This window comes from Leptonotus elevatus, chromosome 14 (genome assembly GCF_054856555.1).
Source record: "Leptonotus elevatus isolate MCC_2025b chromosome 14, RoL_Lele_1.0, whole genome shotgun sequence".
Taxonomy (NCBI): domain Eukaryota; kingdom Metazoa; phylum Chordata; class Actinopteri; order Syngnathiformes; family Syngnathidae; genus Leptonotus; species Leptonotus elevatus.
The window spans coordinates 21,463,815-21,607,993 of NC_141252.1; the positions used below are offsets into that span (position 1 = coordinate 21,463,815).

The 144,179-nt window shown below is 42.0% G+C and overlaps 2 protein-coding genes and 1 long non-coding RNA gene across 8 annotated transcripts in view; 2 read left to right on the plus strand and 1 right to left on the minus strand.

Moving 5' to 3' along the window:
• The first annotated feature begins 38,109 nt into the window (after positions 1–38,109).
• clmna (calmin a) lies at positions 38,110–98,141 on the plus strand. 2 transcript variants are annotated; one of them, XR_015097157.1, is made up of 13 exons: positions 38,110–38,560; positions 46,366–46,427; positions 52,222–52,317; positions 52,423–52,506; positions 52,614–52,706; positions 59,365–59,555; positions 59,656–59,849; positions 60,288–60,370; positions 60,477–62,450; positions 77,010–77,188; positions 93,427–93,518; positions 93,627–93,694; positions 97,588–97,667. XR_015097157.1 is itself a non-coding variant. In XM_086095542.1 (13 exons), the coding sequence occupies exons 1-13, from the start codon at positions 38,476–38,478 to the stop codon at positions 97,709–97,711; spliced, it is 3,306 nt and encodes a 1,101-aa protein (XP_085951668.1). In that variant the 5' UTR covers positions 38,111–38,475; the 3' UTR covers positions 97,712–98,141. The 2 variants fall into 2 exon arrangements, 1 of the variants encoding a protein (XP_085951668.1); XM_086095542.1 differs by having other exon boundaries at positions 38,111–38,560; positions 93,446–93,518; positions 97,588–98,141.
• A 7,912-nt stretch (positions 98,142–106,053) lies between these two features.
• Positions 106,054–113,879, minus strand: LOC147163305 (uncharacterized). Its single transcript, XR_015097106.1, has 3 exons — positions 113,110–113,879; positions 112,033–113,033; positions 106,054–107,151 (listed from the first exon to the last, which is right to left on the minus strand). It is a non-coding gene; the product is annotated as an uncharacterized LOC147163305 (long non-coding RNA).
• Positions 113,880–121,254: 7,375 nt separating this feature from the next.
• Positions 121,255–144,179, plus strand: part of dicer1 (dicer 1, ribonuclease type III) — a 213,908-nt gene continuing 190,983 nt past the window's right edge. For 4 of the 5 annotated variants that reach the window (XR_015097029.1, XM_086094344.1, XM_086094347.1 and 1 more), the window contains exons 1-4: positions 121,255–121,489; positions 128,711–128,802; positions 128,901–129,102; positions 139,533–139,691. Coding sequence is in view for 4 of the 5 variants with exons in the window: in XM_086094344.1 (XP_085950470.1) it covers positions 128,985–129,102; positions 139,533–139,691 (277 nt within the window). In the remaining variant the exon portion in view is untranslated. The remainder of the gene's footprint in view (positions 121,490–128,710; positions 128,803–128,900; positions 129,103–139,532; positions 139,692–144,179) is intronic. The other variant, XM_086094345.1, reaches the window with a different exon arrangement.

Genomic DNA, 144,179 nt, shown 5'->3' on the forward strand with positions numbered 1-144,179 from the left:
CAGAACTAATTTATGCATACAAACAATATAAACTCAGTCCTGTGTATATATCTGTATAGGCCATTTGTCACCACTGGCATGTTATAGGATAGAATCAAAGTGGTTAGGTGATTTATGTAATTTGTGTAAAATATGAGGTAACGTGTAAGTAAATATAACAGTGAAAAAACGAGTAGGGAGGTGAAAGTGAAGGAAATTAACAGGGGATTAAACCTAACAGTACACCAGTAACCTAAGCGAGATTTTTTTTTGTTTAAATATACTTTAGATATAGTTGTGTATTAATATTATATTTATAATATAGCCTAAACATAATGAGTATTCATATTTTTGGTTTTATAACCACATATACAGTATATGTATACATCTAATAATCAAACTAAGTTTAGTTCCACCAATGCCAATTAGAACAGCCAGGGAGTGGAATTGGGGTTGCATACCATTGCTATCTACTACAGCAATAAGAATGAGAACATTTGTTTTTGTTGATTTTTGGTGAATATTTTTGATTATTTATGGTCCTTCTAGTCTCTTAAATGTCCCAAACTTGTCCATAATGAAATATATGATAAATATTGGAGCTGTAGTAGTTAGTTGCATACCATTGCTATCTACTACAGCAACCAGCATGACAAAATGTGTTTTTGTTGAATATTTTTGATAATTTATGGTCTTTTTAGCCCCTTCAATGTCCCCAACTTGTCCATAATGAGAGATATGATAAATATTGGAGCTGGCATGCATTAAAACCTCCACCAAAGAGGGGAGCCGTCGACCCCGGCCAGGACAGAGCAAGCACAACCCCCCAGGCCACGGCAGCGCCACTGGACAACCCCCGGGCCCCGCAGGTGCCATTGGCCAGAGAGGAGAGCCAGGAGCGCCCCCCAACACGGTCCGCGCCCCCAACCCAACGCAGCAGGACGTGGCACAGCAGGCCCGCCAGGCACCCCACCGGCCCACAGCCCCAAGACCCGGGCCACGGATGGAGCCCCCTGCCCAGGGGAGGGGGAGGAAGGCGGACAGGGGACCGCAGCACTGCTCTATACCGCGGTCCCCAACCGATGGCACCCCCACAAGCCCCCCCCCCAGTTGTGTGGTGCATTAAAATTGGAGGGGAGTTGTAGGGTGAAGATGGTGTTTCCACCCTACCCCACCCCCCAAAGTGTGTTATGTGCCCTATATGTCTATAAAAGTGTATTGTGCAAACCTAGTGTAGTGAGTTAAGAGGAGCGACCAGCGGGGCCCTCCCCAACTGGGCGGGGGCAGGAGGCGCACCCGCCCACCAAGCACCCACCCACCCCACCGGGACCCCGGCGGGCATATGGGACCAGCCCGGCGGGGCGATAGGGCTCGCCCCCCGGATACTGGGTCCCGCCCGAGGTGCTAGGACGCCCACCAGAGCGGGGCGGGCACGACATCAAACCCCAGCCACCCCCGCCGGCCCCTGGAGCACCGAGACCGGGGCCATGGATGGAGCCCCCGGCCCAGGGGAGGGGAAGGAAGGCGTACCGGGGAGGGGGAAGGGAGGGGGGAAGGAGACGACAAGAAGGGCAGGGGGCAGCGGCAGGGCCGCAGAGAGAGGGGGAGAGGGGGAGAGGAGGAGGAAGGGTGACGAGGGAGAAAGGACAGGGAGGCGGAGGACGGGCGGGGAGAGGCGAGGAGGGAGAGGCAGCAAGGGGGAGGAAGGGGGAGGGGAGAGGGAACCACCGGGCACCCCGGCGGCCCACAGGCCCCGAACTGCGTCGCCGGGCCCAGAGCGACGGACCGCGCCGGAACGGCGCCGCCCCAGACACCAGGGAAAGCCCCGCAACGCAGCACCCCCCAAGAGACCCAGGGAACGGCCAAGACGCAGCCGCCACCCAGCAGCCAACAGAGGGGCAGACCCGCCCACGCCCAGCCAGGGGGGACAGCACCCATAGAATTAACCCACTGGCATGCCGTGAATCCGAATATCAACCCCTGGTGCCCATCGGAGGCGAATCCGCTCGATCCCGCTGGCAGCAGCCGGGTTCCTGACTATAAAAACACAACCATTAGTTACAAATTGCCAAATACAGAAACATCAATGCAAGTTATCACGCTGCTGTGGCTCTCGCTAACAGGCAGAATTAAGTAACCAGGTTTAGGTTAAAAAATTCTATATACGTAGAATATGTTTCTTTAAATTTTGACATTTGGTTTTTATTTGAGGCAGATATTTTTTCCATTAAAATGTGATTTATGAGGAGGTTAGACCATTGGTCGATATTCAGAGTTTGTTTATTTTTCCAGTTAACAAGAATGTTTTTTTTTGCGATAGTAAGGGCTACAAGTATAGATTGAAATTGTTTATGTGGTAAGTCAGTTGTTGTTAAGTCACCTAGCAAACACAAGTTTGGAGAGAACGGTATCCTACAGTCCAAGACAGCGGAAAGTTTTTCTAAGACTTTAGTCCAGAAACACATAACTGGAGTACATAACCATAAAGCATGAAAATAAGTGTCTGTAGTGTTTTGTAAACACTGGAGACAAATGTCGGAGTCTGAGAGTCCCATTTTCTTCATCATATATTGAGTAATGTATGTTCTGTGAATAATTTTATATTGGATAAGTTGTAAATTTGTGTGTTTTGTCATTTTAAAAACGTTTTCACAAACTTGAATCCAAAAGTCAGATTCCGGAGCTATAGACAAGTCTGTTTCCCATTTCGAGATGGGTAAAGACGTTTTATCAGTATATGAAAGTAACTTATATATTTTTGAGAGTTTTTTTGTTGTTGTCGGAGAAAGCTTGGTAATATCTTTAGCTAAAACAGGCGGTTGGAGCGTACCCTGAAGTGTTGGAATTTGTTTCTTTATCATACTTTTAACTTGCAAATAATGTAAAAAGTTTCCGTTTTTTATTTTGTATTTTTGGAGCAAGGATGTATATGATATAAACATATTATCTAAGAAGGGATGGTGGAGATGTGTAATTCCTTTCTGCTCCCACACATTCAAATAAAACGATTGGTTGTTAATTTGAAAGTCGGGGTTATGCCATAGGGGAGAAAGCCCACAGGGCTCCACTTGGGCTTTTGTCATTTCTAGTGCCTTCCACCAGGCAGTCAGGGTGGCGGAAATCATTGGATTTTTAAAGCAGTTATGTCGCTTAATCGATGTTGTAATAAAGAGTAAATCTAGGAGTCTGAGGTTATTACATTCCTTCTGTTCTAGTTCCAGCCAACAGTTAGTATCTCTATTGGGTTGTGCCCATAAAATAATATATTGTAGCTGGTTGGCTATATAATAGTGCATAAAATTTGGTGCCTCTAGACCTCCTTTGGATTTATTTTTCTGAAGAGTAGATAGACTAATCTTTGCTTTTTTTTTATTCCAGTAAAATTTTGTAACGGCTGAGTCCAACAACTGGAACCAGTTAGCCGTAGGTTTAAATGGAATCATTGAGAAAAAATAGTTTATTTTGGGTAAAACTTTCATTTTAATAGTGGCTATTCGTCCTATTAGAGAAATAGGAAGATTATTCCAGTGCTCCAAGTCACTATAAATGCTATCCAGAAGTGGAGTAAAATTTTAATTAATTAAATCAGTTAATTTAGGTGAGATTTTTATGCCTAAGTATTTTAAATTACCTATAGGAAATGAGTAGTGTGGGTCCTGGCTTGCAGGGTTCCATGAATTTTCTGTAATAGGTAGAAGTGTTGATTTTGTCCAGTTAATAGAATAGTCTGATAACTGTGAGAGTTTAGTTATTAAGTTAAATACTTCCCCTAACGAAATAGCAGGCTTTTCTAAATAAAGTAAAATATCATCGGCATATAGATTAATTTTATGTTCTGTTACCCCAGAGTGAATTCCTTGAATCCTTCTTTCCTGGCGTATGGCTAATGCAAGCGGTTCAATAAATATTGCAAATAATAAAGGCGACAGTGGGCATCCCTGTCTTGTGCCTCTCTGTAGAGTAAAACTCTTAGATATAATCCCATTAGTAGTAACAGTAGCTTTAGGAGAATCATATAATACTGACACCCAGTGAATAAATGACTTCCCAAAGCCAAATTTATTTAAAACAGCAAAGAGGAAGGACCAGTTAACTTTATCAAAAGCTTTTTCTGCATCCAATGATATAATAACTGCCTTTTTATCCTGCCGCTGTGACATACTAATAAGGTTAAAGAGCCTTCTAATATTATTAGTAGAGTGACGCTCTTTAATAAAGCCTGTTTGGTCGCTATGAATGATTGTCGGGATTACTGTTTCTAATCTAGATGTAAAAGCCTTAGTGATAATTTTAATATCAGTGTTAATTAGTGAAATCGGACGGTAACTTGATGGAAGGGCGGGGTCTTTTTCTGGCTTTAATAAAAGTTTAATTGCTGCTGTATTCATGTGTGGGCGTATGTGACCATTAGTTTTAATTTCTGTTACTACTCTTAAAAATAGTGGAGCAAGCATTGACCAGAAGTGCTTTAAAAATATAGCCGGATAACCATCCGGGCCGGGTGCTTTGCCATTTGGCATACTATCTAGAGCACTGTACAACTCGTTTATAGTAAGTGGTGCATCTAACATATCTTTATATTCAGTAGTTACCTGAGGTATATTTAAGCTACTGAGGAATGCCTCAATATGCTCTGGGTTAGGTTTATTAGTTTCTGAGTATAAGTTGTGATAATAATTATAAAAAATTTGATTAATTTCTTCTGGTGATTGTGTACATTCACCAGTTGTACCTTTAATAGCCGTTATAAGCGATTTTTCCCGATTACGTTGAAGTTGGTTTGCAAGAAATTTAGCTGATTTGTTATTATATTCAAAGTTGTTGTATCTCAATTGTTGTATTATAAACTCTGTCTTTTTAGTTAACATATCGTCTAACTGTATTTTTGTATTTTGTAAGTCAGTCCATATTTGGTTATTTGGGTTTATTGCGTACTCATCCGTCAGTTGTTTAATTTTATCTTCCAAGTCTTTTTCTAATTTTTGATCCTGTTTCTTTTTATAAGATGAATATGATATAATTTTACCTCTAATTACTGCTTTCCCAGCTTCCCAGAGAAGAGCTGGAGATAGGTCTGGAGAGTCATTTATTTCCAAAAAGTCTGCCCATTCTTTTCTTATAATTTTGTCAAATTCTGCGTCGTTTAGTAGTGAGATGTTAAAACGCCATGTAGGTGGTGGTTTAAAGGTATAATCAACTTGTAGGGAAAGGGAGACTGGTGCATGGTCGCTAATAATAATAGGATGTATTTTTGTAACGGTTTTATCAGCAATAGAATTATTTGTAAGAAAAAAATCAATTCTTGAAAAGGACCGGTGCACAGCGGAAAAGAAGGTAAATTCCTTCTTATTTGGGTTTTTAAGTCTCCAGCTGTCGACGAGGCCAAAGTCATCCATATATTCCCCTATTACTTTTGTGGATTGTGATCGCCTTATACATGTTGTTTTATTAGAACGATCTATTAATGGATTTAAGGTTGTGTTAAAGTCTCCTCCAATAATAATAGCAGAGTTCGCTGCTAATTCAAACAGCTTAGAGAAAAATTCATGGAAAAAAGCCGGATCATCATTATTAGGGGCATATAAATTACCGAATGTATATATTTTATTAAATATAGTCACCTGAATAATAATGTATCGGCCCTCTGGGTCTGTTATTGTATTATTTAGAGTAAAGAGTAAATTCTTATGTATGAGTATACAGACTCCCCTTTGTCTACTGTTATAAGGGGCAGAGTACGCTTGGCTAAAATTTTTATCAATAAGTAATTTTTCTTCAGATTTTTGTAGGTGGGTTTCTTGTAGGAGGCAAATATCTGCTTTTAATTTTAAGAGATGGTCTAAAGTTTTTATTCTTTTTGCCTGTGAGCGAGCGCCACAGACATTCCAGGAAACCAGAACTAATTTATGCATACAAATAATATAAACTCAGTCCTATGTATATATCTGTATAGGCCATTTGCCACCACTGGCATGTTATAGGATAGAATCAAAGTGGTTAGGTGATTTATATAGTTTGTATAAAATATGAGGTAACGTATAAGGTAACATGTAAGGTAATGTGTAAGGTAATAAATAGATAGAGCTTCTTGTGGAGTTCGCTCACTTTCCCCTGATTTTTTGCCAGTGGCTCTTGTTATAGGAGTTAGAGGACATGCTTATTCAGTCTGTTCCACTGTCACCATTAGGATGTGTTAATAAATGAATAAATAAATTAAATAAATGCATACTCTGACTGCTCTCAATCGACCATGCATGGCTTTACTTTACTTTTTATAGATGGCTTCATCTGGTGCAGTATGCGTGCCTTGTATTGGTGCTACTAACTGTCTTTTTTTGTCCTCCCTTTCTATGTCGTGATCGCTGGAGATGATATGAATCCACCTGCTGAGGACACCCTGTAGAGCTGCCATGTTGCTTATTTCACTGGACCTGTGTTCGTTTGTGTCCTGTCCTCCCTCCGGGACCTACATAATAGCTTTCCTTTAGTCTGCTGTCTGCTTGCATTAGCTATATGCCAGGAAAGAAGGATTCAAGGAATTCAGTCCGGGGTAACAGAACACAAAATTAATCTATATGCCGATGATATTTTACTTTATTTAGAAAAACCTGCTATCTCGTTAGGGGAAGTATTTAACTTAATAACTAAATTATCACATTTATCAGATTATTCTATTAACTGGACAAAATCAACACTACTATGTATTACAGAAAATTCATGGAACCCTGCAAGCCAGGAGCCCTACTACTCATTTCCTATAGGTAATTTAAAATACTTAGGAATAAAAATCTCACCTTAATTAACTGATTTAATGCATTTAAACTTTACTCCACTTCTGGATAGCATTTACAGTGACTTGGAGCGCTGGAATAATCTTCCCATTTCTCTTATAGGACGAATAGCCACCATTAAAATGAAAGTTTTACCAAAAATAAATTATTTTTCTCAATGATTCCATTCAAACCTACGTCTAACTGGTTTCAGTCGTTGGACTCGGCCGTTACAAAATTTTACTGGAAAAAAGCAAAGATTAGAAGGAGGTCTAGAGGCACCATTTTTATGCACTACTATATAGCTAACCAGCTACAATATATCATTCTATGGGCACAACCCAACAGAGATACTAACTGTTGGCTGGAACTAGAACAGAATGATTGTAATAACCTCAGACTTTTAGATTTACTCTTTATTACAACATCGATTAAGCGACACAATTGTTTTAAAAACCCAATGATTTCCGCCACCCTGACATTCTGGTGGAAGGCAATAGAAATTACAAAAGCCCAATTGGAGCCCTGCGGGCTTTCTCCCATATGGCATAACCCCGACTTTACACTTAACAACCAATCTTTTTATCTAGGTGTGTGGGAGCAGAAAGGAATTACACATCTCCACCATCTTTTCTCAGATAATATGTTTATATCATATACATCCTTGCTCCAAAAATACAAAATAAAATACGGAAATTATCTGCAAGTTAAAAATATGATAAAGAAACATATTCCAACACTTCGGGGTACGCTCCAACCTCCTGGTTTAGCTAAAGATAATACAAAGCTTTCTCCGACAACAACAAAAAAACCTCTAAAAAATATACAAGTTACTTTCGTATACAGATAAAATGCATTTACCCATCTCAAAATGGAAGACAGACTTGTTTATAGCTCAGAAATTTGACTTTTGAATTCAAGTTTGTGAAAACTTATTTAAAATGACAAAACACACAAATTTACAACTTATCCAATATAAAATTATTCTTAGAACATATATTACTCAATATATGATGAAGAAAATGGGACTCTCGGCTCCGACATTTGTTTCCAGTGTTTACAAAACACTCCAGACACTTATTTTCATGCTTTATGGTTATGCATTCCGGTTATGTATTTCTGGATTAAAGTCTTAGAAAAACTTTCCGCTATCTTGGACTGTAGGTTTATCTCCTTTATCTCCAAACTTGTGTTTGCTAGGTGACCTAACAACAACTGACTTAACACGTAAACAATTTCAATTTACACTTGTAGCCTTTACTATTGCTAAAAAAACAATTCTTGTTAACTGGAAAAATAAACAAACTCTGAATATGGACCAATGGTCTAACCTCTTCATGAATCACATTTGAATGGAAAAAATATCTGCCTTGAATAAAAACCAAATTTATACAAACATGGTCTACGTATATAGAATCTTTTAATCTCAATCTTACTTACTTACTTAATTCTGCCTGTTAGTGAGAGCCACCACATTGCGATAACTTATATTGCTGTTTCTGTATTTGGCAATTTGTAACTAATGTTTGTGTTTTTATAGTCAGGAACCCAGTTGCTGCCAGCAGGATCGAGCAGACCACATCAAATTACACTTTACAGTCACCAACTCCTCAAGATTGACTTTCAATGGGCACTAAGGGTTAATATTCGGAATCACTGCATGCCAGTGGATTTACTTTATAGGTGCTGTCCTCCCTGGCTGAGCGTGGGTGGCTCTGCCCCTCTGTTGGCTGCTGGGTGGCGGCTGCGTCTTGGCCGTTCCCTGGGTCTCTTGGGGGGTGCTGCGTTGCAGTGCTCTCCCTGGTGTCCGGCATGGCGCCGTCGCTCCGTGCGTTGCAACGCGGTTCGGGGCGGGTGGGCCTCCGGGGTAACCCGTGGTTCCCTCTCCCCTCCCCCTTCCTCCCACTTGCCGCCTCTCCCACCTCGCCTCTCCCCGCTCGTCCTCTGCCTCCCTGTCCCTTCTTCCTCGTCACCCTTCCTCCTCCTCCCTCCTCTCTTTGCTGCCCTGCCACCGCCCCTTGCCCTTCTAGTCGTCTCCTACCCCCGTCCTATCCCCCTCCCCTGGGCCAGGGGCTCCATCCATGGCTGGGTGGTGTGTGTGTGTGTGGGGGGGGGGGTTAAGTGTTGTGCCAGTATCCGGGGGGTGAGTCCTATCGCCCCGCCGTGCTGTCTCCATATGCCTGCCGAGGTCCCATTGGGGCATTGGGTGGGGTGGCTGGGGTTGCGGGTGCGACTCCTGCCCCCGCTGGGTTGGGACAGGTCCCGTTGGTCGCTCCTCTTAACTCTAGTTTTGCACAATACACTTTGTTAATAGACACATAGGGCACATAACACACACTTTGGGGGGGGGGGGGGTGGAGACACCGTCTTCGCCCTACAACTCCCCTCCAATTTTAATGCACCCCTCAACTAGGGGGGGCGGGTGTGTCGGGGTGGGAAGCCATCGGTTGGGGCAGACCGCAGTATTAAGCAGTGCTGCGGTCCCCCATCTGTATCCCCGCCGCGTCACCACGCCCCCCCCCTATTTTTTTTTTTAATGCACCACATACACTCACTGACAAGTCTGGGAAGCAGGTGGATTGGAGCGGGGGCATATCATTTCCCTGTGCTCCATCTCACCTGCTCCCAATTTTAATGCACCACACACACACACACACACACTTGTATATACATTGGATGGGGTCACATCCACGGTGTAGGGGTAGAGTTCGCCAGTCGGCAAGCTGGCGAACTCAGTACAGGGTTAGCTTTCACTAGGTACGCTGGCGTGACGACCGGGGCCTATCCCCGCTGGGCTTGGGGTTCGGGGGTTCGGGGGTGCCGCCCGTCTCCCAGTGCTCCCATCCCCCCTTCCGCCCCCAGTGTTCCGCCCCACCACGCGGCTGGTTATGCGGGGCCCGGGGGGTTGTGCCTTGGTGCTACCGTGGCCTGGGGGGCCCTGGGGGTTGTGCTTGCTCTGTCCTGGCCGGGGTCGACGGCTCCCCTCTTTGGTGGAGGTTTTCATGCATGCCAGATCCACCACACCAGCATCTATCGAAATTCAAACACAATCTGCTTTTTCCTCTGGTCGTTGAATTGGTGGAGGCTGATGTCTGTGGATCTTACTCTGCTTCATCTATCCTTCCTTCCTTTCCTCAGTCTCTCCTTTGGTCTCTTGAGGTCTCCCTAATTTGTTGGAATTTAGATGTTTCTGGGGTTGGTGAAAGACTCTGGTTGGTAACCCGGTGGGTAGTAGGTGATGTCTGGTCGGTGCTGGATTTCACTTTTCTTTCTTTTCTTTGATCCTTCCTCGGGTCTCCTGACAACCTCACGACTCTAGCTGGATTCTGAAGTATTCGGTTTAGGTGAACGGTATGGGATTTTTAATAGGTTTTAGGTGAATTAATGAGTACACACTCACACGCACGCACACATGCACACACACGTACACACACGAATTGCTGCTCTACAAGAAGCAAGGTAATTATAATTCAACACTTCTGTGCAGACATCTTTGCTGTTATTTTCTTTATTATCTATTGCATTGTGTTTGCTAATTATTAAATATTTTTTAAAAAGCCCTCCAACAATTTGGCTGACAATAACGAAGATGTCTTCAACAGTCTTCAAAATTCATTGTAAGTGTTTCCTGCATAAGGGTTTTATTTTATTTATTTTTTGTTCGCACTGATATTGGCATTCAAATTACTTTCTTCTAAAGTATTGACTGGGACGACGACACATACAATCCAGATATGGACACAGTCACTGTCATCCTCAGAGGAAAAAGAGACCTCGGAGTTTTCATCTGACTTTGATGAATCAGAAGACCTGGATCCTCTAATTTGCATAAGGTAAGTTTTGCTGACATTTTCTAACCTGTGCTTACTCTGCAAAATGAAGTATCAAATACCGGGGGTTCTTCCACTTTAGTGTGAAGTGCACAGAACAAAGACATTTTGTCAATTGTGCTATAAAACTTAGAAAGTCTATTTATTTATTTTATGTACAAACGAGTCAAATTGATGGTATTTGTTAAAATTAATTACTTAAAAAACTGTCTTGTACAAAGCTTACATTTGTACATTTGCACGTCTGGTGTTGCTCTACCAAAAGGAACCTCTTTAGAGGATTTTTCTGTGATCGGCATGGATCAGAGCACGATGATCTGGAAGATGATGATGAAGAAAGCCTGCATAGCACAACTCTACCAGACGCAACTATAGGCTGATGTCTTGAAGGAGCTGCTGGACTTTCTTATTTTGCCAATAGAAAATTGCTCCGGGAAAGACCCAAAACAAAGAAACCTTGCAATGCAGCTAAGGCCTTTGAGGTTTCTATAAAATCAAGGTGCTCAACTGTCATTGCTGAATGGGTGAGTATTTGCAGCCTTTATTAAAACAAAAATACTTTTTTAATCTTTACTTCTCAAACCATGTCCTTTTACAGATATTTCCAAATGGTTTCCGCTTCCGGTCACGTTGGCGCAGCACGTCTGCGACACGGGCTCCGTGGAAAGCTGCAGTTCTTCTAACCTTTTCCTTATTTAACTTTTAATTTTTTACTTTTTTAAATTATGAGCCACTTGCTCAATCTGTCCGCGACTCCTACCGCGAGTTACAGCACACGTCGGGGCTCCGAATGGAGCCTAATCTACCACCGGCTCGTGGCGTGTGTGGACAGGGGAACAAAGGAACGACATGGCTTTGTTGTCCTACATCAAAGACGCGCTCTGGGCCCTCCGCTCAACAGGCGACACACCACCCCCCGACCTGCCGGAGGAGATTCAGCGAGCAGACCCGGGGAAACGCCGCCGGAGGAGAGGACAACGAGGTGGAGCACGCCAAAGACTCCAGAGGAGAGGATGCAGACCAGCGCTGCCGTCCTTGCTGCTTGGCAACGTGAGGTCCTTGGAGAGCAAACTGGATGAGCTGAGGAGCCTCACCTCGGCCTGCCGCGAGCACCGGGACGCCTGCGCCATGGTGTTCACGGAGACATGGCTCCACAACTTTAATTTTATCTCTTTCTATTCTGTTGTTTTTTCTTTACTGTAACTGCAGCTGGACGGAGTCCAGGAAAAAGTTCCCCACGGGGAAAATAAAAGTATATCGTATCGTATCGAAGTGGAATTCACAGCGCCATTTCAGAAATGGAATGAATGCTGGAGATTTTATGTTGGGCGTGAAGATCCTTTTGTCTGGCAATAACTTCCGCAAAGTAGCTCTTGTCTTCAAATTAATAAATTTGGGGATGTTGTTATTAACAACAAAGGACTCCGTTGTTCTCCTTGGTCAGTGTGTTACATCACTATTACAAGTTACAACATTGTTTTCCGTCATTGTTTTTTAAAATGTCCTCCCTGTTTAACCAGTATTTATTTGTCATTAACAGGTGATACCAGGATGGATAGTCCAGGGTTTTGTGCTGAATTCTGTACATATACCACCATGGAGAACAACACAAAAAGAATTGTGTCAATAGTCAGCGAGGACAAACGAGAGGTTGGGAGGAACTCTGTGGCAATTGAGACCATGGACAGTCTCTGTCCAAAATTGGGGCATGTGAAAGAATTCTGCACAGATGGCAGTACACAAATATCAACACGTTTTAGTAAGTGACTTCTGGCAATATGTGTTTGGATATAAACAACATCATTCAATATGATGCCTTTTATTTTTACAGACAGAGGTCAGTTCAAAAACGGTGGTGTCAAAGACACACTGGACATTTGGCATTGTGCAAAGAATCTAAGCAAAAAGATTATGGCGGTATGTACTGGCGTTATGTATGTACAAGTATTGGCCCTCTCAAAATATACCGTTTAATTTTTTTATTTACAATATTCTTTTTAGGCTGGGCATGATAAGGAATGTGTTTTGCTTCTGAGTTGGAGACATTAGCAACCACTTCTGGTACTGCTGCAAGGAAATGGATACATATGAAGCTGTCATGGAAAGTTTATTTCTTTATGGCAAAAAAAATTCCGCAATTACTCTTAATGTCAAATCAAATCACTGTTCATATTATGTTTGTCAGTTTGCTGCGTTCAAAAATGCTTGTGTATTTTATATGTAATTGTGTTGCTTGTGTATGTAAGTATGTTGTGTGTGTGTGTGTATGTGTGCACAAATTCATCAAATCCCAAATAATATTCTGATAATAAAATGTAGTCACTAAATCAAACAAAGCAGTCTGTAGGCACAGTTGACAAAGTTTCCAAACACTTGACTCCTAATCAGCGCACCTGGTTCAATCAACTGGTCTCAGTCACGAGTCTGCGCGCACACTATCCCTGTGTCCAAATTCACAAAGCTGGGTCCCTCCGAAGGCTGAATTAGTCGGCTGCATGACGTCACTCCCGGCACGACTCGGCAACACACACAGACTTACACATGAATGGAGTGTCGGTCAATGCGCAACCGACAAGCAGCATTGACAATCCATTGATATGTAAGCCTGTGCGTGCTGGCCAGTTGCACAGAGAGTGACGTCATGCAGCCGAAAAAAATCGGCCTTCGGAGGATTCAGCCTTGTGAATTTGGCCACAACCTGTAAAGGGTGCTGGCTTAAAAACACCTGTCCACTAGGGGACATAATTCCCATTTCAAAAAAGGCAAGATTATATTCAACAAATATTGGCTCCAACAGACAATATTATTATAATCTTCTTTTTCCCCTCCAAGGTATGGAAGACTTTTTAACAAAAGATCTCAGATGTAGATGTGGCGACTACACCATCAAGAACAAGAAAGATCACAAGAGCATCCTAGATCTACAGAGCATCATTCTGCAATGAAGGCTGTTGGCTCCTAGAGGGATGGAAGGGAAGCCGTCTTCAGCAAATGACGATCCACGGAGGCTTGGCCTCTTGTCGGGTGACAAGTACAGCAGTACTTGTCACAGTACAGGAGCTGAAAGAGCAGAAAGTCCGCCGAGGGCTAGGTGGGTTATCTTCAAGTCAAGTGATTATTGGCATGACCACCAGACTGGCCCATAGCCTCTACCCTCAGGCAGTGAGGCTGTTGAATGAACAACCCCCTCCCTCTCTCCTACCCATACATCTTCATATTCCACCACTGTAAAATGGTTTAGGTCTTGCATTGTTGCAGCTCCAATACAAGTTTCCACTCTTTTCTGTTTATTTCCCCATCTCCCATTCCACACACTGGCCTATAGCACTCTATTTCTCTTACACAAACAATGATGAATGACTGTCAATATTTGCATGTTTTTGTGTTTGCCATGCTAATTATTTTGATATCTGAATTAATGTATTTTACTTCTGCTGGGTTTCTTTACACATTCCATATGCTCTTCTGTACTTTAAAGACACACTAAGCCAGTATTTGGTGCTCATAACGATATCTCGTTGTTTATTACCATGTTATTTGCACAATGACAAATAAATATTGAATTGAATTGATATTGTACTGTTTTTGTATTTATATATATTTATCATGTACTGTGTACTAAGCAGTGCATGTGCTACTATTGTTCTAAAGTCTTGTATAGGTGATGTGGAAATATTTTGGTAACTTTAAAAAAAAAAAAAATCCAGGCCATAATCCTGACCTAGAATGTCAATTGAATGAAGACATCTCTTATGCTGTAGGAGAATGTACTCTTACAAACTCTGTCTCACAACTTGTAAAGGATGCCATGTGGATGCTGTCTTTATGTCCATCATCATGTCCACCATCAATAGTGTGCCTTATACATTTTCTGTACTGTCTGCCATGTGTATATATGTATATAATAGCAAATAAAATTCCAAGTGTTCAAAACATTATTTTGTAATAACTTTGCTAAAATATTATTACAAAAAGTAATTATAGTTGAATGTGGTTTACCTAATAAATTCCATAACATATTTTTACTCATAAGAACATATCATTCTTAGAACTAATGCCCATTGCGAACTTTCAAAATACTGATAAGAATATTTGAAGTACATGAAAGTTGAAGAAAATCACATCAGATATGTTTTGTAAGAAATATTTATTTACAACAACAACAAAAAAGTCAACATTGTCAGTGAAGAGGTAGTCTGAAATAAAAAATATCCAGCTTGATTTGACAGTGAAGCTTCTGAGGAGGTAGGCTATTGTTACGTTAAGGTAGTAATTGCGGACCCAAATGCAGGGAAGCAGGGCAAGGAGGCAGAGGTGACGTAAAAAAAAGGGAATTTAATTAAACAAAACAAAAGCAAATTATGTTTTTCTCAGATTTTCATAAATAGTCTATAAAAATGGCACTCAGCATAATTTTCAAGTTATCAGCTGGTAGAGAATAATGCTTTAAAACAATCCTCCCAATGACAACAGTATTTTTCTCCACTAATATAGTCTTTATTCAAATGCACTGTTCCAAATTATTATGCACAGCAGTATTTTAAGACCTTTCATAAGTTATAAAGAATTGAAAATAGTAATTTGTTGTTTAGGAGGTTGTATTTGCTGAAATCAAAAGCAATCAAAGCTCAAGTTGCATTTTAACATAGAACCTGTTATTTGAAAGTAGCTTTAAAAATCATGCATCCATTAAACCTGTGGATTTCTGCAGATTCTCTGCTTCAATTTATTGACAGGGTATATGAATATCCTCCCGAGGCTGCTGTTTGGAAGTCAAGTGCCTTCCACTATTGTACTATAGGTCTCAGAGGCAGAATTAAGACATTTTCGAGAAGACATACATACATACATACATATTTATATTTTAATTAGGGTTGTTCGATACCACTTTTTTCAGACCAATACTCAACTCTTGAGTAGTCACCGATACCAAATACCAGAGCCGTATATAGAGAGAGTTTGGCCAACTGAAAACATGGACGCCATGTCGCTATTGATAGAAAACGTTCTCTGTTTTCTTGCGTGTTGAAATAAAACTCAAAGTTGAGATCAAATGGAGAGGCTTTCTTGCAAGAGATTTTATTTAGAAATTTCTAAAGTCATTTAGGACCCTTACTGAATCAGAAGTGGTCTCCAAATGTGCCCTCCTTCTGGGCTCATCCCAACTTATACAAAAACAGTGTTTACAGAAAATAGTCTCCCCCTCCTGTCTCCTGTCCTTGTGGGAAGAGTGAAATACAAAAACAGATAATAAATCTTCAGCTCGTATCTTAGTCCACTCCAGATGTAGGAAAATAATTGGTCCCGGCACCTCCTGGACCGGATAATTTATGGACAGAAACTTTGCTTGCACTTCCAAACATATACTCCTTTAGATAAGAACAGAAACCTTATTAGACATTTCTTTCCCAGAGAAGAGAACAAAGGCACTATACATTGAATAACATTTGAATGAACTGTTGTCTTATTATTACACAACTAAAATCAAAACGGTTAAGATATAAATTGAAACAGTAAAAAATGTTCACAATGTTAACACTATCCTCGGCCATGGGACATGGCGTGCGCTCAAGCATGTAGCCCATGAACATGTCTATCGTTTTGCACGCAGGACACTAGATAACTTTCTTTCACAAACTAGTTGTACAGTTTCTTTGATATTTTCCCCTTGTTTTATTTTTTGAGGTCTTTGACAAGCCGATAATATAAGGAATAAACTGCATGTATGAAACAGGCTATTACTGGTATATGGTATATTTTTACTGTACATAGATTTTGATTTTCAACATTGTGAATGCTGGAAATGTATCAGTGTGTTCATACATATGTTCAAATAAGAGATCTGAATCTGATTACATGTATCTCCTGTCTTTGGCTCTTGATATAACATGCAAGATACCTGATAATAAAGCCATTTTCATGGTACCAATGAATGTGTTTACCACGTCCTTGTATTTGTTTGTCATAATGAATATATGGTCCTAAACTTACCGGTAAGCGTGATTTCAGTGTAACTGACAACCAAATGTCATACTTTATCCTTAATTTTTATCAATGGTTTTCAATTGTGCATGTACAATATTGATACTTTTTATTTTCACATCATGGGCCCTGTTTTTATCAAGAGTTAAAATGTATCTTTATTTTAGTCCTTTCACTTTGCACAGGCTTATAATTCAAACCAATTATATTTTTATTTTCTATTATAACTCTTGATAAAACAGAACCCACATATAGACATGCCATACACACATACATATCTACAATGAATAGAAGGCATAGAACCTCCGATCATGTTAACCCTTAGTGAACATTTTAATGAACGTATTTGAGAATTGGTACACATAGTTGGTACACATTCAGGTGTGATGTGTAATAGAAGAGTTTCAGCTAAAATGAAAGGAAAGGTTTATAAAACTGTGGTGAGACCAGCGATGTTGTTTGGTCTGGAGACACTGAGGAAAAGACAGGAGGCAGAGCTGGAGGTGGCAGAGATGAAGATGCTGAGGTTCTCTTTGGGAGTGACCAAGATGGATAGAATCAGGAATGAGTACATCAGAGGGACAGCACATGTTTATAGGCTTTGGAGATAAAGTCAGAGAGGCCAGACTGAGATGGTTTGGACATGTCCAGAGAAGAGATAGTGACTATATTGGCAGAAGAATGCTGCGTTTCCAAATGCCAGGCAGGAGGTCTAGAGGAAGACCAAAGAGGAGGTTTATGGATGTAGTTAAAGAGGACATGATGGTAGTTGGTGTGAGAGCAGAGGATAGGGTTAGATGGAGGCAACTGATTCGCTGTGGCAACCCCTGAAAGGAAAAGCCGAAAGGAAAAGATTTGAGCATTGTTACAATATCAAGTTTATGGCTTCATAAGGAGAATGATGAAAACTCTTTTTGAGATGAACATACATGTATGAAAACAAATGCGCTGTGTCTGAAACTTGATTTCATGATACCGGATAAACTCATGGAAATTAGTATTTCAAGGTAAACAATAGTGGAAGTGAACATTCATCTCAATGCAATGAGTTGTGTCTTGCTTGATGTATTCATCATCATATAAAAAACAGATTGCCGTTTCACTTTTGATCATCATCAGTAGCAGAGTTTGAGCATTACTATTTTTTTCAAACAATTAATTCTGATCCTCGTTTTCAAAAGATTGGTGAGATGGCAGTTGGTTCCAGAATTTTTTTTTCAATTACATTTCTAATTGCATTCTGATTTAATTCACTATACAACTGTGTTGTAATTTAAATTTTCGGAAAACAGATACAAGTGTAGCGATAATTGATGTCTTTTGGACGAATTAGTAATTTGATCAGTGCTTGAGGAAGTCATAATTCCCTCAATCACCTATAGGGGCACCACGTTCTGTTTACTTTCAGTTTTGGAGAAACACAATGGATAAAATCCAAATCCTCATTTATTTATTCATAATCTGAAGTCGCCACATTCAATGTTCGTGGCTCTTTGTATTACAAAGAGAATTACTAATCCACTCGGACACAAGCACGATTGAAACTGAACTAGATTTTTTTTTTTAAACATGCATTTAATCACTACGGTTACACATACAGAATCAAACACTGCCTACCTAACTATTATACGGTGGAAAGAAAAGGGATAAAAATAAAGCTAATAGTAATAAGAAAGGAACAATTTAACGAGGTAGAAAGGAAAGGTTTGACTTGCCAAATTTGTGAGATATTTTAAATGGAAGTTGCACCAGCAATATGTCAAATTGACTATGAGACGTGCAACTTACTGCAGTGAGTTGAATCGAGCTAGCAGAGGGAAGGTCGATTGAAGAAAAAAAAAAGCTCCCAAGGCAAAAATAAAAAAATACAAATGTTCCACAGTTGGATGAGGTGCAATGCAGCTCGGGCTCAAGGTGGATGCTGCTTTCAGGCGAGGGCGGGGGGGTTTCAGCCGGAGTTGTATTCTGGGCACGCGAGAAGATCCACGTATCAACTGCCCAAATCCTGCTGCTGAGGGCGAGATTTGCTGCGTGCCTGCGTCCCGAGGGAGACCAGCCGTTGAACCAGCTCGCGCCGCGACGGGACGCTCAGAGGATGGAGCAGGTACGGATTGACGCACGGGGGTTGTGTGCTGCCAAAGTCCAAACTGTGGTTGCTGGGTGACACACGGGGTCACGGAAATATTTGTCGGCGACTTTGTGCCACCGAGGTGGGACGAAACACAAACAAAGAGAAAGGAAAAACAGAGAAAAGTGAAAAGTGAAAAGCAAAAAAGTCTGTCTGGCAAGAGGGCACGCGCCGTGGTTTGGAACACGGCGGCGGTTCGGTGCGATCACCTAGTCCGAGACATTTGGTGGTTCGAAACAGAGATGCCACGTGGTTAAGAAACGTGGCACGGCACCGGGGAGTCCTATTGTCAGTTCTGGGCCGGACGGGGTGAAAAAGGTGAAATGAAGCAGGAACAGCGGGCCGGAAACGAGAGCACTGAACAAAGTTCGCGCCGGTTGTTTTAAAGTTGTGGGGCATGTCTTTCACAAGGGGGTGCGAGACGTCCCTCTTTTAGCTCAACCCAAATCCGAGAGTTTTAAATTCCAATTTATTTAAAGAATTAATGATTAAGAATTAAATTTGGTCAGGGTGGCAAGTCAAGTTATTCTAAGCAAAGCATGTAATCATTACACATTTCACCTAATAACACATCAGGAGATCAATTCGTTCTTTCCGGAGTAACTAAATAATCTCCTGATTTACCATCATCAATCCTGTTGAAATACATATGACAAAACAATAACATACATAATGTGAAACATTCAGTTGTGCGTAAGTTCACTTGTATGTGACGAATTTCTTGTGAAATGAAACGTGTAAGATTGCTTTGTGGGTTATAGGTGTTTTATGTGAGGGCAGTTCCGATCGTAACCACTTGAAGGCGCTCTGGTCACGTGTAACCTCCAAGAAGGCAGGAATGTACTGACGGCCGGAGAGCAAACCCAGGAGCCAGGTGCGCCCGCCACCCCACCGGCCCACAGCCCCCACTCCCCCCACGACCACCCGCCCCCCATCCAGCCCCGCCATCCACCACAACCCAGCCCCAGCCGCCCCCAGACCCCCAAACACCCCCCCACCCTCAGCACCCCCCCAGCCAACTGTAACCCCCCCCCCCCCCAACCAAGCCGCAGCCCCCCCGACTCCACCAACCGCCAGCCCCCGACCCCCAAACCCCGTACCCAGGCATCGGTGCCGGAGAGGGGCCGGACAGCGGAGCGGAGAGGGCACCCGCGCCCACCCCACCTCCAGCCGCGTGGAGGGACGGAGCACCGGGGGCAGAAGGGGAGATGGGGGAACCGGGCGACGGGCGGAACCCCGAACCCCAGGCCCAGCGGGGAAAGGCCCCAGTCGTCACGCCAGCGTTCTTAGTGAAAGCTAACCCTGTTACTGAGTTCGCCAGCTTGCCAACCTCTACACCGTGAATGTGACCCCACCCAGTGCATATACAAGTGTGTGTGTGTGGTGCATTAAAATTGGGAGCAGGTGAGATGGAGCACAGGGAAATGATATCCCCACCCTCTAATCCACCTGCTTCCCAGACTTGTCAGTGAGTGTATGTGGTGCATTAAAAAAAAAATAGGGGGGGGGAGGGGCGTGGTGACGCGGCAGGGATACAGATGGGGTGCCGCAGCACTGCTTAATACTGCGGTCTGCCCCAACCGATGGCTTCCCACCCCGAAACACCCGCCCCCCCTAGTTGAGGGGTGCATTAAAATTGGAGGGGAGGAAGATGGTGTCTCCACCCTACCCCCCCCCCCCCCCCAAAGTGTGTTATGTGCCCTATATGTCTATAAAAGTGTATTGTGCAAACCTAGTGTAGTGAGTTAAGAGGAGCGACCAGCGGGCCCCCCCCCAACCGGGCGGGGGCAGGAGGCGCACCCGCCCACCAAGCCCCCACCCACTCCACCGGGACCCCGGCGGGCATATGGGACCAGCCCGGCGGGGCAATAGGGCTCGCCCCCCGGATACTGGGGCCCGCCCGAGGCGCCAGGACGCCCACCGGAGCGGGGCGGGCACACCAAACCCCAGCCACCCCCGCCGGCCCCCGGAGTACCGAGACCCGGGCCATGGATGGAGCCCCCGGCCCAGGGGAGGGGAAGGAAGGCGTACCTGGGAGGGGGAAGGGAGGGGGGAAGGAGACGACAAGAAGGGCAGGGGGCAGCGGCAGGGCCGCAGAGAGAGGGGGAGAGGAGGAGGAAGGGTGATGAGGGAGAAGGGACAGGGAGGCGGAGGACGGGCGGGGAGAGGCGAGGAGGGAGAGGCAGCAAGGTGGAGGAAGGGGGAGGGGAGAGGGAACCAAGGGGCACCCCGGCGGCCCACAGGCCCCGAACCGCGTCACCGGGCCCAGAGCGACGAACCGCGCCGAGCGGCGCCGCCCCAGACACCAGGGAGAGCACTGCAACGCAGCACCCCCCAAGAGACCCAGGGAACGGCCAAGATGCAGCCGCCACCCAGCAGCCAACAGAGGGGCAGACCCGCCCACGCCCAGCCAGGGGGGGACAGCACCCACAGAATTAACCCACTGGCATGCCGTGAATCTGAATATCAACCCCTGGTGCCCATCGGAGGTGAATCCGCTCGATCCCGCTGGCAGCAGCCGGGTTCCTGACTATAAAAACACAACCATTAGTTACAAATTGCCAAATACAGAAACATCAATGCAAGTTATCACGCTGCTGTGGCTCTCGCTAACAGGCAGAATTAAGTAACCAGGTTTAGGTTAAAAAATTCTATACACGTAGACTAGGTTTCTTTAAATTTTGACATTTGGTTTTTATTTGAGGCAGATATTTTTTCCATTAAAATGTGATTTATGAGGAGGTTAGACCATTGGTCGATATTCAGAGTTTGTTTATTTTTCCAGTTAACAAGAATTGTTTTTTTTGCGATAGTAAGGGCTACAAGTATAGATTGAAATTGTTTATGTAGTAAGTCAGTTGTTGTTAAGTCACCTAGCAAACACAAGTTTGGAGAGAACGGTATCCTACCGTCCAAGACAGACAGACTTTTAGTTCCAGAAACACATAACCGGAGTACATAACCATAAAGCATGAAAATAAGTGTCTGTAGTGTTTTGTAAACACTGGAGACAAATGTCGGAGTCTGAGAGTCCCATTTTCTTCATCATATATTGAGTAATGTATGTTCTATGAATAATTTTATATTGGATAAGTTGTAAATTTGTGTGTTTTGTCATTTTAAAAACGTTTTCACAAACTTGAATCCAAAAGTCATATCATGTTATAGGATAGAATCAAAGTGGTTAGGTGGTTTATGTAATTTGTGTAAAATATGAGGTAACGTGTAAGTAAATATAACAGTGAAAAAACGGGTAGGGAGGTGAAAGTGAAGGAAATTAGCGGGGGATTAAACATATAACAATACACCAGTAACTGGTAACCTAAGCGAGATTTTTTGTTTAAATATATTTTAGATATAGTTATGTATTAATATTATATTTGTTATATAGCCTAAACATATAATATATATACAACAACAGTATATATATTTTAGGTTTTATAACCACATATACAGTATATGTATACATCTAATAATCGAACAAAGTTTAGTTCCACCAATGCCAATTAGAACATACAGGGAATGGAGTTGGGGTTCCGGAATAGTTGGCCATCGATGTATAGCTTATCAACGACTATCGTAGTCCGTTTACCCTCCTGCCTATTTTGTCTCATTATAGGAAACAGTACCTTTCGCCGCTGTTAGGAAGATCACCTTTGTCTTCCGCGTGTTCGTTGTCTTTCGGGTAGAGAGAATGTTGATTTTCTGAATACAGACTGGAGATTGGTGAACAGTTCCTTCGAAGGTGTTATTTTACAGAATATTCCGGGGACTTATGAATGACAGAAAATGGCTGCTTCTCATCACAAATGCAAATATTTCAGAGGACTTACAACATTCTTATACTATCTTGTAGGGCGGTACCACAAAACCCCCAGACCTGAGATAAGATACACATTGCCAAATGGCCTTTTGATGTGGAAATATAGTAGGTCTCAGTCATGACGGCACCCGGCATAAGATAAGACTTACAAAGAAATCATACTAACACATTGACTTCAACCACAGACAAATGGTCCATTGTTGTGGAAATAGAGGAGGCCCCCCAGACATCATTCAAACACTCACCAAGCTCTACTGAGGAAATTAAAACAGTTATGACTAAATCTAAACAGTTATGATAGGGGAGCCCACCTCAGAGTCCCCAGACCCTGCTTCCTCAAAGGAAGGCGTGTCGGTGGAATTGAGGAGGTCTACGAAGTATTCTCCCCACCGATTCACGACGTCCCGAGTCGAGGTCAACAGCACCCCATCTCCACTATACACAGTGTTAATGGCGCACTGCTTTCCTCTCCTGAGACGCCGGATGGTGGACTAGAATTTCCTCTAAGCCGTCCGGAAGTCGTTTTCCATGGCCTCACTGAACTCCTCCCATGTCCGAGTTTTTGCCTCAGCGACTGCCAAAGCCGCATTCCGCTTGGCCAGCCAGTACCTGTCAGCAGCCTCCGGAGTCCCACAGGCCAAAAAGGCCCAATAGGACTCCTTCTTCAGCTTGACGGCATCCCTTACCGCTGGTGTCAACCAGCGGGGTTGAGGATTGCCGCCACGACAGGCACCAACCACCTTACGGCCACAGCTCCGATCGGCCGCCTCAACAATGGAAGCTCACAATACGTTTGGGTCTGTCTGGTCGGACCAGCATCTTACCCCGCCATCGGAGCCAACACACTACCAGGTGGTGATCAGTTGACAGCTCCGCCCCTCTCTTAATGTGTCCAACACATACGGCCGCAAATCCGATGACACGACTACAAAGTCGATCATCGAACTGCGGCCTAGGGTGTCCTGGTGCCAAATGCTCATATGGACACCGTTGTGCTTGAACATGGTGTTCGTTATGGTCAGTCCGTGGCGAGCACAGAAATCCAATAACAAAACACCGCTCGGGTTTTGATCGGGGGGGCCGTTCCTCCCAATCACGCCTCTCCAGGTCTCACTGTCATTACCCACGTGAGCGTTGAAGTCCCCCAGCAGAACGAGGGAGTCCCCAGGGGGAGCGCTCTCCAGCACACCCTCCAAGGACTCCAGAAAGGGTGGGTACTGAGAGCTGCTGTTCGGTGCATAAGCATAAACAACAGCCAGGACCCGTCCCCCCACCCGAAGGCGGAGGGAGGCTACCCTCTCATTCATTCCGGGTGTCGGACCGCCAAGGCCCCCGCCTTTGGCTGCCACCCAACTCAATGCGCACCCGACCCCTTTGGCCCCTTCCACCGGTGGTGAGCCCATGGGAAGGGGGACCCACGTTGCCTTTTCGGGCGTGCCCGGCCGGGCCCCATGGGTATAGGCCCGGCCACCAGACGCTCGCCTTCGAGCCCCACCTCCAGGCCTAGCTCCAGAGGGGGGCCCCGGTGACCCGCTTCCGGGCAAGGGAAACGAAGATCCAAAGTTTATGTTCATCATTGGGGTCATTTGAGCCATGCTTTGTCTGGTCCCTCACCTAGGACCTGTTTGCCATGGGTGGCCCTACCAGGGGCATGAAGCCCCGGACAACATAGCTCCAAGGCTCATTGGGACACGCAAACCCCTCCACCACGATAAGGTGATGACACACGGAGGGAGATTGGTTGTGTATTTTTTTAATAAATATATATATATAAACAGGATTGGTAGGGTTACTTTTAAAATGTAATCCATTACAGTTACAAGTTACCTGCTAATTTTTTTTTAGCTAGTAACGTTATCCAAGTACCATAATATTAAAGTAATGTAACTTGATTACTTTTGGATTACTCCAATATTGAGTATGCTCAGGAAGACAAAATAAATATAAATATCACCACAATATATATTCTATACAATGTGCCCCTGCTATTTGCGGGTGATAGGGACCCGGGCAGCCTACAAATAGCAAAAATCCTAGTGTAATTAAAAAGCATGTAGGCGATTGATTGATTGATTGATTGATTGATTGATTGAAGGCCATGTGCTGTTTTCGAACTGTCACTGAAAGCAACCTCAGTTAGCTAGAGATAGATGGATGGATGGATGGCTGGATGGATGGCTGGATGGATGGATGGATGGATGGATGGATGGATGGATGGATGGATGGATGGATGGATGGATGGATAGATAGATAGATAGATAGATAGATAGATAGATAGATAGATAGATAGATAGATAGATAGATAGATAGATAGATAGATAGATAGATAGATAGATAGATAGATATCCAATGAGGATGACGATGTGTGACATCAACTGCAAAATTAACTTTTATCACAGTCACAAGTTTAGCCGTCTATATGTTGTGTATGATGTTTAAATAGTGAATTGGTGGGAGGAAGATTTGCTTGGAAGGTGTAACTCACATTATGGTTGCAGGCTAGCAGGCTAGCTAGCAAGAAGCTACAGAGTGTAGCATGCCGCTGGACTCTCAGCTCAAACTTTCGCTCAGAGTAAGTTCCAGTGAATACAGGTCGCTATTTCCTCCTCCCGTCCGTGAAGCTTTTTCAAACTGCCCGCGTGTGGAGGACACAACTAGTCAGTTGTTTGTTCCCACCTCCCCGACATGTAGCAATGGTCCCACTCGCGCAGGCGTGCAAGCGCTCTCTCTCTTGCTCTGTCCTTCTCTCTCTCTCTCTCTCTCTCTCTCTCTCTCTCTCTCTCTCTCTCTCTCTCTCTCTCTCTCTCTCTCTCTCTCTCTCTCTCTCTCTCTCTCTCTCTCTCCCTCTCTCTCTCTCTCTCTCTCATCGTAGAAATTGTAATCCCTCGAAGTAATCCCCATTTTTAATAAATGTACCTGTATTCTGATTACATGTTTTTTCCTGTAACTGTAAAGGAATACAGTTTAAAAAAAATGGCTGCCAGCCTCTCTGCCTTTGAGTGGATAATCAAAAACTCTCCTCATTTCAGAGAGAAAAAGAGGAAGAGACATTCGAATCGCGGGAGTAGCATTGCTCACAGTCATCGCCCATGTCGCTGCTTTGTCAGTAAGAAGACTCATGATAAATGCAATCTTAGATTGGTCAAGCATGTAGGTAAGTGGTTGCTGATCAAATACTAATGTGCACTGATTATTGAACTGAGCCGAGCTCTCCTGAATAGCGTGGTGAGTGCGGAATGTTTGGTTCACGTGTTTCCTGAGGAAACAACGCAGGCGGTAGAGTGCCATCACAGGCAGCTGCCGGGACTGATTAACCCCCCGATGGAACATCTAGATTACGCAATTGATCCACTTGTGTTGCTAATGCTTCAACTTTGGAGGTTAGCACTGACATAACTTCCATGAGTGTGCACAAAGACTGGTCGTGCTGACCCACTAACTGGCCTTGGCTAGACAACGCAAAGCATATTTTGTCAGTGTCTGCGGGGTCCATATACATCCGATGTGGCAAAAATAGTAGTACAAACAAAAGAGCACGTAACACGCGAGAATTGGATATAAACAAAAATACCAAAAACAAAGCCTCCAACTGAGGGGCAGCATAAGATCTAAAGTAACCAAAACCAGAACAGCAAAAAGGTAAACTAGAGTTGCGGGGTCCATAATGATCGGGTAATAAACCGACGCCTGTCCATGTCCCCGCTGCGCCACCGTGCCCCCCCTATTTATTTTTTTAATGCACCACAGACACTCACTGACATGACTGGGAGGCAGGTGGATCGGAGCGTGGGGATATCATTTCCCTCTGCTCTGGCTCACCTGCTCCCAATTTTAATGCACCACACACTTGTATATACACTGGGTGGGGTCACATTCAAGGTGTAGGGGTAGAGTTCGCCAGTCGGCGAGCTGGCGAACTCAGTAACAGGGTTAGCTTTCACTAAGAACGCTGGAGTGCCGCCCGTGCCCCGGTGCCCCCATCTCCCCTTCTGCCCCCGGTGTTCCGTCCCTCCACGCGGCGGGAGGTGGGGTGGGCGCGGGTGCCCTCTCCGCTCCGCTGTCCGGCCCCTCTTCGACACCAATGCCTGGGTACGGGGGGTCACTGGCGTTTGAGGGTCGGGGACTGGCAGTTGGTGGGGGTGGGGTCGGGTGGGCGGCGGCTTGTTTTGGGGGGATGGGTGGCTGCTTATTTCAGCTATGTTTTGTTTTTTTTGCCCAGTGGTGTCGTGTTTGCGATGATGAAGTGACGAGTTCTGGTGATGTGCTGTGTTGCCGTCATCCTCAAAAACGGAATGTTTGTTCAATCATTGACATTGCATCATCATAGAAAGCATAAGAATATGCACATGTGAGGACGATTAATAGCATTGATTTGAAAAATGTTTAATTGACCAAATTGTGATGTGAGGTATCGGCACAACGCTAGCGATATACAGGGCCAATTCTGGTTCTGGCAGGGCCACCACCTGAAAAGGGTTAACGTAGAACCCTGCATTAGCTAAAGCATTATGGCACACTGTCGGCCACTTGATTGCAATGTTGAAACTTATTTTTATCTGAGAGGAATTTTGCCGTAGTGGAAGTGGCTGCGATAAGTGAAGCAACAACAACAACAAACTCAAAAGAACCAAAGACACCTAAAAAGTATGGAAACAAATGTTTAAATTTGAGAGATTACTAAAATAAGTAAAAACAATTTACAGTGTAAGATAAATAATTTGTGGTTAAAAACTCGGACAGATTTCAATCATAGACATGGTGAATAGCATAGTTTTTAACCTGAAATAAAAAATATTCACACTTTTATATTACTTTCATATTTAATTTAGAAGTCATTGAGTAATATTTTCCTTTTAGTCACATATGCACTGAAATGTAACATGTGACTTCAGTGGTATTTGGGAACAAACACTTACTGTGCTTTGAGCCAAATTCATGTTATTGGCCTCTCTGTTGATCAGTTAATAATTAATTCAATGTATCTTAATTGAAAATGATAGACTCACTTTATGACAACACAGCTATCTTTTTTTGCATACAGTTTTTTGTACACTGTAGACAATGTGCACATATACATATATATATATATATATATATATATATATATATATATATATATATATATATATATATATATATAGTTGGATAATTTGATAAAAATGCTCCATGTGTTTGTGTACCTTATTAGAATACTGACGGAAATAACACTTCAAGTCTAATGATGACTTTAACTTTTACACAGTATTGTATTCTTTTTATATCTGTCCATCTGTGCATCTCAAGGGCCGAAGTCCTGCAGGTTTTGAGGTTTCTCTCTTCCAACACAAGCTGATTCCAATCTACAGGATCGTTATCAGGCTTATGCAGAGCTTGCTGATGAGCTGATCACATATCAGCTCTGGGGCTCTGGGGCTCTGGGGCTCTGGGGCTCTGGGGCTCTGGGGCTCTGGGTGGCGGAGTGGCGGAGTGGCGGAGTGGCACTGTCACTTGACTTCGAAGCAGTCAATTCGCTTTTCCACCTGGGAGACCATGTTTGTATGTGTGTGAGTGAGTGTACTTAAAAAATATATGTGTGTATATATATATATATATATATATATGTGTATATATATATATATACATCCATACATTTTCTTATACCGCATAAGGGTCGCGGATATATATATATATATTTATTTATTTATTAAGGGTGTCAAAATTATTGCTTTATATATATATATATACATCTATACATTTACATTTTTTTTTTCCTAAAGAGCTCAGTATTGTTCATTCGGAAATGTCATCATCATTGCTCTTTTTTCTTTTTTTTAAATATATATATATATATATTTTTTTTTTTTGTGTGTGTGGGTGAGTATGTGTATGTGCGTGCGTGCGTGCGTGCGTGCGTGCGTGTATTTATTAGCTCACCAAAAACCTATTAGAAATCCATACATTTTCTTATACCGCATAAGGGTCGCGGATATATGTATATATATATATATATATATATATATTTATTAAGGGTGTCAAAATTATTGCGTTAATAACTCGTTAACTTAAAGTGCCTGTTGTGATATGTTATGTTGCCATGTTTATAGTAGTCGCAGTTGTGATGTCATCAGTACGCGTTGAGAGATTTGGAGCATGTGCAATATACACCACGCGAGACACGAGTTAAGCTAACTGTAGAAGACGTGAATAAAAAGAGATTCATTGAGAAAGCCACCGGACTCCTCATTATTATTGCAGCATTGACACATGACGTGGTGTCAGAAGTGGCCAACTTCACGCTAGTAAATTAAAGGCATGGCGAAGCTCGGACCTGCAGAATCTTTTGACTTGTCAGCTGCGTTGGAGAAGCCCAGCCCTGTCCTTGTGGCTAAGCCCCCCCCCCCTTCCCTTTCCATGAAACCTGCCATTAGTACAAAAAAATGACACATCATTTTAAAGACAGACCTATAAATCTATAATAAAGTATTTTCCCTAAAGTTTTTACTTAAAATTGAAATAATTTTGGAATCACACAGCCCATCCCTGTCTCATTCTGAAAACAAACACGCACAACACAGTATAAGGCTTCTTATTCAGTGGTGATGCTTAAAGTGAAAGAGGATTCCTTTTGTCAGGTTTGGTCAACATAGAACATTTAATTTAAAAAAAATAGACAAAGAAGGAAGACAAGAGACTTATTATTTTTTGCTTGCAAGGAGAACGGACAGAGATGTGCACACATTACAATCTCCTATTCGCTTTGAAGCACACTCCCTCGAGCCCTCTCTTCTTCTTTTTTTTGTAGTCCCTAGTTACATAGCCTATTGCTGCTTTAAAAGGTTTGGGGAAGCAGCAGCAACGTGACAATCATCCCGGATATAAGTCATTACACAGACAATAATACAGACGTGTTTCTTCAGCGCTGAAAGTTTCAGTCAAAGTTCAACAGTTTAACCGCAAAACGTTCCAGCCGCTGTCTTGTGATAAGGGCACAGTTCCTGTTTTGCAACTGCAGCTTCTCGCGCTTTGCTCTCTTCACAGACAACCCCAACCCACACGGTTCAAACATAGATCACACTGCTGAATAAATGCTTTGCAATACTATAATGGGATAACTCATGAACATTTATTCTAACACCTTTGCGCGGTGACTTCTTAAGGCAAAACTTTAAAAAACTTTTTTTTATCTTGGGCCAGTTACGAAAATGCATCATGAAACGCCTGAAAACAGGCTGGCTGCAACTCACATGAAAGACTATATAGTGATACTACAAATATATGAACATTTATTAAACTTTCCAACAGCACATTAATTCATTGAAAATGAGCTTAAAAATGTCACATAGCCAGGGTGGTGATGTACATGTCCTAGCTTGTTCTAAAAATAGCAACCGTCCTGAGGGCAATACAATGGAACGATAACGGGCCCTTCCAAATTCAATGAGATAAAGAAATACTTATCAATACAGGTTGCTCCAGGTAGTAGCGGAGTGGTACCGTCACTTGCCTGCGATGCAGGTTGGCGTGGGTTCGCTTCCCCGCCTTGGAGATCATGTTTGTTTGAGTGAGTACAAAAAAACTTATCAATACAGGGGAAATGTAACCAGCTAGACAGTTTCTCACTAGTTTTGTGTCCCCAACAGGCATTGACGTTGTCGTTGCTGCTGCAGGCTGTGAGTTGCTGGTAAAAGCTGCTGATGCAGACACAGTGAAAAATGTGTCATTTTTGGTAACTTGGCAATAAACTTTTTGCTTTTCACTTTCTTCTTTTCGGCCCCGCTGGGATAGCTTATTTTCATTTTTTACTTTCTACTTTCTTCTCAGTCTCGCTCGCTGGCCTCGTCCCAATACACGCACTTCCACCCATGGGCCCCTCAATCGCTTGTTCCCATTGATGGACCGGTCGCTTGCAGCGTAGTTTGAGTAGCTCACGGACAGATTTTGAATCTGAAAGTTTCCATTGCTGAACGACATCGTTACCCACAGATATGTCAAGGAAGCTGGAAACATATTAAACAAAACACACCGCCTACGCTAAGGCTAACTTCATGTTAAGTGTTCCAAATAATATATTGACAGCAATGCAAATTGCCCTAGAAGACTTTTACCTTGAAATTGTTCATGGTGCACGTGCGAGTACGTGCACGATCTTAAAAGCGACAGCCACAGATGACAAAGGAAGACATGACTTCAAATGAGGTAAGAACAACTCCACCCCTCCCCTCCCCTCCCCTCCCCAAAGAAACTGTGGAGTGTGCAGGGACGCACACTCTATTATAAAGGTGACTAAAACAGTCAGAGTAAAACAGTCAGTCATCACCTTTTTAAACGGCACAATGCACCGTTAACTTATTTTATTATATTCTGGACCAGGTTTACGGAACTAATGTGTGTTGTGGGTGTTCACTTGGGGGGAGCTAAAGTGACAGACTTCTTGTTTTGGTTCTGGAGTGATGTGATGTCAGTGTGTGATGTTCAGTAAAGTTTTTTGTGACACTCCTCCTGCGTCTCCCTGGCTTCGACACCACACTGGTGACCCCAACGTCAGTTCTGAAGTCTCAGCAACTGGACCAAACATGGCGACAAATAACGTTGCTCTCAAACTGTCGCAGTTTTGGGAGACGTCCACGGCCGCCTGGTTCGCGCACGCAGAAGCTCAATTCACACTGCGCGGCATTACTGATGACGACACGTGCTACTACTACGTTGTTTCAGCGCTAGGAAGTGTTACTGCTGCAAGAGTGGTGGGATTCCTCACGTTACCTCCCGCTCAGTTCAAGTATGCGGCGTTCAAGGCTCATCTCCTTAAGATATTCGAGCTGTCACGGTCGGAGCGTGCTCGGCGGCTCAGACTGCGCTCGCCAACACCACGATCACCGAGCCACGTGCTCTGGCGGAGGAGGAGGACCGTTTCTTCCTCGCCACCCAACATTTTGCTACCGATGTGCTGGCCCCAACACGCAGTTACACTCCCCTGGACAACAGGGTGCAGACAAGCAGGAGCCCCGCTAACGCTGAAGGTCATAGCACCCAAGGAATGTGCTATTTCCAATGCCAAGCCATGCGCCCAGTAGCAGCCATGGGCGCAGGTGTGAAGGACCGGCTGTTGTTCGTCGAAGATTCCCTCTCCGGCCTCAAACACCTTTGCGACACCGGCGCTATGAGGGGTGTATTGCCAGCCTCAGCAAGCGACGCTGCCGGCAGGACACATGGCCCACCCTTGTCTTCTGCCAACGACTCCCCTATTCACTCTTATGGCACAAAGACAGTGGACTTGTGTTTCGGCGGCCGACGCTATTCGTGGGGCTTTGTCACGGCTGAGATCTCCTTTCCCATCATTGGTGCTGATTTTCTGTGCGCACACGGTCTGCTGGTGGACGTCGAGGTGGACCGGTTGGTGGAAGCACGAACTTTATTTTCGATACCTTGTATCCGTTGCGAGACGACATATGGCGGTCTCTCCAACTCACCCTCCGGGGGTAACAAGTTCCATCGCCTCCTCAGTGAGTTTCTCAGTTTGACTCAGCCTACTTTACTTTCTCCGTCTGAGTTTGCGGACTTGGGACACTTTAGGATCATCCGGCCGTCTGACAGCCCGTGGGCCTCTCCTCTCCACATGGTGCCTAATCCGAATGGAGGCCGTGTGGTGACTACCGCCGCCTTAACGACGCCACCACGCCCAACCGCTACCCTGTTCCCCACATCCAGGATTTCTCTGCGCACCTGACGGGCAAGCAGGTGTTCTCCAAAATGGACCTTGTTCGTGGATACCATCAAGTTCCGGTGCATCCCTCAGATATTCCCAAAACGGCTGTGGTGACTCCGTTCGATCACAACAACCAACCAAACAAACAAAAAAACATTCAACTCAAAATGTCACACAATTTTAGGCCATAAATACCTTATTCTAAACATGGGCCATGTATAAAATAACAATATATCTGCTTCATATTGCACTTAAAGTTGTGTTCTTAAATCCTAAAGGGCCATATTAGACATTTTGGGTTGATTTTTTTTAATGGGCAAAAGCGTTTTACAAAATAAATTAAGACAAAGTACTATTTATCTTTTTTTTGGGGGGGGTGATCCGAATAACGATCTGATCCATGACTCAAATTCATGATCCGATTCGAACCGTGACTTTTCGCACCACTAGTAGCTTGCTCCCATGGGTCGAGGAAGCAGCCAACCAGGAACAAGCGTATATTTAATAGGCAATGGTTTTGAGATGTTGCACATGTATATTCAGCATAATTTTGGCTACATGAATTGACCAAAAACTCTTTTTAATTAAGTTTTGACTACACAATTGATTTTTAAAAAAAAAGAATAATGCATTGAATTGATAAACCTACACCTGTTATTTCATATAAAATGTAATGGTTTAGATTGAACAACAAAATCAGGTTGAAACAATTGGAAAGTATACATTTTATGACCACTTTTGATTTGTTACAATAACTGGCTGGAGGGCGCCAGGGAACCCTTCACCATCTACACACACCCACACTGGCCTACATCCGCACGGCAAAGAGCCTCAATTCACAAAATGCTCGCTGCGCACTGATACTCGCACGCTACAATTTCACCCTGACCTTCAAAAGCAGGTCTGCAAACACCATGCCTGACTGCACCTCATGATCTGGCAGACGAGGAGGCCACAGACAAGACCATCATCAAATTTATGTGGTAATATCAAAGGCTTCTGGGAAATAAGTGTACTTTTTGAAAACAGAAGGTTGATACCTGTAGAACAATGGCTTAATAAAAGTAAACTGAATGAAATCAGTATGTAATTTGTTTTTGAGAGAATTGTTAGAAATGTCAAAGTTTTACATGTTGGACTGATATTTGCCAAATACAGTACATTGTATACTTTTCAGTTCAGCATTTCACAAAAAAAGTTGTCGCTGTTGAGGCTATTTGTTTTCGTGCATGATTGAAACAAAACCATTTTATATCAAATATACTCGCTACCTCCAATTGTTGATTAAACAAAAATGGGAGGAGGATCTCAACATTACAATTAGGGAGGATATAAATTTCGGGGAGCACTGAGTGATATCCAAAAATCTTCTGTTAACTTTAGGCTACGGTTTGCTCGCTATGATGATGAGTGAATGTTCATGGTTGAACAAACATGCCGTTTTTTGAGGGTATCTTGTGGAAAGTATCTTGTGAAATATGCTTCCGTTTTGCAGCAATTAGCATTAGAATATAGCTAAGTTTCATTATTATTCACAAATCTGTTTAAAACACTGGGAAAAGGAGCTTTTTTGCAACATGGCCCTGGTTGATCTCTTATACTCTGCTGCCACTTGTTGGCTGTTTTTTGTAATAACTACCATTACTTTAAACGTCCTCTTCAGATCAGAGTCTGCTTCTGTATGCATGAATGTGTAAGCATAAAAAAAGCCCATAAAAACGTTTTTGGGACCATGGCAATATTTAAATAAGAACATTTGTATACGTTTTTGGGAGCAAATAAGTTCAAAGCTAATTTATGAAGTCTCTCTTTCCAGACAAACAGAAACAAACAAACAAAAAAGAAAGACAGGGCCCCTTCTTTATGTTTTTATCCCTTGTAGTATCATCAGCAGGCTCAGAGTTTGGGCAGGCAAGGATCTCATGATACAGAGTGCAGCACCACTGTATAATTACATTGTGGAATTCATTGTTGATCTCAGGGACTTGTCTCATTTGTTTTTTGTAGTGTCAAGTGAGCACATACAGACAAAATATTGTTAAGGCCAAGTTAAACACTAGTTTTGCACAGAACAAAGGACAGGAAATAAAAATGAAAAAAAAACCCATAATGGTTGTGATTAGTGATGGGAAATTGAAGCGTTATGAAGCACTTACTCTAGATGTAAAAGTTAAAGGCTAGTCTAGTGCAATGGAAATTGATTAAATTTCTATTGCATCTTTAAACCAAGAATGCCATCTACAGAACTAAAAAATATATCTCAAGTACTTCAATGAAGCTTCATTTGTCAATCACTAGTTGTGATTTACCTACAAACAGAAATGTTTAAAAGTCACCAGAGGGCATTGATCGACAAAATGTATCCTTGATTCCTTGCAATAATGCTCAGAATTTTGGTGCAATAGTATTTACAAGTCTTTAAGTATATATGCTCTCAGGAAGAGATAAAGCTCTATGACCTCATCTGTTGTGGTGGGTGCAAATAAGAAATACTCTGTCATTATAAGGCAACATAAGTGGAAACAGAAGGTCTTCTCTGTTGGCATTATTGTTTACAGGCCTGCACTGTCTCATGGGAGACCTGTTTAGTTGATCTTGTTCTCCAAACAGATGAGGGATGGTATACAGTAGAACAGGGCGTCCACTTGGCGCTACTGCATTCCTGGGGATAATGTGGATACTCCACAAATGAACAATTTTCATCCTGTAAAACAAAAATACGGTATGGGTGACAACGATGATTAACTCATTCACTCCCAACCATTTTCACTGAAGTAACCCTCTTCGCTCCAAGCTGTTTTACTAGATTTTGACTGATTTTGCAAGGCACACAGAATATTGTGATCTATTGCTATAAAAACATGGAACCTACCAAAAGAAAGATTAGAGTCTCTTCTTTCACCAGGAAAAAAAGCATATTTGTATCTGTTTCCGTTTTGCAGCAATTAGCATTAGAATATAGCTAAGTTTCATCATTATTCACAAACCTGTTGAAAACACTGGCAAAAACAGCTTGTTTCAACATGGCCCTGGCTGATCTCTTATGCTCTGTAACAACTACCATTGCTTTAAGCGTCCTCTTCAGGTCAGAAGCTGCCTTCTGTACGCTCTAGCATAAAAACAAATCATAAAAACATATAGAGAGGTTTTTGGGAGTGAAGGACAAAGTATTAAAAAACGAGTCTTTGGGTGTGAATGAGTTCATATGTCCCAGTGTGTGTGTTTCTCTTTCTCTCTCTCTCACCCCAACCCTTTTCCTTCACCTCATTTCTCCTATTAATCCATCCCCCCTCTTTCCCCTTTGAACGGATGTAAATATTCACAGGCATCTTGCCTCACTTTTTGTTCTTCCTCTAACTTCTCTTACTCCCTATTGTTTTTATTTACTTATTTTAATTTCACTGCCCTTTTTCTAAAAGAGGACATTTTTCTGAACTATTTTTACATTTTTCTGAACCACTTCTCCAGGGACCACTACACCACTGCACTCTAAAAACTTCAACAGATGTCTTACAGTACTCTGGGTCACAACCAGCTTGGATACAGTGTAGCTTGTAGCTGTGGAGCCGTCCATGCCCCTCCAGCTGATCCATGAGAAATCTTCAGCGGGTCCAACTGATTCTTCCTCCTGTATAGTCCCATGCACTTTAAATTCAGTCTGAGACATGGCTAGACTGGCACAAAAAAATCAACCCTGGCATTTCGACTTCCCTGGCCCAGCCCGACTCTTACCTAACATGTAGTTCTACCAAATGTTTAATGATGATGTTTCAGTTTGCTATCTATATTCGAAATGTATTACAACCTTCTAACGTGTGGGTCAGTCTCTTGTGGTAAAATGTGGGAAAATAATAATTAAAAAGCACTGCATCGGCCCCAAAAGAGGGCATCTGCCTTGTACGCCAGATGGCCAGTCCAGCCCTCTGAGCAGTGGCGTAACACCATGCTGAGAGGCCCCAGTGTAAAAAAAATTCCCTCCCCCCAATTAACCCCCCACCCACCGCCCACACACGCATGAGCGCTCCCGCGCACACACACGTGCGTGCACACAGTCTTTGGAGAGAAGTGCGACTTGTCACCAAGGACTTTTGCACGGCCTCCAATTTTAATATTGTGACATCTATAATGAACATTAAAAATACCACAAAAATCTTCCAATACATTATATTCTGTTTTACAACTTCAAAATATCTTTGAACATGCTGTGCAAAAAGCTCACTATGGCACCAAAAAACAAAAAAGTAATTTGCCATAGATTTGAATCCCACTAACTGCACTTCATAACAAAAATAATTTGTAGCTACACTCACTCATTAGAAGCTCATCTGCGCGCCGCGCTCAGCGAAGTCATTTACGATGCTCCTATAGGTCTAAAGTAGCATTTGTCAGACAAACACCTGTTTCCTTATTTATTGTATCTGGAAAATGGTCCAGAGCACCTGAGCCAAATGCAATATTAGCTTTTTGCATTTGGCGTCAAATTCATCCCCTGAGGCTGCGTAGGCGGCGAGGACACGGAGAACCGCCTTTTGACCGCCGGGAGAAGCGACACGTGGCTGGAGGGTCGCTTCTGCGATGGAGCTAGCTGCCGGCAAGCTACAGCTCGACTCCGGTGGGAGCGGAACACTAGATTTTGCTAATGGCCTGGACTCAAACCACGTCTATCACATCTCGTCCAATTGCTTTAACATCATGTTTTTTTTTGTCTTTTCTTTTTTGAGCGCCGCTTTTTTTGGTTTTGTTTGCAAAGCATGCGACGATGGCACGCACACTAGCTACCACTTTTTTTTCAACTCACATCACGTTCAGACTCATCTTGACTGACAGATGCCGAAGTCAGGTGATTAAGTGATCATTTCCGACATCATATTTATATATATATATATTTATTTAATAAGTCTGGCCGTTTATTTCCCCGTTTTTGTTCTCTCTATTTCTCTCTCTCTCTCTCTTTTTCTCTCTCTCTTCCTTCTTTTCCCTTTCCCCCCTTCTGTCAAGGGCCCCTGCGCTGTCTCTGGGCCCCGGTTGCACCGTCGATATTTACGCTGCTGCCTCTGAGAGTATGCATAGGCTACTTATTACAGCACCATCAACAGTGCTTAATAACTGTAAAATCTCGCCATTTCTTAACCCAAGCATTACATAAAATGTTATCAAATCGTTTAAATGAACTGCATTATCCATTCTGCAGTCGCCGTTCCTCTTTCAAACGCATAATGCTTCAACACGATAAGTTTCATGTTATTACATGATAGTTTTCACATTTTTACATGAAAAGTTTAAATGACGATTTTTCACGTTTTTACATAAGTCATGTTTTAACACTATAATTATCATGTTAAAACGTGAAAATATAATGTTAAAACATAATAAGTATCATGTTAAAATGTTAAAATTATGTTAAAACGAGATATGGCTTGCTTGTTTGTTTTTTTGTTACTGGTGTGGCAGCAATACACTTCTGTACTGTTGCAACAGTAGTGCAGACACACAGTAGGTATATATATATATATATATATATATATATATATATATATATATATATATATATATATATATATATATATATTTTTTTTTTTTTTTTTTTGCCAGAAATCCCACCTCTTCTGTTGGGTGAATTTTGATTTTTTACTAGCTGTAAACTATAATTATCAAAATGGGAAGAATAAGATATATAATATTCTTGCAATTAATTACTGTAATTATAATAAATTGTTTTCCACAATGTTATAGAGTATCTGTTGAGATGCACCACTATACACCACAGTATTAGGTTGAAGGGAGTTAATGAACCATCTTTAAGAATAAGTCTCAGCTTTCTCTATGCATCAACACAGTGGAGTGACGGTGGAGATGTACTGTACCTCTCCCTAATAGGTTCCGGTTTTGAGGGGCGGGGTGGGTCTCGGGATGGTAGGCGGGACGAGCTCTGATCCTGATCCATCCCTCCTTGGACATACCGATCTGGTGTCTGCCTGGGCTTCGACTTCTCAAACTACGCTATCGTTTCCATTGGCCTTTTTTTCCACAAAGCTGGCAACAGCTCACTGCAAAGAAGAAGAAAGAAAGCAACACACATGATTACTTTCAGCCACCATGTCTGTCGACTGAGTGAAAATCGTTCCGCGACCTCAGCCTTGCATTGAAGAATTGAATGGCTCTCTGTCGGATGACTGGACAATAGACCGCCTGTTTACCCGCTGCAGATAACAACTTAACCTTCATTTTGTCAACCTCCCGGTGTGGTCCTTCCTCTGTGTCACAACTTTCCACTGATCCTGATGGCTGGACACGAGTGGGCTGACTGGTTCGAGCGGGAGGAATTTATCGGACAGATCAGCGACATGAGAGTGCAGAACCTCCAAGGTAGGAACATCCTGCAGTTACGTTCTGTGCAGCCTTAGATTAATATTCAATTCAAGACGATAGCAGAGAAGATAAACCTGCAAGCTATGCTTTTACCTTCTCAGTATCTACATTGGCCAAGTAAAACATCGTGCACAGGCGCAAATGTACTTGCGAGCGTAACTTTGCTTTCAAGTAGAACCTGCTAAGTTACATGCTGTATAGATATCATGCGTGAATGGTTTGGAAAAACAACAACCATATGTCACGCATCAGTTTCTAATGTGCACTTGTTCACTTATTAGGCATTTTTGTATGTATGTGTGTGTGTGTATATATATATATATATATATATATATATATATATTAGGGGTGTTAGAAAAAAATCGTTTCGCCAATATAGTGCAATATTACAGCACACAATTCTCGAATCGATTCAATATGCGGCTGAATAGATTTTTAAACATCACATTTTTATGGAAATATTCAACAAAACGTCTTACTAAGGGTTAGGATTCACACATTAAGTATGGAAAAAATTTATATTAATGGAACATTAAGCCTTAATATTTTATTTCAGTGCTGTTCAAAAATGAAACAGAATGCAACTGTTTGTTAAATGCAGTGGCTCGGGGTTATAGGCCTGAAGTACATTTTCATACAAATCTTACAGTGTACATGTACAATTTTACTGATTAATATTTTCTAAATTTTAGTTTTTTAAAAATCGCAGTAATCAATTTATAGATTTGTATCGGGATTAATCGGCATCGAATCAAATTGTGACCTATGAATCGTGATAAAAATTCGAATTGCCAGGTACTAGGCAATTCACACCCCTAATATATATATATATATTATCAACCAATTTGACGTCAAACCGATAAACCAGATAATAAAGATATAAACCAATTTGACGTTATACAGATAAACCAGATAATAAAGAAATCTGCCGATAATAATAGACTTGCCGCGTTGGTCCATCTGTTGTGGTTGTGGATCAAGAGTGTGTCCCCCCAAAATGTTACCCTCACAGTTTTTTGTTGAATTTTTAAAACATGACTTTTGTTTTGGCAATTTTTTTTTACTGGTTGTCTTTTAAGCAGTGATATCAATAAAATTCAGCTTCATGGTGCGTTACAAATGTTTCGATGTATTTTTACTTACAGTAGGACTCAAAAGTATATTTGTATTGCGTTGATTGGTCAAAACAAACGTGCAAGATGCCGCATCGTACAATCAACTCGAAGTATTGTACAGCAAGTCCCTCCTTTCCCAAACATATCTGCCTAGTGAATTCAGTGAATTCCCAGATTGATAATGTGAAGAACTCCCTCGAGTGAATCATAATTATCAATCTGGCTTGCGAGGTTAGCACAGAAGATCGGCCATCTACGGCAACCACATAGGTCAAAACACGTTCACACACGCAAAATGAAATGGACATTGCAAAAGGTACAGGACAGAAGTATGTAGATTTTAATTTTAATTTAATTTTTTAATTTTAATCAAAGCAGTTCTGTACCCAAACATGTCTTGTACGAATAGAACATATTTTGACACATACTGTAATTATAGTTTGCTGTGAGAGTGGGTACGGTTTATTTTTATTTTCTTTAGAACAATGTATGGCCAATATCACAGCATAAGGGTTGAGGCTGGGTGAGGGGTGGGGGTGGGGGGTCATTTAAAACACACACCGCAGACTTACTGTAAAGTGTATCAATGAAGACTCATTGGAAATGTAACGGGGTCAAAAGTAAAATGTTCATCTTTAAAACGTATAGGATTAAAAGTTACTTAGTTAAAATGCATCAAGAATCTAAGATTTTTTTCATGTTGTATCATGTTTTTACAAACGCACACTATCGCGCAGGCATATACAGGTATTTTGTTCTAGTGTGGTTGCCGTAGTTAGCAATCTTTTGGGCATGCGCGTCCCAGATCGAGCAGGGGTCACAGATAGCGCCTTGAAACAGGCGTTGTCAGGCACATATGACATAGACGATAGACATGTTGAGCCACTGTTAATTTTGAAACATTGCACAAAACAAACTTACCTTTTGCTCCGTCAGTCCACACCAGTAAAACAAACCTCAGGGTTTTCAGTGTTCTGTTGACTGAGGATTGAATGAAGTCACAGCTCCACTTAGTGGACAAACAGTGCAAGGACACCATTCAGCATGTACTGTACTGTAAATTTGGGCCGATTGTTGATTATTTTGTGCATTAGGACCGGGGATCGATTCTAATTTCTTGAATCGATTCAATTTCGATTCAAAAGAGTTCAGTTCAATTCTATTTAGCTTTTTTTCCGATTCGCTTCGCTTCACTGCGGAGGCAATAACTGGTTAAATGGTTTAGTTTATTATTGAAAGTAACACGCATTATAATCACTTACGTGTTACACAAATATTGACATCAGCAAGGACGAGATGAAAATATTTTCATAATTCTTATTAAATAGTTGTAAATGTAAATTAAAAAGATTCTGAATTGTCTTAAACTGTCAAAAAAGTCATTTCTTTCATAACTCATTTGCTCCCAAAACCGTATAAATATGTTCTATTTTAAATGTTTTAAGTGTCCCAAAGACGTATTTATACATTTTTTGTGTTTTTTTTTTTTTAAATGCTAGAACATACAGAAGAAGGCTTTGATGCAGCCTCTCAACTGCAAATAACGGTTGAAGAAATGGTAGTAACAAACGGCCAGCAGGTAGCAGCAGAGCATAGGAAATGAACCAGGACCATGTTGAAAAAACACTCAATTACTCAGAACTCTAAATAGATTTGTGAATAATGATGAAACTTAGCTATATTCTAATGCTAACTGCTGCAAAACGGAAACAGATAGAAATATACTTTTTTTTCCTTATGAAAGAAGATCTTTCTTTTGGTAGGTTTGTTTTTATAAAACATTTTGTTATAGCAATAGAACACAATATTCTGTGGGCCTTGCAAAATCAGTCAAAATTCAGTAAAACAGCCGGGAGTGAAGGGGATTGTTTTAGTGAAAATGGCCTGGAGTGCATGAGATAAATGTAAGAAAATACTTTTAAATTCATGTGAACAGTAAATTTCAAGAAAACAGTAATTACAAAAAAAAAACATGTGTTTAAAATTCGGTTTTCTTATGAATTTATGGGAAAAACAAATATATATATATTTTTTTCTTCCTTTTTTTTTTTTTATAGAGGGCTCAGTATTGTTCATTCGGTAATTTTACCGATTTGACATGTCATCATCATTGCTCTCTTATTATTTTTTATTTTGTATGTGGGTGAGTATGCATGTGCGTGTGTATGTGTGTGTGTGCATGTGTGCGTGCGTGTGAGTGTGTACTCATTAGTTCACCTAAAACCTATTAAAAATCCCATATTGTTCACCTAAACCGAATACTTCAGAATCCAGCTAGAGTCGTGAGGTTGTCAGGAGACCCGAGGAAGGATCAAAGAAAAGAAAGGAAAGTGAAATCCAGCACCGACCAGACATTACCTACTACCCACCGGATTACCAACCAGAGTCTTTCACCAACCCCAGAAACATCTAAATTCCAACAAATTAGGGAGACCTCAAGAGACCAAAGGAGAGACTGAGGAAAGGAAGGAAGGATAGATGAGATTCACAGACATCAGCCTTCACCGATTCAGAGGAAGAAGCAGATTGTGTTTGAATTTCGATAGATGCTGGTGTGGTGGATCTGGCATGCATGAAAACCTCCACCAAAGAGGGGAGCCGTCGACCCCGGCCAGGACAGGGCCCCCCCAGGAAAAACAAATATTAAAATAATTGATTCATGGTTTTATGAATTGGTGGGTACAATGCCTTACTCAAAGGCACCTCAAAAGTAGCCAGCAAGCAGACTAGCATTTCTTCAACAACTAGTTGCCATTTTTTTTATTTTTGTTCATATTGGGACTCAAATCCATGTCTACCAACTCCGTCTACTGACTGAGCTACTGCTTCCAATATTTGTTGATAAGCAACTGTTTCCATAGAAACACACAATCGTGAGAGACTTGGTGTAAGCTATTAATAACAAATCCGCCATTTTGTTCTTGTAGCTTGTACAAAGAATTAAGATAACGTTTTAACAGCGGTAATGAATGTGGTAGCTAATTTTTGTGAATCAGTTAGTGTTTGGCAAACATGTAATGTCACAAATATACATAAAATGCCCACAACCTGTGCTGATGTAATTGAACTATGTTCACTAATGCTGCTGATTCATTGTGTACATTGCTGTTAGGTGCTCGCACCAATTTCTTGAAACTGAGCACAAACCTTTCTAGCTCCTTAAAAAGTTGTCAGCAGTCCTTGCAGCGTTCGTGGATAGTGTTTGAGTATCTGATAAGTGGCTGGGAGGCTTGAATTGTGGGAGAGCAGCTCGTGCTTTAAAACAATGCTTCAGAGGCTCTTGCATAACATGATGAGCCAGAAAGAGTGGGAGTGCATTTCCCTCCCTCTGCTTTACTGTGCTCAAGTCTCTGAGCTGAATGTTCCCATATCCCACACAACATACTTTTTCTGTCCCACTCATGGCTCATGCCCACACACAGACACACAGACGCACACACACGCAAACAACAACAAACAATTCATAAAACATAAAACAGGGCTGGACGATTCATCAAAATTGTATTGTGATTTCGATTTTGGCTTCTCTCAATCTTTAAATTTAGATGAGATCTTTAGATTAATGTGCAGAACAATGCGGTATGTTTCCAACTTCCCTACATTGCAAATGCACCAAAACAAGCTGCCAATTGGGCCAAATGGCCGATTATTTTCCCCTTAAAACATTGTTATCGAAGAAAAACGAAGTTTCCGGCGCGTGAAAGTACCCTGAATGCACCATTTTGCTTGTGTAGCATTAGCAACTAGCAAGTTGTGTAGTGTATGTGATCTGGTTGTCCCTAAGCGTTCTTTAAGCTGCTTAATGACACCCCAGTTGGAGGTAACTGTAATACTAAACACTCGGGGTGTGCTCAAAAAATCGATACGGCAATACATCGTTGCGGGCCTCATTTCAATACACGTATCAATATGCAGGCGTCAGAATCAATATTGCTCGTTAACTTTAAATAGGCAGTTAAAGCAAGGTTGCTTGCACAGGAACAGCAGGCAGTTTCTGAAGTTTCACTCATGCACTAGCAGCAGTTGCGGGGGGGGGGAGCAGCTTGCATTGTACTTAACAAGCAGTCTTTGATGTCAATTGCATTCAATTAGTCCACGTGTAGCGACAGCGGAGTAGGGGAGCAGACGAAAGGGACATGAGTGCCTTAGGTGTTTTGTTTGCATTGTAGCCTACTTGCTTAAAAAAAAAGTGTACATGTTTTAAGAATAGCCCATCAGTGATTGGATACTGTGTCTTGCTAAGGAAAATTAAAACAGAGGAAGAATAAACATTAATTTACTTATAAACTAAATGTACCAATTTTTCTATATTTTGTTTAAAAACAAACTAGAATGTATTACATAGAAAAAATGCTATTATTTCCCCAAATATTTCTAATAAGCACATTTTAGAGCTGTAATATTTTTTTAATTTGATATTTTTACTCATGCCTGTTTATACATTTTCCCGGTGTGTCTGTGAAAACTGCTCAATGCTCTGCAGTGCATGCACATTTAGACCAGGCTTGAGGGTGGCGGGGTGGGGGTTGCTGGGGGTGGTGGGTGTCTGTGGGCGGCTGGGGCTGGGTTGGGGTGGATGGGGGGCGGTGGGGGGGAGCGGGGGCTGTGGACCTGTGGGGTGCCTGGCGGGCCTGCAGTGCCCCGTCCTGCTGCATCGGGTTGGGGGCGCGGGCCGTGTTGGGGTGGGGGGCGCTCCTGCTCCTGGGTTTGCTCTCCGGCCGGTGGCCCTGGCGGGGCCCGGGGGTCGTCCTTTGGCGCTGCCGCGGCCTGGGGGGCCCTGAGGTGTTGCGCTTGCTCTGTCCTGGCAGGGGTCGACGGCTCCCCTCTTTGGTGGAGATTTTCATGCATGCCAGATCCACCACACCAGCGTCTATTAAAACTCAGACACAATCTGCTTCTTCCTCAGGTCATTGAATCGGTGGAGGCTGGTGTCTGTGGATCTCACTCTGCTTCGTTTGTCCTTCCTTCCTTTCCTCAGTCTCTTCTCTGGTCTCTTGAGGTCTCCCTGATTTGTTGGAATTTAGATATTTCTGGGGTTGGTGAAGAACTCTGGTTGGTGGCCCGGTGGGTGGTGTCTGGTCGGTGCTGGATTTCACTTTCCTTTGTTTTCTTTGGTCCTTCCTCGGGTCTCCTGACGGCGGTGTTCGGTTTAGGTGAACGGTATGGGATTTTTTTAATAGGTTTTTGGTGAATTAACGAATACACACACACTCGCACGCACGCACGCACATACACATACAAAAAAAAAGAAGAAAAAAAAGAGCAATGATGATGACATTACCGAATGAACAATACTGAGCTCTTTAAAAAAGAAAAAAAAATGCTATTATTTCCCCAAATATTTCAAATAAGCACATTTTAGAGCTGTCATTTTTTTTTACTTTGATATTTTTACTCATACCGGCTCATGCCTGTTTATAAATTTTCCCGGTGTGTCTGTGAAAACTGCTCAATGCTCTGCAGTGCATGCACATTTAGACCAGGCTTGGTGGTAAACCAGAAGAGCTGCTAACTAAGACATTTTTGCCATCCAGCATAATGGACATATCACTTAGGTATACATATGACTGTTACACAAAAAATGCAAGTAAATTAATGTAAAATATTAGGATATGTATCGCCTTGAAGATCATGTTTTGGGATACATATGTATCGCGATACGTATTGTATCGTGACCCCTGTATCGTGATACGTATCGTATCGCGAGGTTGTTGGCAATACCCAGCCTTACTAAACACACGACGATAAGAATTACATCCACTGTTACACAGTGATAATTTTGTCTGCGAAACATTTTTGTCATATTTTTCGTCACATTTTTTTTCCAGACGAAATCAAACGAAAACTAAAATAGAAGCCATTCATTGAGACGATAACGATAACTAAAATTGACTGACAATTTCGTCAATGACTAAAACAAAAATAAAAACAACACAGTGACTAAAATTCACACAATCCAATCAGAAGGAATGAAACGCGGTTTCATCAACTAAAATTTCTCTTTATTTTCGTTTAGAACTAAAATACAATCAGATGACTAAATTATGACTACAACTTTAATAAATTTTAGTCAAAGGACTATAACTAAAAATATATATTTTTTGTTGTCAAAATTAACACTGACTGTATATTTAAAAACATGTTTTGTTTTTGAAACATCGCTAGCTTAACGCTAATGCTAAAGTCAATGCAGGAGCCCATTTGAATGAATAGTGTTCAAGAATAAAGTGTTCAATGTGAAGGGATGAGTGGGCAAGAGGCTATGATCATAGTTTTGAGTCGTTGAGTTTTAAACGCTAGCAAAAGAAGCGTTCCATAATGCGTCCCCCGCTTTTGGTGTGAATGTAGCATAACGCTGTGTCCTGCACTTACCTCGCCTCCCCTCCAGCCTCCAACTGCTTTAGTTCGAAATTCAGCGGCGGCTATGATATAAATACTTTTTCACAGCACTGTATGCATACATATATATATATATATATATATATATATAGTGTGTGTGTGTGTGTGTGTGTGTGGCTTTGTCTTTGCTACATTGTGGGACCCATACACGCGTGTTTTTCCAGGTTTAACTAGGGGTGTGGGGGTGGGGGTGTGTGTAAAATTATTGCCTCTTTCTCTTTGAGTTCTCAATCTTTATGAATCAGTTTGAATTTCATAAAATATTTTTTCTTCATGTCCTTTTTACAGTTGAGAGAGAAGTGGTTCAGAAGAGGACCTTTACTCGATGGATGAATCTCCATTTAGAAAAGGTTTGTTCATGTAATGACAACAAAATAACTCTTTTACTGCCACACATCCAAAAAAACAACCCCGACAGTGTCAGCCGATTTCGATTATATTAACTAATCTTTCAAGGCAATCAGAATATGGTATACTTTGACTACATAAACTCGGTGGGTACCAAATGAAAGATCGCGTTCCATTCTTTCATTAGAAAAAAAGTATGTTTCTTATCTACCTTATTCCGTTCTTTAGTAATTACCATTTCGCATTGAGCGAAAATTGAAAACATAAGGAGAAAACAAGCTTTTTGTAAAAAGATACATTTTCTGCACAACAGTGACTTTGACACAAATATTTTTTGTTTAGTGACGTTCTGTGAATTAGATTTAATGTGACAAAGGCTTTGATCATTAGCCAGGTTTAAATGGAGACTTTTTAGTCATTCCGATTGAAATTGTTCCGAATGAAAATCTCTGGTCACCTGTTTACATGTGATGTGATCCATTCCGATCTGCCTTTTATATGCTCCCCCGTTTAATCAGATGAGCCCCGTGGCAGCCGTTGGACGCATGGACATCGATCACGTGATTTATAAAGATGGAGTTCATTCATCCTTTAGCACAGTAGTTGTGATAGTGTTTTGAAGCAACATCGTGATAAAAACAAGTTTCAAGTGCTTAAAAACAAGTTCTCTCCGTGCAGACAAGCTCTGGGGAGACGCCGCCATATTAGTGGGTGGAAATGATGACGTCAAGACGCATTTACGTCAAGACGCATTTACGTCAAGACAGAGTATGGGCATGCCGGACGCAGCCTCGCCATTCCGAATGAAATGTATACATGACGCTCGTTCGGATTGACAAAAGGAATATACCACCCCTGTGATTCCGAATGAAATTCAATTATCATTCCGATTGAGGTGTTTATATGGACCATTTTCATTCCGTTTGGCCGTTCGGATTCATGCTAATCGGAATACATGGCTCCATGTAAACCAGGCTACTCACGTCATCCTTGAAAACGTTCTATTTCATCAGATTGGTCATGTTTCAGTGTAATTCCATACTATTCGGAGCCCATTGAAAAGAGATACAATGCTGCTATCTGCTGGCCATAATTAGTTGGTGTTTGTAGTCCATTGAGTAGGCAGCGCTGCGCAACAACTTCCACTGCCCATTGAGAATTTTTTTTTTAGTTAACGTCAATTAATCTTTTGGCGGCATTCATTTGGATTTTAGTATACGTCATTAAACGTTTTTGGCGTTAAAAAAGGAAAACATAAAAATTCCTGGTTTTTATTCTTCACAATTTTTTATGACTGCCTGAAAAAACATATTCGTCTATCACGGGTGGTGACAAAGCACAGCTCTTGAGCCGCATGCGGCTTTTTAGCGCCACCCTAGTGCTTTTATTCAGTTTTTCCACGCTCTTACAAGAAGAGGAAGGAAGAAAACTGGAGTCAGGGCCAAACTCGAGTACAACAATATTAAACTGCACCATCTCCCTTCTATCATACTATCAAGTGTGTATTAATTTAGAAACAAAGCTAATGAACTGCAGGCTAATATCAGCCATATGTATGAGTATCGCACGGCATCTGTCTTGTCCTTTACCGAAACCTGGCTAAGTGGAACTTACTCCAAGGACAATCTGCATTTAGATGAATTTGGTTCACCATGGAGGCTGGACAGAGACAGTGATTTGATTAGGAAATGGTAGGGGTGGTGTTTGCTTTTAGATTAACCCTCGTTGGTGCACCACGCTGGTTGTGAGAGAAGAGTTGTGTAATTCAGATATTGAATTATTGGCAATTTTCCTGCATCCATTCTATCTTCATAGGAAGTTCCCACAACTTTTCCTCCTTTTCTCTATTTTAGGCAAAACCAGCTGCTGCCACTGAACATAAAAACAAGAAAACACTTGATCAGTTTGAGTTGAATTCCCCTGACGCCCCCAAATTTGTTTTGGGGGATTTCAATCATTGTTCCCTTGATAAATGTCTGAAAGGTTTAAAACAATATGTAACTTGCACCACCAGAAAAGACAGAATACTGGACAAATGTTATGGATCTGTTATAGGTGCATTTAAATCTGTCTCCCTTCCTCAGATTGGCACCATCACGCTATTCTACTGGCACCTTCCTTTACTAAATAGCATTGATGAGCTTTAGGGATGTTTTGATTCCACTGTTTAGGATTGTCTCACATCCTCAGTTGACCTTAATGAGCAGGTAGAGACTGTCATCGTACATCACATTCTGTGTTGATAGCATTACTCCCTCAAAGTCAGTGACAACAACAAACCATGGATTTAAAAAAAACTTAAGCAGACATATAACTAGAAGAAAATATTTATTTTTATTCTTTTCACTGGTACAGATCAAGAGAAGCGAGAGGTCAATAAGGAATTTAAACGTGCCATCAAAAAGGCTTAGATAAATTATAAGAACAAGGTAGAGCTTTCATTTACACAGGGCAATCTCCAAGATGCTTGGTGGGGACTATGAATTCAGTCTCTTCCTGTTACAAGCCCATTCATGTTGACGGTCACAATATTACATCACTTCCAAACGACCTAAACATCAGGTTTGAAAAGGACAACATGTCTCATTACTCTTTTCCTAACCAGCCAGTGAAGCCACTGGACCTGCACTCTAGGATCCTTCGTGTGACCTAATGCTCCTATTAATCAAATTTAAAGCCCTACTGTGACTTTTACTAACCAGAACCAAATTTGGAACCCTAGCAGTCATTAACCTTAGCAATTTAAAGCCCTACTGTGACTTTTACTAACCAAAACCTAATTTGGAACCCTAGCGGTTATTAACCCTAGCAACTGCAGTTACAGTCGTAATGATAAGATCTCCTCCTCCATGCCGATGGGAACATCTCTCACCATTAGCGAAGAAGAGGTGGTGTGCTTCCTGAAAAGGACCAGAATCGGCACTTCCCCTGGACTTGACAACATATGTAGACAAACCCTGAGACACTGTGCCGAGCAGCTGGAAGGCCTTTTCAAGCAGCTCTTCCAGAACTCCATTAATAGCAGCACAGTGCCAGCTGTGTAGAAGCAGTTGACTGTGATCCCGGTCCCTAAGAAGGGATTTATAAAGGTCTTAAACGACTTGAGACCAGTGGCTTTAACGCCCCTAGTGATGAAGACCCTGAAGAAAATCGTTAAGAGCAATACTGGAATTGTTGGCCCGATGATGGACCCTCTGCAATTTGCTGATAGGTCTAAAAGGGGTGTGGACGATGCCAATATTGTTTTTTTATCATAGAGACTATCCACAGACATCTAGAGTCTCCAGGCACAATTTGCCAGGCTTCTGTTTGCAGCTTCACATCCTCGCAAAGAAGTTGACAACACACTTTCATCTGCACCAGCAGCTTGTTTTGTGGATTGTCAGCTTCCTCACAAGGAGGTTGCAAAAAGTGCTGGTGAATGATAGATTCTCAGATGTTGCCCACACGTCTACCGGCTCACCCCAGGGGTGTGTTTCCTCCTCTATATTATGTACAGTACACGGACGATTGTAGGTCAATTCAGCCAAACAATTATTTGGTGAAGTTTGCCGACAACACTCTTACTATCCCTGGTCTCTACTCCATCATTAGATCATGGTCCTACTCTGCAGGAGTTCACATCATGGTGTGAGAGCTTTTGCCTCTAAATCAATATAAATAAAACCAAGGACATCCCAGCAGTAAGCCAGATTCATTTCTAGTGAGGGTTGGACTCTACAAAGGTTGCCCTTTGTCACCGATTCTGTTCATAACTTTTATGGAAAGAATTTCTCGGTGCAGCCAAGGCATTGAGGGGGTCTGGTTTGCATCTCTGCATCTCTGCTTTAAGCCGTGATCTCCAACTCTCGCTGGAGTGATTCGCAGCCGAGTAAGAAGTGGCTGGGATGAAAATCAGCACCTCCAAATCCAAGACCATGGTCCTCAGTCGGAAAAGTGTGGCATGCCCTCTCCGGGTCAGGGATGAGATATTGCCCCAAGTGGAGGAGTTCAAGTATCTTGGGGTCTTGTTCAGCGAGGGCGAGATGGAGCGGGAGATCAACAGGCAGATCGGTGCAGCGTCTGCAGTGATGCGGACTCCGTATCGGTCTATTGTGGTGAAGAAGGAGCTGAGTCAAAAGGTGAAGCTCTCGATTTGCCAATTAAACTACATTCATACCCTCACCTATGGTCACGAGCTGTGGGTTGTGACCGAAAGAACAAGATCCCGGATACAAGCGGCCAAAATGAGCTTCGTCCGCAGGGTGTCCTGGCTCTCCCTTAGAGATAGGGTGAGAAGCTCGCTCATCCGGGAGGGACTCAAAGTCGAGCCGCTGCTCTTCCGCATTGAAATGAACCAGTTGAGGTGGCTCGGGCATCTAGTTCGGATGCCTCCTGGACGTCCCCCTGGAAAGCTGTTCCGGGCATGTCCCACCGGCGGGTGGCCCGGGGATCAACCAGGACACGCTAGAGAGAGTATCTCTCGAGGCTGGCCTGGGAACGCCTTGGGATCCCGCGGGAGGAGAAGGTTGAAGTGGCTGGGGAGAGAGAAGTCTGGGCTTCCCTGCTAAAGCTGCTGCCCCCGGACCCAATGGTAGTAAATGGATGGATGGATGGATGGATGGATGAATGGGATTTCAAATGGAACCTTCTCCATCTAAACATTATGTTGGTGATCATTTGCTGTAATTAGACTGGTACGTTCCAAAAGTAATGGTGATCAGTTTCTGTGGGAAGAGAATGACTTTCCGAAAGTCACATGAGTTTACGGAACATTTAGCCCAAGATCTCTCTGGATGATATGAGGCGATGAAGACAATGACATGAGCCGGATTGATTTGGATACAGATGTCTGTTGATTGTGTGAGTCGAGTGGAAGGAGCTTGGAGGCAGAGACCGAGGTAAGCTAACTAGTTTGCAAGTTGCCGTTTGTTGATAACGGAGTAAGCGTGTGTAGTTCTGTGTGTGTGTGTGTGGGAGGGGGGGGGGGGGTCGCCTGTTTGTCAGAGAGGGACTTCTATATGCAGTTTAGATTAGTTAAATAGTTTGGTGTTATGGGCAAATAATTAGCTATTTTGCTATCAAAAGCCCTTTTTGTAGCATTGTTTTTGTTATGGTTATGTAGTGTTAAAGTAATGTTAAAGTCAAAGTTATGTTTGAAATGCATGCTTTTACTAAAAGCTCTTTTTCTCATCCTCAGTTTTTGCCATAAATGCGAATTCTGACGAAACTATAGCTAACCATATTCTAATGCTAATTGCTGCAAAATGGAAACAGATACAAATATACTTTTTTTCCGGATGAAAGAAGAGACTCTAATCTTCCTTTTGGTTGGTTCCATGTTTTTATGGCAACAGAACACAATATTCTGCGGGCCTTGCAAAATCAATCAAAATACAGTAAAACAACTGGGAGTGAAGGGGGTTGCTCCAGTGAAAATGGCTGGGAGTTAATTAGTTAATTAAAACTACAGAATATATTACAAAATACAAATAATACAACATAACGTTAGTTAGAGTTAAGGTTTTGCTATGGTGAGTGTTATAGTTAGGTTTAGGCTAAGAAACTATACGGTAAAAAGTGGAGGCGGAAGTGGAGGTCAAGTGTTTCCAGTGGAGCTCCACTCGCCCATTGTCTGCAGCAAAACTCGTCTCTTTCCATGATGAGCAAGCCACTTATGATGGGGTGGGGGGTGGTCGGATTGGGTGGTGGTGGGGTGGGGGATAAGAGTGCAAAAGAAAGCTAAAAGTGGGAATTGTCCAAAGCATCAAAGTACCCATGTATATTATGTAATTTTATGTTTTCATTCATTTTCAGTGTAATCCGCCTATTGAAGTCCAAGACCTATTCCAAGATATCCAGGATGGACGTATCCTCATGGCTCTTTTGGAGGAGCTTTCTGGCTGCAAGCTAGTCAGATTCTCACTGTTTATTTGTACATGACCTTATTTAATCAATGAATATTATCTTACAATAATATTTTTTTTGTTGCTGTCTGTATTTTACATGATTGTCAAGCTTCACGGGTTCAAGAAGTCACCACATCGAATCTTCAGACTTAACAATATTGCCAAAGTCTTGTCTTTTCTTGAAGAGAGAAATGTGAGTGCCACAAGTATATTATACCCAAAAATGTGAGAATCCTACTTTTGTTTTTATTGCCGAAGTGTTTATACATGCAAAATACGTGTGTACGCTCTGCACAACAGGTAAAGCTGGTCAGTATTGATGCTGCTGATGTCGTAGATGGAAACTCATCCATCATCCTGGGACTTATCTGGAACATCATTCTCTTCTTCCAGGTTATAATACTAATACTTTTCTTTAGTCTTCCGATGTAAAACCTCCCTCATTTGCGCTGTTTGCTTTTTCTGTACAAACATTCAATTCAATTAAATTTTATTCCAGACTCAGGGTCCACTCTTAAAAACAAACAAACAAAATACATACAAAGATTAAACAACTTCAGTTACACATTAAGAAGACAAGCATACCAGTGTTTCCATATGTTTGACTTTAAGCAAATTGCACTACATCCAATATTTGTGAGGGACACCAAAATTTCATTTGGAGACCTTTCCAGTCTACCAATAAAACTATACATTAAAGTTCTCAGTATAGCTTGCAAAGTGTTCACTCGCGCAGAGACAAACATCTGTTTCACTAATCCATCGTGATCTTCTTAAAATACCATAATATGATGATACCAAAGGGGAGCCATATACAGACATGTACAATATGATTTAAACAGGATCAACTTTACATCATCAGTCCATGAACCAAACTTCCTACATTGCCTGTAGATATATGATGATATGGCAGATGATGTGTCCAAGATATGTCACCTCATATGTTACATTTAACTTCACATTGTGTCATGGGCGGTGCACTTCCATTCAAAAAAAAAAAGAGTCCCACCTCTCTGGTGGTACCAGAACCCAACCTATGTGTCGAGGCGAGTCCAACTGTTTCTAGTCTGAACTTCTCTGCCTCGCATGCCAGCTCAGGACCCTCCCCCACCAGAGAGGTGACATTCCATGTCCCAAGAGCTAGCTTCTGTAGCCGGATATATATTATTTTATATATTTGTAAACTTGACTACTTCTTTCTTTTCGGTTTTGATTCATGTTGAGAACAATCTTGTCCTTGGATGCACTCAACTCATGCCTCATGTTCTGCTTCCTTTTATCGCAAATAGAAACACAGATTTGCTATGTGTACATATTATAATTATAAAATATAGCATAAAATATATTTAAAAACAAGTCATAGCCACAGAACAAACTCCTCAATGAGCAGCGACATTAATTTCAGGACGCAGCGTTTGCATCCAGGTAGGGGTAGGTGATATGGCCTAAAAATTATATCACGATATTTCAAAGAAATTTGCGGTGACGATATTGGTAATAATTACTGAACAATAGATTTGTGATTGGTGCTTCGGAATAATAGCACTTTTATTACAGCACAATATTAACGGCACCTTTTTTCCACAATTCAAATGTAAACAAAGTGCAAATATAGCATCCATAATGAAATTTAATGGAAATAAGAACAGGCCAGGTAGTGTTAACCCTGCGAGGGTTCATTGTAACATAACTGCTTAAAAGCACATAAAGCCTATTTAAAGAAAACACTGTCACGGTCACGGAGTGGAGGACCCAAATGCAGGAAGGTAGGAGAGCCACGGCAGGGATGCTGGTAACTTAGTTTTAATCAAAAACAGGAAAACACAAGATCACGCCCGAGGGCGGATAAAACAGCGAGTAGCGTGGGGTACAGAGTAGATCCACGGAGAAATGCTACTAGTCAAAACACGCGTGGTGTCCACAGGACCTGGAAAGATTGCACCTAGAACGGTAGCAGAATCACAACGTCAGGTCTGGTGAGTAGCGTCACGGAGTAATAACCCGACGCTCCTTGCTGTTTCTGCCAGGCTTTTATTTTGGCCTGATGAACTAATGGGCAGCAGGTGCGTTTGGCAGGATCCACCCTCCAGCTGTTTCCCCAGCAACTGCAAGGGAAAACAGAACCAGCTGACCCCAATCATGACAAACACAAGCCTTCAGATGTCAGTGGCAAATTTAATGAGTTAAGAAACTCCGTTATTTTCTCCTGTGTAATTGATCCTCGTGAGGCAAAAAAAACTTGATAAATGATACAGTAGCAGCCAGTTTGTGGCATCATGCTTTGTTCATCGCATGCATCGTATCGTATTGTTGAAAAATGTTTTTACCCTGCGATTGCTTAGGCAATGATTATTTTGCTGTAACCGGCAACGCTCCTGCGAGCGTCATTTTGCCGTGAATGTCTCTGATTGGTCAGAGGAGCGAGAAAATGCCATGATTGCTTGTAGACATAGCTAGCGAGTATGAATAACACAAATGTGCACGTTTAGGCTGCTGCGCGATAGCAATGTGCACGCTGTTTCGTCGAGAGCACGTTAGCTTAGCGTCCGGTTAGCACCACAAAGTCACATCAACTTGGTGGCGAGTTACTGGTCATATCCAACCACCGTCTGCATTTTTTTTTCATAAGGAGTGCATCTAATCAAAAGTACTCAAACAAAGGCAATACATTTTTGTTCACTTTTACGCTTAACAACACAAGCTTTTTCCATGTCCTGCTCGTGTGTCTTTAGCCTGCGCATCCACTTAACTTTAATGGTAACAGTTTTCCTGCACAATTTGCAAAAGGTTTTATGTTTTTTTGCATCATATCTGACCTCTTGTATCCAAACCGCCTCCACACAAAGGTCGCTCACTCCCACTTTGCCGAAGACGCGACAGAACTGGCTGCTGACAGCCTCACACGCAACTCTATTTTTGTCCCCCTTCATGAGCGCTGATCTAATATGTCAGCGTCCATTATTAAGTTGGCGTCCATGGTTACGGAGCGCGTCATGGCATTGCATCATATCCTTCCAGCGACGCTGGAGCCAATCATATTGCAGGGATCTTGGAGTGCTGTTCTCATATATATATATATATATATATATATATATATATATATATAGTACAAGCCAAAAGTTTGGACACACCTTATCATTCAATACATGCTTAATTTTAATGACTATGTACATTGTAGATTCTCACTGAAGGCATCAAAACTATGACGACAACTATGACAGCTAACGAACACATTTGGAGTTATGTAAAAAGTGAAAATAATAAAATAAATACATAAATAAATAGCCACCCTTTTCGCTGATTACTTTTTTGTACATTCTTGGCATTCTCTTGATGAGCTTCAAAAGGTAGTCACCTGAAAGGGTCTTTAAGGAGTTCCCAGAGGTAAGAATGTCAAGATTATGCAAAAAGTAACCAGAGCAAAGATGACTATTTTGAAAAATCTATAATATAAAACATGTTTTCAGTTTTTTCACCTTTTTGTTTGCTAAATACATAACTCAACATCAGTTCACACATAGTTTTAAAGCCTTCAGTGAGAATCTCCAAATGAACCAGTCATGAAAATTTGCTCACCATTATTGGCACCTATGAAGGTAAACTCCATAATGTGGAATATCTTCTCAAAAAATTAATCAAGAAAAACATTTTATTTTTTATGGAGAACATGTATTTTATCCGAAACACCAAATTATTAAAAAACAATTTAAAACACTAAACAATAGACGAAAATAACAGAAAACTTTGTATTATTACTAGTATTGGCACCCTTTCCTGTAAATCAGTATGGAAACACCATTGTGACTCACCTTTGGTAAATCACAAATGAGAGTTCCCTGTTTTAAATTGTCTGTGCCCAATTGACATGAATTATCCAATGAATGATGACTTTGATGTTTTAAAAAGCCACCTTTTATCCCCTTTTCCTTTGTCACAATCGTGTAAACAAAGGAGCTGTCTGAGGATATTAGAAGTGTAAGTCCTCCAAAAAAAAAAAAAATTATATATATATATATATATATATTTTTATAAAAAAAAATAAAAAATAAAGAGCAATGATGATGACATTTCCGAATGAACAATACTGCGCTCTTTAGAAAAGAAAAAAGAAAAAAAAGGGAAAAAAAGAAGAAAAAAAAGAAGTGGAAGTCCTCCAAAGGGTATAGAGCCATCTCCAAAGATTTTGGTAGCCCTGTTTCAGCGGTGCGTAATTTTATTAAGAAGTTTGACGGGCACGAAACTGTCAAGAATCTCCATGGACGTGGGGGGAAGAGAGAAATTGATGAGAGAAGTCTTTAACGATTGGTGTAAATGGTGGAAAAAACACCACGATAAACATCCAAAGAACTGAAAGCCAACCTGGCACAGTCTGGGATCATGGTTTCAAGAAGTACCATACGCCACACACTGAACCAAAAACAGGGCTTTATGGGTGAAGATCATTCCTGAAACAGACATAAAAAAGAATGGCTAACCTTTGCCAAGGAGTATCTGGACAAAACACAATTTTATATATATATATATATATATATATATATATATATATATATACACACACAGTGCTGCTCAACTTTGTGAACCTCCTGAGCAATTTGGACTTTCCAATTGTTTCAACCTGATTTTGTTGTTCAATCTGAACCATTACATTTTATACGAAATAACAGGTGTAGGTTTGTCAATTTAATGCATTATTCTTTTTTTTGTTTTAAATCCTAGTCTTGTGTTTTAAATGTAGTCAAAACTTAATTAAAAATAGTTTTTGGTCAATTCATGTAGGTGCAAAAGTAAGTGAACCCTGAGCTGCTTTGCTTAAAACAAACAGTCAAGTAGAATCAGGTAGGACAAATTGGTAGCTAAACTAACCACTGAAATGGTCCAGTACAATGAGAGGTTTAGCAAAGAAATTGTGCATCACTGACTGAAACAGAGTTAAAACCACGTAACTTAAGTCTTACCCAGGTGAACCCATACAGGTCAGTCATGCTGAGAGGAAGAGAAATCTCAGGGGACCTCAGGAAGTGGGTAGTGACAGCACGTCTGGGGAAAGCTATAAAGTCATCTAAAAAAAATTGAGTTTCATCATTCCACTGTGAATCAGATCATTTGCAACTAGAGAACACTGAAAATTACTACAATCCTGTCTAGAAATTGACGACCTTCTAAAATATCAGCAAGACCCACAACACAAATGATAATTCAGGTAAAAAGCCAACTCGAATATCAAGGGATATCAGACCTCTTTTGTTGCATCTGGGACACATGTGCATGCTTCACCAATCAGAAGAAAAGTCAATCGACAAGTCTTCATGGAAGGCTTGCTAGGTAGAAGCCTCTGCTCACAAAAAAGATAAATGCTGCCCATCTCAACTTTGCCAGCGAGTAGACACTGAAGCTTTTTGGAAGTCCCTTCTGTGGACAGATGAGTCCAAAATTGAACAGTTTGGTCACAACTAAAACAGTCATGTTTGGTGAAAAGTCAACACTGCATACCAGCAAAAGAACCTTTATTATTTATTATTATTTATTTATTATTTATTATTTAGAAAAATGGGGGTGAGAATGTTAAATTCTGGGCTGGCTTTTCATCCTCAGGACCTGGACAACTCCACCTAATTTAGGGAATCATGAATTCAGAGAAATATTGTGAAATCCTGGAACATAACCTGAAGTCATTCTTTGTGAAGCTTGGTAGACAATGCATCATGCAACATGACAATAATCCAAAGCATTCTAGCAATACAACCAAGGAATGGCTGAAGAACAACAAGATTCATGTTCTGGATGTGCCCAGTCAAAATCCCGATTTAAATTCTTTCAAAATACTGAGGCGGGACCTGAAGTGGGCAGTTTATGCTAGACACCCATCCAACCTCTCTCAACTGGCTGCATTTTGCAAGGAAGAGTGGCAAAAATTCCCCCAAAGTAGATGTGAAAGACTGATAAGTCACTAAAGAAATTGTTTGGATTAAGTTCTCATTGCAAAAGGAGGTGCAATGTCCGATTAAGTGAGAGGTTCACATACTTTTGCAATCATGAAATCAGAGTTTTTCTTAAATCAACAACTTTTGTTTAACGAATGAATGACAATATTATCATTATTTTTGTTCAAGTCCATTATTTTCAATGTCAGCATATATATAAACAGTGCTGCTCAAAAGTAGTCATACCCAAATCTGGTGGCTGACTGGTTAGCACGTCCGCCTCCCAGTGCAGAGGACGTGAGATCGAGTCTGGACTTCGGCCTTCCTTGGTGGAGTTTGCATGTTTTCCCCGTGCTTGTGTGGGTTTTCTCCGGGCACTCTGGTTTCCTCCCATATTCCAAAGACATGCATGTCAGGTTAATTGAACTCTCCAAGTTGTCCATAGGTGTGATTGTGAGTGTGTATGGTTGTTTGTCTCTGTGTGCCCTACGATTGGCTGGCAAACAGTTCAGGGTGTACCCCGCCTACTGCCCGAAGCCAGCTGGGATGGGCTCCAGCGCCCCCCACGACCCTTGTGAGAACAAGCGGTTAAGAAAATGGATATATATATATATAATTAATAACTTTTATTTCTTAAAAAGGATATTTAAGTGTAAATGTTGTATGTAGGCTACTACGTAGTTTTTTAAATTGTATTTTTAGTACACCATGCATTTCTTTAACACGGATAGACTATTACATTTTTGGGGTATGACTTTCTATGTGACCATGTAGTGCAAATAGTACAGGTATTTCACTTGCCCTTTTGATTCATGTCGCCAGATATATGTCTTCGAGTCGCATGCTGCCATTTCATGCCGTAGCGCGCCGTCTACATTAACTCCATATGGGATCACATAGCACAAATGGTTAAAAACGCGATTGATGTAAACATATTTTAACACTGAATATTCAGAATATGGGGCATATTCCATGCCTTTCTTCATCCACTTCTCCTATTACAATTCAAGTTGGATCTGTTTGGATTTCTATCCTTATGTTTGATTGTTTTTCCACCAGTCATATCAAGTAATCAGTGGGGCAATCAAGCCCATCATTGTAATATCATATTACTCTCCGTATCCTGCCAGATTAAGGAGTTGACTGGTACCATACGGAGCCAGTTCCCCTCAACCTCCAGCTTGTCATCCATACCTACCAGCTCTAACCTATCCAACTGCAACACATCATTGACCAGAGGGCATATGGCGACCACAACCACAAAAGAACACAGCAAAGCCTTTAAAAAACTACTCCAGTGGGCACAGAAGAAAACGCGCAAGTAAGTGTGAACCTCCGCTTAAAACTAAATTTCCTTTGTTTTCTTATTTTCTAATTTGAGCAACATTCAATTTGTTTCTGTGGCTACTTTTGTTCCCAAGGTATGGTGTGGCAATTCAGGACTTTGGGAAGAGTTGGACAAGTGGCCTTGCTTTCCTTGCAGTCATCAAGTCCATTGACCCCAGCCTGGTAGACATGAGGAAGGCCTTGCTGAGGAGTGCACGAGAAAATCTTGAGGATGCGTTCAGGATTGCCCACTACAGCTTGGGTATTCCTCATCTTCTGGAACCTGAAGGTGTTGTACAGTTTTCTGTAAATCTACTAAGGAATAAAATGATGAATGTTTTAATGTAAATCTGAGCAAAATTGACGGAGTTATGATGATTATAGGTAGGGTACTTTATGATGATTTACAGTACCCCGCCTAGATAAGTTTAAAATGTAAATTTGTGAGAAAATCTATTTTCAGAATCTGCAACACTTAAAATTAAAACCCATAAGTGTTGTGCATAATTAATGTAGATTGATTACATTTTTGTGAATAGGCACATTTTTATTGTGACTGATTGTTGGTGTTAATGAGAGAATTGTTAAATTTTCTGTGAAAATAATGCAGCAGAGTGGAACATTTGAAATAATTTTGACGGTTTTTGTGCTGGTTAATGTGTCTAACTGACATACATACATTTTATTTCAGTAACTCTAGTAAACACCTTTTTTTTCTGTACCCCAGATGTGACTATCAGCACACCAGACGAGCAGTCCATCATAACATACATATCACAGTTCCTTCAGCACTTCCCTGGCATAGAGGAGGTACTTATCCCTAAATATGTGCACGGATGTCTCTCTCTTCAGATTGTGTTGAAAACTAATCTGATGATGAGTACTGTATTGACTTTTTAAATTATGTCTTCCTTAGCAAAGAGAGCCTCAACCACTCATCGAAAGGAGTATCTCTATGGAGCGCCTCAACTTCAGTAACCATGACACCCACCATTTAGGAAATAGTGTTCATAGCAGCAGCGTGAGAGAGAGATGCATCATGTTCCAGATGGACTGTGCACAACCCCCACCCAAAATCTTATTTTCTTTTGTGTCAGAGGACAGAGGGGGCAGTTCACCATCCATTCAACCAGCAATATCTCGCACATGGTTTAGTGAAGACTCCTTAGCTGATTCCACTTGCATGGAAGACAACTTGTATAGCACGGATGATAATGCTAAAGAACCTTCAGAAGAAGTCTTAACCAATAACTCACTACAATTAACACATAGTCAGTCTCTGTTTGACCCTACGTTGCCTGACTTGGTGAAAATGGACTCTGTCATGGACGATTCCGCTATCAGCTCTCCAGATTCCTGGGTGGAGAGCGATGATGCAGTAGTTCCGATGAAATGTGAGAGTCGAAGTGACAGTTCATTGTGTGATTGTACAACACTTTGGGATATGTACTGTGCAACCCATGTGCCCATTACTTCAGTTGATGAAGGATCTGTCCCCATTACGTGTGAAGTGCCAGATGACCAGTCCTTTACTGAGTCATGTATAGATGAGGGTATCTTTCCACTGAACTCCGTGGATGATACACAGGGGAATATCCTGGCAAAACAAATAGAAAAAAGGGAGTCTGATTACAAGGAAGTTGCAGAAAAGAAAACACAAGACTTTTTTCCAAAACCGTTGAAAAAATTCATAGTGGTAAATGCACACAAGAAGAAAGATGGCCAGGTTTGCCCGGTGGGTGAACCTCCAGTAAAAAGACTGTTATCATTTGGATCTGACTATCAAGAAAGTGATAATGCTACCCTATCTCATGCATATCCCCAAACTGAATCACAACACTGTTCTAACCAAGAATATTCAGAGTCATTCAGTGCAACAACATGCACTTATGAAGAACAGACATGTTTGACACAAGCTATTGACCCTGTGAGAGATTCACAGATAAATGAAAAAGACATTGATTATCAAACCGTCAAAGGAGTTGAAATGGAAAATGAATATAAAAGAGGTTGTCAGTACATGGGTGTAAATAATTTTATGAAAGATGAAGTATCCCTTATTGTTCACTGTGATACAGATAATTTTGTGACCTGTAGAAAAGACTATCTAAAAGTGGAAAGTGATAAAACTACACAAGTCCAGTGCTTTACCAAAATTGAACCGGAACCATATTGTCACCAACTTGAGCAGCAGTTTAGTGTTATACCAAACTCTTATGAGCAGGTTTTTGTAAAGCAAACTGCGGATCATGCAACAGATTCACAAGTTTATAAAGGACAATCTGAATGTCAGATAAGTCTCATTGGGGTGAATGTTGATACAGGGTTTCAATTGGAAGAAGAATGTTCATTGCAGGAAAGAAGAAAGGAGGGGGTCACAGAAAAACAAAATGAAGCAATTGATGGGGGCAAAAGATGTTGGCCAGATCATCAAGCAAAGTTGAAGTCAGAAAACCAATATGGAGACCCAAAACTAACAGACCAGATTGTTAGTTATCCGGTGAATACAGAGGACATGTCTTCAGCTACTCAAGCAGCTGGACACCAAGATGACCATCCACAGAAAACATTTGATTCAGATAACCTGCCGTCCCTAGGTCAAAATATTGACTTATTTTATGAGCCACTTGGTACATCCAGGGAAATTAATGATTTTTCCACAGACCTCAGCCAAGCTACTGACTTTATCGAGCCAATGGATTTATTTTACCCATGCAAAGAGGAAGCCCTGTTTACAGAGCCACTTGATAAGAAAATGCAGAGCCGGCCATCTGTCTTGTGTGTATCCGCCCTTGAGCCAGCTCCAGCTTACCAGGCCGTACCTGAGGATCAACCTCTTTATCTAATGGATGAAGACTTCGTTGTGAAGTTGTTAAATGAAAACAGCAAGGTATGTAAAAATCCCTACTATTTTAATATTAACATTGTCACATGATTAATCGAGCAATAAGAATAGAAAGATATGAATTCTCAGTTAATTGATAATGAAACCTCAAAATTGCAAATTTCCCTATTGTGGGACAAACAAAGGTTATGTTAATACATGTTATCTATGTTGAACGCTATCTGTTGTAGGATATTAGTCAACGTATGATTTATTGATATGTCAAAACATCCTCAAGGATTTATTGAAATTGAACTGTCAGTTGACAATAGTGGCAATGGACCCTCTATGGATAGTGAGATAAAATGAAGAATTCAGGATTGTAAACTGTTGGAACGGAAACCTTTTTGTTACACAGAACATAAGACACAAGACGAAGAAGGAGAACTTGACTTGGACAATAAGCAAAGTACACATTACGTGTGCGCATGCGTGAAAATCAAGTTTAAAAAAAGCGTGGCTACCAAAATAGCCGTCATTTCAATGGCAACGATTAGTGTGCTGAAAGTGTTTGCGTAACTGTACACCTTAAAGCTCGCAAGCATTGTTTAAACGGCTTTCAGCCTTAAGTGACAAAACGACAGGTGCACTTTGAGCAAAAAAACACCATTGCAAAGCTTGAGAAGACGGAAGTGTACGCTTGTAAACCTCCGTTTACTTTTACCAATTGCCAGACAGAAAAGAAAGATCAAAACGGACGTAAAAGAGGCTAAAATTGAAAAACACATTTATTTTGTCAATATCCTGAAACCAAGGGAACAGACGGAAGCATCTCGAAGCTCGCTAGCGTACGTACGTGTAACAAAACTAATGGAGTGACAGTGGTTTAAGAACCTGCTTCTAGCCCCAATTGACTATCTCAGTGAAGAAAGATCCTACCTGTCTCTTCCTTCGCGTCCCGGTGTCCCTCATCGGTCCGACTCTTGGTAAAGTGTACAAATTCAGCCAAATATTGTGCAATTAAATAAGCTTAACTGTGGTCAGTCAGTAACATGCTCTGCATGCTTAAAATAGATTAAATAAAACAACTTAAACTTTCCTCTGTGAGTCATCACCTTATTGTGGTGGAGAGGTTTGTGTGACCCAGTGATCATAGGAGCTATGTTGTCTGGGCTTTTATGCCCCTAGCATGGCTCAAAAGACCCCTACGATGACAAACAAATAAACAAATTTGGATCGCGGATTCCCTTGCCCAGACGCGGGTCACCGGGGCCTCCCTCTGGAGCCAGGCTGGAGGTGGGGCTCGAAGGCGAGCGTCTGGTGGCCGGGCCTGTACCTATGGGGCCCGGCTGGGCTTAGCTCAAAAAGGCAACCTTCGCTTGGGCTCACCATCTGGGAGAGGGTTCAAAGGGGTCGGGCGCGCAGTGAGCTGGGCGGCAGCCAACGGGCGGGGACCTTGGCGGTCCGACCTCAGCTACTGAAACTGGCTCTGGGGACATGGAATATCATCTCTCTGGCAGGGAATGAGCCAGAGCTTGTGTGCAAGGCCGAGAAGTTCCAACTAGATATAGTCGGACTCGCCTCCACACACAGCTTGGGTTCTGGTACCAATCCTCTCAAGAGGGGTTGGACTCTCTTCCACTCTGGAGTTGCCCACGGTGAGAGGCGCACAGCAGGTGTGGGCATACTTATTGCCCCCCGGCTTGGTGCCTGTACCTTGGGGTTTACCCCGGTGAATGAGAGGGTTGCATCCCTCTGCCTTCAGGTGGGGGGATGGGTCCTGAATATTTTTTGTGCTTATTCACCGAACAGCAGCTTAGAGTACCAACCCCCTAGCTAGCTAGCTCACTCCCGAGCTAGCTCCCATGGTTCTTGTTTATCTTTTAGGGAGGCATCTAGCTAGCATCAGCGCCTACTTTCTGGACCTGGAATTGACACGTATGTCCCCGTCAAGCTGAAGAAGGAGTCCTATCGGGCCCTTTTGGCCTGCGGGAATCCGGAGGCAGCTGGCGGGTACTGGAGGTGTTCGGTGGGGCCATGGAAAATGACTTCCAGACGGTTTAGAGGAAATTTTGGTCCACCATCTGGCGTCTCAGGAGAGGAAAGCAGTGAACCATTAAAACTGGATGGAGTGCTGCTGACCTCGACTCGGGACGTCAAGAGTTGATAGAATACGTCAAAGACCTCTTCAATTCCACCGACACGTCTTCCTTTGAGGAAGCAGAGGCGGAGGCCACTGAGGTGGGCTCTCCTATCTCGGGGTTCGAGGTGACTGAGGTGGTTGGAAAGCTCTGTGGTGGCAGGGCCCCGGGGGTGGATGAGATCCGTCCGGAGTCCCTAAAGGCTCTGGTAAGGTCTATTCAGGGGTGCTGGAGAGGAGGGTCCGTCGGGAAGTTGAATCTCGGATTCAGGAGGAGCAGTGTGGTTTTTGTCCCGATCGTGGAACAGTGGACCAGCTCTACACCCTCTGCAAGATCCTCGAGGGCGCATGGTTGTTCGCTCAACCAGTCCACATGTGCTTTGTTAACATGGAGAAGGTGTTCGACCGTGTCTCTCGGGGATTCCTGTGGGGGGTACTTCAAGAGTACGGGGTACCGAGCCCTCCGGTGTCGAGTTTGGTCCGCATTGCCGGCAGTAAGTCTAATTCGTTTCCAGTGAGGGTTGGATTCCGTCAAGGTTGCCCTTTGTCATCGATTCTGTTCATAACTTTTATGGACAGAAATTCTAGGCCCAGCCGAGGTGTTGAGGGGATCCGGTTTAGTGGCCTCAACATTGCTTTTTGTGGATGATGTGATGCTGTGGGTTTCTTCAAGCCGTGATCTCCAACTCTTGGTTCGCAGCCGAGTGTGAATCGGTTGGGATCAAAATCACGAACTCCAAATATGAGACCATGGTCCTCAGTCGGAAAAGGGTGCCGTGCTCTCTCCGGGTTGAGGATGAGATTCTGCCCCAAGTGGAGGAATTCAAGTATTTGGGGTCTTGTTCACGAGTGAGGGTACGATGGAGCAGGAGATCGACAGGCGGATCGGTGCAGCGTCTGCTGTGATGCAGACTATGTATAGGTCTGTTGTGGTGAAGAAGGAGCTGAGTTGAAATGCTCTCGATCTACGTTCCTGCCCTCACCTATGGTCACGAGTTGTGGGTCAGAACCGAAAGAACAAGATCCCGTATAAAAGCGGCCGAAATGACTTTCCTCCGCAGGGTGTCCGTTGCTCTTCCTTACAGATAGGGTGAGAAGCTCGGTCATCCGGGAGTCAAGCCGCTGCTTCTCCACGTTGAGAGGAACCAGTTGAGGTGGCTCGGGCATCTGGTTCAGATGTCTACTGGACGCTTCCTTCGAGAGGTGTTCTGGGCATACCCCACCGGTGGGAGGACCCGGGGACGACCCACGACACGCTGGAGAGACTTTGGCTCTCGGCCGGCCTGGGAACGCCTTGGGATCCCGCCGGAAGAACTGGTTGAAGTGGCTGGGGAAAGGGAAGTCTGGGCTTCCCTTCTAAAGCTGCTGCCCCCGCGACCCGACCCCGGATGAATGGTAGATGATGGATGGAGGAACATCAACTTTCCAACGGTTGAAATTGTCAAAATTACACACCACAACAGACAGACACTAATGCCAATTATTAAGTATTCTTCTCTCCATTCCCTTTCAGGCAAAATCATATTTTTTCTGTTGATATATGAAACTGCAGTATGAGTTGTTGCTCCTGTGTTCAACTGTAAGTTGTTGCCTGAAATAAATGAAAAATTTAAATGAAATAAAAAAGTATCTTCTGCAAATGCAGAGAACTAATCCCCCTCCATACCATCGGCGTTGGTAGTTAATATTCCTCATCGTTAGAAAAAGGCAACTGCAAAGCTCGGGATAGGAAAAGACGGATTAAGAAAAAGCCTGCCTTATTTCGGTGAACCCGGTTCATTTAAATCAGAGTTCCATTCCATCATGGTGGGTTATATAAATCCTCGCTCAGTAACCATGGTAATTTATGCTGCAGAAAAACCTGGCTCATTTCAATAAACCTGGCTCATTTTAAATCATTGTTCCATTCTATCACCGGGGTTTATGCTATCAGACCTGTGTTGCAAATTATTATTATTGCTAATGAGAACATTATACAACATCCTTGAATTCTGAGTATCACCTCCACAATCATTTAAAACATATCGATACCATGTGTTCGTTAAATAAACTAATAAAATATTCCTATCATAAGGCATAACGGAATAATCATCAATACAATACAATCCAAAGTGTTGTTCGTAAAGCGCAATCAATGTGTTGTCGCACGTTCCTTTCAAGTCTTGATTTCCTCGTTAAGTTGCAGGTAGAAATCATCAGATTTTTTTTTTGTCTTTTCAAGGGAGAGGTTACCAGCACCTCACCTCTATATTTGTCAGTCACCAACATGTTTTCTTTTCTTGTACTTGATACTACAGTGAGCATTGCCCAGTGTATCTGCTCTAATGTGTGTGTATTATCTATTGTTTCTGTACATGTTGTTTAGTGTTAGTAATTCAGCCAGCTGTCTCTCCTCCCCCTCAAGATGGCCCCAAAAAATAAAAGTAATAAGAGACAGCCCCGAATGAGTCCGATCTCATCTTACCCTCCCGTTCAATTCAGACAACGGACTCGTCTCCTTGATTTGTCCCTTTCAACACTTCCTGCACAATTGACAGGCCCTGGACTTCACAGCGGTTTGGCGAACTTGTGGGGAGTGTGCTCCCATCCTCTTCACTGACTGACTTGGTCAGACTTTTCTCCACAGCTAGACAAGCTGCTTCTTTTCCCCTTCTCTGACCTTGATTCGGTCAGGCTTCGCTCCGCAACTGGACAAGCTATTAGTCAATGGTACCTGTTTTGTGCCGTGTGATAGGTGAATCCAGGAGGGTCGTTCAGCGATCTTCACAGCCTTCGGGGTCGTCAACAACACTTACAAGGACCTTCCCACTTTGGGTTGGACCTTTGATCAAAACCCAGTCACAACCCTTGATGGGAGGTCAGCCTTCCTGCAGAAGCAGAGAGTCATCTGGCATTTGATTAAAGATTTTCACTTCCACATCTCATATAGTCACTTAAATCAATTTCTTTCAACTGCTTGGCTTAACAGGTTACTTACAATAGTCACATTAAATAGTCTACCACACAAAATTTCAAGCGGGCTAAGTTGCCCTGTTCCTTTTACAATTCTCATATACATTTGAACTGAATCCAAACTATCTGACATAATCGTCATACCTCGGTCATGTATTTATTTTTATTTTTCCTCTTAACAATGTGACTTACAAAGTGAATTTCATTCGTTACTCCAAATAACTAATATGCCATATAGAGACATGATATATTTGCACCATGCTTTTGCCATAATAACGTCCAGTTGTTTTGCTGGAACAATTTAAACTCATTTGAAAATTTGAAAATCATCAATCAGTACTTGGTAATATTCACATTGTATTACTTTAATTTAAGTCAATAAAATCCATCGCTCTAACAAAATTATCAAATCACAAAAAAGTTTCAAACGTAAAAAATTAAAAATATCCAATTCCTATGTTAGTTAAGTGTGGTTACCATGTTTACCAAATATCCCCCGTGTTGAGACATTCATGGGTCACAACTCAAAATTGTTCTCCAATCCACTTCAAACTTGCACTACATATGATTCCTACATCATTTATAATAACTTCTTAATATTTACAAAATGTTTTCGTTTCTCTAATTGGTTCACTACAGTGTTCCCTTGTTTATCATTGGGTTAACATCCGCTTTTTCTTAAAAAAATACATGGTTTTGCAAAAATCCACAAAATCAGCAAGATTATAAAAAACAACTGCATAAGTGCAAAAACAATAGGCAACAATAGCCGTCGTTATTCGGGCCCTATTTTGCGAAAGAACACTAGTTTACATGTCTTGGAGGGGCAGAATTTTGAAGTCTGCCTATAATAGACTCACAGTTAGGCATTTTTTTTAAACTAATTGTATTATACTACATCTTTTGTTGTTTAAAACCATGTAGCTAAGTTTAATGTAATACATATTTCCAAAATTATATGTAAGCCACCATGCCTATCAATCACCTTGTAAACGATGAATTCATGATACTGGCTTAACCCTTTGACCGCCAAAAACGTTTAATGACGTTTGGTAAAATCCAAATGAGTGCCGCCAAAGACGTTCACTATTTTTTGTTTGTTTTGTTTTTTAAACGGGTGGAGGACAGCCTTGGCAAGCTGTGCTGAAAGTATCAAGCAGGTCGAGTTAGTATAATGCCTATTTTTGGGCACTCGATGGCAGCGATGACTCTCTTCGGACAAGATCGGGTAGGCGTCAGGAGAAGACGTGAGGCGGAGCTAGAGTGTTGAGGGGAGAATGGCTGAAGAAGCGAAAATGGCGAACGGTTGCAAGCAGCTCACGCTTGAGCATTTTTTTCAAAGACGAAAAACATCGACCAATGCTAAAGAGCACATTGATGATGATGATGGTGACTCCGAGGTTGACGCCGAAGTTGGAAGCGTTGACGCCAAAGTTGGAAGCGTTGATGCGGCGGCTTCGATCGCGTCGTAAAGCCTCACCGGCTAGCGATGCTAACGGCGGAAAACGAGCACTTCTGCACAGGCGGATGTTCAATCAGACGATGAAGAGTACCCCGAGTCCAATGCATATTCATCAGAGGAGTGGGTACAGTCTGATCACGGAGAAGACACTGGTTCTGGACTACGATGCCACCATGGATGGAGTGGATAAGATGGATCAGAACATCTCTTACCACCCGGTATAGGAACCGAAGGACATGAGGAAGCCAGACGTAACACCAGGTCACCGTATCATGATCCCGAGAGTAGACTTGATGACAACATGGCCAAACACACACTGCAGTATATACCTGCTACTCCCCGGAAAAAAAGGCCGGCAAGAAAGTGCACGCGAAGAGGCAATCGCAGTGAAACTAATCTGTGGTGCAAATCCTGCTGCGTCCCCTTCACTAAAAGCTTGATTTCTCTGTATTTTGGTTCAAAACATAGCATTTGGGTGAAACTAACCTATTTTCTATTGTTGATTACTGAAGAACGGAATAAGATAGAAACACACTTTTTTTTCTGATGAAAGATGAGAGTTCAAGCTTTAATTTGGTAGTATCTGTTTCCATAGTCCAAACACAAAATTTTCTGTGGACCTTGAAAGATCAGTCAAAATGCTTAAATCAGCTGGCACCCACACATCCTCTTTTCTGAAAATGCTTGGCAGTCAAAGAGTTAAGTTCTACTTCATGTTTTCTGAACAAAACTAAAGTCATAACCATATCAGCAATCAACTTTTTACTCAAAGGGCTTTCTAATATTTTGATAAAGCCAATACTGCCATTGTTCACTTTAATTCACAAACTGCATTTTCACATTCATCTATGCATTAAAATTTGTCAGACATTGTCTTTGTCATCGGTGTCTTGATGGACAAGTAGTTCCAGAGCACTTTGGGGAATAATTTCTGAGGAGGTCCCCACCTTTATTCCCTCAATCAGTACCCGCCCCAGATTGCTGCTCAGCGCGCCAGCTCTTCTGCTGGTGTGAATGTAGCAGGCGGAGGTCTCCCACTTGTGCCAGTGGCCTCAGTGTTTTTTGTGGTGGCTACAATGGTGGGCATCATATTTACAGCTCGACACCTATTTAGACATATTTTTTTAAACATTTTGTTATAGGCTACTTGCCAGTTTGGAGGACATTTTTGTATTTCACCTTGACGTGTTGCCATGATCGCTTTTAACTGCTGAGATGGCTCCTGTTGAGATGTAACAGTGAAGAATGAATATGTAGGTCAATGCGAAGTGCTTTACATAAAATTGATAATTAACACGATTAATGTGAAATACACATGTAACATGAAACAATTGTAACGTATGTATTTAGTCTGTCAGCTATTTTTCTTCCATGCCACTTCCCTCGTCTTGTTGATGGCAGTATTGCCTTTTTTTGGTGTGATTTCTGTCTTATATGCCTCATACAGCTCCATCAATAACTTTTGTTCTGCTCTCGTTTTGCCATCTTTTGACATGATTGATCGACATTTCGCCTATCAACTCACCAGGGCTTCTTATCTACCCCAGGAAGGCGCACAAAGCCAGGCTATGAAAGCCTGTCTTGGGTTTGCCTTGATGAGATGCGGCTGCATTGAGTTAGTGGAACAACTTTTTTCGGAGATGGTGTTAGTTCAAGCCGCACTTTTTTGCATGAGCTAGTTTTCTTTAACTGTGTTTCTGGAATACCCCTGTAATCTATTCACACTGGTGTATGGAAGGTGCGAATGTTTGGTGGTGGTTGGTGAACTACTTAAGTAGCCATAGCTGCCCTGGGGTGGGCTGACGGAAGTGTAGCTGCCAGTGTGTGCCTACAGCCCCTCCGACCACCACAAAACTTTCGCTCCTTCCATTGTGAGTAGCACTGGAGGCAATATGTGTAAAGTGCCTTGCCCAAGGACACAGCGACACATGACTTGGGGAGAGTGGGGATCGAACAGCCGACCTGGTTACTGAACGATCGTCTTTACACCCTCAGCCACTGCCGCCGCAAGATAACATCGAGGGGGTGAGAAATACGGCAAGAAACACGTTTTGGGGGCACTTTCGAATTAAGAAAACCGTTTTTGAGTAACGCTAGCATTAGCTGCTAATGCTAATCCACGGGTGTAAAGCTATCCAGCTAACGCGATCCATGGCGCAACACGGTGGACTTCTACAAGAGATTCGAGACTTTCTTCAAGAAAACGCATCAAGGAGGACATCTCGAACGTGACCAACAGGTTAAAAGAAGCGGAAGAGAGGATTGGGAAGACGGAGGAGAGAATGCTAAATGTGGAAGAGGCGGTGACGGAGCTGGTGCAGTTGAATGTGAAGCTAGTGGACAAGCTAACTGATCTGGAAAGCCGATCCAGGAGGGAAAACATCAGAATTTACGGCGTGCCTGGAGAGTCTGAACGTGAATCCCCTACAATGAGTGTTTTTGTTGGGACACTTTTACAAGAGGGACTACAGCTGGACCAGGCAGAGGATCTTGCCATGGAACGAACTAACCGCTCGGTCGCCCTTCCACCTCCTAGCGGAGCCTCTCCACGCTCTATCCTCGTGAAGCTTTTAAGCTTCAAAACCAAAGAAGCGATCCTTCGTAAAGCTTGACAACAGAGAGGCTTTATTCGGAAAGATAAGCACATATCTCTTGACGATTATCCTCCTTTCATCTTGAAAAAAAAAAGAGAATTTGCAACCATCCGCAAAACTTTGAAAAACAATCAGATTCCATTTTAAACTCTCTTTCCCTCGAGATTAAAGGTGAAGTACGCTGATGGCGCAAAGACCTACGACACAACCATGGAAGCGAGTGAAGACATGTCCAGAAGAGGCCTTCCTGTTACGGTCATCAAATCACCAGAGACCATCGTAGAGCAGCTGAAGCAACTGACCAGGAGCAGAATGACCAGAGGAACCCGCCCTACAATTAACTCAGGACAAGTCCTGGGTTATAAAGAGAAGCTGGGAGCTTTCAAGAGAGGAAAAAGATGCTGCATCTCATGGAGGACATAGGTGTAGTAGACGTGTGGAGAGAGGATAACCCATCGAAAAGGATATATACCCATTACTCTCACCCGCATAATGTCTACTCTCGATTGGATTATATTTTTATGTTTAAAAATGAATTAGCACTGGTGAAAAGTTGTGATATAGGACCTTGTACAGTTTCGGACCATAAACCTGTCACCGTCAATGTCTGCCTTACAAGCAAAAAAATATGTACTGTTAAGAAAATGAACAACAGTATTCTAAATTACCCAAATATTAAAGATAAATTAATGGATTCAATTAAAGAATTTGTCTTTGAATGACAATGATGAGGTCTCCCCCGGAACCTTGTGGGACACACTCAAAGCAGTTATTAGAGGTAAAATTATAAGCCTAGCTGCTTACCAGAAGAAAACTAATCAACACAAACTTGAATGTTTAGAGGAGAAACTGTTAAAACTTTAACAGGACAATTTTAAGACTTTGAAAAGTGAAGCAAAGCCTGAAATACAAAAATTGAAAAAGGAAATAGATGATATTAACACATTGGATGTACAGAAAAAACGTATCTTTACAAAACAACAATATTATGAGGCTAGTGGAAGATCTTTGAAATTACTTTCCTACAAACTGAGGAAACAACAAGCAAGAGAGAACAATGCATACAATTATAGATTCCACAAATAATAAAATAGAAACTGAACAAGCGAAAATTAAGAAATGTTTCCAAAATTATTATAGAAACCTGTACTCCCAGACTCACTTCGATAACCAAACTCCTAAATCATGGAATGAAGCAATAATATCCATCATTTCAAAAGAATGAAAAAAATAGATTGAAATGTAGTAATTACTGGCCAATTAGTGTTCTAAACTTTGACTACAAGCTATTTACATCTATTATATCGAAGCCATTAGAATCAATTTTACCATTAATAATACACAAAGACCAGACAAGGTTTATAAAGTTCAGACAAACAGGACAGTATTAGGAGAGTAATGAGTATAATGCAACATGTTGTTCAACAGAAACAAGAGACCTTGATTATTAGTGTCAATGCAGAGAAAGCCTTTGACTCTGTGAGGTGGACCTTTCTATATAAAGTACTTGACAAATTTAAGTTTAATAAATCAATAATTGATGTAATATCAAGATGAAATAATAATATAATAATAAGAAATCTCCCAAGTTGAGGTGACTATTTCTATACTACCCATCTGAGACCTCTTGTGTGCATGTGCACTTACACAAGGGGATGGAAAGACCACGCGCAGAAAGCGAATAAGAATATCCCATGGAAAGCTTTACTATTTGATATTAAATTACAGCAGGAAATTAGCATTAGAGAAACACTATCCAGTATGATGATTGTAGTCTTAAATGAAATTCTCAAAATGTGTAATTTGGAAAGGGTACATAAGGTATACATGTGATAACATATTCAAATTATGGATTTCAAAAAGGATTAACCGATTATAATTAATTTGTCCACAAGGGGACACTTCAACCTTATGAATTTTTTATTTTTTTTTCACTCACTTACACAAACACGCACACATACAAAGCATGGATTGCCAGGCAGGGAAGCGAACCCACGCCAACCTGCATCGTAGACGTTCTGTGGATCTGGCATGCATGAAAACCTCCACCAAAGTGGGAAGCCGTCGACCGACAGAGCAAGCACAACCCCCCTAGGCCACGGCAACCCCTGGGCCACTGGCCGGAGAGCAAACCCAGGAGCGCCCCTTACCCCAACACGGTCCATTCACCAAGCCCAACGCAACAGAGGGGCAGAGCCGCCCACGCTCAACCTGGGGGGACATCACCTTTAAAATTAACCCACTGGCATGCAGTGATTTCGAATAGTAACCCTTAGTGCCCATTGGAAGTGTATCTTGATGAGTTGGTGACTGGAAGGTGTCATTTGATGTAGTCTGCTTGATCCTGCTAGCAGCAACTGGGTTCCTGACTATAAAAACACAACCATTAGTTACAAATTGCCAAATACAGAAACAGCAATATCAATTATCGTGGTTCTCGCTAACAGGCAGGATTAAGTAACCAGATTTAGATTAAAAGATTATATATACGTAGACCATGTTTGTATAAATTTAGATATTTGGTTTTTATTCGAGGCAGATATTTTTTCCATTAAAATGTGATTTATGGGGAAAGAAGGATTCAAGGAATTCACTCTGGGGTAACAGAACACAAAATTAATCTATATGCAGATGATATTTTACTTTATTTAGAAAAACCTGCTATTTCGTTCGGGGAAGTATTTAACTTAATAACTAAATTATCACATTTATCAGATTATTCTATTAACTGGACAAAATCAACACTACTACCTATTACAGAAAATTCATGGAACCCTGCAAGCCAGGACCTACACTACTCATTTCCTATAGGCAATTTAAAATACTTAGGCATAAAAATCTCACCTAAATTAACTTGATTTTATTCATTTAAACTTTACTTCACTTCTGGATAGCCTTTATAGTGACTTGGAGCGCTGGAATAATCTTCCCATTTCTCTAATAGGACGAATAGCCACTATTAAAATTAAAGTTTTACCCAAAATAAAAAAACAATTCTCAATGATTCCATTTAAACCTACGTTTAACTGGTTCCAGTTGTTGGACGTTACAAAATTTTACTGGAATAAAAAAAAAGCAAAGATTAGTCTATCTACTCTAAATCCAAAGGAGGTCAAGAGGCACCAAATTGTATGCACTATATAGCTAACCAGCTATAATATATCATTCTATGGGCACAACCCAACAGAGATACTAACTGTAACTGGAACTAGAACAGAAGGATTGTAATCTACTCTTTATTACAACATCAATTAAGCAACACAATTGTTTTAAAAACCCAATGATTTCCGCCACTCTGACCGCCTGGTGGAAGGCACTAGAAATTACAAAAGCCCAATTGGAGCCCTGCGGGCTTTCTCCCATATGGCATAACCCCGACTTTCAACTCAACAACCAATCGTTTTATTTAGGTGTGTGGGAGCAGAAAGGAATTACAAATCTCCAACATCTTTTCTCAGATATTATGTTTATATCATATACATCCTTGCTCCAAAAATAAAAAATAAAAACCGGAAATTATCTACAAGTTAAAAAGATGATAAAGAAACAAATTCCAACACTTCGGGGTACGCTCCAACCTCCTGGTTTAGCTAAAGATATTACAAAGCTTTCTCCGACAACAAAAAAACTCTCAAAAATATATAATTTACTTTCGTATACTGTTCAAATGTATTTACCCATCTCAAAATAGGAGACAGACTTGTCTATAGCTCCGGAATCTAACTTCCTATCGCCCCGCCGGACTGTTCCTGCCGGGGGTCCCGGTGGGGGGTTGGGTGGGTTGGGTTGGGGTGCGGTGGGTGGGTGCGCCTTCTGCCCCTGCCCGGTTGGGAAGGGCCCCGCCTGTCGCTCCTCTTAACTCACGGCACTAGTTTTGCACAATACACTTTATTAATAGACACATAGGTACCATAATACACACTTTCGGGGGGGGGGGGGGGGGTGGAGACACCATCTTCGCCCTACAACTCCCCTCCAATTTTAATGCACTCCACAACTGGAGGGGGCTGGTGTGTCGGGGTGGGAAGCTATCAGTTGGGTCAGACCGCAGGATTAAGCAGTGCTGCGGTCCCCCATCTGTATCCCCGCCGCGCCACCACGACCCCCCCCCCTCCCCTATTTTTTTTTAATGCACCACATACACTCACTGACACGTCTGGGAAGCGGGTGGATCGGAGCTGGGGGTTATTATTTCCCCCCTGCTCCACCACAATTTTTCACTGGTAAACACCTTTCTGATATTTCTCCACTATTTTTCTGCGCTACATTGGAGGAATTGGGGATTCTCTACCCATCTTCCCTTCTGAGAGACACTGCCACTCCGAGAAGCTTTTTTTATATTTCAATCAAGTTGCCAATGGACCTCATTAGTGGTAACTGGTCTTACAGCTGTTTTTTTTTACAAGTGCAATTTATTTTTGCAGCCTCTTATTGTTACCTGTCCCAACTTTTGGGAGATTTGTTGGCACCATGAAATTTACAATCAACATATTTTTCCCTTAAAATGATAAATTTTCTGTTTAAACTTTTGCCCTTTCATCTGTGTTGTATTCTGAACAAGATATTGAAATTTGGCACTTCCACATAATTGCATTCGGTTTTTATTCACAATTTGTATAGTGTCCCAACTTTTTTGAAATTGGGTTTGTAAATTCTGCTAGCTGCAAGTAAGAAAGCACTAACAAGAAAATGGCTCAAACCTGAAAAAACAACTATAGATGACTGGGTCGATGTAGTTGGGGACAATTTTCTCAATCAAGCTACAGCCAAATGTGTTTTACTCAACTTGGTCTAAATGGAGTTTGGTTAAACCTGTACGAGTATGTTAAGCCTGTATGAGGTGAGTTTGTTAAATGCCCACTCTTGCACTCTTTTTTTTTTGGGGCGTAACAAATTTAATGGTGAAATAGGTTCCTGGCTCCTCGGTTTGTTGGTTCAATGTTCTTATTGTTTATGGAAAATGGAAAAGCAAGAGAATGTTGTACATTTTTTAATAATTGTGAGTTGTGTGAATGTGCTTTTAAATAAAAAGTAAATTTGGAAAAAAAACTGGACAAATATAGAGCTTCAAAATCCGATTTGATGAACAAATTTGAGTTTGCATGCAGTGTGAATAAGGCCCAGGTGTGTCTCTTCCTCCATTCTTTGTGCTTGCACTTTTGATTGGATGAGCTGCACCTTGGCCTGAGTTGTTCAAAACAAATACACTGACTAGCACTCTAACGTAAAGGCTATGAGATATTTTTTCCCCTTTGAATACAGTGACACATATAGGGACATCTGTTTAATCACGGGTATCCCAATAACTTTGTTTCAGATATTTTAGGAATTTTGTATTAAACACAGACTCACGTTCATTACACATACAGTAAGACTGAGCCTACAATATTTAAGAATGCACAGTTTGTCACTCCATTTTTCATTATTCTATTTGCTCAGATGTTAAACAATCCCTCTTTTTATCTTGCTCTTATTAGGTGATGACTCTGATCGAACGAAAGACTTACAGCACATCTGAATGCAAAGAACAGTGCATGTTGCCTGGGGGGCAAATCAGAGGATTCACAGGAAGCGTTTTTCCAGCTGATTGCAGTGATCAAAGTGAGGCTCAGCAAGACACGCAATACTCTTCCAGGGAATACACCAAATCCATGAGGTAAACGTTTTATTCTTAGATTACTGGTAGATTTAGAAGGAAATTTCACCCAGGAGTAATCCCGTGTTGTGGCAATAGACAATTTCTGATTCGGCTCTCTCACTTTGCTGTTATTTCCTTAAATGTACTGAACAAGTGCACTATGTAAGCCAGGGATGAATGAAGCTTGACCTTGTGAGAACTGAGAGTGGTTGCCATAAAGAGAGGGAATGTGGAGTATAAACTGGTACAGTTTAATACATTAGTAGTTACTGTATGTATTCATCATGTTTCAGTTTCTTCATATTTCTCGTATACATTTTATTTGAATATAGTTATATGAATCTACATAATTTTCTGCAATAGCCATCCATTCTCATTTCCACTCTTTTTGCCATTTGTTGCAGGGAAATTATTTTAGTTGCAGTACATTTGCACATTTCACAATTCACAAGAAAACTAATAATGATAATTATACAATATTGTTGAAATTTCATGTAGTATTCTTTTTAACTGCTGACAGAATATTATTAAAATAATACAATATTACAACCAGTTCAGGGTGTACCCCGCCTACTGCCCGAAGCCAGCTGGGATAGGCTTCAGCGCCCTCCGCGACCCTTGTGAGGACACGCGGTTAAGAAAATGGATGGATGGATGGGTGGATAATAAAATATTATTCATATTAAGAACCCACAATAGATGGCCTTTTTATGACTGACAGAAGCTTACAGCTGAAAGAACTTTAATCATGTTGAGACAGACAGTATTGTTATTTACTCATGTTACCACGAGTGGTCGCCAAGGTGGTTGCCAAATCTAAAGAATATAATGTGGCAGTGTTTGTGTTCCTACCACCCTATTAAAGTTGCTTAGTGCCAATAAACGTTATACACAGTATTCACATGACGTCACCGACCCCCACCTATCGACCCAGAAGGTCTTTGTTGTGGCAAACGGCCAGCAATACAACGCAAGCAAATGCTGCTTAATGTTGCTTACTACAAGTTACTTTGATTCATTCAAGATTTTAACAAACCGCTTCACAATGGTGCACACGTGTGCCGTTTACGAATGCAAAATTGGGCGAACAAAGATGTGAATTGAAACTTTTAGATAGTAATTGCATGCCGCCATTTGCCCCACGCTGTGTGTCGGTCCATTGACTGTTGAATGGGAATGACAAAGAAATGTCCGTAATTACAAAGATACATTAAAAATATTTCCAACCGACAAAGTCTACCAAAGTGTGTTCTGACCATTTTGATTAAGATGTCATTGTAAGATGGTAAAAATGCTTTACCATAATGCCATCGTGATATTTGTGAGCCGCTAGCCGTGGCTAGCACTGCCTAAAAATTTGTGGTCAAGATGTTCGATTTTGAAATCTCTCCAAATAAGACTGTAGTCCTTAACTCTTTGACTGCCATAAACGTTATAAAACGTTTAGCATAAACCTAGGGAAGGGCGCCGAGGACGTTAAAAGACGTCCCCTATGTTTTTTTTTTTTTTTTCAAAAACGGGTGCAGGAAAGCCTTGGGCAGCTGTGCTGAAAGAATCAGGCTGATCTGATTAGTCAAAGACTCGTTTTGGCCCCTAGAGGGCAGCGATGACTCTCTTTGCACAAGGTTGGATGGGCCGCCCACCGTGGGCGTCAGTAGAAGACGTGAGGCGGAGCTAGAGTGTTGAGGAGACAATGGCTGATCCAAGCCACAATGGCTTGACCAAGCAACCGGTTACAAGCAGCTCAGCTTGAGCATTTTTTTCAAAGACGGAAAGCATCAATCAATACTAAAAAGCGCATTGATGTCAACGATGATGATGACAACGAGCTCTACGCCAAAGTTGGAAGCCTGGACGTGTTTACGATCACGTTGTAAGCCTCACCGGCTACGCGCGGCTAGCGCTGCTAAGGCCGGAAAACGCGCACAATAGCCGGCCGGGTACTTCTGCACAAGCGGACATTCGATCGGGCGATGGAGAGTTGGCATCGACCAATGCAGATTGATGTCAACGATGATGATGACAACGAGCTCTACGCCAAAGTTGGAAGCCTGGACGTGTTTACGATCACGTTGTAAGCCTCACCGGCTACGCGCGGCTAGCGCGGCTAGCGCGGCTAGCGCGGCTAGCGCTGCTAAGGCCGGAAAACGCGCACAATAGCCGGCCGGGTACTTCTGCACAAGCGGACATTCGATCGGGCGATGGAGAGTTGGCATCGACCAATGCAGATTGATGATGATGATGATGATGATGACTGCGAGTTTGACGCCAAAGTTGGAAGCCTGGACGTGTTTACGATCACGTTGTAAGCCTCACCGGCTACGCGCGGCTAGCGCGGCTAGCGCTGCTAAGGCCGGAAAACGCGGAGCTGCACAAGCGGACATTCGATCGGACAATGAAGAGTACCCCGAGTCCAATGCATATTCATCGGAGGAGCGGGTACAGTCTGATCACGGAGAAGACACTGTTTCTGGACTACGATGCCACCATGAATGGACTGGATAAAATGGATCATGCAAATGCTGTTGCGTCTTCTTGCACGCAGGAGAGTGTTACACAAAGAAAAACTGTCGTTGAAACATCCACATATTTGTAAATAGCACCACAGTTGCACACATTTGTAAATAGTTTGCCAAATTGTTGTCAAATTGTTACACTGTTGAATGTAAATAAACGTATTTTGCTATCAAAAAACACTTTTTCATTCTTGGTGGTAGTGTTTTATAGAAGTAAAGCACTATTTAGGTGTTTGTGGCATCATTCATGGACAAAAAGAAGTGTCAAATTCACTAGAATGCATGAAATAATATCGTTTCACTAAAAGCTTGATTTCTCCGTATTTGAGTTCAAAACAAGCGAAATCGGATGCAACTAACCATTTTCTATTGTTGATTACTAAAGAACGGAATAAGGTAGAAACAAACTCTTTTTTTCTGATGAAAGATGAAAGTCCAATCTTTCATTTGGTAGTACGTGTGTTTCCATAGTCCAAACAGAACATTTTCTGTGGACCTTGAAAATCAGTCAAAATGCTTAAATCGGCTGGCACTGGCGGCATCCCTTTTCTGAAAACGTCTGGCAGTCAAAGAGTTAAGGTCTCTTATTTTCCTTTCCCAGCAGCCCAAAAGTTTAAATTGTTGTTAAAGTGTATGAAAATAAGTGATGAATCAACAATGTTGTTGTTGTTTTTGTTGTAACATGCTTGCACAGATAGCGTAGCTAGCGCGGTCAGGGAACTAGCTACTTCGCTTAAAAAATAACCCGAGATTCTTCACCTCTAATTCACAATTGATAAATGCACATAGCAAGCAATAAAAGACGAAAGTACAGAAGACGCAAGAATGTCCGTGTTTTGAGAGACATCCTACCTTAGAGCATACGTTGCCATGTATTCCCATGACGGTCCAGGCAGTATCGGCAAATGTTTGTAATTCAATCGATTCCACTAACCAATTGTTTCAATGTGTACTGCTGCAAAGAGAGTTGAGCTAAATCTTCAGCATACGTCTTGCTTACAAAAGTAACGTTAGAGGAAGCTGGGAGTGACATTCATCAATAACAAAACATTAAAGTAAACACAATAGAAGCAAAGCCTTTTTCCACCATCTCACCCTGTCAACGTCATCTATGAATGGAAGCAAGCATCATAATATGCTTCCTGGCTTGTTTTGTCACGTTCTATTGTCACCTAGTGCCTGAAAACACTGACCAATCATCACAAAATCATGTATATTGCTGCTATGTGAAAAACACTTATGTCCATTTTTGTCTTTTTAAATTTAATTTAAAATTTAAATTTTTTGGGGCTGAAACTGTACACACACATCCCAAAAACGTAACATTGTAAGAAAAAAAATGACAAAAATGGACATAAGTATTTCACATAACAGCGACAATATGCACATTTCTACTGTTGTCAATCCCAGTGTGTTAAAATGCAAAAGTAATCGGAACATTAGTTGGAATTTTATTGACATCCCTTCTTTAGTCAGCCTCAGCCTCCTGCAGCATACAAATCTTTGTAATAGGCCGGTCCGGGCAGTTGGTACGGGTTTTTATCCGTACTTGACTGTTCGGAAAGGTTTCGACAACTCTTCCCATCGGCCATGAGTTTCTAGGCGCTGTGCTGTCCACGATGAGCACGAGATCTTCGACGTCAATGTTCCTTCTTGCTCCTGTCCATCTCTGCCTCGCCTGCAGCTGGGGTAAGTATTCTCTCACCCATCTTTTCCAGAACAGATCGGACATATATTGGACTTGTTTCCATCTTCTGGGTGTATACGTGTCTGCCTGTTGGAACACCCCTGGTGAAGGATGGTGAAGTTTTTAACAACAGCAGGTGATTTGGAGTCAATGCTTCCAGGTCGTTCACATCCATAGAGGCCTTAGTGATAGGCCGGCCATTGATAATAGCCTCAGCCTCACAAATTATTTTTTGCAGCATGACATAATCTGCTTTCTGTTCCACTGCTAAATAGCAATCCTCAGTTCATGCTCTGCACCTATTAAGTTGGTGCCATTATCAGAGCGGAGTTCCCGAATTTGGCCTATTCTGGAGTGCATTAATAAAAAAGGCAGTATCCTGTGATGGTGCGATCTCAAGATGGATTGCTCTGATTGCCAGGCAGGTAAAAATCACTCCATATCTTTTAACCACACTTCTTCTGCTCTATACTTCAAATTCTTTCAAGGGGTAAGTGAGCCATCTGCTGGCAAACAGGAACAGCATTTAGGCGGCGACAGGTAGTACTTGGATAGCACCTTCCGTATAGCTGTCGTTACACCAGTTATCCAGTATCTTTCTCTCAACTTCGACAACGTGTAGTGTCGAAGGAGAAGCTTTGAAACATGAAGATCCTTTGACAAAATCACAGGATGCTTCACCTCCATTGGCATAGATGATCTGATGAGTCGACCACCAACCCTGAGAACTCCATCTTGAAGTTGTGGGCAGAGCTTTCGAAGATGACTGGACATCTTAATTGGCCGACCTTTCTCCAAATTGGCTACCTCAGGGAATCGTTTCCGCTGGCAGTATTTGACAATAGCCAGCTCAGCCTGGTCCAACTCCTCCACCGTGAGACTCTTGGCTATGGTGCTCCTTTTAAACTTGGTAATCTCCTTTCCCTGTTCCTTCCTGAGGAAGTCTGACTGTCCCACAGTCAGAAGTAATTGTCTCCTCTTCGCGCAGGACAAAAGCTAGTCTTTTATTCTCAGGATCCAAGCCACGGAATTCTTATAACGTGTCCAGGAGGAAAAACATTGGAGCCGTTACAAAACCGGCTCTGCATTTGCCTGTATTAGACTAACTACGGCCGCTTTCTTGACCTCAGGATTTTCAGGGTAAAGTTGACTGTTTTGTGAACTGACAGGCCACTCATTATCAGGCTTTAACAGGAAGTGTGGACCTGAAAGCCACGTTGGATGTTTGACAAAGGCCTCAACTTTCACCGCTCTGGAGGCAATGTCTGCTGGATTGTTTGCAATGTCGACGTGTGGTACAAGAAGCCTTGAGGATTTGTGAGACCCGGTTAGCCACAAATACTTTATAACGTGAGGTCTCGTTCCTGATGTACTTAAGGACGCATTCACTGTCCGTCCAAAATACAGAATCCACAAGGTCCATCAGCAGTTCCTGTCTCCAGAGTACATCCATGCGGCTGGCCATAGTTACAGCTATTAGCTCCATCCTGGAAATAGTTACAAGTTTTAGCGGAGCAACTCGAGATTTCCCCATCACAAAAGGACAGTGTACGTCAGAGTTCTTGTTCTTTAACACCAGATAGGCAACTGTTCCGTATCCATGCTCGCTAGCATCACAAAAGTGGTCTGCACAGGTTTCTCCAAACTGAGGGGGTTTCAGGCACCTGTTAACATCCAACTTGTCCAGCATATGGAGTTCCTGTGTTAGTTTCAACCATGCCCTGGCAACTGATTCGGGTACGCTTTTGTCCCAGCCCATTTCTCTCCTGCACAGGTCTCTCAGGATTTTTTTGGCTGTCAAAATCACAGGGCTCAGCATTCCAAGAGGATTATAAATGGAGGCTATGGTGGATAGCATTCATCTTCTGGTTAGCGGGCTGTCCTTAATCTTAACTTTGAACCGAAATGAGTCCGATTGAATAGACCATTTAAGTCCAAGCACTCTTTCCACAGGCAGAGCGTCTAATTCCATGTCCAGCTGCTCAATCCCTTTCGCTCTCAGTGTCACAGGGATGGTTTCCAACACACTTGTTCTATTGCTCATCCATTTTGTGAGAGAAAATCCTCCCTTGGAGCACAAAGAGACCAGTTCCCGATGTAATGACGCAGCTTCTTCCTCTGTAGATATGCAAACAAGGCAGTCATCAACGTAAAAACAGTGACGCATCTTGTGTACCGTTTGCTGACTATAGTGATGCCCATAGTCATCTGCACACTTTCGGAGGGCATAGTTGGCAGAACTGGGAGATGATGTGGCTCCGAATATATGCACTCTCATTCGGTACTCAACAGGTTGCTCCTCCAAATTTCCATCTTGCCACCAGAGGAATCTGAGCAAATCTGTGTCATCAGGGGTTACTCTTACTTGGTGAAACATGTACTCAATGTCAGCCATTATCACCACAGGTTCCTTTCTGAAGCGGGTCACCACGCCGATCAAGGAACTTGTTAAATCAGGGCCTTGGAGAAGTTGCGCGTTCAGTGACGTTCCTTGGTAACTTGTTCCACAGTCAAACACAACCCTCAGTTTTGCTTTGGTGGGATGGTAGACTTCGTGGTGTGGAATATACCACACCTTTCCATCAGCACGGTTCAGGTCCTCTTCAGGCACCTTCTCAGCATAGCCTTTAACAAAAAGAATGTTCATAAATGTCACATAGTCTTCATAGAATGTTGTGTTCTTCTGAAGCCTCCGTTTGAGATGTAAACGATGCTCCACCATTTTTCTGTTATCAGGCATGCAGATGGTGTTTCGTTTTAATGGAAGGCTGAGCTGGTAGTGGCCGTTTACTTGTTTTACAGTTCTGTTTACTGATTCAAGAAAACGCTGATCTTCTCGTGACATGGAAGGTTGGTCATCCAAAGCGTTCTCGGGAAGTCATTCGTGAATTGTTGTTACCAAAGCTCCTCCAGGGTCACAACAGAGATCCTGTTGCCAGCAACTTGTGGTTGTTTACTGTCTCTTTCATTGCTGCTTCATAGAGGTCCATTCACTGTCCATCCCAATATAGTCCTTGTGGCAAACGGTCCTCCATCTCCATTTGACACCACTTCCAATGGCTCCAGGGCTCTTGGGACATTAGTTCCAATCAGGCGCTCAATTCCTGCATCGATTTGCGGTAGGTGAATGGGTTTTAGATTAGGCCATTTTTGAATATCCCTTTTTGTGGGAATATTTCTTTTGTACACTGGCATGGATTCCTGTTTGTAAACTTTGGGCAACTCAATAAATTTGTCCCCGTGTAGCGCAGCCACCTCCAATCCCAACACTGTATTGCTGCTCACAATCTTTTGCTGACCCATAGTGCGTAACAGAACGCGTCCTTTCGTGCCTGTGAGTTGCAATTTTTCCATGCAAAACATCGCTGTGCTCCCTTGATCCAGAAAAGCATAAGTGGGAACAATTTTGCATCCTTTTCTTGATTTCACCCAGACAGGCACGATTGGCAGCTTACAGCCTTGCTCTCCAGCCCCTGTAAGATCACTTGACACCAGCCGATCGACACCAACCTCCACCTCTCTTTTAACATGCTCTGACTCCTTCTCTCTTTGGAGTAAAGTCGGGTGTTTCAGGCTACACTTTGAACAGGAAATCCTCTTGTGACAATGCTTACTAATGTATCCTACACACAAACAGCCAAAGTAAATGCCATTTTCCTTTAAGAATTACATTTTCTTCTCGTGCCATTCTACCCAAACAGTACACACGTGACTAGGGTGTGTCCTGCACCACAAAAAAATGCATGTATTAATTTCTGGCGTTTTGATTTCTTTAACTTTGACTGCCAAGCATTTTCAGAAAAGAGGACATGTGGGTGCCAGCTGATTTAAGCATTTTGACTGATCTTTCAAGGTCCACAGAAAATTTTATGTTTGGACTATGGAAACACAGATACTACCAAATGAAAGATTGAACTCTCATCTTTCATCAGAAAAAAAAAGTTAGTTTCTAACTTATTCCGTTTTTCATAGATAGAAAATAGGTTAGTTTCAACCAAATGCTCTGTTTTGGACCAAAATACAGAGAAATCAAGCTTTTTGTGAAACGATATTATTTCATGCACTCTCGTGAATTTGACACCTTTTTTTCCATGAATGATGCCACAAACACCTAAACAGTGCTATACTTCTGTAAAACACTACCACCAACAATGAAAATGTGTTTTTTGATAGCAAAATACGTTTATTTACATTCAACAGTGTAACAATTTGGCAAACTATTTACAAATGTGTGCAACTGTGGTACTATTTACAATTGTGTGGATGTTTCAACTACACCGTTTTTCTTTTTGTGAGGTATATTGTGTAAAACTCCCCTGCGTGCAAGGGGACGCAGCAGGATTTGCACCACAGATTAGTTTCACTGCGATTGCCCCTTCGCGTGCACTTTCTTGCCGGCCTTTTTTTCCGGGGAGTAGCAGGTATATACTGCAGTGTGTGTTTGGCCATGTTGTCATCAAGTCTACTCTCAGGATCATGATACGGTGACCTGGTGTTACGTCTGGCTTCCTCATGTCCTTCAGTTCCTATACCGGGTGGTAAGAGATGTTCTGATCCATCTTATCCACTCCATCCATGGTGGCATCGTAGTCCAGAACCAGTGTCTTCTCCGTGATCAGACTGTACCCACTCCTCCGATGAATATGCATTGGACTCTGGGTACTCTTCATCGTCCGATTGAACGTCCGCCTGTACAGAAGTGCTCGGTTGTGCACCACGTTTTCCGCCGTTAGCATCGCTAGCCGGTGAGGATTTACGACGTGATCGAAGCCGCCGCATCAAGGCTACCAACTTCGGCGTCAACGCTTCCAACTTCGGCGTCAACCTCGGAGTCACCATCATCATCATCAATGTGCTCTTTAGCATTGGTCGATGCTTTTCGTCTTTGAAAAAAATGCTCAAGCGTGAGCTGTTTGCAACCGGTCGGCATTTTCGCTTCCTCAGCCATTCTCCCCTCAACACTCTAGCTCCGCCTCACGTCTTCTACTGACTCCTACCCGATCTTGTCCAAAGAGAGTCATCGCTGCCATCTAGTGCCCAAAAATAGGCATTATACTAACTCTATCTGCTTGATACTTTCAGCACAGCTTGTCAAGGCTTTCCTCCACCCGTTTCCCCCCCCAAAAAAACCCCATAGTGAACGTCTTTTAACGTCTTTGGCGGCACTCATTTGGATTTTACTAAACGTTATTAAACGTTTTTGGCGGTCAAATAGTTAACTGTCTTCACAGGCTGAGGTTTTTTATCCACAGGTCCAACGGTGGTGGCAAAGCTCGTTCTTTTAGAATGAGGTTGTAGACTTTTTTTGTACATTCCTTTATTTGTCATCGTAGGAGAGTCTTGTATATTGCCAAAAATAGGATCTGATAGCATTCTGACTTGTCTTCCAATGAAATCTGTAATGTCGCTGAATCTTGCTCTTCGTTGCTGTTCTTGTAGATCACAAGCTTGGCTTCTCCATTTGTCTCTGAGTTTGTATGGAAACTTTTTTATGATGTTTAACATATTTGAAGGCATGCCCAAATCATGGATATATTGTACATCTTCCATAACGTTACAGCATCCTCTGAGAAATAAACTGTAGTCTTGTAGTTCCTTCATATCTTCTGGGTTTATTGCAGGCCATGAAAGTGCTTTATTCATGTAGCAAAAAGCAATCTTTTGTTCATTACCGAACTGCTCTTTCAGTAACGTTTTGGCTTTTGGATATCCGTAAACTGGGTCTATGTATTGACAGCTTCTCACAAGTTGTTTTGCATGTCCTTTAGTCTGCTGTTCCAAATAGTATAGACAATCTGAATTATTTGTTGTGTTTTGTTCCACTCCATTTTCAAATGCCTTCATAAATGTGTGATATTGCAATGGTTCTCCATCAAATACTGGGATCTCTCGCTTTGGTAAAGCTGCGAGGCTTTGCTGTTGTATCAGCAGAGTTATTTCATTTTGCTTCCTCATAATGGCAAGAACATCACAAACATTTGATGCAGGTTGCTTTGTTTCTATTTGTTCAACAACTGTTTGTTCCACAATAAACTTTGTCTCATTCATTTCAGTTGTTTCCTGTTGTTCAATTTCTTGTATCCAGCGTCTTGTTTCATTTTGAAATGTTTGAGTATATTTCATTACACTTGACAACCATTCGACTTGTTTGTCCACCTCATCCCGTGGCAGTAGTGGCAACAATTCATTATGAACACTGTAAGCACATTCACAAAGTTTATTCAATGTCCCCAATAATTATTTTAAGTGGAATGAATTTTCCTCTTGTCTCATGAGCTCTTTCATGTCTGGTATCAATCCTTTTATTTTATTTACAAATCCTTTGCATTTATTTTGCAATGTTTCCAACTTGTACTCCAATGCCTTTTCAGTGAGTTTGCTTTCTCTCCTTTTTTCCCGTTTCCATTTCAGAACATGAGGTTCCACCACTTACACTATTTGTTTGACTCATTTTGTCCTTTTTATTCAGCTTTCCAAAAATGCGTCAAATTAATGCACAGTGTGTGATGTTAGGGCACTTCATTCCAACAAAACGGCAGTCATTATCATCAGTATCAATCAACTCTTTTCAAACTCCAATTGCATCACATTATTTAATCCACAACAGCGGACTTCATTCAAGCGCACGTATGGCAATCGCCAGGACAACTTTATCCGATGAGCATTTATTCATTCAGCTGCTCTCCAGCAGGAAGACACTCCAACATTGCATGCTCACAACTCTGATTCCTTATCCACAGGCAAACAAGAAGCAGGTGGCTTACCTGTTCTTCTCAAAATAGCGTTTGGGTGTGGCGCGGCGCTGCGCGTGAGCGGCGTGACTGCGTGACATGTCCGGACTCATTCGTTGCTTGATTGCGAGCAATGGCTTTCCTTAAATGCCATTTTTTATTGACAAAAATGTAGCGACTCCAAGCTTCCTTATCGCTTCCGAGAGAGAGACGGTGGGTCCTGTACTTGCTGACGCGCTGTGTCGCAATGTCGGCTTGTCAAAAGAGGCACGAGTCTTGAATGCTCTTTGTTTAGTTTAATCATCAGAATGGTGGAGCAATGCCATGCGGATCAACATTTCATGTGCCATGCGTTTGTGTCATCATGTGGTCAACAAAAAATACGGCTACCCAGCTCGACTCAATCACACGTACTACCGGGAAGCGCGTCTATTTGAAGCTCCCGGCATACATCACCTGTCATGTGACCCCAACACCTACGCATCACAGCAACCACACACACTTACCACGTGACATATGCTATGGCGCCAACATGGATTGATCACATTTCAAAAGTTTCTATATTTTTTGTTTACCGGTATTTGAAAGTTATTGACTAGCCTTGTGTGTTTGTGTGTGTGTGTGTGTGCGTGTGTGTGTGTTTTATTACAATAAAAAATAATGCTGAACTTTTGCTATAAGGGTTTGAGTTTTTGAACCACAATTCTTGTATGCATAAATGTCGGATAAACTTTCAATGCAAAATTTGTTACCGTCTTCGGAAAAGTAAGTGTATGGGAGCAATGGTGATAGCTTCACCAATGCTGAACCAGAATTAAACTCCACAACGCGATAATCAAATTCAGTTCCAGTTTTCTCAATAACGACATTCTGCCTTATATCGCCATACTGTGCAAGGAAATCAGTTACTTCTTCGCACAAAGAGCACTTGCTCCATCGACAAGAACTGCATTTGGAATTTTTATTTCAAGGTTATCAAAAACCTCCCTGATGAGAAACACTGAACCGGTGAGAATGGATATCAGTAATATTTACTGCACAACTGCCCCCCTGACTAGCTCACCAAGAAATGTAACAATTGTTTGAGCAATGCTAGGTTATTGTAATGGGTGCGTCGTAACGTAACTGGGCTATATCAGATGATTCTAGATTTGGCTACTAGAGGGCAGAGGCAGTAAATAAAGACAAGATCCAAATGTTTGATTCAGGTGGACAATGTATTGACAAATTGTGATGAAAATAAACAAAAGAAAGTAAGCCAAAACATTATTTACAGAACTGCAGTCATTACAAGTTCACACAATAATATGCACGATCACAGTAGTGTTAATTTTATCTGCCATTTTTAAATTTTGTCTCAGTTTTAGTCTAGTTTCAATCACGCTTGTTAGTTTTTATCATAGCTAGTCAACCTCGTCCGTTTTTATTTTAGTCAATTTTTAGTCGACTATAAATCTAGCATTTTTGTCTTTATTTTAGTCCAAGAAAACATAATTTTATTTGTCTAGTTTTAGTCAACAAAAACTGTCAATGTTTTAGTCTAATTTTAGTCAGGACAATCATTTAACCCATGTTTTTTTTCCCAGCAGTTTGTTGAATATTTCAGATCTAAAACTATATCACATAAAATGTTCTTTCATCTTTTTGACTCATGACAGTATATCAACAAGTGGCTACTATGGCTCCATGCTATGAGCTATTAGGTTAGCCAGCATTAGTTAGCGGTCGGATTAACATTATTATTATTAGTTGACTGACAGAGGGCATTCTTAGGCTCCTGGCTTATGTTTGTAGCTTACCATCAATGGAGTTGGAGTCAGGACACCTGGCCTGATAGAATCAAACAACTCCATCACAGTCATGATCTAACATGATAATATTAGGCTAGCAATAGCAATCACCTGTTTTATTGTCCACTTCTCGCCAACTGGTGAAGAGACTTTTATTTGTGTCCTGAGAAAGTTGCGGGCCAACTCAAATTCAGAGTTCAGAGCAGGTGTCTTGGTGAGATCAATAAAGGCTTCAACTTGCTGACATCCAAGAATGTGGCTTGCACAGGATCTAGGGCATTGAGTGCCTCTATCAGGTCGCAATTATGTTTCCCAAAGCAACTTTTAATTTCCCCTACTGAGTCAATGCAACTATAATAAATCCTATGTTGTTCCGTTTCATCATTATGATCCACAGGTGTGTTGATTTCCTCAGCAACATAGTCAGCAAGGGAAGAGTTCTATGACTGCCTCTCCTTTGATGGCCTTGTTTAGATGTCACAATATGCGAGGATTGCCAGGAATTCTGTCTCAGTGTGGATATTCTCAAGACGGGTGCATGCAACTGTTGAAGTAGACATAAGTAGAGACGTCAACTTAAATGTTGGTGTTGATTAAGAGCTGTTTTGGGAAATTATTAGCAATGTATGTAGTATATACAATGATTTTGAATGAATTTGTTTTGTTCTGTCTCTGTACTGACTCCCACCAATACATGGGAAGAGGGAGTGGAGGTGTGCCTATATTGAAATTCTGAAGGGGCGGATATTAGTTATTTGGTTATTTACTGATTTCTCCAAAATGAAAAAAATGGATGAAATTGAAAATGCATGCTAATATTATTTACCTGATACATAATGAAAGTTTTTATGAGTGAAAGATGAGCAATCACGCTTGGATGATCCCTTTAAGGATGAACTGAAAATGTATGTGCTGTATACTTAAAGGGGTACTCGAAACCAAAACAACTTTTTTTGTTTTGTTGCTAATGAGCTGTATAAACAGGTGTCTACATGTCCATTATATTATTTTGACATTTTAGTGCATGTTTGTTGAGAGTTTGAATATGGGGCAAAAAGTGTCTGTGTAGCGCCATCTTCAGGTTAAACACTAGGATAAACACAATTTGGCTGTTGACTGAGACGACCAACGTCACTTCTTGAATCTGAAGTCGTTGCTTTGCCACCGTGGTGTGTACAATGCCCAACAGCCCTCCAGGCAACACCCCCTTTTGCCACTTGCTGTAGACTGTAAATGACATCACAGTTTGATGATCAATCAGGGCTCAGCTTCAGAAAACTGGCGAGCCTTGATTGGTTATCTGAGCCCTGAGCAACTGTGTGTGATTTTAGTCAGCAGTAAGTGGCAAAATGGCTGCTCCCTGAGATGGATAAAAGTAGGTGCATTTTGTTTCTTAACTCACATTCCACAGTCACAATAACCCTAACCCAGACTATGATACCACATGTCTGCACATTTTCGTGTTTTTAAATCGTGTTTTTTTTTTTTTTACATAAAGTGACGTAATGTTTATCTACAGACAAACGGGATTGAGCCATCATGACGTGAACAATTAATAAAAATAGTAATAATAAATATAAAACCCTGCGAAATTTGTTCTAATATTTTCAGACTATCAATAGCAGATGTATCCATAAATTCTGGTGGGCTAAAAATATTAGAACAATATATATAAAATATATATTGTTATATTGTACACGCTTTCATTCATAACGCCACCATCACGGATCGGTTGCGCACATACATACGGTTTGGCTGTGTGTCCAAATTTATTTTTCTCCCTTTCTTTCTGAAGGAAGAATAGCCTATGCAACCTGAGATGCAGGAGTGCTATCCAAATTATGTCAATAGGTTACTTGATGACGCCATAGTCATTTTTATAGCACAATATAGACCAGGAATAGGTTCAGCCGTGTTGTCACCTGCTCACCAAGGTCATCGTGATGACGCGCTGCACAAAATAGTCCAATATGACAGCGTACATGGTATGTCATCATTTTGACACATAAACATCGTAAACCTTTTTTTAGTCAGATCGCATTGATATTTTAATGTTCTTATAGCTTTTTGCCGTGCAGCGACATCATGTTGCGTTTTGGAATGTGGAGGAATATCACCGGCTTGACTGTGCGTGAGCACATTGAGCACTTAAAAAAATATGAAAAACAAATTATTTGTATTTCATGTTTTACAAGTGCTCAATGTGCACATGTGTAAAACATATTTTCTATTTGTAACAAATAGAAAATATGTTCAAACAGGTCTTGAACACATATCTCTCTCTCCCTCTCCCTCTCTCTCTCTCTCCCTCTCTCTCTCTCTCTCTCTCTCTCTCTCTCTCTCTCTCTCTCTCTCTCTCTCTCTTTGATTAAGAACGTTTGGTAGTAAAAAAAATAAAAAAAACAATTAAAAAAGAAAAGCCATGTTGCATTATTTCCTACTGCATGTGCTGTATTCAGCAGTATCACATAATGTTTTTTCTGAGTTTAGAAAAAAACTTCCTTTATTATTGTGATAAAATTATTATTGTGATAAAAAACATTCTCAGACTGTTCAGTAAATATTTATTCATACACATACATTTTCTGAGTTTATTAAAAAAACTTAAAATAAAATAGTTCTTACTTTTGTGGTCAAAAGCACTGATTTGAATCTCAATTAGGCTGTTTTGGCAATAGTTTTAAAATAAACAAAAATTATAGCAACTTTTGATCAATCCATATCAATTTCACACTTCTTTTTTTTACCATTTACCATGGACTAGTGGTAGAGTGTCTGAGACTGGGAGGTCGTGGGATCAATCCCCGGCCGGGTCATACCAAAGACTATAAAAATGGGACCCATTGCCGCCCTGCTTGACACTAAGGGTTGGAATTGTGGGGTTAGATCACCATATGATTCCCGAGCGCGGCTACTGCTGCTGCTCACCGCTCCCTCAGGGGATGGGTCAAATGCGGACAAGGAATTACGCCCCACTTAGTGGGTGTGACAATTAGTGAATCTTAAAAAGAAGAAGAAAAAAAAGACGTTTTTTTAATCACGGCCAGTTCCGGTTTAAGTTACGCCCACTTCTGGTTTAGGCCACGCCTCCGATGGTGGTTGATGGTTGAAGCACAGACCCACCAATTGTGTCTAGGCCAGGAAAGTGGAACACATTTGACTGCTGTGCTCACAAAGCCACTATCAGGACTTTTTAACTATATGTGCAATAATTGAGTTCCTTGTCTGACTCAAAGAAACACACAATAATTCTAAAGTGCCTATACTGCTATGCAGTTGTGCAAATAGCATGTGAAGTCTATTCTATTCTATTCTATATGCCTAAGGACCATGCAAACGATAGGGAATGAAAATTAAATGAATGGTCAGAAAATAATTGTTACATAGTCCAGAACAAGTCAATTCAAGTCAAAATAAGTAAAAAAATATTTTGCATTCATTGTTGTGATGTCTGACAGGTGAATAATCATGTGTGTTATTGTTCTGTATATTTCTGTATTATTCTGTTGCGCTTACATATCTGCCTCAACAGATCAGAATTTTCCTTTCAGAGATGGCACCAGTCAGAATGAAATCCTAAACCCTCTAGTCCTTCGTCAAAGGAAGGGTATTAATTTCTCTCAGGTGAGACTAGTTAAATTTACTTACATTGGCTTTCACTCCTTTCTCTACTTTTTTTAGGCTGACTGCATTATAGTTACTTTAGAACATTTGTTTTTTTCCCTCTTCTAGTCGCAGAACACTCAGACGACCATGAGAGTGTTTTCCAGAAAATCTAATAATGGGGACTCTGAATTTTGGTAAGAACTGTTCCTTCACCCGTTTGTAATTAGACTTCTGTGATCGGCATGGGTTGTTTCAATACCACGTTCAAACATTATGGTTTCCTATTTTGTGCTTCGCACCAAGGCACCTTAGGCCACTGTTGGATAATCAACTTTGAGCTCATATCGAGTGGGCTATTTTACTGTTCATAGACACCAGCAGTGAGGGACACCTTAATTAACTAATTCTCTCCCAGCCATTTTAACAGAAGCAATCCCCTTCACTCCCGGCTGTTTCACTGGATTTTGACTGATTTTGCAAGGCCCATGTTGTGTTCTATTGCTATAAAAACATGGAACCTACCAAACGAAAGATTAGAGTCTCTTCTTTCATCAAGAAAAAAGTATATTTATGTGTTTCCGTTTTGCAGCAATTAGCATTAGAATATACCTAAGTTTCATCTTTATTCACAAATCTATTTGAAATTGTGAGTAAATGAGCCGTTTTCACACTTAAACAATGTACAGCAGACTGCATCCTCGCCCTTCAGATCCTAGCTGAGCAGAGGAGAGAGTACCAACAGCCTCTCCTTGCCACATACATGGATCTGAAGGTGGCATTTGACTCGCTTGACCGTGAAGCCCTCTGGCTCCTGCTACAGGGCATCGGAATCCCTTAAGTATATCACCATCCTGCGGGACTTGTAGACAGACATAACATGGACGATTCCAGCAGACGGGCTAACCTCGGAGCCAATCCGCGCCAATTCAGGTGTGCGGCAAGGCTGTGTGGTCGCCCCTAATCTGTTCATTGTTGCTGTGGACTACTGGGTCAGCTCATCCCTCGCTCGCTGTCCGGAGGCGGGTGTCCGCCTTCACTCAACACAAACTGATCTGGATTACGCTGACATTAGCTGCTTTTCCACCAACAAGCCCAGGATCTTGGATTTCTGGGTAAAGGGAGTTCTCGGTTGTAAAAATTCCGCAGGGAATTTGTAATTGTGTTTCCACAGCGTCTTAGAGTTCTTGGTAATTTATTCAAATGAGTTTGATGACATATGAGTTTGATGAGCCCAGCCGATGTAAAAACAACACTCCCCCCCAAATTTGACCAACCAATCAGCCTTGGTCAGTGCAGCCCGCTCCCTCAAAGTTCCAGCCTGGCTCAGCAAGACCCTGCTGCTGAGATAGTACTCGGATGCCCCCTGTTGGTGGAAAAACGCGCAAACTGAATTTTACCAAGGTAAAATGAAAAGTTGTCCAAAAGTCCCGGCGGTGGAAAAGCCCCTATTGTAATTCTCGCTTCCCTCCTGGATACTCTCTCGGTTCGCTGGTGAAATTCTCTGAAGAGGCCTCTCCATTAGGGCTGACCATCAGCTGGGCCAAGACAAAAATGCAGTCCCTGTCAGACTCGCTGGGGATGCCGCGATAGGTGACTCTCGTTAGCAATCAAGAGGTAGAGGTCGTCAAGGAGTTTGTGTAGTTTGCCTCAAGTAAGTCCTGTGAACCCGAGATTCTCCGCCGTCTCCAACTAGCCCGTAGTGCATTCGGTAGACTCTCCAGGGTCTGGCTAAGCTCCTCCATCTGTTTGCACACCAAACTCCGTCTCCTCAACGCTTTTATTATTCCCGTTCTCCTTTACTCCAGCGAAAACTGGACGCTCTTGGCAGCTGCCGAACGGCGTCTTGATGCGTTCCATAGGCGCTGCCTGTGCAGTATCCTTGGTAACCATTGGTACCACTTTGTTAGCAATGCAGATGTCTCCGCCAGGGCCGGTATCCCTACACCCATCTCAACCAACATCAGGAAGCGGTGGCTACAGCTGCCAGGCCATGTGGCCCGCCTAGAAGACTTGGTACCGGCCAAACAGCTCCTTACTGACGGCTGGCGTCATCCCCGAGGCCGTCCCAAGCTCAACTGGTTGTCCCAGTTGGCCGCCATCCGCACTCTGCCTACTCTTCTGCTGCTCGCCCACGACAGAGACGTGTTCCGTTTCCTGCGATCAGCTAACATCGGTCATGCAAAGCTTCTTACCTTACCTTACTGTGTACAGTAGGACAGGGGCACTGCTGACCTCGACTCAGGATATTGTGGGAAAAGTACAGTGCTCACCTAACCTTACCACACTAAATTATCGACACATCTTCCAATGAGAAAGCAGAATCTTTGGACTCCAATTTGGACTCTTCTTTTACTTGGACTGAGGGCGCAGAGTTGCTTAAAAGTCTCCTTGCTGCAGAGCCCAGGGGTTGGATGGGATCCCTCAGGATCAAGGCTATCTTAACTGATGTGATTCTCCAACATCACATCGACAGTGCCACTGGATTGGCAGTGTTGCAATTGAAACTGAACCTCAATACCCCTTTTATGGCCTATGCTGAAGCTGCTGTCCCCTGTGGCACGATCACAAGGTGGAAGAAGAGGCACTGTTTCTTCCACATTTTCATTCTGATGTTATTGTTATTGCTAATTGCGGCAAAATGGAAAGATGCAAATATACTTTTTTTCCTGATGAAAGAAGATACTCTAATTTTATTGTTATTGCTAATTGCTGCAAAACGGAAACAGATGCCAAAATACTTTTTTCCTGATGAAAAAAGAGACTCTAATCTTTTTTTTTGGTAGATTCCATGTTTTTATAACAATAGAACTGAATATTCTGTGGACCTTGCAAAATCCAGTAAAACGGGAGCGGGTTAATTCAGTGAAAATTGCTGGGAATGAATGAATTAATCGGTTTAAACCTTTTTTCAGGGAGTCAGATGCCATTGATATTATAATGTTCATATAGCCTTATGCCCGTGCGGCAACATCTTGTTGAGGAATATCACCGGCTTGACTGCCCGCGCTGCCCATGACAGGCTGGGGCACATTAAGCACTTGTAATTGAAATACAATCTAGAAAATATATTCAACACATTTCTCCAAGATAGCTTTTTGTTTTTTGTTTTTTTTAAATATAATTTCAATGCATGTGCTGCTCCAAGGCAGTCACACTTATATATGGGCGTCAAGAGTGAATTTATGAATGGGACCTTGGAAAGAACTTTGCCGACACATTTTATGACAAATTACGATGAATTATGACGGGATTACGAGCAAATGCGCATGTTGGCAAAACAATGCGAATAACAACTACAAATAACTGGGAAAACAAATGCGAACTCTGGCGAAACCCAAGTTTTGCAACGTTCGTCAACGCTCGCAACTTAGTGGGATAGGGGCTGACATTTCAAGCGCATTTGTTCTCTTTGAACGCCATGATGCCGACTTTTTTTTTCTTCATGTTTTTTTTTGTTGATGGTCGGTTGGCAAACTGATTTAGGCGCATTACCGCGACCTGGTTTGGAGTGTAGATACTTGAATGTACTCACACGTTTGTTATTTGAGTGTATGCAGCAAACTGTGACGTCCAAACCGAGACGGTTCGGGACGAATAGTGTTCCCTCGTTTTCCGCAAAGAAGTTAGCTTTATATTTTACATTTATTATAAATGTTTTAAGGCTCTAAAACCCCTCACCACACAGTTTATACACTTTTCTCATCGAGGCATTTATATTTTCCTCACATTTCTCTCGTTTAAATATTCTCAATGTTCAAACCTTCATAAATGTTATAAAATAGGTACATTACTGTAAAAAAGGCATGTAAAACTGCGCTAAAACAAAAAGTCAAAGCCGTGAAAAGTGAACCGTGTTATAGCAAGGAAACACTACATAAACTGTTACTTCCCTAGTGCCTTGTAATTAAAAACACAACAGTAAGATTAAGAACCTGTTGGTTCACCGAAAAGCCCAAGTGTTCACCTCTTTGCCCAAACCACTATAGTTAAGTATTATACATGGAAGAAATGCTTCAGTTTGAGAAAACCTGTTAATCAATGAGTTATTACAAACTGTACATAACTTTCTGATTATATGCCTGTTTAGCTGGAGTGGAAGCTGGGAGCCTTATCTGCTGTTTGTTCTATGGCTGCTGCTCTACTGCTTATGGCTGTTGCCTCAAATGGACCTGAAGACTTTGCCTAGTCTGTTGTTCAATATCAACCACTGAAGACACTCAACCCTCACGCACACACACAAACACACACAAACACACACTTTTTGTTTTTCATTTGCATTTATACCAATTGTAAACTGTACGCTGTTATCAAGCTTACATTTTTAACCTTACTGCTCTAAGTGAATGCATCTGACACGCTTTTTTCATTATTGTCTTTCAAAATAATAAGCGGTTCAGATAGTGTATGTATGTATGTATGTATGTATGTATGTATGTATGTATGTATGTATGTATGGATGTATGGATGTATGTATGTATGGTGGTATGTGTGGATGTATGAATGGTTGTATGTATGGATGGATGGATAACCTGTTAGACACTGCAGCTTTTCTTGCAAATTAATATCTCTAGTTTTTAGTTTTATTGTCATTAAATTTCTTGCATTTGCACAGAAAAATAATAAATTGTCACCATCCTTCAAGTCCTGGTGATAGCCTATGTAGTTCCACCTCACAATATTAAATATATTATAAAGTATTACATGGATAAATTCAAATATTTTGAGACGATGCTGGGATTTCCTGCCTATTTTTACAAGCTACATTACAAAATGATAATGAGAAATTGAGAATGTTTTATTATTTGATTATATATTGAAAAATGAGTTTCCAATTGTGATTATATCTATGGCACGGTGGGTGACTGGTTAGCGCATCCGCCTCCCAGTGCAGAGGACGTGAGATCGAGTCCGGGCTTCGATCTTCCTGGGAGTTTGCATATTCTCCCCGTGCTTGCGTGGGTTTTCTCCGGGTACTCCGGTTTCCTTCCACATTCCAAAGTCATGCATGGCAGGTTAATTGAACACTCAAAATTGTCCATAGGTGTGATTGTATGTGTGGATGGTTGTTTGTTTCTGTGTGCACTGCGATTGACTGGCAACCAGTTCAGGGAGTGCCCTGCCTACTGCTCGAAGCCAGCTGGGATAGGCTCCAGCGCCCCCCGTGATCCTTGTGAGGATTAAGCGGTTAAGAAAATGGATGGATGGATGTATACAAGCACCTGCTGAAAACCTTTTTTTCCCCATCACCCATTTATAAAGAAGTCCTCTAGTATTGAAGGAAGTGCTGGATCATTATAATTATCTTCTGACTGGTGCCTTTCTCCTGAAATTGAGAGAGCATAAAACAGTGTGACAGAGTCTCAACTTGTCAAACGTAGAGTGTGAATATGAATTTAAAATTCTGAAAGAAAATATTTTGCAGTTTTAAGATATAATCCCGGATTTAATTGACCCTGATCAAACCAGGTTTTGTGAAAAACAGGCAAACACAGGATAATGTAAGACGGGCTCTCCACCTTATTGATCATAGGAGAAACAGTCATAAAGAATCTGCAGTTATAAGTCTCAACACTGAAAAAGCATTTGATTCAGTCCGATTGGGAATATTTGTACTTGACTCTTGAAAGTTTTGGCTTTGAAAATCAAGTAATCAGATGTCTGAGGTCTTTGTACTGTTCCCCCGCCGCAAGGATTCAAATAAATGGGAATTTATCGAAAACTGTTGTATTTAACAGAGTTTGTCTACAAGGGTGACCCCTCAGCCCAATACTCTTTGCACTTTTTATTGAACCACTGCTACAGGCAATCAGAGAAGATAAAGATATAACCGGTGTAATGATTAGAGATACACAATATAAAATATGTGCTTACGGAGATGACATATTGCTAACTATTACCGACCCAAATGGAAGTTTATATAAGTTATTTTCTATGCTGAAACTCTTTGGCTCATACTCAGGTTACAAATTAAACCTAAAACACAAACTCTGACCTAACTACACACCACAGGGAGACATTCACAGGATGAATAAATTTAATTGGAAAAAACAAAGTAATCATATATCTAGGAGTACAGATACCTAATAATTTATCTAAAATCTTTGATTCTAATTACGCTCCACTAACGGCTATTATAAAAACAGATTTAAATTGTTGGTCATTACTCCCAATTAATATGTATAATTGGATAGATATTATTATAATGTACATACTACCCAGGCTTCTCTTTCTTTTTAAATCCCTTCCCGTGGAAATACCACATAAACAATTTAATAAGTGGAATAGAATAATTTCAAATGTTATCTGGGATAAAGTAAGACCAAGGGTTAGATTACAAACATTACAACTGCCCAAAGATAAAGGTGGTCTGGCATTGCCATGCCTGGATTCTTACTATAAAGCTGCACAATTACGCTATCTGGTGTGTTGGTGTAAGATGGAAAGACTTAGAGCAAAGTCAAAAAGATATACCTCTACAATCTTTACTGCGGGACAAGACTCTCCTTAAGAAATACATGGACAGGCTTCCTAAGTGGACTAGCCTTCCTGTGCACATCTGGCAAAATAAATTTAAAGTTCAGAAATTAGAAATTTTGCTCAAGGGATGCTCCTGTCTGTTTTTGTCGTTTTGCAGTTTGAATTGTTTGTTTGATAAAATGAAAAAAAAAAGTTTATATATATATATATATATATATATATATATTTAGACATACAGAACCAGATGCTATTATTTTTTGCTAGGAAAGATCTTAACCATTTAATTTTTAGGACAGAATTTAAATCAATTGCCTGAAGACCAACTACTTTATATTCTTTTACAATAATTTTTTTTTTTTGGGGTGGACTCTGTTTTTCAAGATAAAATTAACATTTTGTTGGTTTATTGTTTTTATTGATTTATCTGGTATAGCCATAGAATATGCTTGAAAAATGCACCTAGCTAAAGATTTCATTTCAGTCAAATATGTTCTTTCAAAAACGGTTACATCTTGTAGCCAAGAATTCAATTTGGGTTTACACTGATTAGTTTTTGCTGGAATATTTTATGATCCACTTGCAGCAGTGTCTTTAGTTAGGTTAATACCCAGGTATTTCATGCAAGATTTAATTGGAATACAATATGCTTCTATGAGGTTACAATCATGTATTGCCATAAGTACAAATTTAGTGTGATTAAGTGTCAAACCAGATGCTTCAGAGAAGGTGTCAACTAATTTTAGTGCTTCTGAAATTTGTTCAATATTCTTAAGGAAAATTGTGTGAGTGCGAGTTGACTGATCACAAGTTGTTTATTTGAAAATGTTAAATTTTTCCATGTTTGAATTATTTAGCATAATGGCCAAAATTTCAACCTCCGCTATGAATAGGAAAGGGGAAATATTGCACCCTTGTTTCACTCCCCTATTTACAGAAAAGTGTGGTGTGTTATCGGTTGGGAGTATCACTGTATTAAATGTTTAAATTATCCTACAAAATTTTGGTCCAAAACCATATCCACGCAGCACTTCAAAAATAAATTTGTGATCCAATTTATCAAATGTCTTTTGGAAGTCAAGAAATAGGATGAATCCTTGGTCTTCTATTTCCTCTTTATAATCAAAGAGGTATTTTACTAATCTGATGTTATGTATTGATCTTTATCTTTAGTTTACATACCAGATTGTAATTAGCTAATAATAGTATCTAATTTGTTTTTAAGGCTGTATATATAATATATATATATATATATATATATATATATATATATATATATATATATATATATATATATATATATATATATATATATACATACAGTGTTCAGCGTAAATGTAAAAGTAAAATTTCTCAATATTTCAATGAACACAAAAACAATTTCCAAAATGTTAGCAAGACCAAGTTTAATATACATCTGGTTAACTTAGCACAGCTTCTAGGCATGGAATGAACAAGCTGGCAACATTTTGTTGCATAAATCTTCCCATTCTTCAAGAATGGCCTATTTTAGAGACTGGATGCTGGATGGAGAGTGATGCTCAATTTTTCATTTTAAAATTCCTCATAGGTGTTCAATTGGGTTTAGATCAGGAGACATACTTGGCCACTGTCATGTTTTGGTCCCCGCCAAGTTCATCACTCCGGTCCCCATCTTGTGCACCTCATAGCCCCACATTACCGCCACGTCAAGACTTAGTCCCCACTTCACCTGGTTCCTTACCCAATCCCGTTTCTTCTCGTCACGTTCCTTCAGTCTCAGTATCCTCGGTTTCTAGTATCCCTGCTGCTCCTCACTCCCCATGGTGGCAGGCTGATGTGGCCCCAGTTCCTGCTCTCAAGTCTACTTCAGCCACGCCACCCCAAGCCATGTTCACCCAGCTACCGCCAAGCCAAGCACATGTCCCCGAACCACGTCCGCCGCAGCCCCAGGTCCCCGAACCACGTCTGCCGCCGCAGCCCCAGGTCTCCGTGCCGGCTCCGAGGCAGCCCCAGGTCCCCGTGCCGGCTCCGCGGCAGCCCCAGGTCCCCGTGCCGGCTCCGCGGCAGCCCCAGGTCTCCGTGCCGGCTCCGCGGCAGCCCCAGGTTCCCGTGCCGGCTCCGCGGCAGCCCCAGGTTCCCGTGCCGGCTCTGCGGCAGCCCCAGGTTCCCGTGCCGGCTCCGCGGCAGCCCCAGGTTCCCGTGCCGGCTCCGCGGCAGCCCCAGGTTCCTGTGCCGGCTCCGCGTCTGCCGCCGCAGTTACAAGTCCCCGAACCACGTCTGCCGCCGCAGTTACAAGTCCCCGAACCACGTCTGCCGCCGCAGTTCCAAGTCCCCGAACCACGTCTGCCGCCGCAGTTCCAAGTCCCCGAACCACGTCTGCCGCCGCAGTTCCAAGTCCCCGAGCCACGTCTGCCGCCGCAGTTCCAAGTCCCCGAGCCACGTCTGCCGCCGCAGTTCCAAGTCCCCGAGCCACGTCTGCCGCCGCAGTTCCAAGTCCCCGAGCCACGTCTGCCGCCGCAGTTCCAAGTCCCCGAGCCACGTCTGCCGCCGCAGTTCCAAGTCCCCGAGCCACGTCTGCCGCCTCCACGGCAGCCCCAAGTCCCCGAGCCACGTCTGCCGCCTCCATGGCAGCCCCAAGACCCCGTGCCAGGTCTGCCGCCTCCCCGGCAGCCCCAAGACACCGTGCCACGGCAGCCCCAAGACACCGTGCCACGGCAGCCCCAAGACACCGTGCCACGTCTGCCGCCTCCACGGCAGCCCCAAGACACCGTGTCACGTCTGCCGCCTCCACGGCAGCCCCAAGACACCGTGCCACGGCAGCCCCAAGACACCGTGCCACGGCAGCCCCAAGACACCGTGCCACGGCAGCCCCAAGACACCGTGCCACGGCAGCCCCAAGACACCGTGTCACGGCAGCCCCAAGATCCCGTGCCACGGCAGCCTCAAGACCCCGGACCAAGGAGGTGCACGTCCCACTGCCGTCTTCTCCCTGTCTGGCGGCGCACGTTGTGGTCGCCCTTTGCTCCAGTGTGGCGTCTGGGGCGCCCTCCGGACCGGCGCCGCCGGGCTCCCCTCGTCTGCCGTCCGGGACGCCCCCCGGACTGGCCTTGATGGGTGTGCCAGGTTCCCACCTCCGGGCACCCCTCCGCCCGCCCTGTTTTTGGACCTTTTTTTGTTAGGGACGTCTGGGAGCCGTCCCTTGAGGGAGGGGTTCTGTCATGTTTTGGGTTCTGTTTTCCTTGTGTGTCTCCCTTGGTCTTGTTTAAGTGTGATCCTGCCCTTCCTCGTGTGATCCAATCAGTGCCCTCAGCCACTTGTGTCTTGCCCCAGGTGTGTCTTGTTGTGTCGTTAGTCTGTGTATTTAGTCTGCTGTCTCCCCTCTGTCTGTGTCGGGTCATTGTTGTATTTCCCCCTGTGATGCTGCCCGTTTTTGCCTTGGATTTTTCCCCCATGTCATGCTGCCCGTTTTGCCTTGTTGTTTTCTCCATGTTATGTTTTTCCGTGCAATTTAGATCTCGCTTTTTGTTTTGTAGAAATTAAAATCCCTTTTTTGATCGAACCTCTGCCTCCTTGCCCTGTCTTCCCGCATTTGGGTCCTCAAGCTCCCCCCTCTTGACAGCCACTGAATCACTTTCACCAGGTTCTTCTTCAGAAGTCCAACAGTGGCCTTAGATGTGTGCTTAGGATCATTGTCATGTTGGAAAAGTGCACGATGACCAAGGGCATAAAGTGATGCATCTTTTCTTTCAAAATTGAGCAATACAGCTGTGAATTCATGATTTCATCAATGAAATGCAGCTCCCCGACACCAGCAGTACTCATGCAACCCCAGATGAGGACACTGCCACCACCATGTTTCACTGTAGGCACCATGCATTTTTCCTTGTATTCCTCATCTTTGTGACGCCATACAGTTTTGAAGCCATCAGTTCCAAAAACATTTATCTTGGTCTCATCAGTCCAGTAGTCTTCATCTTTGTCAGCATGGGCCCAGGCAAACACTAGGTGCACTTTTTTGGGCCTGGGCTTTAGGAGAGGCTTCCTCCGTGGACGGCACCCATGCATGCCATTTCTCTGCAGTGGTCGCCGTATTGTGTCACAGGAAATAGTCACCCCAGTTTGGCTTTTTATTTCCTTAGATAACTGCAGTGAACTTAGATGTGGATTTTCTTCCACCCTTCTATTCAGAAGATGCTGCTGTCGTTGTGTTGTTAACATCCGTGGACGACCTTGATGTCTCTGTGAGATGGTTGCAGTTCTATCTTTTTAAAATTTTCGTAACACTTTTGCTCCAGTATTCTGACTGATGAGTAAAGCTTTGCTGATCTTCTTGTAGCCATCACCATTGTTGTACAAATAAATTATTTTCTTTCTCAGGTCCTGTGCCATTTCTCTTCCGTGTGATGCCATTGCTAACAGCATGAAATGGGAAAGTGTAGTCAACAGTCTGCTTGACACCTGTGTAATAAATAATTAGACTCAGCTATAGATGTTTTTGTTCTTTCAGAGACTTTCAGTGGGGTGTACTCATTTTTGCATCACCCTAATTTGAATAAAACTGAAAATTCTGTTCTCTAATGTATATTATTAACCTTACTTTCATGTTATAAGTTAAACAGATGTTATACAAAATTGTTTTTGATTTCATTGACATATTGTTTAAAGTGTTATTTTTCGTAGGGGGTGTACTCATTTATGCTGAGCACTGTATATATATATATATATAACCAATTTATAGTCATTATTTAAGTGTAATGCGGGATAGTTTTCTATTAGTGTAGCGTGTCGCAGGATGCATTTTCCTGCTATACATTAAATTTTTGTGGGTATTTATTTTGAGTTTCTGTAGAACACAAAATATAACACATTTAATACACACCATTCACACACGCGGCTGTCTCCACGTGTGGCTCTTCGCTTTAGAATAAATTTTCATACACAATAGTCGTTATCAAGTATTTAAAAACAATATAATAATGCAGTAGCAACACCCTACGTCATGCTTTCTCGCCATTACACGGTAACTTTGTCATTCATTTTAACTACCAAGTCACGTTCGGAATCATTAACATCATTCTAAACAATATTCACTTCAATATCAAATACAAAACGATCAATAAACAAAATAATCCATGTATGATATTCCAATAACCTTCTCTTACATGTAAAACACAAAATATAATACACTGAATGCACAGCGTTCACACCACTGATCTGAATATGACTGGAAAGCCGATAGAAAGCCGCGAGGCCGCCATATTGCTCCTTCCAAGAAACATTTCTTGGCATACGATCCTATACATTTACAATATCGAAATTGGGGAATATTTGAGACAGGAGGCTAATTAGTAGAAACAGCATGACTTATGATGTTTTAATTTTGTTAAACAAACAAGAGTACTTCAGACATTTTACAACTTCCCTTAAATACATGTATAAATTATATGCTTAATGATGTTTACAGGAGGAAACTTGTATATTTTTTAATTAAAGAATTATAACTGCAATTCAACAAAAGGTGCCTCTGCCAAATTTAATATTGGAGTCTAAGGAACTGAGCGATAAAAGAAAAAGGAGTCTTCAAAGCAGCACATACTGTCTACTTGATATTTTTAATTTCTTTTAATTTTTTAATCGTTAAAAAATAGTGACACCCCGCCACACACACCCCACCCCCGCCCCTATACTAACTCTTGTCTAATCTGTATGTATACCATATAGTTTATAGAGTAGTCTGCTCTCAAGATGGGAGGAGCAAGATGGCCGCCCTGTGACTTCAACGGCTTGCACGGGCGTGTATGGGCTATCCGCTATCGGCTATCCAGTCATATATTCAGATTAGTGGTTCACACACACGGTTGTCTCCACATTGCGTGTGGCTCTTCTTCGCTTTAGAACGCGAAGCTCCCTCCAATGCCATGCACACAAAACAGTGAACGCTGCCCTCTGCTAGTCGTTTATTGTAATTACAATTTCTTTATAGAATACCACATTTTTCTCCTTTTTCCTCAAATATTAAGCAATAACACAAGATGATGTTAGAGTAGACAATATTAAGTATTGTACTCTTTGCGTGTTCAATTAACTGAATGGTGAGATTCTGTTGAAGAAGTTCCTTTGCAAAGGTATTAATTACCAGAAGCTTCTGATTCACATAAGACAAGTCACCCAAGCAGTGCTCTGTTCAAATGTGTTGCCTTCTCTCCAGCCCACATCGTTATTTATTCACAAAGAGGGTTCATAAAAAGGTCAGCCCACAACACACCTGGTTACAACTGAATGAATACAAGAAAATCCCTCTCTCCTCCCTTCTGCAAGTTCAGCAAGTTCCCATAGCTATAAATCAGATTAGAGAAAAACAATCACACATCGGCCCGTCTCCTTCGGAAGAGACAGATACCAGACCCATACACTCCCTTATTTTCTCAGGAGTGTGAGACACATAAAAATGCTATTCATTTAGCCATACTGAGTTAACTAAATCTAAAACGGCTAAAATATAATTTAAAACTAAAAAACAATGTTAATAACTCATCATTCCCTCATTTGAGCTCTTGAGAGCTCAACACATTAAAACATTTTTTTTCAATGGTTGTGTGGTAAAAATAATTATCCTTAAAACATCCCTTTAGCAGAAGAGGAGGTAGTTTAGCAATCATATGACATTAAAAAACAATTTGATACATTTAAAAGATTTTTAGTGGAATAAACATAACATATGTGAGGCTTAACATAAAATGTTGTTCATTAAAAAGTGTCGCAATGTATCGGCAGACGAATATGTGTTCTTTGAAGCCATCTTGTGATGAAGTTCTTTGAAGGTCTTTTTTTTTTTTTAATGAAAAGAGTGTCGCAATAGTTCGTCTCTTCTTTAAGAATTTGGGGTAGACTACCCAAATTCTTCGATTTGTCACGGGATTATTCTGCCCGAAAAATGTGACTCTTCTTGGAATGATTGCCCAAGAAAAGGCACTTGACTTGATCCGTTGACTGATGTCCTCAAACGGCAGCTCCGGAACCGGGCACGGATTCAGCTGACGTGGCTCCCAGGTCAGAGGTGATAAGATTGATGATCATCAGTTGATGAGATAGCCGAGCCTGGCACGTCTCCGAAAGCCTTGTAGACCAGATGTGGAATTTTCTCTGTGCAGAGAACTGCACAAGATTTCCTCACCAACCCCCTGGGGCCGTTCTCCTGAGTGCAGAAACTTTTCATTTTTAGTTTCTCATAAACTCACATAAATTTTATTTGGAGGAAAAAACCCTGATAGTTTTTGTTAGTTGGGATTAGTAAATGTTATTTGATTAAGATCCGTAGGTCCTGTGCTGTTGGAACAGGAAAAGATTTATTTTTGTGACATTAAAATAGAGCCCAGCCTTTGATTGAGTTGAATGACATTCGCTCATTCATTAATATAAGACAGAGCTTATAAATATTTATTTTTCAAATAGGTTTTGTTCAATAATAGGTAATTTTTTTTTACCATGACTAAATTTGTTCTAAATTTGCATAACTTTGCCTTTCATATCATATATTCTCTTCCCAGAATCCCATGATCGGCCGAATCCTGGCATGCTGGGAAAAAACTCACATATATTCATATTATCTATACACTTTTGCAAACACTGGGCTCCAAACATTACATTTTTCAAATGTGATTCCGAGATAAAATATATAATATAATGTAATTACCTTCATTCGGCGAATATGCATTATTGCCCTTGCTTGCTTCAGACTTACTTTGCGATCGATTTCCTCTGGTAGATTTCTTCATATTCAAACTGTGGATTATCATTTTCAAACTCATCCTGTCAATTGGAGTGTAGGCCGATACCCCACAACCTTTTTAATTTCGTTTTTAAGTTTGATTTTAATTTTCTAACTCGTCTACATTGGTTAAATTCTTAAACATAAACTCCCTCATTTGACAAAGATCCACTGATTTTTTCAAACACGTCAAGATAAAGGGAGGACAAAATAAAAACCTCATAACTCAAAAAACGTCATAAATAACTCAACCCTCTAAATCAGGCTATGAGATAAACAAAAGAGCTACAAAACACTACAAAACTAAACATAAGCAGATACAACTTAAGACACTAATATATGATGACTTTGGGACCATAAAAAATAGAGGTAACCATATTACTCTAATTCTCCTAGAGTCCCGAAAATTATTTAAACTGCCAATCAACCTCACCTCTTTTATAGATTAGTGGGGCTGAGGATAAAATCACACAAAATTTACAAATATCTACCATTTTCTAGATTTAATCAAACTAAAAATTATCTTCAAACTTCTAATCTTTTACATATTAGCGGGGCTCATAAAAAACACAGCACACAAAATATTTCTGGGATTTATAAATCACAGTGCTGTTAAAAAAAAATTAAACTTAGCCATCAAACTCTTAGTTAGTCTTTTACTTGTTACTACTCATTTTATTCTATTATTTATTTTATACTATAGCTGCAGCTGGACGAAGTCCAAAAAAGTTCCTCACGGGGAAAATAAAAATATATTATATCATAACATATTAATAAAATTCCCATTGTACCAATTCAGAAACTGATTCTCCCAAAACTATAGGCAAAAATTTAGTAGGCTATAGATTGAAATAAATTTTCTCAATCCCTCATTTCAAATTTACATATGTCGTTTTCAATTTCCTGAAATATCTTGCTATAGATCACAGTACCCCAATCAACACATTAAAAACGCCTTGCGTACACCGTGCAGCACTTTACTGAATGGATCACATCTCATTCCGACCACCAACTTTCTTTGTCCAGACCCCCAGCAAAAGGCAGGACGGCAGCTGTTGTCAATGTTCAGTCCTGGCCAGCATGGCGGCTGTTGTGGCAGCAATGTTCAGAGCAGGCATTTAGATTTCCTCTGGATGCAAAACAGCCATAGGGGAGAAGTCACTAGAATGAGGCGTATACCCAGTATCCGGGGGGCGAGCCCTATCGCCCCGCCGGACGGGTCCCATATGCCCGCCGGGGTCCTGGTGGGGTGGGTGGGGGCTTGGTGGGCCGGTGCGCCTCCTGCCCCCGCCCGGTTGGGGGGGGCCCCGCTGGTCACACCTCTTAACTCACTACACTAGGTTTGCACAATACACTTTTATAGACATATAGGGCACATAACACACTTTGGGGGGTGGGGTAGGGTGGAAACACCGTCTTCACCCTACAACTCCCCTCCAATTTTAATACACCACACAACTTGTGGGTGGGGGGGGGGGCTTGGGGGCTTGTGGGGGTGCCATCGGTTGGGGGCCGCAGTATAGAGCAGTGCTGCGGTCCCCTGTCCGTGTCGCCACCCCCCCCCCCCCGCCCTATCTATTTTTTTTAATGCACCACATACACTCAGCAACATGCTTGGGTGGCGGGTGGATCGGAGCGTGGGAATATCATTTCCATCGGCTCCGGTTCACCTGCTCCTAATTTTAATGCACCACACACACACACTTGTATATACACTGGGTGGGGTCACATTCACGGTTTAGGGGTAGAGTTCGCCAGTCCGCGAGCTGGCGGACTCAGTAACAGGGGTTAATTTTCACAAAGAACGCTGGGGTGACGACCGGGGCCTTCCCCCGCTGGGCCTGGGGTTCGGGGGTGTCGGCCGCCCTCCGGTGCCCCCATCTCCCCCTTCTGCCCCCGGTGTTCCGTCCTTCCACACGGCGGGGGGTGGGGTGGGCGCGGCTGCCCTCTCCGCTCCGCTGTCCGGCCCCTCTTCGGCGCCGGTGCCTGGGTGCGGGTGGTCCCCGGGGGCTGGGGGTCGGGGGTTGGGGGGCTGCCGGTTGGTCGGGGTGGGGTCGGGGGGGGGCGGCTTTGTTGGGGGGGGGGCGGTGGTGGGGGTTGCGGGGTGGGGGGGTGCTGGGGGTGGGGGGTGTCTGGGGGATTGGGGGCATGGGGGCGGCTGGGGCTGGGTTGGGGTGGGTGGCGGGGGGTGGATGGGGGGCGGGGGGTGGTGGGGGGGGCGGGGGTTGGGGGCCGGTGGGGTGCCTGGTGGGCCTGCAGTGCCCCGTCCTGCTGCGTTGGGCCGGGGGCGCGGGCCGTGTTGGGGCGGGGGGCGCTCCTGCTCCTGGGTTTGCTCTCCGGCCGGTGGCCCTGGTGGGGCCCGGGGGTCGTCCTTTGGCGCTGCCGCGGCCTGGGGGGCCCTGAGGTGTTGCGCTTGCTCTGTTCCGGCGGGGGTCGACGGCTCCCCTCTTTGGTGGAGATTTTCATGCATGCCAGATCCACCACACCAGCATCTACCGAAACTCAGACACAATCTGTTTCCTCCTCAGGTTATTGAATCGGTGGAGGCTGGTGTCTCGGATCTCACGCGGCTTCGTCTGTCCTTCCTTCCTTTTCTCGGTCTCTCCGTTGGTCTCTTGAGGCCTCCCTGACTTTATGTTTTTTGGATTTGTTGGGGTCTGGATGTTTCTTGGGCTGGGGAGGAGTTCTGGTGGGGGGTGTCTGGTCGGTGCTGGATTTCACCTTCCTTGGTTTTCTTCGGTCCCCTCGGGTCTCCTGGTGTTCGATTTAGGTGAACGGTATAAGATTTTTTTTTCTAATAGGTTTTCTGGTGAGCTAACAAACACACGCACGCACGCACGCACACACACATACTCACCCACACACACAAAAAAAAAAAAAAAAATATGTATGTATGTATGTATATATGTATATATGTATGTATATATGTGTATATATATATATATATATATATTTAAAAAAAAAAAAAAAAAAAAAAAAAAAAGAGCAATGATGATGACATTTCCGAATGAACAATACTGAGCTCTTAAAAAAAAAAAAAAAAAATAATAATAATAAAAAAAAAAAAAAAAAAAAAAAAATGAGGCGTATACACAGTCACTGGGCATTGAGGAATTTGAACATCATGTTTTTCTTAGGCACAGGACGAGAAGACTGTTGCTCTGCGGCTTTTGACCTTTGATCTCTGCCACATCCATTCAGACGCTGTCTGCAATGTGGATCCGATGACACACAGTCTTTCTGAGAGCTCACCTGATCAAAAAATGCACACTCGTTGATACAATGCTTTAAAAATGCCAGACTGAGGATATGGGATCATAGCAAGACAGTTCACTCCCTGCTTTCTCAAAAATGTTTCGTAAAAAACACAGCCTCTTTATTCATTTCTTTTTTCTTTTTTTTTTCAATACCCCTTCAAATAGCTACTAGCCATACAACGTATCAGCAGCTGGGGCGCATCAGTGAAGGCCATCAAACCCTCATCTGCCTTGGAACTCAAACATCAGTTTCTGAAATGACACACTCAGAAAAAAAACAAATATTAAAAATCATTATCAACATGTCAATTCCAAAAACATTCATAACTCCTTATTCAACTATCTTACTTCCAGCCACAGCTATAAAGATGTAGGCATAATTATATCAACTCTCAAACAAAATGCCATTATTTTATCATTACTCTTTATTCATTTGTCCCGAAAAGGGAAAGTTAACAAATTAACCATCGTCATCAATCATTAAAGTGTAAAGATTTATTATGACCACCCTCTGAACATGGGCTGCACTATGAATTAACATAAAATACCTGTGGGAACAATATAATTCTAAATATAATACTTTTGAATATAGCTGTATACCACATTAGCTTAGTATTTTTGTCTGGTTTAGGGATCAGAGTGATGATACCCTGTTTCATGCTTGTTAGTAAGGTTCAACTATTTGTTGTTTCCTTAAAAACTTGGAAAAGTAGGTTCTAAAGAGATTCCCAAAAGTGTTTGTAAAATGTACCAGTTAACCCATCTGTGCCTGAAGAACGGTCTATTTTTAGACACTTAATTGCCTTGTCACGTTCAGTTAGGTCTTTTGCACAATCATCACAATCAAGTCTTTCACACACACGTACACACACATCACACACAAAAATCAACATGTGAACATTTTGTATATTCATTGAACCTAACATAATAATCATTCCTTTGGAACAAGTTAAAATTTAAACGATTAGAACAATTTGAAGATTAGGTCTCATATTTAAGTTGTAACTATGTGCCCATCAATAATTGCAATATGGCCTTTGTAGTAAACTACCTTATTCTGTGATCTAGACAGTTTTAATTTTTGGCCAGAGTAGCTTGTGCGACAGCAAATCTTAGTCCTGGACAAAGCAGACCTCTTGCTCCTTGCAGATTTGTGAGTCATTCGTTGATGTTCACACTGCGTTTCGATGAACTCATCTCACAAACTGCATAATGACCTGGCGGCTACGGCAACTCTCCTTCCCCCGATGCGGTGCGGAGTCGATCACATTCCTGATGTTGCCAGCCCAATGTGGAAAGATCTTCATTAGCAGCTCCTTGATCTTCTTCTTTAAAGGTGCATTGTGCAGTTTAAAAAGGTAATATTAAAGCTTTTTCTACATCATGCATGCTCCACCAATGCCCAGATGAGTACGAAGAGCCCTGACTGTTTTACTGTGACTGTACTATTGTACACGATAACTTACATGGCTGTTTCTGTATTTGGCAATTTGTAACTAATGGTTTTGTTTTTATAGTCAGGAACCCAGTTGCTGCCAGCAGGATCGAGCAGACTACATCAAACGACACCTTACAGTCACCAACTCCTCAAGATTCACCTCCAATGGGCACTAAGGGATAATATTCGGAATCACTGCATGCCAGTGGGTTAACTCTATAGGTGCTGTCCCCCCCTGGCTGAGCGTGGGCGGCTCTGCCCCTCTGTTGGCTGCTGGGTGGCGGCTGCGTCTTGGCCGTTCCCTGGGTCTCTTGGGGGGTGCTGTGTTGCGGTGCTCTCCCTGGTGTCCGGGGTGGCGCCGCCCCGGCGCGGTCCGTCGCTCCGGGCCCGGCGACGCGGTTCGGGGCCTGTGGGCCTCCGGGGTGCCCCGTGGCTCCCTCTCCCCTCCCCCTTCCTCCCCATTGCTGTCTCTCCCTCCTCGCCTCTCCATGCCCGTCCTCCGCCTCCCTGTCCATTCTCCTTCGTCACCCTTCCTCCTCCTCTCCCGCTCATTCTGCGGCCATGCCCTTCTTGGCGTGGGGAGGAAATGCCCGGCCTGGCTCCACAATTGATGGCTGGAAGGTAAGGGGAAGCAATTAAAGCTTGTTCCACTGCCCAGCCCTTGCACAAGGCGGACAGCCAACGCCCTACCTTTGGGAAGCGCCGCGCACCCACCCAGACACCAGTCACGCTCCAAAATACACCACGCTGCTGCAACCGAGCGGTACTGGAGTAAACTTATAAAATCATAAATGGGCCAAGCCGATCAAAGCATGCATACCTTCAATTGGTTTTGACACTACTTGGTTTTGACACCACTCACACAATGACACCACATCAGCGCACGTATCCCTGCCTGGCAGCTCTACCAAAGGAGGAAGAGGAAGAGAGAGGCAGATTGGTGCTGCGCTGACCTATTTATAGTCACTTCCCTAATTACAGGCACTCTGCCCCCTTGTGGTAGGGAGCGTAGCTCCATTCTGCCACACTAGCTTTAGTTCAGTGCTGAGTTTGTGTATTTTACATTGGGCATATTGTTAGACTACTAAGCGGTCCTTGCGTGCGTTGTTTAATGTCAGCACGTTGTTGAACAGTTAAGGGGGGTCCTCGTACCAGTATTTACAGAAGTAGTCACGGTAGTTACAACTGCGTGATAATCTGTTTCCTAATCCACTGTGGTTCGTAGCACTGTAAATTTGTCGTTGCTGCCACTGGCACTGTTGTCTTTCTTTGGGCTCATGGCGAAGAAAATTGTCATGGAAAAATCAAAATGCACTCGCGAGTATGGAGCACCGCGAGTATTCACGATCTGACTGGAAATGAGCAGTGCATCGTCTCAACTATAATTGACGGCAATTGTTTTAAAGTTATATACCATGGTTTTACCAATCTGGCCCACTTGGTATTATATTTTCCTCCATGTGGCCTCTGAGCCAATATGAGTTTGACACCCCTGTGTTACATGACTCGTTTGCACAATGTTGAATGCTTTTATTTTGTTAAGTTCAATACGGATGCACATTGTAAAATGACGCAACTGTAAATTAACCATCAAAGGTCGTTGTGTTCTTTTCATTTCAAGAGCTTTCTAAATTTGAAACTAAAATGAAACGTGACGCCAGTCCTCACAAATATATGCATTATTATTTGATTTATTACTGCTAAATTGTGTTATAGTAACTCCTTTGAATGACGTTGAATGCTTTTATTTTGTTAACTTCTGGGATGCGCAATGATTGTAAAGTGACGCCGCTTTACTGCATGCCAGAGTCGCCGCTCTGCTGGCAAGCGAGCCAAAAGAATGACTGTGTGAGCTATTTTCTAGAGTTGCTGAATAAAATATGCCTCACATCTAAAGATCAAGTGACTTGGGGTCACTCCAACTGACAAGACGGCGTCCATTCGACTCTTGGCTCTCACAGGGTTTGAGAGTGCCACTGCCACAGACACCTCTTGCCGAGCAACCTAGCTCGTTGCTAATGGCTAACCGAGTGCGTTCTTCAAAGCAGGGAACAGGTGGAAGCGCAACACAGTCCAATTGGCTCCTCCACGCTAACATTCTGCCCCTTAAACATTGTGTGTTTTAGCTTCAGTGTAGTACAGTGCATTTCTATTGGGTAATTTTGACGTGGACGTGGAATTCCCTTGAGTAGACGCTACCCAAACAAGGAGTGGTTGTTAATCGAGCGTTAGAAAAATTTGTGCTGTTAAAGGCACTGTCAAGTGTCGATGCTGCAATAATAATGAGTCCGGTGGCTTTCTCAACGAGTCTCTTTATTTGCATCTTCTACAGTTAGCTTAACTTGTGTCTCGCGTGGTGTATATTGCGCATGCTCCAAATCTCTCGACGCGTACTGATGACATCACGCCTGCGATTACTATAACCATGGCAACGTAACATCACAACATCTCTTTCAAAAGATTGTACTGTATGTGTGTGAACAGTCTATAAGTGGTTGATATAACGTCAGCATTTTTTTTTCCACACAACATTAACCTAATAACATGAGATAACAATAATGTTACTGTTACTTCAAATATTTATCTAAACTCACTGAACACTTAAAACAGAAAACAGTGTGAGGTGGGTGTCATTAAATTTCAAGTGTCTATATCTAAGAGGCACCCTAACCTCACGACCTCTGGATGTCACCTGAACAACCCTGTGTGGAGATGGCAAATTCACAGTCGGATTGTTATCTCATGACAGAATCTCGTCGCTCTGGCTGGGTCCAGTTCCTGAAGGAAAGCTGCTGGGCAACTGTAGCGGCGGTCCTTCTGGCTGCGGCTGTTGCTGAGCTGGAGGGTCTGCAGTCTCCGGGAGAGCCTGCAGTTGTCTCCTGTTGCGCCGCAGTACTGCACCGTCTGTCCTCACCATGTAAGATCGGGGCTCATTGCACTTTCCGACGACTTTTGCAGTCATTCTCCATCCCTGCTCCCCATCAAGCTTCACTTTGACGGTCTGCACAGAATGGAGATCAGGAAGTGGTATGGCAGAGTGACGGCGATCATAGAAGAACTGGTAGGGTGACTTGGTCTCGGCATCCTTCTGCTGAACTTGCTGTTTGTTTACAGACGCAGGTTGCAGTTTGCATTCCAGCATAGGAAGAGTGGTCCTGATGTGTCTTCCTGTCATCAACAATGCTGGGCTCACACCTGTAGCATCACTAGGGGTGGCCCTGTAGCACATCAGGGCTAGATGTGGATCAGGCTGCTTCAAGATTTGCTTAGCTAGCAGTCTGCACAGCTCGCACACACCGTTAGCCTGGGGGTAATGAGGGCTCGTGTTGGTGTGCACAAAATCATAGCTTTGACTGAATTCTTGTAACTCACTCGAAGTGAACTGCGTGCCATTATCACTCACCAGTTCTAGCGGGATCCCCCACCTTGTGAACATGCCTTTTAGCCTGGTGATGACCTGCTGGCTGGATGTTGAAGACAGGTGAGCAATTTCAATGTCTCTGGAGTAGTAATAAGTCACTATGAGATAATTCTGCCTCTGTAGTTCACACAAATCCCCAGTAATGCGCTGCCAAGGGCCCCCTGGTAAAGATGAAGTGAGAAGCGGTTCACGTCTTGGTTTGGTTTCAATGCAGAATTTACATGTTGACACTTTCTTTGTGATATCTGCACTGATACACTGACCCACCAAACAGGCATCCTGGCTTGAGCTCGACATCTCTGCTGTCTGGCCGTGGGCTCCTGGAACCAGTTGATTCCCTGGGACGTGCTCAGCCACTACATTGAATCTCAGGAGACGCACGTAACGAGCGAAACGCTCACATGCCTACACGCCTGCAAGACACTCCTTTTCTATTTGTATCTCTTCTCTGCCTCTGACAGTGTACGAGAGCAGAACACGACTGGCTTTAATTCACCCTTATGTTCCTGTAATAATGCTGCCCCTAATTCCATAGCTACTTGCATCCGCACTAATGACCGTGTTGCGGTTGGCATCATAATATGCTAGAGCTGGGGCTGACACAAGCATGGATTTCACTCTTTCAAACGCCTCTTCCTCTGCTTCTCCGCACACCCACTTACTTTCTTTCTTGAGAAGGGTGGTGATGGGGTGCAGCTCTGAAGAAAGGCGGGGCAGGAACTTCTCAACATTTATTGACAATTCCGAGAATTTAACTCGGTTACATTAGTTGGACTTGGAATCCGTGTGATAGCTTTAACGTTTCTAACATCGGGTCTCAAGCCTGCGCTTATGATGTGGCCAAAGTATTGCATTTCTCTTTTTCCAAAATGACACTTGTCCTTGTTCAACTTGAAACCACTGTCCTTTATGGTCTTCAACACTGCCTCAAGACGACTGTCATGCTCCTTCTTTGTTTTTCCATAGACAAGTATGTCTATCACCACGACAACTCTTATCATGATCCTTTAACAAGGTTGCCATTTTGGAAGATTTCCATAGTCGACAAGATACCAAAAGGCAGACGTCTGAAGCAGAATCTTCCCATCGGGGTGATGAAGGTCGTCAGCTTTCGGCTGACTGCATCCAAGGGGATCTGCCAAAATCCACAGGAAGCATCGAGTGTTGTAAACACTTAAGCGCCAGCCAGTTTGAGAGTAATATCCTCTAATGTAGTGAGGATGAACCTCTCACGCTTAACTCTTTTACTGCCAAAAACGTTAAATAACGTTTAGTAAAATCCTACGGTTTTGTAAAATCCTTTTACAAAGACGTTAAAAGACATTCACTATGTTTTTTTTTTGTTTTTTTTGGAAACAGGTGGAGGAAAGCCTTGGCCAGCTGTGCTGAAAGTATCAAGCAGATCTAGTTCGTATAATGACTAGTTTTGGCCCCGAGATGGCAGCGATGACTCTCTTTGGACAAGATTGGGTGGGCGTCAGTAGAAGACGTGAGGCGGAGCTAGAGTGTTGAGGGGACAATGGCTGATGAAGCAACAATGGCGACCGGTTGCAAGCAGCTCACGCTTGAGCATTTTTTTCAAAGACGAAAAGCATCGACCAATGCTAAACAGCACATTGATGACGACGATGATGATGATGATGGTGACTCCCGAGGTTGACGGCGAAGTTGGAAGCGTTGACGCGCGGCTATTATCACGTCATAAAGCCTCACCGGCTAGCGATGCTAACGCCGGAAAACGCGGAGCACAACCGAGCACAGGCGGACGTTCAATCGGACGATGAAGAGTACCCCGAGTCCAATGCATATTCATCGGAGGAGTGGGTACAGTCTGATCACGGAGAAGACTCTGGTTCTGGACTACGATGCCACCATGAATGGAGTGGATAAGATGGATCAGAACATCTACTACCCGGTATAGGAACTGAAGGACATGAGGAAGCCAGACGTAACACCACCGTAACGTAACCGTATCATGATCCTGATAGTAGACTTGATGGCAACACACACTGCAGTATATACTTGCTATTCCCCGGAAAAAACGGCCGACAAGAAAGTGCACGCGAAGGGGCAATCGCAGTGAAACTTATCTGTTGTGCAAATCCTGTTGCGTCTCCTTGCACGCAGGGAAGTGTTACACAAAAAGAAAAACTGTAGTTTAAACATCCACATAATTGTAGATAGTACCACAGTTGCACACATTTGTAAACAGTTTGCCAAATTGTTGTCAAATTGTTACACTGTTGAATGTAAATAAACATATTTTGCTATCAAAAAACACTTTTTCATTGTTCGTGATAGTGTTTTACATAAGTAAAGCACTGTTTAGATGTTTGTGGCATCATTCAAGGGAAAAAAAAGGTGTCAAATTCACTAGAGTGCATGAAATAATATAGTTTCACTAAAAGCTTGATTTCTCCGTATTTTGGTCCAAAACTAACCATTTAACTAACCAAAATGAAACTAACCATTTTCTATTGTTGATTACTGAAGAACGGAATAAGGTAGAAACAAACTTTTTTTTCTGATGAAAGATGAGAGTTCAATCTTTCATTTGGTAGTATGTGTGTTTCCATAGTCCAAACACAAAATTTTCTGTGGACCTTGAAAGATCAGTCAAAATGCTTAAATCGGCTGGCACCCACAGCATCCCTTTTCTGAAAACGTCTGGCAGTCAAAGAGTTAACTGCCTTGTTTAAGCATTTTAAGTCAACACACACTCACACCCGCTCTCTGTTCCTCTTCTTCACGGGAACCATCGGGGCACACCAGTCTCTGGGCTCTGTAACTTCTTTGATTATGCCCAAAGCCAGCATGCGTTTAAGTTCAGCCTCAATTTTCGGCAGTAGCGGAAATGGGGTGCGACGTGGTGTGATCAGCGAGTAGGGCTCACAGTGTGTGTTTTGTTCAATCTTCACAGGGTCGCACTTAAGCAAACCGATGTCCCCAAACACATAACTTAACAGTACAGTGTCTATGCTGTCAATTCTCATGACCAGTCCCATTCTTTTTGCGACACTCCGTCCCAGTAGATTGTGGGAATATGGCTCTTTTATTACAGTGACCCAAAATCTGTACTTTTGCTTTTTGTACTCACTCGTCGCCAGGAACTTTCCAATACTCACAACTTTTCCGCCAGGGCTGGTGATGGGTCCTCTTTTTGCAGTGACCAGCTGTGTGCGTTGTGGCAGCCTCTTGAATGTATCCTGTTTCATCACAGTAATGGCCGCCCCTGTATCAATTTTAAATTCCACTATTTCACCATGAAATGGCAAATCAACAAGCCACTCTTCTTCGGCATCAGGTTGATCAATTATGTCTAACTTCACCCAGGAAAAACGTATCATCCGCTTCGGGGGTGATGCTGCAGTTACTTCTTTGAGCATCCGTGTCTGACAAGCTGCCTCAAAATGTCCAATTTTATTGCACTTTCTTTCCTTTTATTCTTAGCAGGGCAGGGACGTTCTTTTCCATGTTGTCTAATACAGCGGGAACATGCAGGATAGTTCTTTGACTCACTGTGTTCTGGTGTTTTCTGCCATCGTCCCGCTTTATTACTCTTTTTACTCTGAAACTGTTGCCTCCCCTGACTCATGGCATCAACTGCACACTCATTCTGTTGCTTTATTTGCTCGCATTGCCGCGCTATTTAAATAGCTCTTTCGAGGGATAGTTCAGGCTCCAGCTTTAACTTCTGAGATACATCGTTGTCCAATATGCCGATAACAATTCTATCTCTAATCTGTTAATCTTTGGTGTGGCCAAATTCACAGTACTGTGCCAGTTCGTATCGACCCCTCACAAAAGCCTCGACCGACTCACCGGGCATTTGCGTCCTCTTGTGAAAGCATGCTCTTTCGTGAATCACATTTCTCCTCGGCACAAAATGGTCAGAGAATTTAGCCATTACCGTGTTGTAGTTCAACTCCGGTCTGCCACCATCGTCGTCTTTCTCCTCTGCGTCATCGTACACAAAAGAATCATACATTGCTTATGCCTCTCTCCCCATGGCATACAGAAGCGGTCAAAGCTACATCTGCCATTCCGCCGGGCGAGTGATGTCAAAAGAAGCTTTAACATGCCTTTAATTTACGTAATTTAGCGTGAAGTTGGCCACTTCTGACACCAGGTCATGTATCGATGCTACAATAATAATGAGGAGTCCGGTGGCTTTCTCAACGAGTCTCTTTAGTCACGTCTTCTACAGTTATCTTAAGTCGTGTCTCGCGTGGTGTATATTGCGCATTCTCCAAATTTCTCAACGCATACTGATGACATCACGACTGCGACTACTATAAACATGGCAACGTAACATATCACAACAGGCACTTCAAGTTAACGAGATATTAACGCAATAATTTTGACATGCGCAGTACAAAAACACTTCAGCATGTAAAACAAAAATACAAAACCAAAAGTAATAATTCACAAAACAAATATTAGTCAATTGCAAGTAACTAAAAACACATTGGCAAACTACGTGTTACAAAAGGATATAGGAAGAAGTAATAAAGTTATCTAGCCATATACCCTGTGTATCACGTATATTTCGACGATGTAATTTGTAAATATAATGTAAATACAACATCCGTATTACTGAATAAACTCTGAATAGTTGGTGCAAACACTGAAATTCGTTCTTTTGAGAAGCGTAAATCACGCACTGATAATGTTTTCAATTAAAAACCCATTGAAGTGGTCAGTAAAACTGGCAACGTAAGATGGCTGCCCTCTGGCTTCACCTTCGAGGGGTCCATTGACGGTCCATTTACCATGGCACTGATCTGTATATATATTACTGGATAGCCGATAGCCCATACACGCTTGTTCAAGCCGTTGAAGCCACAGGGCGGCCATCTTACCCCTCCCATCTCGCGAGCAGACTACTGTATAAGTTATACGTTTTTGTTTTTTGTTTTTTTAAACAAGTGAACGGTATGCGCTGCTTTGAAATTTTTATCGCTCAGTTCCTTAGACCCCAATATTAGATTTGGCAGAGGCATCTTTGGGTGAATTAAATAAATAATTATTTAATAGGAAATATACAAGTTTACTCCTGTAAACAACATCAAGCATATAATGTATACATGAATTAAAGGAATAATTCTTTCATAGGAAATATAGAAGTTTCCTCCTGTAAACAACATCAAGCATATACTTTATACATGTATTTAAGGCAAGTTGTAAAATGTCTGAAGTCCTCTTGTTTATGTTTAAAAATTTTAAAACATCATAAATCATGCTGTTTCTAGTCAAGTACTGTCTTAAATGTTCTCCAATTTCGGTACTGTAAATGTATATAGAAACGTTTCCGAGGAGTGGTAATATGGCGGCCTCGCGGCTTCAAAAGTCTTGGCCTATCGGCTATCCAGTAATATATACAGGTCTGTGGTCCATGCTCTGCAGCTAGACCTTCTTGCCCCAAGCGCGAACACTTTACGGATATTCTCGGTAATTTTAGTTGAATGTGGTTATTGTGTAAATACGGCAGATTACGCAATTTACGTTGATGTTTGGTCGTAGCTAAGGCGCAGGTCACAGAAAATGATCCCACAGTGGACAAATATACGCACAAATTGAGACAGCAGAGGGAATATAAGAGACACGGGTTTCAAATAAAATATTCTGGATCAACCGAACACGTAACAGGTGAGATTGTGCATACACATGTCTTTTATTAGAGAAGCTAACAAGAGTTGTGGGCTTTTGCTAGCTCTAAACTACCTAGCAAGATATGATAGCTAGCTAGCTCCGTTGATTCGTAGTACCGGTAGTAAATGTGCAGAATGCCTTGCGACCATTAGTGTTAAACTGCCTTTTATTTCGTATGAATAAATGACGCAGGTGTGGGTGTAAATAACTTAAATACATATTTTCACTTGGGTGTTGAGATTGTCAAGAACGCTACATTTCTATTTTTGGTAGCCATGCTACCAAATTACGCTGCGTTAAACTGTCACTGTAGCAATTCATTGTGTTCAGCCAATACTGTATGTGGTTTTGGAGCTGTACCTATACCTGACGTTTACATTTTCCACACTCTACTAACCAGACAATTAGAGGCGTTTTCTATTAAAGTTAGCAGCCATGTGTTTGGTTAAAAAAAGAACTAAAAAGAGCACTTTTCAATCAACTGCATTACAAAGTGAAATCACAGCAAAATAATCTCAAATGAAATAAATAAAAAAATGGCTGTATGCCTTTGTTGCAATGTTTGATGTTTAAAAATAGGCAGATAATTCAAGCTTTGCAATGTTTCACCTTTGATTCATTGTGGTTTGTACTATATACAGTATATCCACTATCTGTAGACTTCAAGGACTAGGTGAGTACACGTGAGGGCTGTTCCAAAAATAGTTTACCGTGAATAGTATGTTGTTAATTTTTTCTGTCAAATATTTTATTGATGTTTTAAATTTATGTGGTGGGTACAAAGGGAGGAGACATAACAATTGTGTCTTTCGGCGCACGTACCGGGTAACAACAGGGGGGCATGGAAAAGACCTGTGGCTTCCAAAATTCATAAAAACATAAAAAATTTATGAGGCCGTTTCATTGCATATTGACCAAAGCAATCATTGAATCACATTATTTGTACTTGTACTGTTTATGAAAAATGTCTTTAAAGTGATTTTGTCTCATGTCTCTTACACTTAAAATTTGAGCAAAATTTGAATATCAGAGGTGTGTAGTTGCTAATACATTGGCGCCTTGATTAATGAGTTTAGTTAGTTACGTGACCAATTGTAACACAAATCACTTGTATTGAATATTAACTTTTCCCAATATTCCAGTAGGGCTGGGTATTGCCAACCACTTCACGATATGATGCGTATCAGGGTGCATGGCTCACAATACAATACGTGTCGCGATACCTTCAAGGCGATTCATATCCCGATAGTTTCTATTACTTTACATGCATTTTTATTATAACATCGTATGTATACCTAAATGATATGTTTGTAGGGGATTGTCTACCACCACTTGTCCGCTACACTTGTGGCTACTTTTACTGTTGTTTAATTTTGACTTCTTGTAAAAAAGACGAAAAAAAGAAAAACCATACCCATGGAATTCTCTCTTGATTGGAATGATGGTTGACATTTTAATTCTTAATTCACAAAATCACAACTCTTAAAGTAACAACATAAACGCCCAAAATGCAAGATAACACTCGTCGAAAATTGTTTGCTTCCCCAATCAGTAGCACTTGTGCCCCAGTGAAACCACAATTAAGTATTACCTGGCCACCTGTCCATGACTCGGGTAAACAAACAAAAACACATTGCCACCTAGTGGTTGGAGGTACAAACAAATCAAACATGGGGCTCCGACAATGTTTATTATGCTGGATGGGAAAAATGTTTTTGTTAGCAGCTCTTCTGGTTGACCACCAAGCAGCATGCCTGGTCTAAATGTGCGCGCACTCCAGGATTTCGCGGGCATTTTTTCCGATTGTTGCGGGCTAAAATGCCTGATTTTGTGGCCAATTTTTCCAAAAGTTGTGATAAAAGTTTTTTTTTTTGTTACTCATACACTTTTTCGCCAAATATTAAGAATTTTGCGGGCATTTGTTATGATTGTTGCGGGCTAAAAAAACAATAATATATAAAATAAATTGCCATGAAATATGCAGTGCTTAATGCTATCATGGCCAAAATCATTGCCACTACTCCATTTCCTCCTCAAAATCATCAGCTTCTCTGAAAAACATTATTTTGTACACTTTCAATTAAGAGTGTGGTGATATAGCGTCAGTTTATAATTCTACACATTAAAAAGAACACACCACACACCAATAACTCATTTTCCAGTAATAGATTAGTCATTGTGTATAATGAATTAAAGTGCTAATATCTCTGGCGTCTTATTCCCTGAATTTTCTTTTAAACCGTTTAAGTATCAAAATAAAAACATACCATGGGGAACGCCATTATCCTGGTCATTTGACCGTGAGGACGTATCCCGTGCGTTAACGACAGCTGCTGTCGTTCAATTCACTTGAATGGGAGTTTGCTGACGTAATAGGCAAGAAAAAAGCAGTTTTCCATCCCAAATGCTGCGCCAATTCTGATCAAGTCAAATCCTCAGCACATCAGCTTTCATGTCATTCCGTGTGGGGTGGGGCGGTGGGGGGTTTCCTCTCCTAATGTGAGCACGCTTTTAGCCCAAAACATGTTGCCGGCATGACAGAGTAAAAGTCACCCGGATGTTTACCGTCCAGGTTAGGGACCGTCCACAACTTACATTTCCAAAATGACCAAAGTCAGTGCTGATTTACTGGTAATTTGAGCCTCTGTAACATGCAATTTGCAGACGCTCCCTAACTTCTACTTGCTACGGGCCAGCTGACTACGTCCTCCTTATCGAGCCACAGTTTCAACTTCACTTTCGGCTGGACACAAATCTTTGGCAAATCCTCCGTGGCTGTACTGCTTTTGAACAAGTGCTTCTTTGCTATAGGGCGTAATTTCACTTTTGACGTCCGTCGTGGGAAGCAATAATTCCTTGTGTCTTTGTTGTCATTAGCGACTATATCATATACGCGTGTTTTACGCACGCGACACGTCACAATGATCACGTGACTGTCCAAAATGGCCAATACTGTACTTAATGCAAAAATATTCATAAAAAGCGCTATAAAATCATAATCGCTCAACATAAATTGACAATTTAAGTCTCTTGGAGCCATATGCTAAACCAAACAGGAAGTCCACCATTTTGATTTACTTTTTGATTCATAGCCATTTTTTGGGGCCTTTTATAGTCTGAACGTGCAAAAACTCATACAACTTTGCACACACATCAAACATGAATATTTTAGAGATTTCTTGTGCAATTTGCAATAAATGGATATGATAGAATCAGAGGTGGTTCTGTCAATGAATTTTGAGCGTCCGTCATTCGCCAATATTTCAAGTTGAACGGCATTGTAATCGTCTATCCGTCATTCGTTGTGGTCCAATGGATCATCATTGATCGGTGATTGGTTCGGTTCAGATCCCGCACGATCCACAGATTGGCTGATGATTGGCTGATGAAAAAAAAAAGTGCGCATTCACACGGAAGCAACATGATCAGTCCAAATTCACTATAGTAGAAGCGGCAGAGAAAGTTGAAAACCGTTGTGGATCATGTAAGTTGCATGCATGGGAGCAGGGTGAAATTTGTCCTGAAATTCTGCTTCATTCATACAAGTCACGGAAGCTGGAAACATGCTCAACGTAGCACGCCGCCTCCGCTAAGGCTAGTTTCAAGATAAAATTGACCAAATAATATATTGACGGCAATGCAAATAGCCTCAGTAGAATTCTACTTTGAAGTTGACCCACATTGCACTGTTTGCAAAGGAAAAAAGATCCTTCTTAACGAAGCATTCCCGGTTGTACGAAGCACCGAGAGCTACGAAAATTTGGAGGCATATGTTACAGCCCTCAAGGTACTAAAAAGTCTCTTTGGAGCCATATGCTAAACTAAACAGGAAGTCCACCATTTTGATTGACTTTTTGATTTCTAGCCATTTTTTGGGGCCTTTTATAGAGTCTGAACATGTGCGAAAACTCATAAAACTTTGCACACACATCAAACATGAACATGAATATTTTTGAAATTTCTTGTGCATTTTGCAATAAATGACTCAATAGCGCTCTCTAGACATTTTTATGAAGCATTTCCGACGTATGATTCAGCTAGATTTGTGAAAATAGGGAGAGATACCTATCGGCTTACAAAGAAGTATTCTGTAGCCATATGCTAAACCTAACAGGAAGTCCGCCATTTTGATTTTATTTTGGGAATTGTGTATCATTTTTGGCCTTTTCATGAAACTTTGCATAAACAAAAGGCATGGCAAACACATTTACATTTTAGACGGTTCTTGTCCAATGAAACAGTACCCCAACATGGCCCTGGTTGTGGGGGCCCTTTATAGCTGCGCGCAGCTCGAGTTTATTTCTTTAGTTAACCCATTAAGGCCTAAAGTGCCTGACAAAACATGCACAAAGGGTGACCCCCGAAAACCTGAAGTTTTCTTTCAACAACAATATAAAAAATAATTTATATCTCAGCTCCTGATGCAGATAGAAACATAATTCCAAAAACATTTCAGAGCTTACACCTGTGGCGTTCACACAAACATAAGTTTATTATTATAAACCTTAAATATATATTGGGGGGGGGGGGCTAATGACTAATGATTTAATTTAAAATAGTTAATTTAAGTCTTTATGGTGAACGATTATTATATTTATCGTACTTTTTATGAATATTTTTGCATTATTTAAGTACAGTATCGACCATTCTGGACTGTCACATTGTCATCGTGATGTAACGGGTGCGTTAAACATGCAAAGAAAAACATGGCTGCCAATACTATATTACAAAGAGACATCGGTTGGGGCAGACCGCAGTATAGAGCAGTGCTGCGATCCCCTGTCCGTGTCGCCCCCTCCTCCCTATTTTTTTTTTTAATGCACAACATACACTCACTGACATGACTGGGAGGCAGGTGGATCGGAGCGTGGGGATATCATTTCCCTCTGCTCCGGCTCACCTGCTCCCAATTTTAATGCACCACACACACACACTTGTATATACACTGGGTGGGGTCACATTCAAGGTGTAGGGGTAGAGTTTGCCAGTCGGCGAGCTGGCGAACTCAGTAACAGGGTTAGCTTTCACTAAGAACGCTGGAGTGATGACCGGGGCCTTTCCCCGTTGGGCCTGGGGTTCGGGGGTGCCGCCCGTCCCCCGGTGCCCCATCTCCCCTTCCGTCCCCGGTGTTCCGTCCCTCCACGCGGCGGGAGGTGGGGTGGGCGCTGGGTGCGGGGGGTCACCGGGGTCTGGGGGGCTGGCGGTAGGTGGCTGGGTGGGGGGGGGATGCTGGGGGGGTTTGGGGGCCTGGGGCGGCTGGGACTGGGTTGGGGTGGATGGGGGGCGAGGGGTCGTGGGGGGAGCGGGGGCTGTGGACCGGTGGGGTGCCTGGCGGGCCTGCAGTGCCCCGTCCTACTGCGTTGGGTTGGGGGGCGCTCCTGCTCCTGGGTTTGCTCTCCGGCCGGTGGCCCCTGCGGGGCCCGGGGGTTGTCCTTTGGCGCTGCCGTGGCCTGGGGGGCTCTGAGCTGTTGCGCTTGCTCTGTCCTGGCAGGGGTCGACGGCTCCCCTCTTTGGTAGAGATTTTCATGCATGCCAGATCCACCACATCAGCATCTATCGAAACTCAGACACAATCTGCTTCTTCCTCTGGTCGTTGAATCGGGGGAGGCTGGTGTCTGTGGATCTCCCTCTGCTTCGTCTGTCCTTCCTTCCTCTCCTTTGGTCTCTTGAGGTCTCCCTGATTTGTTGGAATTTAGATGTTTCTGGGGTTGGTGAAGGACTCTGGTTGGTGGCCCGTTGGGTGGTGGGTGGTGTCTGGTCGGTGCTGGATTTCACTTCCTTTCTTTTCTTTGGTCCTTCCTCGGGTCTCCTGACGGCCTCACGACTCTGGCTGGATTCTGAAGTGTTCGGTTTAGGTGAACGGTATGGGATTTTTTTAATAGGTTTTAGGTGAACTAATGAATACACGCACACACGCACATGCACATACGCATACTCACCCACATACAAAATAAAAATTGATAAAAAAAAAAAAATATATATATATATATATATATATATATATATATATATATATATATATATATATATATATATATATATATAAAAAAAAAAGAAGGAATTTCAAGTTGTGGACGGTCCCTAACCTGCAGGCTAAACATCCGGCTGACTTTCTCTCTTCTCGGCCAGCTTTATGTTGTGTGGTCAGAGCGCTTTAGCCAACGTTAGCAGGGCTCGACACTTCGACCAAGTCATCGAAGCAAATTCGGCCAACTGTACAACCTGTGCTGGTGAAAATTAATCCCGTTGTATGGTGTGAGAAGGCCTACATGTTATAATGAGTGGTGCAATGGTTCATCTTTGAGCCATGACCCTTTGGGTCGTACATCCGCGGAACGGGCTGCGCAGGCCAACTTCAAAATAAAAGCCTTTCCAAGTAATACATTAACGTCGATGCAATTGTCTTGTTACTTGTTATTTTGATATTGACCCCCGCAGCACGTGGAAGGCGTTGCGGCTCAAGGCGGCTAGTTTGACTAGTCCTCCCGCGACTGTCGACTTCCTACATCAACACAACACCACCTCGAAATTATATGTAATTGCCAATTAAAGACGCTAAGAACAACCATTCATAATCATCTTCTGCCCAATGGACAATTTAGAGCAGCGGTGTAAAACTAATTTTTCTTGGGGGCCACATCATAGTTGTGGTTTCCTTTGGAAGGCTGTTATGACAGTGAACCCAAATAAATGTATGATTACCTCATATTACATATACACAACATATTGATGAATGACTATCATAGTTGTGAAATCAGAGGCGAGTAAAAACTGTTCAAATATTATTACATTTATTTTACAAGAGATATTGTAACAAAAATGCTTACAGTATCGCAATGTTTTTAAAAGTAAGGATAATTACTGTTTTAGTATTTTAGCAAGATAAATACAGACAATTCAGTTTCGAATCACTACTGCAACCTGTGGTCAAAAAACAATACTGCTCACACCCTTCTTCACGTAAACAATGCACACAACGTTACATCCGCAGACAGAGGGTGGGAAATTCAAACCCGAATCCAGTCTGAAAACTATTGGCCCAGAGGCTTGCAGGAGTACCAATTGTGAACAGCGTGTTCAAATCACAATGTGTTTAATCTACTATTTAGAAATTGTCATAAATGATCAAATAAAAAGCTTTAAGTATATCATATCGGCATTTCTATGGCAGTGTCACAAATGCAACATTCTACAATCATGTATGTTTTTTTCCCTCAGGCATGTTCATGAAGGTGTAAGGCGTAACAGATTTAATCATGGAACCAACATTACGTTTTTTCTAATCCAGATTCTGCTGCAGATTGCTGTATGTAAGTATATTTTTGGATAGATTGTGATTAATATTTATAAATTGTATCTGTCAGCTCCTTTTTTTGAATTAACACAATATCATAATCTCCTCTTGTAGTGAATTTGTGAAAAATCTGATATGAAATAAAATTAAGTGGACAACGAAAGGAGTTCTGCCTACTCTTCTCCGTTTCGTTGAAAAATGGCAGGCCTGAAGCTTGTCACCCCGGCCACATCTCCCATGGGGCCTTTTTTTGGACTTCCATGGCAGCAGGAGGCTATCCACGATAATATCTATACACCTAGAAAATATCAGGCAAGTAGTTGTTGCTTTTGTTCAATTATGTTAACTGAACTTGAAGAAGAAGTTTGCTTGATTTTTTTTTTATTAATCAAGTGTCAATAGTGAAGCACATTTATTGGCTTGGGTTAAATAAATGGCAGTTGCTTGTATACAATGAAACATCCAAAGTTGAACACAATCCATTCCATGAATTTCCATTACAATATTAATACATAACGCTGGCATCTAACCTAATACTCGTACCCCCAAAGTAGAAGCTGACATTTTTTCGGGAATCCCGTGGCTCCCGGGAATCCTATACATAGGGTTAAGGGGATGTATGGATGTTTACCTGGTATCTAGTGTTTGAGATAAAGGTGTACTTTCATTCCAGTATGATATTAAAGTCTAAAGTTACACATATATCTTAATGTCGTGGTTTTGACATAATTCCCCCACTGAACTAAGGACAGTTTGGGGGAAGTATGTTCAATATAGTGTTCTCTTTGATATATGTCCTAAGAATGACTCCCTTTTTCATCTCCACACTAAAATAATGGACTCTAAACATGCACCATTTCCCCGTTTGGAAATGGTGGCATGCTAACTTCTGGTTGCTAGGGAGCATCCAACTCTTCAAATTATACCTGCAATCTGATGGAATTAATGTGAAGTTACTGTAAATTGCATTTTGCCTTCTAATGCCTTTCTAACTGCTGAGTTATCAAAGTGTCTCAAAGCCATCATCCACATCTGATATAATGATCTTCTTTGGTTCCATAATGACATCATTTTCGCTGCTCACTAAGCATTATTGACTAGAGTTGCGCATTAGCACCAGCTATAAAATCTACTTTATTTTTATCACATGAGCTGCAAGCTTTTAACTATGTTTAATGACTGTTTTTGCCCTATCAAATAAAGAAGTAAAGAAACTGTCGTAAATAGAAACAAACATGTCTTACCTAGTGTTTTGTATAATAGTGGGTTCGTCAGACTACAAACAGCATCAGTATTTTGCCGAAAGGCGTTTTTATAACTCTGTTGCCTCCGGAACACATTGGCACATATCTGAGTGTTTAATTACCTCTTTGTGTTGATCACAGATATGATAGAATCAGGGGTGGATCTGTCAATGAATTTTGAGCGTTCGTCATTCGGCAATCGTCAACAGTCAGGACACCTTTCCGTCATCATAAATTTGCCAATATTTCAAGTCGAACGGCATTGTAATCGTCAATCCGCCATTCGTTGGTGTACAATGGATCATCATTGATCGGTGATTGGTTCGGTTCGGGTGCCGCACGATCCACAGATTGGTCTTTCGTTATGGTACAACACAAATCTCTGACTGGTAGCAGTAAATGAGTTTGACAGCTGATACCTGGCATTCTTTCTTTACTGCACTTATTTTTCAATATTATGGACCAAGGCTATTTTGTAATTCACTCTCCATGTTTAAAGGAAGGGAATGTGCCTTAAATTGCAATTAAAATATAGAACATTGTCTTCATTTATTTTATAAAACCGTTTTGCCCATAAAAAAAAACTAAAAACATTCAACTCAAAATGTCAAACATAGCCGTTTAGATTTTAGGAACACAACTTAAAGCCGTTATTTTACACATAGACCATGTATACCCCTCCCCGAGTGATCACCTTATTGTGGTGAATCCAATGATCCCAGGAGCTATGTTGTCTGGGGCTTTATGCCCCTGGCAGGGTCACCCATGGCAAACAGGTCCTAGGTGAGGGACCAGACAAAGCATGGCTCAAGACCCTTTATGATGAATACAATCAATGGAAATAAGTTTCCCTTGCCCGGACGCGGGTTACTGGGGCCCCCCTCTGGAGCCGGGGCTCAAAGGCGAGTGTCTGGTGGCCGGGCCGGGCCTGCATAAGCACAAACAGCAGTCAGGACCCGTCCCCCAACCTGAAGGCGGAGAAAAGCTACCCTGTCGTGTACCGGGGTGAGCACGAATGTACAGACGCCAAGTCGGGGAGCAATAAGTATCCCCACACCTGCTCTGCGCCTCTCACGGTGGGCAACTCCAGAGTGGAAAAGAGTCCAACCCCTCTCGAGAGGACTGGTACCGGAGCCCGAGCTCTGTGTGAAGGCGAGTCCGACTATGTCTAGTCAGAACTTTTCGACCTCGCACACCAGCTCAAGCTTCTTCCCCACCAGAGGGGTGACATTCCATGTCCCAAGAGCCAGCTTCTGTAGCCGGGGATCTGTCCGCCAAGGTTACCGCCCTTGGCTGCTGCCTGGCTTTCAACGCACCCGACACCTTTGGCCCCTCTCACAGGTGGTGAGCCCATGGAAAGGGGGGCCCACATTACCTCTTGGGCTGTGCCCGACCGGGCCTCATGGAGGCAGGCCCGGCCACAAGGCTTTCGCCAACGAGCCCCACTTCCAGGCCTTGCTCCAGAGGTCGGCCTCGGTGACCCGCGTCCGGGAAAGGAAAAACCGCATCATTGTCATAAGGGGTCTTTTGAGCCGTATTTGGCTTGGCCCCTCACTAGGACCTGTTTTCCATGGGTGACTCTACCAGTGGCATAAAGCCCTAGACAACATAGCTCCTAGGATCATTGGGACACACAAACCCCTCCACCACGGTAAGTTGACGGCTTACGGAGGGGCATTGCCTTTATTATTCTACGATAAATAAAGTTGTCGTGATCCCACAGACACAGTGCTTTTCTGCACATTGTTGGACGTAATAATCTGGAGATGAAGATTGACTTTTGTTAACTTTTTCAGGTGTCGTCACTCGTCAACCTCAACTGATTTGGGTCACTGCTGATAATGCAGCTCTCGTCTTGGTCATGTAAAATAAATACAGACCAAGGAACCGGGCATCGTGTTGCTTATTCAACGGATGCATTTCAGCAGCAAACAATTTGCTATGACTGACATGACACTTCAGTTTCAGAATAAAGAGTTTGATCACTGTAACACACTTGCCTTGTGTTGCCTTACGCGTCCTCTCCTCTCGCTGGCGCACAACCATAGGGAGATCACGATACTACTTTCCACTAACACTTTGTGCCATTGCCATTTTTCCTCGCCACTGATTTGAATAGCATCGACCGGCTTAGCCTCAAGACGCTAGCATTCGGCTACTGCTCATGAATTAACAGTGAATCATTACGTTACCGGAGCTAGCGTTTTAAAAATATCTTTAATATTTATGTTACGGCCGTAACGCGGCAGCGTATATTGATTTCCGCAACTAAATACGGACCAAGCGACGCCCCTCTCGCCTATTAATAATAATAATAATGGATCAAATTTATATAGCTCTTTTTTGGACACTCACAGATCCTTCACAATGGATACATTATTTGTGCGCTCACACGTTCACACTCTGGTGGCGGAAGCGTGGCGGCCAGTGTGTGCCTACTGCCCTTCCGACCACCACCAAACATTTGCACCTTTCAGACATCAGTGTGAGTTGCACTGGAGGCAATGTGTGTGAAGTGTCTTGCCCAAGGACACGACGACACATGACTCGGGGAGAGCGGGGATCGAACAGCCAACCTTCTAGTTACTGGACGACCAGCTCTTCCTCCTGAGCCACGGCCGCCACTATTCACCTATTTTCTATTTTTGCCGGACGACGATGGCAGCGATGACTCTCTTTGGACAAGATTGGGTGGGCGTCAGTAGAAGACGTGAGGCGGAGCTAGAGTGTTGAGGGGACAATGGCTGATGAAGCAACAATGGCGACCGGTTGCAAGCAGCTCACGCTTGAGCATTTTTTTCAAAGACGGAAAGCATCGATCAATACTAAAAAGCACATTGATGTCGACGATGATGATGATGGTGACTCCGACCTTGACGCCGAAGTTGGAAGCGTTGACGCGCGGCTATGATCAAGTCATAAAGCCTCACCGGCTAGCGATGCTAACGCCGGAAAACGCGGAGCACAATCGAGCACTTCTGCACAGGCGGACATTCAATCGGACGATGAAGAGTAGTCGAAAAGCATCGACCAATGCATATTGATGATGATGATGATGGTGACTCCCGAGGTTGACGCCGAAGTTGGAAGCGTTGACGCGCGGCTATGATCACGTCATAAAGCCTCACCGGCTAGCGATGCTAACGCCGGAAAACGCGGAGCACAACCGAGCACTTCTGCACAAGCGGACGTTCAATCGGACGATGAAGAGTACCCCGAGTCCAATGCATATTCATCGGAGGAGCGGGTACAGTCTGATCACGGAGAAGACACTGGTTCTGGACTACGATGCCACCATGAATGGAGTGGATAAGATGGATCAGAGCATCTACCACCCGGTATAGGAACTGAAGGACATGAGGAAGCCAGACGTAACACCACCGTAACGTAACCGTATCATGATCCTGATAGTAGACTTGATGGCAACACACACTGCAGTATATACTTGCTATTCCCCGGAAAAAACGGCCGACAAGAAAGTGCACGCGAAGGGGCAATCGCAGTGAAACTTATCTGTTGTGCAAATCCTGTTGCGTCTCCTTGCACGCAGGAAAGTGTTACACAAAAAGAAAAACTGTAGTTGAAACATCCACATAATTGTAAATAATATCACAGTTGCACACATTTGTAAATAGTTTGCCAAATTGTTGTCAAATTGTTACACTGTTGAATGTAAATAAACGTATTTTGCTATCAAAAAACACTTTTTCATTCTTGGTGGTAGTGTTTTATAGAAGTAAAGCACTATTTAGGTGTTTGTGGCATCATTCATGGACAAAAAAAAGTGTAAAATTCACTAGAGTGCATGAAATTACATTGTTTCACTAAAAGCTTGATTTCTCCGTATTTTGGTCCAAAACAAGCGCATTTGGGTGAAACTAACCATTTTCTATTGTTGATTATTGAAGAACGGAATAAGATAAAAACAAACTTTTTTTTTTCTGATGAAAGATGAGAGTTCAGTCTTTTGGTAGTATGTGCGTTTCCATAATCCAAACAGAAAATTTTCCGTGGACCTTGATCAGTGAAAATGCTTAAAACGGCTGGCACCCACAGCATCCCTTTTCTGAAAACGTCTGGCAGTCAAAGAGTTAATAAGCCTTTGCCTATTTTCGTTAGCCTTTTCAAATTCTTCATCTAGACGCCGTCTCCACTCACTCAAACCATCCATCCACGCAAAGTACAGAAAAAAGCAGAAAAAAATTAAAAAGGTTTTTCTTTCCTCGTTCAGATTTTTGCAGTGCCGTGCTTGGGTGACATCACAGAAAGCGTCGCAAGGCGATTACGTGTCGATCGAAACTCAGCCTTTTCAAATTCTTCATCTAAACGGCATCTCCCTTAACTTAAACCATCCATCCACGCCAAGTACATAAAATGAAAAGCAGAGAAAAACAGCAACCACCTAAAGTTTTTCTCTTTCCTCCTTGTGATTTTTATCGCGCGGTGCTTGGGTGACGTCACGGGAGAAACCGTCGCACGGCATTTACGTGTCGATCGAAACTTGTGACGTTGCGAAATGGGTCGTACTCCGCAGTGGAGACACAGCCACAAGCGGCCCGGCTGAGAGGACGGTTCTTGTGAAAGTCCCTACCACTCTCCCCATACCCGAACGTCCTGGGGTAGAAATGCGGCAAAAAACGGCTCGGTATCAATTTTTATTTAGCACCGGTACTTAAAAAAATAGAAACGAGATCCGCCAACTCTGTTTTAAAGGCGGGTACACATTCACGCATGGCCGCCTGACTATCGATATGCGGAAAACGCCTTGAGCGGCACGCCTCTTTCAGCTTGTGTGCGAGAGGGCTCAGGAAGATGGCTTCACGCACTGAACATTGAAGCGCTCGTTGGCCGTGCACGCCTCGTTGAGAAGCATAACGAGCTAATTAACAGCCACGGCAAGCCAACCAGTCATGACGTTTTGTAACGAGCAAATGTTTTTCCCGGAGAAGCAGAAGATAAAGCAACAATCACTTTTAGCCCCGCAGTGGACTCAAGGTGCGTTCAATGAACATGCACACAGTAGGAAATCAAAGGTATGCATAGAAAAAGCCCAGATGACTGACAGAGCGACAGGTTGTGACACATTTTTTGACACTTCACTTAAAAAAATAAGTCGAGTGTGAAATATTTTGTTTGCAGTATTTGATTACACATTCGACAAATTGATAGCGTAATGGAGAAGAGCAGAGACATGCACGCACACTCAAGCAACGTTACATTGAGTCATTGTAGTGCCACTGTATTATTATCAATATTTAAAACGGATGACATCAAATACAGTCAAATACAAGAATATGGCATGCAATGTGAAAGCACATACAGTATATGCATAAATATATACTGTATTTACATAAATTAATATGTATACATCCTAATATTTTGAATTCATAAAAATAAAAATACATTTGCTGCTTTTGCTGATGTTAGATTTTTGTCGAGGTACCGTTTCAGTACCGGTATCGAGGTCTTTTATGCAGGTATAGTATTGAAGTCAAAAAGTTGGTATCGTGACAACACTAGTCCCATGTAAAGACGTAACGTGTAGAACCTCACTGAAAACCTAATACTAACCCCAACCATTAGTCCCGGTGATGACAAATTGACATGCATGTCAACTAGTGGTGCAACGGATCACAAAAGCCACGGTTCCGATCGGATGAAGGATTTGAGTCACAGATCGGATTATTTTTCGGATCAGCAAAAAAAAAAGAAGCTTAAACTTCTTAGTACTTTGTTTTCATTTATTTTGTAAAACGCTTTTTCCATTCAATTAAAAAAAATATATCAAAATGTCTAATAGCCGTTTAGGATTTAGTGTCTTCATTTATTTTGTACAATGCTTTTTTCCCCATTAAATAAATAAATAAAAAAAACATCACAATTTAAAATGTCTAATATTGGTTTAGGATTTAGGAACACAACTTAGTTTTATTTTTTGTTTTATTAATTTTTTCCTTTCGGACACATTATTACAGGTTACATCGATCACATATTATCATTTGCAACATTGACATCCGAAAGAAGGGCTGACGGGTAGAAGCCATGGCTTATTAGTAACCCGTCCCTATCGATTCTTACCATACACATCAGTCATATACATTGATTATGATAGTCATTGATTCATATTGTTATCAATCCCAGACTTAAATCTGCACACTCCTCGCTCGGTAATGCTTGAGTAATGTCTGTGTGTAAGTTGCAGCTAGTACCAATCATTTGGAATTGGTAAATTGGTTCCCGGACGTCACCAACAGGCCAGGCCAAGCCAAGGCGAGCGCATGCTCGTACACCAGTAGCGTCTTTGCTGACATTTGTTCATCTTTCACACGTTGTGGCTTCCAGAAGAGAGAAGAGCACTTGTGCTGGCCGCAGCTCTCACCCGAGGGCTGCGGCGCGGTTTAATCTGGATACCTGTAACTATCACATCGTTGATTCAAAGATTCTGTCCCAAATCATCCACTTTTTGTTCCAAGGTGTCAATGCGTTGATCTTTTTCTTGTGTCTCTTTCTTCAACTGCTGAATTTCCTGCAAAAGTGGCTCGATGCGCTTTTTCATTTCAAGTATTTTGGTGACCATTTCTTTGAGTTTTGCAAGAGAACATTTTATCTCCTCAATTTTGTCAGCTCTTTTTCCGCCAGGCATATTGCAACAATGTAGTTAAAAATCCCAATGTCAACAAAATAGAAGTCACGAGCGAGTGCAGGAGCAAATACAGATGCGTCCTTCCTCGACAAATGTGTCCTTGATTTTGACTTTAAGTGCAATATGAGACATTCTTGTTTTATACATTGTCCATGTGTAAAATAACGGGATTAATGGCTTAAAGTTGTGTTCCTAAAATCTGAACGGCTAAATTTTACATTTTGAGTTGAATGGAAAAAAGTGTTTTATAAAAAATTAAGACAAAAGTTCTATTTATCTTCTTATTATTATTATTATTATAGTCTCCTATGGCTATTTGCATTGTCGTCAATGTATTACTGTATTTTGTCAACTTTATTTTGAAGTTAGGCTTAGCGTGTTACGTTGAGTATGTTTCATTTACATATCAGAAGTGTATCGACTGTGAATGCACACTTTATTAGGGCCCGAGCAGCTACCGCTGTGAGGTCCCTCTTGTTTTTGTAAGAATTCTTCTTCTTCTTGGGAAACACATGTAGCGCCACCTAGTGCCGAGCCCGTTTGAGGGATCCAGTTGAAATTTTGTCAGAAAAGCCTTAAGATGTTGATCATGCCCAACACTGAATATTGTAATTTTTTGCCAAAGGGCGTGTCCGTTACAGTGCCGCGTATTCTGATGATTCATCGTGACAATAAAAGCTGCGTTAACTTGACCCAGATGATCCTATCTTCTCAAAAGTCCAGGTCTGAATACATCTACGGACTTATATTTATTCGTACTGATAGCGCCACCTACTGGCATTTTTTTTATTCATTAAAATGTTTTCTTCAACTTTTTTCTCCAACCACGTTAACTGGAACTACCTCATATTTGCTCAGAAGAGTGTTTAGGCCTTCATGATATCATAACACGAAGTTTGTGAGTTTTTCCGAATTGCTGTCGGCGTGGCAAGGTACTGTTCGCCAAGAAAACAACACAAAATTTGAGGGCCTCAACATGCACAGAAACTGATGAAACTTGGCACACACATCTGGCCTGGCAAAATGAGCAATATTTTACCGTGTATTGGGCGATTTTGACAAAAATTACTCACTAGCGCCCCCTATATTTTTTTAAAGAAGCAGCCCCGGTTGTACGTTTAAGCAAGATCTACAAAGATATTTTGGTATATGAGGGAGCCCAAGACCTACAAAAAAGTATTTTGGACCCATATGCTAAAATGAACAGGAAGTGAGTTACGAATTTTTGAATGTCCGTTTGTTGACGATTTTTGCACATTCACAGAAGGCATTCTGTTGCCCATTTCTCCTACATGTTTGATCAGATTGACTTCAAACTTGGCGTGGCTGATGTCAAAATCTAGGCCAACAAAAGGGGGAAAAAAATCTTGAGTTTTCAAAATGCTATATGACGGGTCGGGGCATCATATTTTTTGTTTCATATTTCCTTTTTCATGAAATACGAAATACGTAATAACTCCTCCAATACATGCTTAAAACATTTCCAAACTTCACTTGTATGTTTATAGTCATGACCTGAAGGTATCTCTATGACAATAGTCAGTTATAAATATAGCACCACCTAGCCCTTGGGTCGACAAAAAAAATTACAACACAAGGTATTTTTATATTTGTACACAATTTTGATACTTTTGTAAGTGTGATAACTAAGTCATTTGTGATTTTTTCTTTTTTTGCTTTCGACAACTCAAAATTTTTAGTGGCATCAGATTTATTCATATATATATATGTACTTTTTATTTATTTATTCATTTATTATGTCCTCTATGGACAATAAAAGCAATATTGTGCTATGAGTAAAACTAACTATGATGTGTATATATGTACTTTAAAATCAGGGCAACTCATTGCCAAAAAATTAAACGGAGGTTGATTTTTGAGGGTCTTAACATTGACCAAAACTCATTGAGCTTTGCACACTCATCACACCTGGCAAAACAAAACAAAAACAATCCATAATATGTAAAGATTTATTATGCCTTTTTCAAATCATTTCTGCTTCGAATGTGCAACTACCCAAACGTGCCAGTACCCCAACGTGCAAGTACCCCAAAGTGGCCCGGGCTGCGAGGGCCCTTTATAGCTGCTCGCAGCTCTAGTTTGTTTTTGTTTTTCCACCAACCAATCCGCGGATCAAGCACAATCCAAACCCTGGGCCCTGATCCAAACCGAACACGGATCAATAATGATCCGTTGCACCACTAATGTCAAAACTAAAATTAAGATTGTGTGGGCTGCTGCCTGTTCGATTTTGAAACAATGTGTGGGCTTCTGCCTGCCGATTAGCGGCCCAAAATATAGGACGGTCTACCGGGAATTGTCCCGCCCCTCCAGATGGCCCAGTCCGTGCCTGCCTGTGCTTCATGACAAGTAACGGCGGTCACGTGATATGCGCCGAAGAGCAAGTAGTGCCCCGCTCGCCCTGGTCCATCTGCAGGCATATGAACAGGGAAATGTGCAGTGTAATGATCATGTTAGGCATGCTTAAAATGATCATTACACTGTACATTTAGGATTAAGCATTAGTAACTACTGCTCTAATATGGTTTAATCGTATGAACATGTTTTTGCAAAAACATTGAAGAATAATTAATGATAACTTAACTACAAGCAAAATTGCATTGTCCTTTTATAGCTGCTGACAGCTCCAGCTGTTGTTGTTTCCAAAAAGTTTAGTTTGAACTATTTCTCTAATTTAAACTTGATGGTATTCAACTTTGGGGGTTTCACTGTATCACTCTTGATATGGTATGGAATTAAATTGTACTTAACAGTTTCTTGTATTTTTTTTAAGTCAAATTTTGGTTGCCTTTTTTTCCTCACACCTCATAAATGACTTTAACTTTCTTTCACAGGTAGAACTTCTTGAAGCAGCTCTTGAACATAATACTATTGTCTGCTTGAATACTGGCTCAGGGAAGACATTTATTGCAGTTCTCCTTACAAAGGAGCTTTCCCACCAAATCCGTGGGCAATACCAAGGAAATGCGAAGAGGACTGTGTTTCTTGTCAACTCAGGTACTTGCAAAATATAATTCATGTTGTTTTGGTGTGTCCCAAGTACAATTTAATTAAATTGTACTTTTTTTTTTTGTCTAATTACCACATATTGTCATGTTTTGTGTACAATTATCGATACCCAGGAAAATACTCGATACTAGGGCTGGACGATTTATCGTTTTGAGACCGAAATTTGGATCTCAGTCTGTGGTTTTATTTAAAGGGCTCTTAACCCCAAGTTCACCAATCAGCGGCATGTCACACTGCACACACTCAATAGCCAGCTCTGAATTGGTAAAAACAAAAAAACACAGCGTCTGTCACGCTGTCGCCGACTCACCCCAAGGTACTTTCTTTCGCGGCTGCTTGAAGTCGACAACACAGTCCGTGATTGAGAACGCGAGGCGCTAAGCTAACTTGCTCCGCGGCAGAACGGACAGACTTAATAAGTCCGCATGCAATCACTGCAATGAGTTGCGTGGTGCAGATCCTCTCCTCCCTGGTGACAAATTAACTACCCTACTAAAAGTAGCACTTTCACAAAAGCAAACGGGAGTCGCTAAGCATGCTAATCGCTCATGTGAAATGCAGTCGGGAATGACCCAAAATTAGTGCTTGGGTATATTGTAGACTTCCTGGTCTGGTTAGAACCGCGTTAAGGAAGAGCACCAATAGCTATGAACAGAACCTTTATACTACAATTAATACGTATTCTAGACTAAAAATAAGATGAAGGATACATTAGCCTTTACAGTTGGACGGCTGACGTCAGCTCGAGGTCCAAAGTAAATTAATATCAGCATGTTATTGAAAATGTTATATCCATAAATGTAAATTTCTAAACTTGAAACCTTTATTCAAATTATTTTTGATTGAAATTTATAATTATTTTAAGTCTCTTAAATTTGTAACTCACAATGTAATTTGATATTTAATATCCAATTTAATATCCATCCAGAATTATATATATAAAAATATATATTTTTGGAGCTACCTGTAAGGTTTTCTGACTTTTTTTCTTCTTCTTTTTTTTAAACAAAACAGGTTTACCTTTTCACAATTACGCCAATCAGAAATACTCCATTATGATTTTTTTCACTTTTACACTCACCATTACAGTCAAAAGACCAAAAGAGTTAATACCATGATATGAATTTCACACTATATCACAAAGCCCTCAGTCTCTGTTTGAAACGGTCTAAAGCAAAAATATGGGAGTAAGGGGAATATATTTATTTACATATAATCTTACATGTATTTTCAAAGAACATGTACACTAGTACAAAATGTAAAACATTTGTGGTTACATAGATTATTACACATAATTGCATATTTAAACATGGCGCAAAGTAGTACTGGAGGTCTTACCTTAACTTGAACCATTTTAAAAAACTACCTCTTTCACAGAACCTCTTTTGTGTTCTTGCATTATTTGAGTAATAGCTTATTATTTTGATGGTATGTCATTTTCAGGCATGTTTGGAAACTATACTGTACATTGTTTATATAAAGCTCAACGTGAAGACAATCGCAAAATAAATCGAAATCGCAATATTTGTCCCAAAAAATTGCAAAAAATCAGCTCTACTCTATACCATTTTCAATACCGCATAGTTAAGACAAATATTTTAAAATGCACAGAAAATTATTTTTATTAAGTTAAGATAACCTATTATTATTATTATTATTATTATTAATAATTAGAAAATGAAAAAAAAATAAGACAATCACTTTTTCACATGTATTACATTTTTGGTTGTCTGACGTAAAAACACACATAGGAAACATCAATAAGAAAAACAATTGAGGTGGTTTACTATACAAGTAATCAGAACTATATTTTGAGATGATAAACTACACAAGTGTAAATAACAATCAACAATATTTTGAGGTAAGTAAACTACGCAAAAAATAAATAATCAGTAAAAATTTACATCAAATGCTGCAGTTGCACTCAGCTACACATTTTTTTAAAAGGCTAAAATTGAAAATTGAAAGTATCTATTAAGGCATACAATGGTTTAGAAAGGGCACGCTTGTCGTATCACTGGTCTGAATTTTCTTTGCTGTTGGAAGATTTTTTGCAATATAGTCATGCATGTCAATGTGGTCCTCTTGAGTCATGCCCTTCTTGGGCTGCAAATCAGTACTGATGTAGTAAACACACGCTTGGAGACACAACTTGAAGCTGCAATACACAGGGACACATTGACTGAGCATAAAGCTAACTGTGAGCTTGCGGCTAATAACTAATAACAAAACAACATTCACTGAGCATAACCGCAGTAGCCGGCTAATGGCTAATAACAAAACAACAAGAATCTTGCTTTTTCTTGTCGATCAAGACTGGCTGGTTTGGCCCTCCTGCCACTGCACTGGCCAAAGGTAAAGCAGCTAACGTAGCTGAGCAACAGTATGTAAACGTCTGGGGATCGACGAGATAAGTTTCTCAAGTTTAGAAATAGGAATTCTGTCCTATTCATGTCTAACACGTGTCTCTGTAACTGTTCAACTGTCTTGGGCTTTCTTTGTTGCACCTTCCCCTTAATGATGCGCCAAATGTGCTCTATAAGTGAAAGAAGTGGACTGCAGCCTGGCCATTTTAATACCCGGATCCTTTTCCTACACAGCCATGATGTTGTAATTGGTGCTGCATGAGGTCTGGCATTATCGTGTTGAGAAATGCAAGATCTTCTCTGAAAGTGATGATGTCTGGATGGGAGCATTGTTGTTCTCAAATCTGAATATACCTATCTGCATTGATGATGCCTTTCCAGATGTGGAAGCTGCCCATGCCATACTCATGCAACCCTATAAGATCACAGATGCAGGCTTATAAACTGAGTGCTGATAACAACTTGGGTTGTCCTTGTCCTCTTTAGTCAGCATAATATAGCGCCCCAGTTTTCCACAAAGAACTTTGAATCGTGATTCGTCTGACCATAAAACAGGTTTCCACTTTGCCACACCATTTTAAATAACCCCTGGCCCAGAGAAACGCCTGCGCTTCTTGGTCTGCTTTAGAAATGGCTTCTTCTTCATATTGTAGAGTTGCATCTGGCAACGGCGGCTGGCACGGTGGATTGTGTTCACCCACAATGTTTTCTGGAAGTATTTCTGAGCCCTTTCTGTGATTTCCCTTACAGTAAGCATTCCTGTTTGCGGTGCAGTGCTGTTTAAGGGCCCGAAGATGATGGGCATCCAGTTAGATTTTTCGGCTTGACCCTTACACACAGAGATTGTTACAGATTCTCTCAATCTTTGGATGATGTTATGCACTGTAGATGATGATTACTTAAACCTTTTTGCAATTTTTTCACTGGTAAAAACCTTTCTGATATTTCTCCACTATCTTTCTGCGCAACATTGGAGGAATTGGTGATTCTCTACCCATCTTCGCTTCTGAGAGACAGTGCTACTCCGAGAAGCTCTTTTTTTATACTCAATCATGTTGGTCTTCCAGCTGTTTTTTTTACAAGTGCATTTTACTTTTCCAGCCTCTTATTGCAGGGATGTGATTTTTCCGCTAATTCGCGGAATTCCGCTTTTTTTATCTCCAAAAATAAAATGTTACAATTTTTTAAGTGGTAAAAAATCCGATTTCGTCTCTCGACAGCATTCCATTTTAGTGTTTCCGTAACTGAAATGAAACTGATCTTGCGATTGGCTGAAGTCTCCGTGTTGACCAATAAACGCGCTTGTTATAAAGGCATAGGCGTATGCCATTGTTTGTTGACCAATAAACGCGCTTGTTATAAAGGCATAGGAGTATGCCATTGTTCATTTCTCAGACGTTTTTGCCGGGTGTTTAAAGAAAGATGTCCGTGATCGAACGCAAAGATGCTCCGCGAGTTAAGGAAATTGACAAGATCGTAAAAAACAAGTTTCGATGGGACTGGTTAGAGAAGGATATATCTACAATTGTTGGAAAGAAGACTGTGACGAATTTGTTCAGTGACTTTATTCGGAAGATCGATCGTGCCGGGAAAGCGCTTTGCATTTGGTGCCATGATACCATTGACTATGGTGGGAGAGGTTTCAAAGCTCTTGAAAGTCACGCAAAGAGCAAAAAACACGTGAAAGAACTCCAGTCAAGAACAACAAATTATTCCAACGCTGGAAGTTTCGGTGCCCAAACGAAAACTCCAAAACTTTACGGCCTCCATCCCTTATTGACATCACAATCGGAAGCGGTAATAGAGAGACGTGATCCACCCCAACAACCTGTATCAGTTGCTGACAGAGTCGTGAATTTTGAGGTCGGTGGTAAACTTTTCAAATTAATCGAAATCAAATTTTCGAAAATATTATAACGTAATAAAAATGGCCATAAATATTTAACATGGTTAATCATTGACACAAACTCAAATGAATGCTGCATGTTTGCACTTTTCAGCTTTCAATATGTTGACTGTCTTGATGTATGCAGTTACAGAGATGATCTTAGTCAATCATGCATTCGACGAATGCATGATTGTGTTTTTACCAGAGCTTGCTACATGAGAT

Bases quoted from the DNA above. Each gene is read 5' to 3' on its own strand.
- clmna (XM_086095542.1), top strand. From the start codon at position 38,476: ATGGCTGGACACGAGTGGGCTGACTGGTTCGAGCGGGAGGAATTTATC. The intron at 46,428-52,221 runs GTTTGTTCATGT...ATTCATTTTCAG, and splicing joins TGAATCTCCATTTAGAAAAG to TGTAATCCGCCTATTGAAGT. The intron at 52,507-52,613 runs GTGAGTGCCACA...TCTGCACAACAG, and splicing joins CTTTTCTTGAAGAGAGAAAT to GTAAAGCTGGTCAGTATTGA.